The 121,896-nt window shown below is 41.7% G+C and overlaps 4 protein-coding genes across 13 annotated transcripts; 1 reads left to right on the forward strand and 3 right to left on the reverse strand.

Annotated features, from left to right (window-relative positions):
- Nucleotides 1-7,364: 7,364 nt before the first annotated feature.
- On the reverse strand, nucleotides 7,365-33,531 carry UTP18 (UTP18 small subunit processome component). Its single transcript, XM_075903805.2, has 14 exons — nucleotides 33,220-33,531; nucleotides 31,757-31,887; nucleotides 31,474-31,569; nucleotides 30,302-30,378; nucleotides 29,700-29,785; nucleotides 28,071-28,196; nucleotides 27,412-27,586; nucleotides 25,750-25,850; nucleotides 23,055-23,145; nucleotides 21,489-21,612; nucleotides 18,668-18,842; nucleotides 9,649-9,791; nucleotides 8,216-8,278; nucleotides 7,365-7,485 (listed from the first exon to the last, which is right to left on the reverse strand). Exons 1-13 carry the CDS (start codon nucleotides 33,463-33,465, stop codon nucleotides 8,254-8,256), a joined length of 1,596 nt encoding a protein of 531 aa, XP_075759920.2. The 5' UTR covers nucleotides 33,466-33,531; the 3' UTR covers nucleotides 7,365-7,485; nucleotides 8,216-8,253.
- A 157-nt stretch (nucleotides 33,532-33,688) lies between these two features.
- Nucleotides 33,689-99,350, forward strand: MBTD1 (mbt domain containing 1). 8 transcript variants are annotated; one of them, XM_006125129.5, is made up of 16 exons: nucleotides 33,689-33,782; nucleotides 51,906-52,107; nucleotides 53,823-53,962; nucleotides 57,936-58,050; nucleotides 58,147-58,232; nucleotides 69,452-69,569; nucleotides 71,090-71,224; nucleotides 71,732-71,820; nucleotides 72,779-73,013; nucleotides 74,364-74,419; nucleotides 74,703-74,807; nucleotides 75,821-75,968; nucleotides 80,144-80,226; nucleotides 80,714-80,948; nucleotides 82,320-82,397; nucleotides 95,149-99,350. In XM_006125129.5, exons 2-16 carry the CDS (start codon nucleotides 51,954-51,956, stop codon nucleotides 95,265-95,267), a joined length of 1,896 nt encoding a protein of 631 aa, XP_006125191.1. In that variant the 5' UTR covers nucleotides 33,689-33,782; nucleotides 51,906-51,953; the 3' UTR covers nucleotides 95,268-99,350. The 8 variants fall into 8 exon arrangements, with proteins under 8 accessions (XP_006125191.1, XP_006125187.1, XP_075759916.2 ...); XM_006125125.4 differs by lacking the exon at nucleotides 33,689-33,782 and adding an exon at nucleotides 33,966-34,195; XM_075903801.2 differs by lacking the exon at nucleotides 33,689-33,782 and adding an exon at nucleotides 34,591-34,613.
- Nucleotides 99,351-103,413: 4,063 nt separating this feature from the next.
- On the reverse strand, nucleotides 103,414-111,930 carry LOC102454227 (nucleoside diphosphate kinase). The gene is made up of 5 exons (XM_075903806.2): nucleotides 111,773-111,930; nucleotides 111,322-111,454; nucleotides 109,651-109,752; nucleotides 105,387-105,499; nucleotides 103,414-103,658 (listed from the first exon to the last, which is right to left on the reverse strand). Exons 2-5 carry the CDS (start codon nucleotides 111,448-111,450, stop codon nucleotides 103,541-103,543), a joined length of 462 nt encoding a protein of 153 aa, XP_075759921.1. The 5' UTR covers nucleotides 111,451-111,454; nucleotides 111,773-111,930; the 3' UTR covers nucleotides 103,414-103,540.
- Nucleotides 111,931-116,032: 4,102 nt separating this feature from the next.
- NME1 (NME/NM23 nucleoside diphosphate kinase 1) lies at nucleotides 116,033-120,284 on the reverse strand. Of its 3 annotated transcripts, none has more exons than XM_089771873.1 (5): nucleotides 120,263-120,284; nucleotides 118,726-118,858; nucleotides 118,109-118,210; nucleotides 117,095-117,207; nucleotides 116,033-116,347 (listed from the first exon to the last, which is right to left on the reverse strand). In XM_089771873.1, exons 2-5 carry the CDS (start codon nucleotides 118,852-118,854, stop codon nucleotides 116,230-116,232), a joined length of 462 nt encoding a protein of 153 aa, XP_089627999.1. In that variant the 5' UTR covers nucleotides 118,855-118,858; nucleotides 120,263-120,284; the 3' UTR covers nucleotides 116,033-116,229. The 3 variants fall into 3 exon arrangements, with proteins under 3 accessions (XP_089627999.1, XP_006125180.1, XP_006125181.1); XM_006125118.5 differs by lacking the exon at nucleotides 120,263-120,284 and adding an exon at nucleotides 119,871-120,087; XM_006125119.5 differs by lacking the exon at nucleotides 120,263-120,284 and adding an exon at nucleotides 119,746-119,770.
- Between the last annotated feature and the right edge of the window lie 1,612 nt (nucleotides 120,285-121,896).

Consider the following 121,896-nt stretch of genomic DNA (forward strand, 5'->3'; position numbering starts at 1 on the left):
TAGGCCATACAGAGCAGCCAAGATCTGACTTTAATGTCTCATCCATAAGCCTCCCATTCAACCCTAGGTTAACAAGGTGACATGTTTTAAGAGTGTCTAAGAGAGGTGGAATATAGCAAATAGCACGATTGTCTGTATCACTTCTGACAGTGGTCTCAAACACCTCTCTCTGCTATCACCTTGTGTTCCCCCATTTGTCTATTTATTCACCTTTTAGGTTTTGCTTAAATTTTCAGCCTGGTCTACCCATACATTTTATGCCAGTATGACTACTTCAGTAAAGAGTGCAATTTTTTTTTTTTACCTAAATTCTTACAGCAATATATCCCTTAGGCTACGTCTATACTGCACCCTTCTTCCGCAAAAGCTTATGCAAATGAAGCGCAGAGTAGAATATCCTCATGCTTCATTTGCATAATTAATTAGGGGCCGTTTTTGTGCAAGAGTCTTTTGTGCAAAAAGGAACTGCATTTTTTCAGTAAGAACGGCTCTTGTGCAAGAGCAGATTTTTGCACAAAAAGGAGCTGTCTACACAGCTCCTTTTTGCGCAAAAGCCTCTTGTGCAAAAACAGCCCCTAATTAATTATGAAAATGAAGCGTGCTGATATTCTACTCCGTGCTTCATTTGCATAAGCTTTTGTGGAAGAAGGGTGCAGTATAGACATAGCCTTAGTGTGGACGGTGAGACTGACATAAAAGCACTTTTAGCAGTTTAGTTTTTTAATTGCAATATGGGTATAAGCAGGGCTCGCCGAACCGCGGCAAGCCCCACTCGCCAGCTGCGCTGTCCGGCAGTCTGCGCATGTGCAGATCACCTGAACCCGGCTCTTCTGGGTTGTAATCTACTCGCCACAGGCGAGTAGATTACATAGTTTGTTGAGCCCTGGGTATAAATCATACTGATAAATACAGTGTCACTCATGAAGATAAAGTATTTGGAGTGGGTGAGCAGAAAAACTAGATTTCTAGTTGAGTGTATTCGTGTTTGAGCTGTCAATAACATGTAAAGACCTCAATATACTACGCTTGATGTAGGATAGAAAAATGTTTCAGTACAAACGAGGCAGAATTACAGGATGGAAGTGTGCTCTTGAAGGGAGCAGTGCTGATTGTGTGGTGACACCCAACACTCAGATCCAGGTTAGACCCTCAGCTCAAAAAGTTTTTGTACAAATGTGGGCAAAGCCATTAATTTCTCCTTGCCTCAGTTCTCTATTAGTAAAAAGGGGTGCTATGCACTAAATAGATAATGCAGAAAAAGGAAGTAAGCTGTATACAACGTGTAGGCAAGCTGTACTTGTACAGTGGGGTCCCCCGAGTGCACCATTGCACAATGGGGAGGTATATCTTCTCTGTGTGGAGGAGGAAGCAAGCTGGAACTTTGGGTTCCATCCAGCACTTCCTCCCCCCCTCAACTCCCCAACAGGCCTTAGGTCCTTTGCTGTCCAGCTGAAATCCACCAGAACACTGCATGGTTGAAGAACGATCACCCTTTATTAATAGTTTTTGATAAAGCCCTGGTCTTCGTATTTAACTATACTATACATGTCTCATTGTATCTATAGCCCTACCTGTGTACACCTTGCATATGGAAAGCTTTGGATTTGCAACATCCAACCTCAAGTACTTATTTACATAACTAGTGTAGCAGTCCTTGGGTGAGGCCGAAGACAAAAAGTTACTTTCAAACCCATCCTGATCAACAATTTCATTAGCGTCTGTCCCATACAGACATGCAGTGATGTAATGCACTACAGGCTGAACCTCTCTGATTCAGGACTCTCTGGAAGCACCCCACCAGCCAGTGTGGGGCCAGCGGCCTGCGGCGGTGCTCCACCAGTGGACTGGGGGCAGCACACAGGCAGGGGCCAGTGACCAAAAGCAGATCCCTGGGAGAGCCTGAGGTCTGACCTCCCCTGGTCTGGTACACTCCCTTGCTTGGAACCACTCAGGTCCTGAGGATGCTGGACCAGAGAGATCCAAACTGTATTTAAGCAGTATCTCAGATCAGTCCATTAGTGGTGGTGGTCAAGTACATGGCCAAGTGACCCTAATAGTTTTTGGATGATTGGTACTAGAAATTATGCACTGTCTAAACATTTTCACTATTGGTAAGCACTAATAAGCTCCCTGTAAAGTCATAATTACAGTTTTATCATGAAGTTAAAATGTATGTGATTTTTGCTTTAGGTGCTACTTGATAACAACAACAAGAAGTTATGCAAGTTTAGATAAGGGCCTCATCCTGAGTGGAAGAAACATTGCAGATGAACCCAAATAGCAGTTTACAATGAGAGACAGGGCAGGAAGAACAAGAATTTGATTGTACTCTGGAAAACATTTTTAGCCGTTTTACCATTATGTATTGTTTGTCTTAATAATGACCTGTGCTTCCAGGAAGATACCTCTTTGGGCTTAAAGGTTATTCTGACATGGGAAAAAAACATCTGCCCTTTGCCTTCACACCTCCCCCCTCAAGTGTCAGCTGGGAATATATATTAGAAGACTTACCCAGCATTATTCAGGGCTGACTTTGGGCAGCAGGGTCCACCCTACTTGCTTGTTTCCTCCCAAAGCCAGTCCAGGGAGGAAAGGGCCCCCAGAGGCTGCCTGCTGGCTGTGTCCCGTGGCTGCGGTGCCTACTGCCTGCCTTTGGTCATTTGTAAGTACAACTGTCCCCACTATTACACCCCTCCCTTTCCATCTGATGCGAAAACAATCGCATTCCACAAACATCCCATTGTCTTGGCACAACCAAACCCTGACCTTGCATTAAGTTATGCTAAGAGGAATCTGCAAACCAAATTTGGTGGTCCTGGCTTCTCTCGTTCAGGAGTTCTTGAACAAACGGACTCACAGATGGATGGACAGACAGACGCACAAACTCTCTAAAATATATATAGTGGACGTGCATGGTATATTAACACCATACACATCTAGGTGCTGGGATGTTAACTAAAATGTATGAGGCTCTTACACCACTTCAGTTTACCCCTGTCAAGAATCTCACAACACTGCAAAGCTGAAGCCAGCTTTGGCACTAGAAAATAAGAAACTTGTCAACAGAAAGATGCATGAAGACTTTTCACCAAGCACAGTTAGGGAGTATTTTCATGGCTCATCAACACTTGGAATGTAGTATTTAAAATGAAATATGAGAAACTAGAAGGGGGATAAACCTGACACCAAACTAGCAAGTTAAACTTTACAAGGTGCAAGGCATTTTGTAACTTGTAAAATCAGATTACAAATACTACTAGCTCAAGTGTGGGTCTTTGTTCACCTTATTCAGAAGGTGTGCTTCAAACTCCAAGAAACCAATTGCTTCCTGGAAGGAGAATACCGTAAAACTCCAACAGTCCGGCATCCAACAATCTAGCACTCCTGATAGTCCCTCATCAAAATGGCCCCTCATCAAAATGGCAAGAGCCTAGTGAGTGAGCTTCGGCAAAAAAATGAGTCACAAGGTAACAGAGGCAGCAACTGAACTGAGCAAAAAGGGTAAAAAAGGGTTAAAAAACCTAAAACATTACAGTATACTGTATACAGTATGTACAATAAAAAGGGTTAAGAACACTTTATATACAGTATATACTGTATACAGTACATACATAACCAGTTTATAGTACCTCCTGATACTCGGGCATATCTGATAATCCGGCACCACCTAGGTCCCACAGGTTCCGGATTATCGGCAGTCTACTGTACATGGCTCCCTGGTTTGTATTGAACTGTTTTACCTTTCACAACATATTAGGCTAAATTTGGATATTTGGAATCTTGAAATTGGTTATGAATGAATGATGAGATAGTATAACCAAATACACCGTTGAGACAGTAACACCTTTGAAGACCATACCAATAAGCCAGTGATAAAATAGTGATTTTAACTGAAGTGGACAATTCTCATCTACAATGCAAAACCAGCTATCCTATCACAGGCATATTTGATTCTGTGGGTCACAGTCCTGCTATTGACTTTTGTGACTCACTCCTTTAAGCTTCAAAAAGGTGCTCTGTGCAACCATGACCATAGAAAGACCATTTATGTGAACAAACTTTAGAATATTACAAATTGTACCTCTGTCAACCAGAACTCTCTGGACTGGCAAAATCCATCTGGAACCAGTAAGATCCTGAGGGTGCTGGACCAGGGAGGTCCAGCCTGTACTGCTACTGCTTTTAAATATATTTGGACACATTGGTTTGCAAACTGCTTACAGGAAATACAGTCTGGTAAGCATCTCATGGTATGCAGGTTCAGGATCATGCAGCACCCATTTATAGAGTATACCCTTTCCATTTTATTTGGCAAAAAATTGTCTTGCTTCTAGGAGGGGGTAGATTTTAAAAACTGTTTACATATATTTTCCCCCAATCACAATTTAAAACTAAATATCCATAGCTTTTGCATTTGAAGTATTTTACTTTAATTTCTAGCTTACCAGAAAATACTTCTTGCATTTACTGTTTTGTTTTTAATGTGATACTATCCCTATCTCAGGTTAGGGCATTAAGGAATGATCGAATACAACTATCCAAAATAACGTGGTTTACAAATTGAACCTCTCTAGTCCGGTACCCTTCGGACCTATGTGTCCCCAGCACAGAACACAGAGCCGGGACTGGTAGTTGTAAACAAACTTTATGGGACCACAAGAAACTTGGCCACACCTATGATAAGTAGACATCCAACTAACTAAGATCATGCCAGACCATCGATGTTGCCGGAGTAGAGTGCTGTACTAGAGAAGTTCAAACTGTAATACACTTAATGATTTTGAGACCCAGGAACTGCCCTTTCTAACTCTGGATCAGCTAACCTGACTTGCTCTGTAACTTTGAACCACTAAGATTTCTCCATTTGCAAAGTGAGGGTAGTTAAAAGTAAAAATGTACTTACCACACACTGATGTGAGAAGGATTAAACATTTGTTAAGCATTTATATAGTTGCTTCATTCTGCAACCAGCAAGACTCACCACTAAATTTCTCCAATTATTATGCCTTCTTTAGAAGTAGTATGTCATTTTTACCAATGCTTAGGCTTCCCCTGTCCTCTGAAAACAAATTCTCATAAATAATGTTTGTGTCTTAACTCTGAACTTTCCCACAGTTGTAATACAGTACTTGGATGAATACAAATGAGATGCTTAATATTTTTTTTTTAGGGGAGGGCTGGATGCAGGTACTGATGCAGAATAAGCTTGCAATATTAAGCTTACATTTACTTGAAGACGTGCACTGATTTGTGTGATGCAATACTGCCCTCTAATGAATAATTAGAGGAAGCCTTCTTCAGAGAGACTGGCTTTGTAGGATTCAGTAATATTTCAGTCAGGGAACATTTGGCTAGATGTTTTCATTGCCACATAAATAAGATGTCTGTTGGGGGATTCTTCTTCATTAAGTGCATATTTCAGTCCCAGAGGAAGAATAATTACACCAATTAGTTTTAATTTACGTTTATTGCCAGCGCCAAACTTTGATAAGCGATTAAATGGTTCAGATATTTTGATTTTACACAATCCATAGCAAACTCATTCTTACATCACTCTTGTGTTTGTGCAAAGGGTTTTAGATAAAACTACAAAGTAGGTTTGTGGGCAACTATAGGTTTTTAAAAATCCCTTAAATAGGTCTATGATATGAAGAAACTTCTGTTTGATGTTGAGAGCGTTAAGACTTCAAATGGGTCCTTTTTTTACCCTACTTTAGGGATGAAAATATTAAAAGTGAACTTAATTCCTTCTTTTGTGCTGCCATCTTTGCTAGACATTCATATCCATAGCTACCAATTACAGGCAGCCCCCGAGTTATGCAGATCCGACTTACGTCGGATCTGCAGTTACGAACGGGGTTTTTCTCGCCCCGGAGGACGGGAGCGCCGGGACGCCCAGATGCACCGCAGTCCTGCCACCTGTGTCCTCCGAGGCGAGAAAAGCTGCTCCTCATCTCCCTGGTCTGCTGGGGGGGGAGGAGGCAGCCCCCCCCCCCCCCCAGCAGACCAGGGAGATGCTGAGCAAAGCTGCGGAGCACGCGGGCAGCAGGACAGCCCAGACACACCGCGGCTGTCCCGCCACCCGGGTCCTCCAAAGCTTTGCTCCCCGTCTCAGCAGGACACTCTGGGCGCTACTGGACCAACCCGGCAGCACCCCAGCTGCTCTGCCCCAGGCGTCCTGAGTCAGCCGCTGCTGGTCAGTTTCAGCAGCGGCTGAATCAGGACGCCTGGGGCAGAGCAGCTTGGGTGCTGCTGGCTTGCTCCAGTAGCGCTTCCTGGAATCAGCCGCTGATCAGTTTCAGCAGCAGCTGACTTGGGGACGCCTGGGGTTCTTAAGTTGAATCTGTATGTAAGTCGGAACTGGCATCCAGATTCAGCCTGTTGAAACTGATCAGTGGCTGATTCCAGGAAGCCCGGGGCAGAGCAACTCTGCCTCGGGCTTCCTGTAGTCAGCCGCTGGTCAGTTTCAGCAGCGGCTGAATCTGGACGCCAGTTCCGACTTACATACAGATTCAACTTAAGAACAAACCTACAGTCCCTATCTTGTACGTAACCCGGGGACTGCCTGTACTTTGGTAAGCAGAGGTATTCTATAGCTAACTGATTACTTTATTTAGGTAACAAGAGTCCTTGATCTCTAATGTGCACAATCTCAAAACAGGTTAGATACATTAATTTTTCCTTTTGTGGACAGTATTTTACAGACCATTTTGCACCACTAAAAACAATTTGCTAATATTTAGTTCTATACATCACTACAATTACGCAGTAACTGATTTCTATTCACCTTTGTCCTTAAGTCTTTGATTCTATACTAGGAAACCAGTTCAGACCAAGTAAGGGATGAAACAGAGATGCTGCGTATTTGGGACCCAGTGATGAAACTTCCAGCATCTATAAAAATACCCCTGCTGATTGAGTAATGCCTGAAGAGTTTCATAGTTAAAAAGGTTATGAGTCAACTAACTGATAAGTATCCTGAAATGCCACTTAATCTTAAACGTAAAATAGCTTATGATTAGCTGGTGGTTTCTGCCACGAATTTTTTAAAAAATTAATAGATAATATTCAGATGTACAATTAGTTTCTTATAAAACAGATGTATTTTTAGAACCGTAAAACCAACTTAACTCCAACGGTATGGAAAATATAAATGTTTACTGTACTAAACTGGTTAAAATTCAATGTGTTTAGCTCATTTCTGTCACTCCAACACTTGACGCTCCTAAAATAATTCAAAGAATTAAGTGTTTGCTGAAGAGGGACAGATCATACAGTGAGATTAGCATACCAGCCATTCAAATATTACTTAACTTGCTTCCAAGAACACCTTTTGGGGATAAAGTTGAAAGATGTATCAGGAAAAATGTTATTTGGTGTTTTTATTGGACATTGGAACTTACAACTTTCATAAAAATACAAAAATATTTTTAAAGTCAGCAGTTTTTTTTTAATCTGCATACTTGCAACTGAAGATTACAGGATCTGGGGAGAGAGCAGTACAGAGGAATACATTAGCATCTGCAAGACATTAGACACCACAGATAAGTGAATATTTGTTGAAGTTTACAAATAGTTCACTCCCAGTTTGCACTGTTCTAGGCATTGCATTTGGGTTCATTATCAACAGTATTGGGTTACTAGTGGAAATCACCCAATGATGTGTAACAAAATGAGGAGATTTTACTGTATATCTTTTATTAGATAAGCAGGTTGAATGGTAAAAATACCACAGACTGTGTAAACTAAACCTTTTTTGGACACAACTAGATCAGTTAATTATCAAATCAAGCTAAATCTGTATATGCCAATTATAAACAGATTTAAACACTGAAGTCTGCAGTTTAAACTTACTGTTTGTTAAGATTGAGCCTAGAATATTTATATTAGAGCAGAATTTTATTTGTAAGAAAGGTGGCACAAGAAAATAACGACTGCTAGGATAGCATGTTGATTAGCAATTCATTAGCAAAGCAGCAGAAATTGAAAAGCCAAAGTTCTTTGCCAAAAGTTGGATGGAGAAACTTATAAAGATGCCTGCTTGGCAACAAAATCCTGCCCTCAAGGACATACATTTAAGAATGCAGGAAACATGAGATGCCTCCCAAATTGTTCCCCAACACACCAAAGTGAAGTTTAATCAAGGGAAGAGGAGCAAGATTGAAACATATTTCTCCAGAATTATGCTACTGACTGCTGACTCAAAATTACTTACATTTTGTGATCCAAAGTAGCTTTCCTCACACAGTCTCTTTAGAAATCCGAATAATGTTTCAACCTAAAACAAAGTAAATCACTTAAATTAAACAACCTTACAAGTGTTATTGTAAGATGCAGACAACATTTGTTATTACTAGATCTGAAAATAGTATAATTAGTATATCTATTCTATAATTTCACTAACATGTTCCTCTACAGTATATAGTTGCATCATATCTTAGCTGGCTTTCAGGAATCCTTACACAATATATTCTTCAAATGTTAGCCACTCAGGACAGAAGTATCAGTTTGTTGTCCCCAAGTGCATTATATTCATATTAACATTTTAATATAAAGATGCACACGAACTTTTTTTGCAGTCTGTTGTAAGCCTTATTTCTCATAACTCCAACCCACCCAAGGCTTGTTTACCTGTGTCAAGTCTAATTATGAGATTTTTAAATCTCTAGTTAGTGAACTACCATCCACATTCATGACACCAACTGACTTAACTCTGAGCCTAAGATTGTTACGGATATTTATCTTCTCCCCCTTACAAAACAATCTAATACCCTTCACAAAACGTCAATCGTGAACTTTCCTCATGTCGGATCAACATGCTCAATCTCTGCTATTTGGAGTCCCACTGAAGTACTTATTTGTACAGTCCCTTACACAAAAGGGCTTCAAGTTTTAAGTGAAGCTTTTGAGTATTATCAGAATAAAATAAAATGTCCTCATTTCCTGTGATTTGGTGAAGCTTGTGAATAACCATTCTGCAACAAAATCCCACATACTCATCTTCTAATACGAAGCTACACACTCATGCAATAAACAGGACAATTTATAGGATTTAAGTATCAGCACAGGAGACAAACATTGTGTGTTAGTTCCTTCAAGCTGAGGTGGTGTTAAAGGAAAATTTCCTACAAGGAGTGAATCTGCACCTAAAATGTAGATTGCTTTCTGCAATGATATTGACCCACAGTAGAAACGAAGTACCCATTAATAATGTTCAGTAGTACTGGTGGTTTGCTCCGGCATCTCTGAACACCTCAAAGCTTCAGAGATATGCCTCAGATAACCGTTAGGGCATTTCAATTTGTGTAGTGTTCAATCCCTGGCCTCCACTGAAAAAACTATGATGGTGGCTTTTTGGTACGGACATTTCAGTAATATGTGGACTAAAACCCATGGCATAGTCTATTGAACCGACCACAAAATTTGCTCTTCAGAACGTACAGTGGTTGACAAAACATAAGATACATTGCATGTATTCCACACGCTGAATAAAAGTTAATTAACTTGAATGTCAGAATTGAGCTAGTGCCCTAGGGAACTAAAGACTATCCAATTACCAAACAAGTCTCTGCAGTCAACTACTCCACTCCTTAAATACAGTAAAAGGTCTCAAACAAAAAAGCTTAAGGAGGCTAATTTAATACATACCTATACAACAAAGCCTTGCCTTTGTTGTTTCCTATTGAAAAAAATCCACTTCTGGGAGAGAAGTCCATAGACTGAGCAAGATAAATTAGCTTCTTTCTGAACACTGGGAAGTTTGAGAATACAGTAAATGAAGGAATATGTACCTATTAAGAAAAGTATACAATTAACAGTTACAACAGGGTAAAATACTGTAAGTTTCCACAATTTGGAGTTTCAAAACTTATAAAACTATTTTCAATAGCATCTCAATATACCCATTTCAAACCACTATTGTCAGAGAACATTTCATTTTAATATCAATATTAAATATCGAGGGCATTCTTTTCAGCACATGGAGTTTATTTTGGGATGATTACTCTAAAATTATACCTAGCATCACATCAGGCTTCAGAGTTCTCATAACTCTGTATTTTTCAGTTGTGCACAACATATTGGTACTAGGCATGAAGTATTTCCTTTCGGGATGCATGCGTAAGTTATGACAATGTGTTCAACTCAGATTCAAAGAAAGCTGTATTCTCTATCAGAAATCCTTTTATGGAATTCAGACAACTAAGAAAACCAGGGCCTTATGAATGGTCATTTTCTTGACACTAGCCAGCCAGGCCTTGGCTTTTTTTTTGGGGGGGGGATGGGGGGGGGGGGAAGCTATCCATTATTTTGTACCTTGGAGAATTTCAGAGTTGTCTGGAAATAGCTCAGTGGGAAAATCAATTTTTACTACAGATTTCTAGGGTTTTCACTAACTGAAGGCCTTTTCAAGAAGGAACTTTTGTTCCATGTTAGACAAACAATATTTTGGAGAAGATTGTAGAGTTTGTTCCTATTAACCTGAACAATTATTCACCAACTCAAACGATGTAACATTTAAGGTACAATAAAGCATCAATATCTAATTGATTCAAAAGTAGGGTTTTAAACAGTTATGTCAATATATTTCTTTGAATAAAGTTGATTAACAAGAACATTGAAACCTTAGCACTGTTAAAATGAAAGCAACATAAACTTTAACTGTCCAGTAACATTATATACTGAAAGTATGCAACTAACAGGTCTGAAAAAAATCCAGTTCCATGTGTAAGATCAGAAGTATTATTGAGGAAGTGCCATCAGTCTGTAGAGAAACTATGCTTTTATTATTATTAAAACTATATTTGCAGCGTGTGCACGTTGGAAGAAACGCAGAGTTGATGTTTTGAAGGTTAAGTGACAAGAACTATACGGAGTCAGACCAAAGATCCATCTGGCCCAGTAATGTGTCTTCCAACAGTGGCCAATCCCAGGTACCTCAGATGGAATGAACAGAACAGGTAATCATCAAGTGATCCCTCTACTGTCATCCATTCTCAGCCTCTGACAAACAGAGACAAAGGACAGCATTCCTGACCATCCTAGTTATTAGGCATTGAAGGACTACGCCTCCATGAATTAATTCAGCCCTTTTTAGAACCCAGTTAAAGACCTGGCAAGGAGTTCCACAGATCCACTGTGCATTGTGTGAAGAAATACTTCCTTTTGTTTGTTTTAAACCTGCTACCCATTCATTTCATTTGGTGACCCTTTAGTTCTTGTGTTATGGGAGCAAGCAAATGACTTTTCCTTATTTTACTTTCTCCACACCAGCCATGATTTTATAGACTTCTATCATATTCCCCATTAATCTCCTCTTTTCTAAGCAGAAGAGTGCCAATCTTATTAATCTATCCTCACAGGGCAGCTATTTATTCGCTTAATCATTTTCATTGCCTCTTTTCTAAACTTTTTCCAATACCAAGATCTTTTATGAGATGAGGTGACCACATCTGCATGCAGTATTCAAAATGTGGGCATACCATGTATTTATATAGAGGCATTAAAATATTCTGTCTTTTCTCTACCTTTTTCTTAATGATTTCCAACATTGTTTGCTTTTTTGATTGCCACTGCACATTGAGTTGATGTTTTTAGAGAACTATCTGCAATGACTCCAAGATCTCATTTTATACGTATAGATGAGATGTTTTCCAATAGTCATTGCTTTGCATTTATCAACATTAAAATTCATCTGCCATATCATTATCCAGTCACCTAGTTTAGTGAGATCCTTTTGAAGCTCTTCACCGTCTGGTTTGGACTTAATTATCTTGAACAGTTTTGTCTCATCTTCAAATTTTGCCAACTGTTTTCCCCTTTTTCCAGATCATTTATGAATATGTTGAATAGGACTGGTACCGATACGGACTCCTGAGGGATACCACAAGTTACCTCTCTCCATTCTGAAGACTGACCATTTATTCCTACGCTTTGTTTCCCATATTTTAAACCAGTTACCAATCTATGAGAGGCTCTTCCCTCTTAAGCAAAGTAAGCTGTCAATGGACGAGAGCCTTTGGTGAGAAACCTTGTCAAAAGCTTTCTGGAAATCTAAGTATACTACATCCCAGGGTTGGCAACCTTCTCAAACCAAAGAGCCAAACTATATAAAAAAAAAATCAGAACAAGCAGTCAACAAAGAGCCAATATTAAAAATGCCCATTAGCATGACTAAAACTATACAACTGTATTACTGATAATTGACATGATGATTAATAGCATAAATTAAACATAGTACTCAATGACTCTGTTTAATGAGACTTCTGCTGCTGCATTTTTTCCACACATTTCTTTGATGTTTACATCATAACTGGTCAAATTCAGCTTCATGCATGCATTCAGGCTGTTTTCAGTCAGTCTTGAGTGCAAGTTACCTCTGATGTGATTCAAATGAGAGATATGTAAATTCATATATAAAATTCATATATACGTGGAGCCAAACATTGAAAGTAAGGCCAAGAGGTGACATTCTGCAAACTTGGAAAGAACTTCTTGTCTTATACAACACCATGCAAAATCAGATCATCATTGTGCTCCAATTTCTTCATGTCAGTCCATTTGTACAGTTTTGCCAATTCTGCATGTTGTCGAGCAAGGCACTCTAAATCAGAATTTAGCTTGATGAATTTTTCCACCAAGATATCCAACTCCTTTGAAATCTGCTATTTCCACTTTCAAATTGCTGATAAATGCCTGGAATGACTGACAAATCCAGCTCAACAGATACTTCATGTGGATGAACCGTAAACATAAACAGAACACCGCATTTGCAAAAAAGTAAACAAAACAAGACTTGGATGCGACGAGGAGCTCCGAAACATATCCAGCAAGGTCCTGCAAATAAAGGCTGTTAATTCTCTCTCTGATACACATCACAAAACATTCATAATCTTTTGCAATGTGCTAGTCTGCCTGTCCTCAGTATCTTCGATGAAAACAGTCAATTTTGACTCATATTCATACACTTCCTGCTGCAGAGTCAGGATTGTATTTTCTTGCCCTCGTAGCTTAAGGTTCAACTCATTCAGATGACCAGTAATGTAGACAAGATAGTAAAACTTGATCAACCAGTCACAGTCTGAAAGCTCAGGATGTTTAACACCCTTCCTATCCAAAAATTACTTAATCTTGTTAACGCAGGGGGCAAAACGAGACAAAACTCTGCCAAGAGATAACCAGTGAACACTACTGTGGCATTAGTAGATCGGGGTATTCTGAATCTACTTCCTTGATCAGTGACCGAAATTGATGGTGATTAAGGGCTCAGGCAAGAATCCAATTGACAATGCAAACAAACTATGAGTCCCATTACATTTCCGAGTTTTGTGCACAATCTTGTGGAACTAAGTGCCTCCTGATGCATTATTCAATGAAAGTTCAGAAGAGGGCAGTTCAGCTGTTCTGTATTCGCAGACCATAAAAGGTGCACCGTCTGTACACGCAGACGCAAGATTATCCAACTGTATTTCTTTCTTGTTTACGATGTTCATCACCGTTTTAAGAATGTCTCTGCTCCTTGTTTTATTTTTCATTGGTAATCTCAGTCATTTCTTCATGCACAGCATTTCCACAAACAGAAAGTCCCAGAATAGACAATTGATTAACATCACATATATTGGTTGTCTTGTCCAAAGCAAACAAAAAGTAAGTAGCTGTACTCAAAGTTTGCATTCGTTCCTTGTCGATTTGATGGGCCATTTTCACAGCTCTGTCATCAACTGTTTTTGCTGAGAATGGCATGTCTTGAATTTTCTGTAAAATTTTGTCTTTGTGAAACTCGTCACATAGATCATGACCTTAGCCTGCATCTCTTCATGTAATCCCCATCAGTGAAAGGCTTCCCTTCTCAAATAATGCTGTAAGAGCCTACAAAACTTGCTGAGTTTAAGCTCCCATCTTTTTTGACCATGCCAGCAGACTATTTTACCCAATAGCTCCTTGCAGGCTTTCTTTTGCACACCTCCCTCAGAGTATTTTGTAACAAATGCTGCATTGTTGTGTCATGAAATACCATTCTAAATTTGATTTTCATTGGGGACAGTGTGGAGATCCAGGCCTATCCACAAAGTCTGTCTGCTCCTTTTGAAAATTTGAGTACTCTCTTTCTCTTTGCCATTTTTACTACTTGGGGCAACAGAGTTCACCATCACATTGATGATGGAAAGATTTCTAGACCAATCAAATAAAAGAGAATATGCACAACCCTCAATGAGTGGAGAAGATGGATGGTTGTTAAAATGAACAGTTAAAAGGTGAAAGACAAAAAAGGGCGATCTTGACATGTTTAATTATGCATTTTTAAAATTTTGAATTTAACTTTTCATTTTAAAAAATTGTATATTTTGGGATAGACAAAAAAGCCATATATGGCTCTAGAGCTGTAGGTTGCAGAACCTGGCTATATCCACTGGATTAAGGATGTCAGAGGCAGGTAGCTGACTACATGATCAGTCAAACATGTGAAGTTTAAATGTAGTAGGAGTCAGATGCGCAGGTAGACCAGCTCCTACTACATTTAATCTGCAGAGGCACAGCCGAGGTAAGTCCTACAGAGCTAGGAAGCTCTTGCTACATTTGAAATGCAGAGAAGCAGAGGTTCCAGGCCGGCATGAGCTGGGTGAGCCTAGGCCCACTGCAGGTAGAGGTTGCTTCCTGGCAGACTCCCCTACCCCCAGCTCTCCCCACTGCTTCCTCTGATCGACGCAGCGGAGAGGGAGGCAGTACCATGGAGACAGTGCTGGGGGAACCAGTTCAGGTTTCCTTCCCAGAAGCAGCAAAGCAGGTGAGGGGAAGCAAGCACTCGACTCAATTATCTGATTATCTGATAAGTCTAAGCTTGTCAACTTCTCGCTTACATCCCAATACCGGATCCCCCTTGTCCACCTGCTTGTTGACGCCTCCAAAGAATTCTTGAAGATTAGTGAGACATGATTTCCCTTTACCGAAACCATGTTGACTTTCTTTCCAACAAATAATGTTCATCTAGGTTTCTGACAATTCTACTCTTTACTGTACTTTTCAATCTATTTGCCCAGTACTAAAGTTAGACTTACCAGTCTGTAATAGACTGGATCACCTCTAGAGTCCTTGGCGCACCAATCATTTGTACAGACAATGATTTAAAGGATGGGTTACAAACCACAGTTAGTAGCGCGGTAGTGTTGCATAAGGATGTTAAATTGTGCTTATCTGGCTAATCATGTGGTCGATACAACTTGTATTGACTACACGATTAGTCGATAAGGACCGCTTATCAGAGCCACAGCAGAAGTATTTCCAGGTGCTGGCTTGAGCAGTCCCAGCTTGTGTTGGCTCCAGGGCCATCGATGCTGCGGCTCTGCATTTTAATTGTAGTAAGAGCAGCCAGACTCTTACTACATTTAAAATGCAGAGGCGCAGCATCCCGGACCAACGCAAGCTGGGACCACTTAGTCGCGACACATACTGAGTGCAATAACCCATTTGGGCAGCATGGACTGGCCACCTCCCTGGCCACTGCCAACAGGGACTGTTTGGTGGCAGCAGCCTCTGCCCATGGTGAGCCTTGGCCCACTACAGACAGAAGCTGCCTCACAGCAGCCTCCCCTATTCCCTGCTGCCATCTCATTCTGGGGACTGGTTACTGTTTATTTTAATCAATTTGTTCCAAAACCTCCACTAATGACACCTCAATCTGGAACAATTCCTCAGATTTGTCACCTAAAGAATGGCTCAGGTTTGGGAATCTTCCTCACATCCTCAGCCATCCAGACAGGTGCAGATATTTATTTAGTTTCTCCATAATGATTGTCTTGATCATCCAGTGGCCCCACTGGTTGTTTAGCAGGCGTCCTGCTTCTGATGTTACTTGGCTCCTTTCTGGTTTCCTCACTAGGATTTAGCGTCTACTTTTTAAATGATGCTGCTATCTTTCACTGCTTTTTACTTGATTGTTTAACCACAGTGGCATTTTTTGGTTCTAATGTGTTTTTTAATTTGGGATATACATTTAAGTTGAGCCTCTAATATGGTGTCTTTGAAACATTTCCATGCATCTTTCAGGCATTTTACTTTTGCCATTGTACCTTTTAATTTCTTTTTAACTAGCTGCCTCATTTTTGTGTAGTCCCCCTTTCTGAAATTAAATGCCATAGCATTGGGCTGCTGTGGTGTTTCTAGCCATAGGAATCTTAAATTTAATTATATTATGGTTGCTATTTCTAAGTAGTCCAGCTAGATTCACCTTTTGCACCAGATCCCGCACTCCACTTAGAACTAAATTAAGAATGGTCTCTCTTATAGGTTTCCAGAATCAGCTGCTCCAAGCAGCAGTCATTTTAAGGTGTTAAACTATCACTGCATCCATTCTTGAGGTGATGTGTACCCAGTCAATAGGGGGTTATAGTTAAAATCCTCCATTATTACTGAGTTTATTTTTACAGCCTCTCTAATCTCCCTTAACATTTCCCAGTCACTATCACTATCCTGGTCACTTTCTTTCACACTCCCTGACCAGCACAATATGTATTTTGCCCTTCTGATATATTTTGTACCCTGGTCTACAGGAGACTTCCTAGGATGGTTATCTGTGAAGCAGCAGCTTTCTCTCTCCCGCTCTGCTTCACAGATATTATGAAGGACACATCAAGCATCTATGAACAATGGATCTCTAAGAAAATATCCCACTCTTGTGAGTGAGTAAGTGCCATTGCCCCTTCAAGCTACCAAAAGCACATTCAACTGTCTTTCTGTAGCTGCTAAACTGGAAGTTGAATCTTTACTTAGTGCTGTGAAAATGGCCAGCGTGCAGCTTAATGAGTCAAGCGTTGAAAGGATGGAGATTGGGTCCCTCAGAATTGCCATTGCTAGTGGAATTTCAACATTGCCAGTTTGCCAATAGGTGCTGGATCACATGGCTCAAAGAGGTTTCCATAACATACAGGGTTTACAGTTTGGTTCAATGGCTGTACAAATTGTTTTAGCACTCCTGAATCTGCCAGTCAGGGAAAAAAGTCCCTGGCTGAACCTCTCTGAAAAGTCCTGTGTTCTTTATAAAACACACCAAACCACACAACCACACCCCGCCCATGTACCCTTCCTGACTAGTCAAACACATCAGTGAAGCAAATCTGGTCATCCACCAGCACTTGCAACAGACTACATAAACAGAAAGGGCAACTTCTCTATGGTTATGAAAGTTGGTCTGGTTCCATAATAAGGATAGGCATGCTGCAGGGAAGCCTCAAAGCAAGGAGACTCAGGAATTAACCTTAGCCAAAACCTGTAAGAGATTTTTATAAAGAGATAGGAAATAATATACTGTCTCCTTATTTTCTATATCTTTCCATCTTCAAGGCCTACCATACTAAACAAAGTAGAATTCATACACCATTAGATTCAAGTTCTGAATATCTTTTCACACTTTTTACTCCACCAATTCTGAATTCATACTTTTGTTTTGGTTTTCAAGTTGTCTTGACTCCAGAAACTTCTCCTTGTTTTGAGGATAAAATCATCATCTAAACTAGAACGAATCCTAAGACAGCTTGGATTCAGGCGCTAACTGAAGGTATCTTGTCCTGCATTTGAAACATCCTTTCTGCATTTGAAACAGATTCAGAGAGGTTTTGGGTGCCCCTTATCCTTAATACACTTCTTCATAGTTTTAACAGACCAATACTTCTACAGTATTTTCACTGCAAACATTGAAAGATACTTGGATTAAAAAACCAGCAGTATGTTTTAAATTCATGTACTGCCTACAATTATCTTGGGTTTATTTTTCATAACTCCGTCCTGTGATAACAGAACAGTTTTAAGTCAGCTAACCTCTAATTTTCTTCCAGTCAAGCATTCAAATGTCTGGTTTCTTTCGTTAGATTTCACAGGTTTAGCACCATTAAGCATTAATGTGAGTTGACTGCTACCACGTTGCTAGTCTAGTCTAATGAATACATTCACGTAGTCTTGCATCAGATACACTATGGAGCATCTTTGACAGGCAGAATCAAAACCAAAAGACCAGACTACTCTTTCTCTATTTTAGTATACACTAATTTCAATAGCCTCTTAAACTATTACAGGTAAGAAAACAACTACAGGTAAGAAAACAAATATTAGTACCATCCTATTTACTGAAAACAGACAGCAGCATAGAGAAAGGAAGGTAGCTGAGTTTTGCTTAACATCCTTATTGGAGCTCCCAAGTAACACAGAGATAAGTTCTTAAGAATTCAGTTCAACCTTCCCAGCTGGTGAGTAATTACAAGAACTATATGTAGGGGAGTGTTACTGTATTTTCCATGTAATCACTGGATACTACTTAATTTAGTTACATATTTTTTCCAAGTGTGGAGAAATCATATATTTAATCTAGTTTATCAATGGACAGCTCTATCTCTGGCTACAGAGGATAAGGGAACCAAAACCTTCAAAGAGCTAGAGAAGAAAACTATCTTTAGTCACATATTTGCACAGCGCAAAGGTAACTGGGGTAAGGGTACCTAAGTATTACAACAAAAAAATTTAGGGTATCTGTTCCATAAATGTAGTATTAGACAGCAGAATATGGCTGGCACAGATATTTACCTATTAACAATAAAACCACTTCCTTGTCTCATTATGAGGTTCAGTTTAGGCATTTGCATCATAGTAACCATTTAGTGAAAAGAATAAAAGCTTGACTTACCAGTTTGACAGCATCATCTGCTGCATTGGAGGCAACTGCCAAAATTTCCGTGGTAGGGTTGAAGGACAAAGATGTCGCAGCTGTAACCAGGTTCATTATGGCTTTAACTGGTTTAGGATTGTTTTCTCTGAGGCAAACATCATGGGTATACACATTGACAACTCCTGAACTGGAGCTAGAGAGAGGAAAATAATTGCCAGTCTATTAAAAAAATCATTTAAATCCCTGCTTCATTTGCAATTTCGGGTGTCTGCATTTGTCTGAGAGAGAGACAGAGAGAGAGAGAGAGAGAGAGAGAGAGACTAGCCCTAGAGGTAAAAGCAGTAAAGATGAAGTAATCTGAATTCAAGGTTCTAAAAGTTATACACAAGTAAAGAACTACTAGTTTCCACATGGTTACTCACTTTACAGGTCATAATTCTAGACACTTATTTGGTTTAGAAAGTTTCATCTGGAGCAGGCTACCAACTGACAAATTAAAAATTATTTTCTAGTTATTAATTTATGTATAAACAACGAGAAGTCTAGTGGCACCTTCTAGACAAACAGATTTATTGGAGTATAAGCTTTCGTGGGCAAAGACCCACTTCATCAGATGCATGTTTGTAAGCTCAGATTTAGATTACATCTGGAGAAGTAATATGTACTTTAAATATGAATGGCCACACTTGGTCAGATCAAAGATCCATCTAACACAGTATCCTATTTTTCAAAGCTGGAAAAATCAATGCCAGGTGCTTTAAAGACAATAACCAGAACAGGTAATCAAGTAATCCATCCTACTGCTCATTCTTAGCTACCAGCAAACACACACCTTCCCTGCCCATATTAGCTAATAGCCAATGATAGGCCCATCCTCCATTAACTTATCTAGATTTTCTTTGAACCATGCAATTCTGTGACTATTCAGGTCTGGCCCACAAAAGAGTTCTATACATAACAGAAAACAGTTACTAGTATTCCATCTACTGAAATCCATCTACTCATTTCCTCTTAATGGAAAGACACCTTATTTAACCTACATGTATAGCAATAAGATTATCAGCAAGCTAGTGATTCTCTTCAAAATGAATCAAACCAAGATCAAATAATATCAACGGGCAATTCCTTCTGAAGTATAAACTGGTTTAAAAAGAGTTGTAGGAGAAGAATTATATCCTACTAGAGGTGGAGTGTTAGTGCCATATATTAAGTTTGTTTTTTATACAAAGGATAATATGAACCATGAAATCACTATTTCAGAAAGATTCCCGTTTCATGCATCAGACTCTAAATATTAAGTCCTTCAAAATCCTGCAAAAATGTTTTTCTGCTCCTTTTACCTAAGGATGTTTTTAAAAACAAGGATAGATTGACTAAGGATGCACTGAAAATGACTGCACAAGAGCCAACAAATGCACAAAGTAAGCAAACCCATTTTTCCAACTGTATTTATCTTAAAAAAAACCTTCCATTTTTATCAATGCAGTTTTCAAATGAATTTGTCTCCTTACAAATCATTGCCATATTTTAAAAAGATGACAAACAGAGAATTAAACTAGTAGAGAAGAGAGAGCATGGGAAGGCTGAGGAGAAAAATCCTTGAACTGATATTTGTTACTATGAAGTGGTCAGGAATCTTGTTTAACAGCTCTGTAGTTAAACTAGTTTAACAATGTCTGCACTTGTAAAAATATTCAGGAAAGTCAAATGTTACTAGCATTTGCAGTAAAAAGAGAGCCTGAGATATAAGCTCTTGTATTAAGCGGCTTGATATGAGGTGTCTGAGTTAAAGTTGTAGATAAACTTTACTGATATAAAGAAAAAAAAATGTCAGGCTGAGGCGCAACGTCAGGATCTGCCTGACTGCAAGCTCACACAATCTGGCAAGAACAGGGCTGATTACTATTACAGTGCATCAGAAATTTTCAGCAGTTACACGTTGACAAACACATTTTAAATATCTCTAATGAAAACGCAGATTTGGTGAGATTACAGTATTTTATGGACCCTTATGAACACAGCAGAACTTTATGTTCATGCATCTCTCCACCTAGTAAACTCAGACTGGCTACGTCTACACTGGCCGCTTTTCCGGAAGGGGCATGTTAATTTCTGCTATCGTAATAGGGAAATCCGCGGGGGATTTAAATATCCCCCGCGGCATTTAAATAAAAATGTCCGCCGCTTTTTTCCGGCTTTTAGAAAAGCCGGAAAAGAGCTTCTACACTGGCCCCGATCCTCCGGAAAAAGCGCCCTTTTCCGGAGGATCTTATTCCTACTTCGAAGTAGGAATAAGATCCTCCGGAAAAGGGCCCTTTTTCCGGAGGATCGGGGCCAGTGTAGAAGCTCTTTTCCGGCTTTTCTAAAAGCCGGAAAAAAGCGGCGGACATTTTTATTTAAATGCCGCGGGGGATATTTAAATCCCCCGCGGATTTCCCTATTACGATAGCAGAAATTAACATGCCCCTTCCGGAAAAGCGGCCAGTGTAGACGTAGCCGTTATGTCTACATTGTTTTTTCCACACATCTGACCAACAAAAGGGCCAAACACCCCTGACCAACAAAAAGTTTCACCAACAGAAGAATGAATGTGGACAATGCTTCGGCAGTGGGAGACGCTCTCCTGCTGACAGGTATCACCGCTTGTTTTGGGGTGGTTTAATTTACCCAGCAACAGAGCTCTCTTCCACCAGCATAAAGCAGCTACATGGCAGGCCTTAGAGTGCAAAAGTAAAGCTGTGCTGCTGTAAGGTCTGAAGTGCCGACATAGCCTAAATTTATTTTCATCTCCTATTCCTTTACTGATCACTTTAAAAATGTTTGTTTTAGTATCACTTACCCACATGCCACATACTGCCCATTTTTTGATACAGCAAGACATGTTCCACGCAAGCAGCCTTCATCAGTGAACCTGTTTATACAGCGCCGACTTTTCACGTCCCAAATGAAAACTTCACCCTCATCTAAGTATGAGCCAAGGAGAAGTAACTGTTAATGTATAAAATCTAGTAATTAAATAACTATGAAAAATTTGGCACAATCAAAATTTACTTAAGATCTACTTTATAGAAATCTGATAATATGTCCAGGTATCTGACAAATGTGGAGATTATAGAACAGAAGGGAAAGCCTTGTAATAAACATTAGGGATGTAAGCAACTAGTCAACTACCCAATAAACCTAGGCTTATCGGGTAGTCAAGTCACTACTCGACTAGTCACTCCCTCTCCCACATTGATGCCTCTGTATCAAAGGCAGCAAGGAGAATGGGGCAGGGGACAACAGCTGGAGTTGACTTAAAAGCTGGTTCCCACCAGCACAGTCTCCACAGGGGGAGAGGGCAGGCTGACGCGTAGCAGGGATCCTGGGGCGAGTGGGGACTCAAGTAGTCCCTGCTCATGCTAGGTCTTGATTGCTGCGCCTCTGCCTTTTAAAATGTAGTAAGAGCTCTCGCTGCAGCCTAGATAGTGAGCACTCCACCCTCTCTTATTGACTTATTGAATAGCAGAGTTAATTCCATCAAATACTCAATCAGCTGATTAACTGAAATGTAACATTCCTTGAAAAAAAAATAAAATGGGGTTGACTTCAAATTTCATGCTTGAAAAATCAATCGTTTGCACATTCTTGGATTAAAGATAAAGGATTTACATGTAAAACTAACTTAACCTAACATGGCCTTTCATGTCTAGTGACAATTTTTTCTACAAAAAAGGCAGACCAGACAGCAGATAAGAGGGAAGATAAAAATCCTTAACTAGCAATAATGAGCAGCTGTATGATTCAAAGCAAGAGAGGAGAATGCTGAATATGCCATCTTCTTGTTAGAGGCTTTCAAAAAGAGTAAACATTGAAACCATTGTTGAGTATTATAAATTTCAATAGAAACAAGTGTAATATTCGGGGACTATTTCTTTCCCTCGTGTGTGCCATAACTTTCACCATAGGAATAGCAAAGAATTTTCATGGCGGTGAAAACTGCATTATCAAATTTGTCAATTTAGGACAGTAAAGCATTTCCATTAAATATTACAGGGTGTGATGCAAGCATACAGCTTTCATGAAATTTTTAAAAAGCAACTTCAATAGGATGACAAAAACAACCTTATTTTCACTAAACTATAAAGCAGTGCATGACAATTAAGCAGGACACTGGTATGTTAAATTTCCTTTCATTTCCCTTCTTCCTATTTTCCCCTTAATCCTGTTTGGGCAGTAGTGGCAGATGTAGGCAAATTAGGGTTTACATACATATTTGAGGGAAGCACATGGAGTCTTAAGTGTAAGGGTATCCTTTTCAAATGTCATTCTTTAACAGCCTAACCAACTTCCAAAAAAACCCATAAACTTTTGTTTTAAACAGGATTAAATCTGAAATGAATGTTAAGAAAACAAAATTACTTACCAGAATTTGTGTAAATTTTGTTGCTATCTGGAGAGAATGCTGATGCAACAGCATTTCCATTTATTTTCATACTGCCAATCAGCTCCTTTGTCTAGGAGAACAAAGAGTATTCTTCACTAAGACAAGTATTCAGAAGATCAAAAGAAATCAGATCTTTGTTATTTCTGGAAATCAAAAAATGTCCTTTTCATTGCCTGATTTGCCACCCTACTATTTGATCATGAAAATAAGCATAACCAAGGAAAATCTGATTCCTGCTGCACCTAGTAGGACTTCAGGAATCGGAATGTAGCAGGACTACAAAATAAGGCTCCAATCCTGTTCTTCACAGGCACATGGATCCCATTGCACAAATACACTTGCAGACCAGGGACATAGGGAATGTTAACGAGAGTAGCTGATTTTATGCTATTGTCTCTAAGAACTCTAGATTTTCTTTGCGGCAAATGTCTGTCATTTTTTCCTTGAAGGCAATATATGAATTGATTTTAAAAAGGTAGTTTCCAAATCCATTAGCATTCCCCTTTGAAATGGGTAACTTTAAATGCTTTAGATAAGTTCAACCAAGACAACTGTTCTCTGCTATCTCTCTTAAAACCTGCTCCCACAAAAGGGCAAAGTAATCACTCTTGAGAAGGAACTGTCAGATATTCAAGAACAGGAAGGACATCTATAAAAAAAGGAAAAGGACAATCTCTTCATTTTTGAGATGTCATAAAAAAGTATTAATATTTCTTAAAACATGAATACATTAAGCATTAAAACCCTATGCACAGCCTAATCATTTTTGTCACCCTCATTTTTTATGGTATATTTCATCTCTATGTATTTTTGCTGGCTCCAAATACAATGAAGTTTGTAGTTTAATATGTAGTTTCCTACAAAGAATAATTTTCATTTAGTGAAGTGAAAATGTGGCAGGACAATTATGAACATATCACTAATATACTTGAACCTATTTAATCCGGCAACCTTGGGAAATAGGCAATGCTGGCTTATTGGGAACATGAATTTTGGGAACATGGTCGTTGCCATAATTAAGGATAAACAAAGTCTATTACTAAAGCTTACGTATGTACAAACCATCATAGAGCACTGTACATGTATAACATGTCACAAGAAATCCTTAACACACTGTATTTAAACTATTATTGGAGGTGGTGATGCAGGAGTGGGACCAGGGGTCTGGGAGGGAGGGTATGTCTGCACTGCATACCTCTTTCGAGAGGAACACAGATGCAGCTGAGCGAAATTGCAAAGGAAACGTGGATTTGAATTTCCCATGCTTCATCTGCATAATTGTGTCCAGGCGCTATTTCGAAAAAAGAAACGCAGTCTAGACGCAGTTATTTTGAAAGAAAACCCTTCTTCCGAAATTATCCTTACTTCTTATAAAATGAGGTTTAAGGGTAATTTCGAAAGAAGCGTTTTCTTTCGAAATAACTGCTTCTAGACTGAGTTTTTTTTCCGAAATAGGGTATTTTGAAATAGCACCCGGATGCGATTATGCAAATGAAGCATGGGAAATTCAAATCCGCACTTCATTTGCAATATCGCTCAGCTGCATCTGCATTCCTCTCTCGAAAGAGGAATGCAGTGTAGACATACCCGGAGGGTGCAGGGGGTGCAGGCTTTGGGAGGAAGGAAAAGCGTGGGGAGGGGAAGGGGGGCGGGGAGAAGACAAAGCGTTTGGGCATGAGAGGCTCTGCCTCCCCCTGCCAGGCAGAGCCCGTAGGCTAGATCCAACCTGCGGCTTGCCTGGATCCAGCTTAGGAGGCCTGGGGCTCCCCAACCTGCAGCGAGAAGCTGGCACTGGTGCTCCAGCCATGTGAGAGTCCAAACAGACACCCTCATTAAGGAGGTTCAAGTGTACATTAAAATCCACAAGCTACTGAAATAGCTTATCCACACACCAATTTTTCTGACATAGGCAACAATACGTTTAAGTGGCAGGTTTGTTTGCGCTTCCCCCCAAAAAGAGAGCATTGGTGTTTTTAATGAATGCAAGAACTGGCCTGAGAATGAGAACTTCTAGAAATCTACAGAGCAAGGAAGCAGCGTAAATTTATCCATAGCCTTCCTAAACGTGCCTCATACAGTCCAGGTTACTGCAATGGACAGTGTAGTTCAGTTGGACTTACCTGCTCACTTTAAGCAAGTAAGAGACTGAACTATACTACATCTCAGCCAAATGAAGTGCAGAGTAGTGGTTTTTGATGTGAATACTTTTTTCCCCCCCACTAAGGAATTTCTGGTCTATCGCTACCAGACGGATGAGACTTCAAACAGAGTTGAAAAATTTCATAACTGTCATGACTGTCCCAATTTATCCATTTCCATTGCCAACCACGAACAAAACTTCTTTAAGAGAAAACAAACCCAACCTCTGCAACATAGAACCCCATTTTTTTAAAGCAACAGCTATGTCATCATATGAAAAAGGTGGTAACACCTTATTTATTCTGTGGCATGGAAAAGCCCCTTCAAGTACATATGTATATTCACATTAAGCAGATGAAAGAGTAAACTGTTTCCAAAGATTTAGAGATGTTTTAGATTTTTCCATAGTGGGCAAATTCTCCCTCAGCCCACCATTCCCACATAGCCATATGAACTGAATAATCAACTCCTTGATTCCATGACAGCGAACTCCCAGGGGTTGACAACCCTTATAAATATCAAACAAGACAGCTACCTTCATTGTTAACAAATGAAGATAACCCGAAGTCCCAGTAAGCAGCAGGAATGAGCCATCTGGAGAGACTTCAAACTTTCTGATAAATTTCTCTTGCATTCCTCAAAGAAAAAAAAGAGTACAAAAAACCCCATCAGAATTTTAGTTTACCCCAATGAGTGTAACAGCTTTTTATCATAGATTTCATCAAGGTGTGAGGGGAGAGAAAAACAGACAGTTATTTTGACTGCTTAGTACCAAGCAGCAAACACTGTCAACCATCCCCTAAGACCATACCTTCCTCACCACCTGAGCAGAGACAAATGGATGACAAATGTGTCAAATATCATATTGTATCTGGCCTAAGCATGACAGAGCTAATAAATTGCTAATCTTTTAGGAGTTCAGACTGGTTGAGAGAATAGAAGGATTAACAAAATACTCTCTAAATGACAAACAACAAATAGACTAGTAGCACCTTAAAGACAAACAAAACATGTAAATGGTATCATGAGTTTTCATGGGCAAAACCCTCTTCTTCAAATGACTGGAGTATTAAAAGTCCAGACCCAAGAATAAATATCCAAGAATCCTGTTCTCTCTTTTTGGCCTTTCTACAGAATTCCATTTGTCATCACCTACAGCCCCACAACTTAAACCCCTCCAATGCATTATCAACAATCTACAACCTATCCTGGAAAATGACCCCTCACTCTCACAGGCCTTTGGGGGGGGGGGGGGGGGAGGCCAATCCTTGCCTACAGATAAGCCCCTAACCTCAAAGCAATTATTTCCAGTAACCACACAACCTACCTCCATCATAATCATCCAGGAACCCACCTCTACAATCAGCCCCGGTGCTAACTCTGCCCATACAACTACACAAGTGATTACAACCACATCAGCCACAACATCAGGGGCTCATTTAACTGCACATCCACTAATGTGATCTATGCCATCAAATGCCAGCAATGCCCCACTGCCATGTACATTGGCTAAACTAGACAGTCTCTACAGGAAAGAATTAATGGACACAAATCCAAATAAGCAACACAAAAATCTGTTAGAGAACACTTTAATCTGTCCAGGCACTCATTAATGGATCAACAAATAACGGTGTTGTTTCAGGCCAATTCCACAAGCCAAATACACAGGGAAAGGTTGGAACTTAAGAATTAAACTTGTAAATTATCAGAATGAAATGAACAGAGACATCAGCTGGCTCGCACACTACCTTCCGTATCCTAATGACTTAACCAATCAAGTTGAACAATGTATTCACTGTCTCCTCCCCCCCCCCCCCCCCCCCACTTATTTATTCTTGGATCTGGACTTTTAATAGTCCAGTCACCTGAAGAAGAGGGTTTTGCTCACGAAAGCTCATGATCATCTACATGTTTTGTTAGGTTTTTAAGGTGCTACTATACTATTCATTGTTTTTTAAGACTTACTCAACTACCCCACTGAGTCTCCAAATGACTGCAGGCTTAAAAATAAAATTGAAAGAGTGCCTTGTGAGAATGCTGACCTATCTGAATGTGCCAACTAGATTAGCAAGTATCACAACTTATCTGTATGTTCTTAAGTAAATTTGATCAGTGCTATTAAGCAGTTTATATTTTCTTTCAAAAGGTTTAGAACTACAGACCTTAAAAAGCATCTAACATTGCAATAAAGCCTCACCTCTTATTTGTTTTACAGGAACAATATTTCCACTCATCATGTCATACACATAAAACAGTTTACTACATGTACTAGTAGCTATAACCTGTTCTCCATCAGCACTGAAATGAGCCTTATAAACGGGAAAGCTTTCCAGATGTATGCTCTGTATCTTTGGATTAGTTTTACCATCCACCTTCAAGAAATCAGAAAAAAAAAGTTAGTTTTGTTTCTTATATTTATTTGTAATGTGCCTTTCAGATTTTTTCTGTATATAACTACAAGAATTACGACTGTGTACTGTACCAGTGCCATCTTAAATAAATAGAAACCATTTATTCCAAAATAAATCCTCAAATTAAGCAGCCTGCTAAAAAAATTTTTTACATGTTTTAGATATGGCCAAAGTACAATAGATCACAGGTGAGAATGGTTTCCAGATAGAGGACCTCAGCCAAGAATATCCTATCCCAACCCTATTCAAGCAACTCAGCCAACCATCATACCTATGGTGATGCATGGGAGAAAGGATTGTTGCTGGGGTCACCCATCAAAAGCTATTTTTTGCATAATAAAACTGATTTTATGTTTAATATAGACAGCACTTTAGAAGCACATTAAAGTGATTCACAATCTCATTGTTCATTTTACATTTTATAAATTCAACATAAGCTGCTCACCTGGAACAATGATATAGACTGATCAAGTCCAGCAGTCATAACTACTTGTGCGGAAGGATGGAACTGCACTGTTGTCAGTTTAGCATCAGAAAGGCGGTCATTATTAGCATGCAAGCAATTTTTCATCTTAAAAAAAAAAAAAAGAAAGAAAGAAAAGACAAGACCAATGTGGTTTAAACACAGGCTTCAGTTACTTTTCCAACTGCATGTCCTTTGCCAACTCTTCTTATGGAAAGAAGGCTTAATGGGATTTCAGTTTCAATGATTTGTAGAGCACAGAAGTGCAGGAGGGACCTTGAGCTAACCTTGTAACCATTAGGGATGTGAATGTTTAATCGGTTACCCAGAAGCCTACTCTTAACTAGTGAGGCTTACTGGTTAAGGTTAAACAGTGGGGGCTGGAGCAGCCTCAGGCCCATGGCAGAGGGCTCACCGCAAACAGATGCTGCTGCAGTCCAACCAGTGCAGCCTCTGTCTGTGGCGGGCCCAGGCACCCCAAAGACAGGGTTGCTCTTCCTCTCTTTCCCTCCCCCCTTTAATTGGTTAACCAATTAAAAGGGATTTTACACCCCAGTAAGCATTCTGCATAACTACAGAATAAAACCTAGTCACACATCAGATTACAGGTATTTGAAGTTAATTTTCATATTTTTATTAAAGCTTGTCATCCACAGTACACTATGGAGTACATGTAAATAAGGTTTCAGCTGACCATCCATTTAAAGTTTAATTTTGCTTTTCCTCCACCCTAACTTTTGAAAGCCAGTCTTCACTGTTGTTGTAGTGCTACATTTAACAACAGCCTTCCTGACAGAGATGAGTTCTTATATTTAATGCATTTTGCTATTGCAGTTTCTATTTAAAAAAAAAAAAAAAAAAAAAAAAAAACAGGAAATAGTTTACCCAATTTCTACACTTTAGAAATTGGCAGCCTGCTAATCTGGAACAATATAAATAACCTGAAGCAGACTACATTGCTTTTGTTCGACTCTTTGTTGGGAAACACTCTCTATCACACAGGAGGCCTCAGAGGACCAGTTAAGGTTTTAGAAAGATCACTGAATTGTTCTGCAGAGACTCGATTTCAATTTTCTAGATGTTGTAATTACAAAGAAAACCTTCAAAATGTAAAACAAGAGTACTGACTGAAGAGCTTCCAGAGAACTTGAAACAACAGCTTTGAGGTATTAACTGTCATTTATTTCAATATGAAAAAAAATTAGATGCCGGTGATTAATTGTTGTTGATTTTAGGGTACTTCACTGTTCAAAACATGTAGGAAAGGAGAAAAAATATTATGAAGACCTATACCAATGTCTTCCAGGGTAGTGGGAGGAAAGGAAAGAGTACAGAAGACTAGACAGAGGGTACAGGTGTAAGAATTGAGAGGGATAAGGCCTTGAACACCACATGACAGGTTACAACCCGGACTAACTGGATTCATCTATCTTTTTTAAGGAGTGAAAAGTTTCAGAGTTTTAGGAACCCTGCAGTATGTCATCCACAATACCACCGGTAAACTCTGTTGCTCAATCAGCAGAATGACATCTTATGTTATGAAATACACATACACAGATCAACAGTAACTAGGTTTAAACACCTTGAAGGAAATGTTAGTGTAATTTTTACCTGTAAAATGCCTCTTGGTAAAGTCTCTGACGCAGACACAAAATTGCCAGTCTTGTGAAGCAGCTCATCATCTTCATCACTATCATCTAGTTAAAACAAATTTAAAACAGAGCATTAAGTGTGTAATTTCTTGCTGCGTCTCCATATAAACTTTATTATCTTTTGAGTTCTCTGCAGCTGTGAGTCAAAGCAATAAGCTAAAGCACAGAGGCAGAACAACTGAAGATTAACACAGCTGGAGTTGTGTATTACATACCTGAAGTCAACAGATCTTAAATCGTGTTTCCGCAACATCCACACAGTGGGAGATCAGCTTCCTTTACTGCTCGAGAGGAGACGACATACTGGAGCTGATCAGGACACCCTCTGAGTTCTATACTAGACCCACTAAATTGAACCCCAGAAGATCAACTGTGGCAAAGTTGAACTTCGGCATAGCGTAGACATGGCCAGAGAAGGCATAAAGCAGCAGGAATACAGTACACAGTAAAAGTTAAAGCAGGAAACGTGCCAGGCAACAAATGACTTTCTAAAAGGTCACACAAAATAAAGGATCATGTTGGAAAAGCGAATGCCTTTCTAATGTATTTAAATATATTTACCATCATTTGCATTTTTTCTGGCTTTCTTCTTGTGTTTCTGGGCCCAGAAAGGCACGCCTCCCATAGCTCTCTGAAATCTAAAAGAAAGGACAATTTTCATAGCCCCATTCTTTTCTAATGATTTGTGTATCATACTGCCAAAAACTGATTTTTCAGCAACTTTTCTCTCACTAATAGGTAGACATTAAAACAGTGCCTCCTAACAATTACACCATCTCACTCAGATGCAGCAGCCAGACTTCTTTTGCTGTTTTTAAATAGATCTTTTCTACTCTAGCTTCCATGAACTGATTCAGCACAGAAAATCTGAACTAAATGACATACATATATAAAATGTTATACTCATACATGCCTAGATGGCAAAGTTCACATATATAAGAAATAGTGCTGTAAAAGGTTAACTGGTAAGCTTTGCCCTTAAGAGGTAAGGCTTACCAGTTCCGTTTAACTGGTAGGGGCTAAAGCAGCTCCTTGCACACCTCTGCAGAGCCCACAGCACATATAACCACTATAATTTTTGGCAGTTACATGGGTGCATTTTTAAATCCCTAATAAAAAGGATGCTTAAATACACACATGCAATAATTAGGGCATATAAATATTATGCTATATGTAAAATTCTGTTTAAATGGTTAATTGTTTAAATGTAATGTTTAACTGGTTAACCAATTAAAAGGGGAGTGAGGAGGCTGCTCCAGCCAACCTGGGCTGCAACAGCCTGCCTCACTCCCACGGGGTTGGATGCATTTGATTGATGAAGCTACTTATTTTGTTGCTTAACGGATTTTATGAAGTCTAATTTGTATGTTAACTTCTCTCCTATGTCATATAATGGTAAGGAAACAGAAACAAGACTGTGCTCCAATGACAATAAAGCTTTCAATAGTCTCCTCTCCATACCACAGAGCAGCTGAAAGCTTCAATGACAAGCAATACAATCACATGCTAAGAATGTAGGGTTTTTTTCATTATACAAGTTATTTGTTAAGTCCTCACAACATGGTCGATGCTGTTAAGCAGACTAGCTTTAAGGAATTTAAGTTATTCACCCAAGTCCCTTGGTGAAAAAGGAGAAGAAAAAAAAAAGAGCAAATCTTACTTGAACATAACATATCTTATGTTACTAAAATTAACAGCAAAGTTTGCTAACATAATCCATTAACAATTCTTACTGTTCTTGAAGTCTCTGATGAAGTTTTTCTTTGGTAAGCTTCTTCTCTGCATCACTTTTCATCATGCCTTTGCGATAACGATGTGTCATGTCAACTCTAGGAAACAAAGCCATATTCTCAATGCTAAAACTGCAAAAAGCATAGTAGCAATCCTTATTTTCTTGAAGACTTCAAAAAGCAGCCATTTAGAACAACACACTCAGTATTTCTTCCAATTCTTGAAGTCAATACCTCTATTTCCCCTTATTTCCAGTCACATCATAACATTATGAGCTTAACTCACATTTCCTCAACTTCATCATCATCATCCACCCAGGCAGGTTTTTTAGATGCAGGAAAATTATCTTTTGCTTCATTCTCCACTTCTGAGTCACTGATGTCCTCTTTTAGAAGATTTCCTGTGACAGTATCAAGCTTAAAGAAAAAACCCATACCATATGGTCAAACACTGGACAAATTTAATATTTACAACTTTAAACAGAGAAAGTTTAAAAGACATTTTTCCATAGGGGAAAAATAAAAGAATCGTAGTAAAACCACTGCTTTTCCCATCTCCGCATGCTGGGTGTAGAGCCAGGAGGGATACAGAGTGCAGTTCCTAATGCTCCCCTCCTCCAAATGCCCACCCCAACCACAAGAATCAGACAAGCAGTTATCTCCCCTCCCATAGTCCATACCCACTATTTCTCAGGAAAGGTCATAGTTTAGAGAACAATTTATTTATACTAAAAAGACACATCTGTTAAAAAAGCCACCTATCTATTGCTACTGACAGACTAGTCTACATGTAATAAGATGCACCTTTAAGCAAGATTTTCAGTAAGTTCCAGCTGTATTCCTAGGTCTTTCACTCTTAATGCCAAAAGTCCCACTAGATCTGAAATTGATTCTGCCTGCGAACCCACATTCAGTATAGGGATGTATTCGACTAGTTGCTTCCTCCCCCACCTCCCCATCAGATGTGTCATGCCCCGCTGGCCCTGTGGTGCTTGCACATTTAAAATGTAGCAAAAGCCAGCAGGTGAAAGTGCCCTTCTCGACTAATTGAATAGTCGATGCAAATTACATCAACTATTCCATTAGCTGATTAATCTAAATTTAACATCATTAGTTCACTACCTACAAATGTAGTGGCTATTGCTACAAGCAACCCAAAGCAGTTTTATGCTTCATATTTAAAACTGCCCAGAAAAATAAGCCACATATACATTTAAGTAAGATTTTACACATATAACTCTAACCATATAAATAAGACATATAAATGTAAGTAAGACTTTAGTCAGGGGCCTATTCCCCTTCCCAACAGAGAGCAGTTGAAAGGGGAGGCTTTGCCTACATTGACTGCAGCACACAGTACAAATGGTGTAGATTTGTGCTGCAGCAAAAACTCAACTGTGTCTACAGTATGACTAACTGCACATGGAAGTGGATGGCTCTTGCGGGACGAGGCAGCATGACACTACACCACTACGAATGGCAGTGTAAGGGAGGAAAGCACCAAGTGGCCACATGCTCACAGGGTTCGGGGGTGACTTTACTCGCCTAAGCATTACCGCACCAGCTACACGGCTATTTGAACCCGTGCTGGGGACAGGGAGCGCCGCACGCTCACTCCCCGTGCGGGGAAAGCGCACCCAGACGCAGGAAGAAGTGAGGCTTACGGGGAGGGGTGCCTCAGTGGGGCCCTTTCTACATCCGCCAACCCCCGTCTTTCCGATCTTTACTTATCCCCTCCCCCCGCTTCACCTTCTTGCCCCGGGCCCGCAACCGCTGCAGCGTCTCCTCCTCCTCGGCCTCCTGGCTGCCGCCGAACACCAGCTCCTCCAGGCACCGCTCCACCTCCGGCTTCCCGGACAACATCGTCAGGTGCCGGGCACGTCGAGCCTCCTCGCCCCCATCGCCGGAGTCTCCCGCCCGCGGCGACTGCCGCCGCTTCCTCTCCGCTCGAACGCGCTTCCGCGCGGGGCTCCCACGAGCAGCTGCCGGCTCCATCTCCACACCCACCTCAGAGCCTACCGTGCCCACAGCGGAAGCGTCACTAGTGAACCGGAAGTAGAAACAAACAAGTCCCGCCCTCCGTGACCTAGTAGCTACCTCCCACCCTGTGATAGGCTCTCTGCCCCCATCACGCCTCTTTCACGTGATTCAGTCAGCGCCCCCTTCAGGCAAGACAGTCTCACGTGATCCATTTCCCTCCTCCCCCCGCTTCCCACGTGATAGGTTCCCAGGCCGGACCATTCCATTGCTCACGCGGAAGGGACCAGTCCCACTTATAGGGTCTAATCTTCCAGGAGCGCGGCTCACAAACGGTAACACGGGGCTCAGAAGCAGCGAACACGCCAACTAACAGTCTGTTTTTGACACGCCGCTTCGCGCACTCTCCCACCAGCCCCCCCTTTTACAAAATAGTTTCACCCTACGGAATACGGCGAGCCAGGAGGATCCGAAGACCTGGGGGCCCAATGAGAGCGCGCGGCGGGATGGGCGCTGCGCCTGCGCCCTGCGGTTATGCTAATGTTGTTGATATTCTGGGCAGGGAGTTGAATTTCTTTCTCTGCCTAAGTGAGAGGCTGAACTTTCCAGGCCACCTCCTGCCCCAGCCGGGCCCGGCCCCTCGGAGGGGAGGGGGGAGCGAGGGAGGGGGCTGAGCCGAGGGAAGGGGGGGGGAGAGCAGCAGGCATCCCCTGCCCATGAGGGCCTGATGGAAAACACAAAGGACCTGGTGAGTAGCGCAGCCCCGGGGGGAGACGAGGCAGCGGCCGCCTCTGCGGTGGGTTCGCCTGGCTTACCTGGGGGGGGAGTGGATTGTGTTGGGGGAGGTAACGCAGCGTGGGGGGCTGTGCTTGTGAGGGGGAGCCCCCGGGGGGTCACTCCGTGGGGAGGGAATGCAGGGGCAGTGCGGGCATGGGGGGCAGCCTGCAGAGTGGGACCTGGGAGGGGGGGAACTGAGCTTGTGTTTGGGGGAGGGAGCCGAGCAGCTGTGCTGGCCGCAGCGTTTGTGTGGGAGGGGAGCACCCTCCAGCTTCTGTTGTTTCATGAGTCTCTGTCTCTGCTGGAGGCGGGGAGGGGGCAAAGTAGAGGGGAAGCGCGGCTGCAGCATTTCTATCCCCCATCCTCTTCCGTCCGTGGGCACGCGGGAGGTGAGGGAGCCGGAGCCGCGGCGCGAGGGTGCCCGGAGAAAGCGCTGGGGGCTGGGGGCACAGCAGCAGTTACGAGCTCCGGGGCTTTCGGCTAGTTTGCTGTCTTCCTCTCCGGATTCTCCGCCCCTCCTCGTGTGTGCCTGCGGGGAGGGAGGGCTGCAGCTCTGATCCCGGGGCTGCTTCGCTGCTCTCTTTTGTTGCGATTCCTTCTGCGGTGATTTGCAGGCTTCTCTGAGTTCCTGGGAGAGCTCTCGCTAGGAGTTTGATTCGTGCAACTTCAATCTGCATAGCAGACTCTTCTGCGAGCAGAGTAGGTTGCAGTAAATGCAGAGTAGCATCCAGTTGATATGCAATTAGTATAATTACCTGGAGGTACTCATGCTGGGACAGTGAATGAGCACAGAGCAGGGGAGTGTTCCGCAGTGTTACGAGAGAGACTTTAAATGTCTCGCTGAAATACATTGCAATATCTGTCATCACCGGGAAAGAAACGGGTGATGTGGGAGAGGACAGTACCCTCATCAGACGGGTTACCTTTTGTTGTGCTCCCTTTTCCCCTAAGAAGATTGTGTTAGATTTCATCTCTCTGCAGGCTGCCTTTTTGTCTCTGCAGGCTCTCCTGACAACCAGAAACAATAGCAATGGCAATGGGTTTTTGTTTTTAACTGAACAATTCAGACCTGCTGTGATTCCCATTGACTGGTGGGGGAGACAAGAGAGGGAATACTTTTTTATTGTAGTATTATCTTTTTGCAATTAAGGCGTTTGCTCTGAGGGTTTAATGAAACACGGCGTTTTCAAATGTTGCAATCTCTTTACTTTTACTATTTACAATTTTGGATTTTTATAAATCCAGTGTGTAACTCCATGGTTTGGTTTGCTTTTGGCATTTCTCGCAGCTTGAGCAATGGAACTTTGAAGATAGTTTCACTTTCAGGTTTGTAGATGGATTTCCAAGTACTGTATGGAACTTCTTGGTTTTAAAGAGATGCTATTTATAGTAGACTTTTTTAAATTGATTAGCCATTTTAGTTGGTGATGGTAGTCTTCATAAAACTTTAGTCTTGCAAAATGTACATGTGGGGATATTTATAAATTGGTAGTGCCTCTTTAAAAGTTGCATTCCTTTTAAAGAGAAGTTGTCATTTAAAGCTTGAGAGTCAGTTTAGGGCAAATCTACTCTAGGAAATTATTTCGAAATAACTAAATTCAGCACAATAACACCTGAAAGAGCAAAATCAAAATAGTATGCCCACACTATGGGGAAGCCTCAAAATTAGTACAACGCAGGCTCCATTATTGTGGATGTGCTCCTTTGACTTAGAGTCCCAGGATACCCTGGGGAGTAACTACTTCAAATTACTATGGGGAGTAGCTATTTTGAAATCGCAGCACTGAGGTGTCCGCACAAATACTGTTTCCAAATAACTGTTTCAAAATAAGCATTATTCCCTGAGGAAAGCAGGAGTAAAGATTTCGAAATAACAGGCTTGGTAATATGGATGCTCCGCTTATTTCGAAATAATGGGGGTTATTTTGAAATTACTCCTTAGTGTAGTGTTGGGGTCTCAAAGTTTGTTTTTTTTATACAAGGTAAATAACACAATTATACTTCATTTTTAATAATATTAGGTAACCAATCTGAAAGAAAAATTAATCTGTACTAAATTTACCATACAAGTAGTAGGGAAAAGGGCACTCAGTGTATAAAACAGCAGCTTTGTAATTCTATTTTAACTAGCTTTTTTTGAACAAGTTGTCACAGGGACAACTGGAAACCATAGGAAAGACAAGTTTCCCAACTGGAAGTTAACATACAAAGGAACCAGCAATTTAGACTTGGGTCCTGAAAACTCTTAGGTATATGAATAACTTTATACTGTGAAACAGGATTGGAGTGGGGAAGCAATATTTCCTTAGTTTCTGGTTTATAAAAATAAATGACTAGTTGGAGGACCATTGGTTAAAATGTTTAAGGGTTCGCATTCCTTGCACTTTGATTTTTTCCCCCTTAGTCCCTAAAATTCAGCCTGATTCTGCAAGGTGCTGAGCACAGTCAACTGACAGTTAAGCCTGTTGACAGTGCTCAACAGTTGCTGAATTGTTAACAGTTGCTGTGCAAAAGGTCTGTGAAATGGAGGCCACAAACAGACAGGGAAAACTGACTATAAAATGTCAAATGCAGATACTGAAGACAAAAGTGTATTTCTATAGCTTTTCAGCTACTCATTTGACGTGTTACTTAAGTAAAACCACTGTCCAAAACTTGCCGGTCAGTTTTGGAATTCCAGTGAATCAGAAATTACATTTGGATTGTTGCTAAATTGTTTGCATTTCCTACTGTGCAACAGTGCAATTGTTCCTCACAGTGCAACAGCGGACACAATTATGCTAAAGCTTTACATTTTTAATAAGTTGCTAGAAGGAAAGTTGTTTTGATTTTAAAACAGTTGCAGTATAACCCGTTCAGTTTTTGTGTGTGTATTTTTGAACAGTGCCCCTAACCTTTCCTGACTATTGTTCCCGTTTCAGGAGTCTGATTGGTCTTGTGTACCCCCATGTTTCACCTCACTTAAAAACTGCTTGTACAGGCAGTCCCCAAGTTACGCAGTTACGAACGGGGCGTTCCTCTCCCTGGTCTCCAGCAGACCAGGGAGAGGAAGCAAAGCGGCGGAACACGTGGGCAGCGGACAGGGCTGTCCGCTGCCCACGCGCTCCGAGGCTTGGCTCTGCTTTGCCCCCCCCCCCCCGTCCCCCTGGTCTGCAGACCAGGAGGACGGGGGGAGGGGGCAAAGCAGAGCCAAGCCGCGGAGCGTGCGATCAGCTGACAGCCCGGACGCGTCTGGGCTGTGAGCTGGCCGGGCGCTCCGCGGCTTGGCTCTGCCTTGCCTCCCCCCCCCCCCTCCCCTGGTCTGCAGACCAGGGGGACGGGGGGGGGTCAAAGCAGAGCCAAGCAGAGCCAAGCCGCGGAGCGCCCGGCCAGCTGACAGCCCAGACGCGTCCGGGCTGTCAGCTGATCGCGCGCTCCGCGGCTTGGCTCTGCTTTGCCCCCCCCCCTCCCCCTGGTCTGCAGGGGGGGGGGCAAAGCAGAGCCAAGCAGAGCCAAGCCGCGGAGCGCACGATCAGCTGACAGCTGTCAGCTGGCCGCGTCCTCCGCAGCTTGGCTCTGCTTTGCCCCCCCCATCCTCCTGGTCTGCAGACGGGGGGGGGGGGGGGCAAAGCAGAGCAAAGCCGCGGAGCACGCGGGCAGCGGACAGCCCAGACGCGTCTGGGCTGTCCGCTGCCCGCGTGTTCCGCGGCTTTGCTCCCCGTCCCTCTGGTCTGCAGACCAGGGGGACGGGGAACAAAGCAGAGCAAAGCCACGGAGCCCGAGGGCAGCAGGACAGCCACGGCGCGTCTGGGCTGTCCCGCTGCCCCCGTGCTCCATGGCTTTGCTCCGGACACCTGTGGTATGGCAGCTGGGGCGCTGCCAGTTGGTCCCGTAGCGCCGCTGTGGGCGCTACTGGACCAACCGGGCAGCACCCCAGCTGTTCTGCCCCAGGCGTCCTGATTCAGCCACTGCTGGTCAGATTCAGCAGCGGCTGAATCAGGACGCCTGGGACAGAGCAGCTTGGGTGCTGCTGGGTTGGTCCAGTAGCGCCGAGGAGCGGCGGTGCTACTGGACCAACCCAGCAGCACCCCAGCTGCTCTGCCCCAGGCGTCCCCAAGTCAGCCGCTGCTGAAACTGACCAGTGGCTGACTACAGGAAGCCCCTGCCCTGGGCTTCCTGGAATCAGCCGCTGATCAGTTTCAGCAGCAGCTGACTTGGGGATGCCTGGGGTTCTTAAGTTGAATCTGTATGTAAGTCAGAACTGGCGTCCAGATTCAGCCGCTGTTGAAACTGATCAGTTTCAGCAGCGGCTGAATCTGGATGCCAGTTCCGACTTACATACAGATTCAACTTAAGAACAAACCTACAGTCCCTATCTTGTACGTAACCCGGGGACTGCCTGTATACAAAATTAGACATAATACAAAAGTGACACAGCACATTATGACTGAAAAATAATTTATTTTCTCATTTTATCGTATAATTATGAAATAAATCAATTGGACTATAAATGCTGTACTTGCCTTTCAGTGTTTAGAGCAATATAAACAAGTGATTATTTGTTTGAAATTTTGGTTTACTTGAAGATTTACCCAGCGTTGCTCGGGTTCTTAATTCAATTAATTTTTGTCTTTTGGAAAATAAAATGAAAATGTACATGTTTCATTTGAATCATTGCTTTGCGATGGGACTGGGGATGAGGATGAGGGGTGCGGTATGCAGGCTGTCCCAGGGAGAGAGGACAACCCAAGCCCCCTCTTGCTGCAGCAGCTTGAGGCCAGGTGAGAAGCACCTCTCCAACTCTTGGAGTACCTGTGTCCTCTGGCTGAGGCAGGACCAGGTTTGTCTGCCCCTGCACTCCCTAGCTAGAGTGAGGAATGCAGCACATTTTGCACTTTCTCTTTGCTCCCTGATGAAGGGAAATCTAGCAATGTTCCTGTACAAATTGGGGGGGAGGAGAGGGAAGGGGCTGCAGCCTAAGGTGCCTGGGAGATTTGGGGCTAGGACAGTCCAGGCTGGGGAAGGGATGCCCTCAGCCAGCCCCTTTCAGCTTTCTGGTGATGTTGTTTCCTCTATGGTTTTATGAGAAGCAATCCCATTCCAGGCACATCCCATTTTCCTGGCACAACCAAATCCTTACCTTCCTTTAAGTTATGATAGGAGGAAGCTTCATACCGAGTTTGGTGGCCCTAGCTCTTTCCATATAGGAGAAGTTCTTGAATAAACAGACACACAAACTCTCTCAAATATATAGTAGAATACTGACTTTGCTAGTGCTTTTCTTGTGACCTATTGTTAAAACTAGGCAAATATCTAGATGATTTGACATTACCCCCTGAAAGCCCTCTGTGTAACCACAATGGTACGTGTATCTCTCACTTGTTTAGAGCAGCAGTTCTCATATTGTGAGATCGCGGAGTGGGTTGCAACTCAGTATTAATGGCTTCAGCCCTGGGTGACAGGATTCAGGTTACAGGTTATTCACCCTACGCTGCGTGAACTGGCGGAGTTTGCTCAGGCTTTGGTCCTGCCTCTTGAGGTCATGTAGTAATTTTTGTTATCAGAAGGGGGCCATAGAGTAATGAAATTTGAGAACTGCTCATTTAAAGTTGATCAAGCCGGGTGGTAGGACTGAGATAACTGCACATAATGTCAACAAGAACAACGATAAGTCCTGTGGCACCTTATAGACTAACAGATTTCTTGGAGCATAAGCTTTTGTGGGCAAAGACCCACTTCATCAAATGCATGTAGTGGAAATTCCCGAGGCAGGTATAAATATACAAGCATAAGAAAAGAGTTCCAATCAAGAGTAAGACTAGAGATAACGAGGTCAATTCAGTCAGGGAGGATGAGGCCCACTTCTAGCAGCTGATGTGGAGGTGTGACAACCAAGAGAGGAAAAACTGCTTTTGTAGTTGGCTAGCCATTCACAGTCTTTGTTTAATCCTAAAATGATAGTATCATATTTGCAGATGAATTGTAGCTCTGCAATTTCTCTTTGAAATCTGTTCTTGATGTTTTTTTTTTATTGCAGGATGGCTATTTTTAAATCTGCTATTGTGTGTGCAGGGTGATTGAAGTGTTCTACAGGTTTTTGTGTATTGCCATTCCTAATATCTGATTTGTGTCCATTTATTCTTTTATGTAGGGACTGTCCAATTTGGCCGATGTATATGGCAGAGGGCCATTACTGGCACATGATTGCATATATTACATTGGTAGATGTGCAGGTGAATGAGCCAGTAATGGTATGGCTATTGTGGTTAGGTCCTGTGATGGTGTTGCTGGTATAGATATGTGGACAGAGTTGGCACCAAGGTTTATTGTAGGGATTGGTTCCAGAGTGGGAGTTAGTGTAGCATGACGTATAGTTGCTGGTGAGAATTTGCTTCAGGTTGGTGGGTTGTCTGTGGACGAGGACTGGCCTACTTTCCAAGGTTTGTGAAAGTAGAGGATCATTGTCCAGGATGGGTTGTAGATCGCTGATCATGCATAAGAGAGGTTTTAGCTGGGGACTGTAGGTGATGGCCAGTGGTGTTCTGTTTATTTTCTTTGTTGGGCCTGTCTTGTAGCAGGAGGCTTCTGGGTATATGTCTGGCTCTGTTGATCTGTTTCTTCGCTTCCTTGGGTGGGTATTGTAGTTTCAAGAATGCTCGGTGTAGATCGTGTAGATGTTTGTCTCTGTCTGAAGTGTTAGAGCAAATGGGGTTGTACCTTAGTGCTTGGCTGTAAGCAATGGATTATGTGGTGTGTCCGGGATGGAAAGCTGGAGGCATGAAGGTAGGCATAGTGGTCAGTAGGTTTTCGATATAGGGTGGTGTTTAGATGACCATCACTTATTTGCACTGTAGTGTCCTGACTGAATTGACCTCGTTATCTCTAGCTTTACTCTTGATTGGAACTCTTTTCTTATGCCTGTATATTTATACCTGCCTCTGGAATTTCCACTACATGCATCTGACGAAGTGGTCTTTGCTCATGAAAGCTTATGCTCCAATAAATCTGTTAGTCTATAAGGTGCCACAAGACTTCTCATTGTTCTTGCAGATTCAGACGAACACGGCTACCCCTCTGATAATGTCAGCAGTTTCTTAACTAGAAGGAATGCAGTATTCTTTTAACTTGAAGAGAAATGCTGCATAAATATAGTGCTTCATAATTGAGAATATTTGCTTGAATATTCATGGCTCCTGGATACTGGGTAGCAGTGGTGGTCTTTAATGCAAGAATATTGATTCATGCCACATTTGCCTCTCCTCTGTGTGATGTACTTAGGGTTAGCTATGAATATAACCTGCACACTGAAACTGAAGAATGATGCAGCTGCCAACCTTTATGTTGAACAGGCCTTTGTTAGCTCATAAACTGTATTCAAAGTTCTGCAAAGGTTCCTTGCTTTCTTTGGTAAGCAGTCCTTGAATGATCTGGATGGTCTTGAACCGAGACTCTCTCCCACACCTGCACTTTCAGCTTGTCCAGTCATCCTTCCAGTTAAGCTCAGCCATTATGTTCTTGGTGCCAAGCTACCCGGGCATAATAGTAGGACATACTCAGCTGAGGATTTACACTTTTTGGAATTTGCTGCCCAGGATGGTTTGCCTGTGCTGGAGTTCAGTCTCCAAAATGATCCAATCTAGGAAGTTTTTTGATGACCTATTTATGTATTGGATGTTGTGCAATTTGTTTATTTTGTTTTGTGTTGTATTGTGTTCTAGCTTATGTAGGGTACCTTTATCAGTAGTGTTGTAGATGGTTCCAGTTAAAGAGGCACACTACTATGTACAAGAACTCATGCAGTCAAATGCTGAGTTTCACATACAGTAACTACATGTGGATCAGATAATTATATGTGGCAGTGACTATAATTTCTGTTTATCTGATTGGCACATACTAATTTAGACACATTTGCATGCCCAGCATTAGGGAGGGGAAGAGATGTGATGGCACCTGATTATTGGAATGAGTAAGTGTTTTCAGATGTTTCATACAGATATACCATATGTCACCAGGCATTCACTGGTGGGTCAGAATGGTTGTGTGGTAGAAGGCACAGATGAAACAGTTCCTTCAGGAATCACATAGCTATTTATTTCACTGGCAGCTGCATTCAGTCTAATTTTCCCATATATTTTCTGTGCCAAAATCCTTTTTCCTGCTGAGGAATCCATAATCTGTTTAAGGAAGCAAGCCACAGTCTATGTGCCCTGAGTTGTAGATCCAGTACCTTCAGTCCAGCAACTGTGACTTCCTTGTGCTATCATACTCATCTCTGGTGCTCTTTCCCCCAATACTACTTTATAAGACAGCTTTCTGCAGTGCTACAACTCTTCCCACTGACTGAGGTTAAAAAAAAAAAAAAATCTGTACATGATCCTAGACCAGTGGGTCTCAAAAATTTTGGCTCGTGGCCCAACCTGCTCAATACAAACCTTCCCACAGATCACCAGTTGCTAATGGAAACCCGCTGTTAACTACATAATTACACCAAGCCATTTTTCTAGTGCTCCGGCTATGGAAAACAGTTTAATTTAACGAGTAAAAAAGGAAATATTAATTGAAATTATTAAACAGATTAAGCGATTTAATTTTCTCATGTTAGTTTACCAGATTTTATTTTAAATAAAATATTTAAATATTTATTTGTCCAACACAAAAGGTTTCAATGTTGTCTTTGTCTTGCTACCGGTAGGGTGTCTGGCCAAGGAGAGGTTGCAGGAGTGGGCTTGGAGTGCTTGAGTCTGGGCACATGATGGGGTGGGGGAGCACGTAACTGTCTTTGTGCTCCCCTCTGCTCCCAGGCACCGAGTTCCAGGTATGGCCTCCCACTGCTCCCACTGGCTGGAATCCAGCCAATGGGAGTAGCGTGGAAAGCCTCCAGGCAATGTGTCAATGCCCTGCTGTTTTCTGCCAGCTTGGGGAGGGAAAGCAGCAGTGCGGAGCTGCTTCTAGCTCTTCTTCCCCGCGAGCCAGATCTGGTGGGGAGACTCGGGACTTTCTTTCCCTTCCCCCCTGCAGCGGGAAGCTGGCACTGGTGCTCCAACCTCATTGCGGAGGGAGGCTGGAGTGCCAGTGCAGGATCCCTGCTACAGGGAGAAGGAGAGGGGGGCTGAGCTTGAGCCGAGTCCCACCGCAGTTTGAGAACCACTGCCCTAGACCGATTGCACTCCCAGCATGCTTTTCAGAAGGATCTCAATAGGCAGAGCTCCCCTCCTTTATGCTATTAGTACCTGAAGCTAGCTGGCCTATATCCTCATTCTCATTTTGACATTGATACAAACTTTCTACAGCCTGTTTCTTGCTAAATTCAGCACTGAAAAGAGCTAGGGTTTTTCCTTCCTTTTTGCATGTGCATTTCACACTATGTACATCTATGTGTACTAGTGGTCAATTACTTAACAGAATTGTATCACAAAGAAAACTAACATTGCTATTAGTTTCAGGCAGACTTTTTCAAAGAGCAAGTTGTGTAGCCCTCAGTGCTTTCTGCCTGTCCTTATTTATTATTACTGAGGTACTTCATTGCAAATCTGAAAATTATACTTAGTCCCCTTCTGCTTATAGTTATTCCACATAGGTTTGTGATGTCAAATCTTGTAATCTAAGTAAGATAGCACATCCAAGCAAACCCAAGTCTGATGGAAAGTGCTATAAATGGTTCTAGGACTAGTACTCTTCCCTTGTGCTGCAGAAGATTCTCTCTTTCAACAAGATATTAAAAAGAGGTTTCTGTGGCACATGTGGTGGGAGTAGAGGTGTTAGACGTGATTTTGGCAAAATTCTAGTTTCAGTAAATAGCATTCTGTCTCCCTAAATTTCTTGTGTGTGTAAATATGCTTTCTCTTATTTCTGTACTTATTATCTTGTCCAATAAGTAAATATTAAGACTACACAGCATTAAATGTCTATGTATAGCTCTTCAAAAGCCTACAAATTGTGAGAGCTTTTTAGATTGCTGGGACTCATACCCACATACACATTGACTCCTTAAGGAAAGGAAGGTATTCTTGGACACAGACATGTTGAAGATTTGGGAGGGAATTCCTAAAGTTGTATCCAGAGTAGAGAAAAACAACAGAATTGATTAGGTTTATGCTCCTGCATTTTAGCAGCTTCCCCATAGACAGCATGAAATAGACTAATGGTCATCATGAATGCCATGAGGGAATCGAAGTCACAGAAGTGAAATCATGATGCAAGGTCACTTCCTTATCTAGCTGCAGGCATCTTGCCATGATTCAAAGTAAAAGGATCGAAACCTAAAAAGAAAGGGAGAGACTAGGAAAGGGAAGGGCTGTCAACTCTTCATCCTGTGTTTGGTCGCTTGAAGTGTTCTTTTGTATTGTCGCTTCTCCCCCAACAAAAAGATGTGGGTAAGTTCCTTCTACCAAAAAATAAACAAGGAGCCAATATAAATAAATCTCTATTTACTTAATCTTATTCCAGGGCAAATTAATCTCTCTTGTTTGAACCATTGAAATCAGGATATTTTATTATCTATAGCCTCTTGTCTTTTCAGATTTCAGACCCCAGAATCTAGAAATATTGACCTGAGTAAGTTATACATTCCCATGTCATGACTTAACTCCTTTGTTGCCACATTTCTCATTATTTATAGGCTACATCTGTTATGTAGCTCAGCAGTTCTGCATAGATGAGATGCTTGCTTTACATTATAAATATCTCTCCCATGCTATACTACTTAAATGCACCTCCCTACTCCAGTGGTATCCTGAAAATGTTTCTCTGAAAAACTGGGTCTTGGTGTATGGATACCTATGTTGAGTCTGGAAATTGACATATATTGCAGTTGTTCGGCCAAGTGAGAATGGGCTTATGAAATACTAGAACATTTACCTGGTGTTGCTAGGGTCCTTAACTTAATATTTTTTTAATAAAGGGAAAATGTACGTGCTTTAGGAGTCAGGGTCAGAAGGGGCTCTGGGCAGGGGACTTTGTGTGTAGGGGGAATGGCGGGGGGAGAAGGAGGCCTCTCCCCTGGAGATTTGTACCAGGGCTGCTTGCTCTTCTCTTTCCTGTCACTGACAGGGAGCGAGAGCAAAGTATGTAGTTTGTCTCCTCCCTGAACTCTCCAGCCAGAGTGAGGAATGCAGCAAACTCTGCACTTTCCCTTCACTCCTTGACAAAGGGGGACAGCCAGCAATGTCCCTGTATGAATCTAGAGGAGGCTTCAGCTCCTCCCCCTTCCTAAGGGGCGCATGGGTAGGGTGGGAGGCTCTGGGCTGAAGCAGTCCCAGACAAGGAGGTATGCCTCCTGACAGCCCCTTTCACCTTCCTGGTTTTGTTACCCTTTTGTATGGTTTTACAAGAAGTAATCCCATTCCAGGAACATTCCATGTTCCTGGCACAACTAAATCCTTACCTTGCTTTAAGTTATGATAAGAGGAGCTTGGTGGTCCTAGCTCTTACCGTTAAAGAGAAGTTCTTGAACAGACAGAGTGACACACAAACTCTCTCAAATATGTAGTAGATTTAGAGGATATTAATCATATAAATATTTTAATCTGTAAAATTCTTTTAGTTATGATTTTGAAAGTGTGTATATTTTTTCTTTTTGGAAAAACTTATACTTTTGTCATTTGATAAAATGTTGCCTAGCACAAATCATAGAATAGGGTTAGAAGGGACCACAATCCTCTAACCCTTGCCAAGATACAGGATTTGTTGAGTCTAAATCATCCAAGACAGATGGCTACTCAGCCTCCTTTTAAAAATCTCCAGCGAAGAAACTTCTGCCTCTCTTGGTAAACTGTACTGTTGTCCTGCTTTTCTTACAGTTAGGAAGGTTTTCCTGAGATTTAATCTAATTCCATGAACATACATAGAGAATGCAAATATTAATCAACACCAAAAAGTGTTAGAAGCAATTTTTCCTCTAAACACAGATGCCATTCACCTTCTGGCAAAAATCTGAATACAAATATTTTTGTAGAAGCCAGAGTTTTTTTTTTGTCTTTTTAAGAGTTCACAGCCCTTTTCCCACCAAACCAAAACTTCCACATTTCAGTGTGTTTATATAATGGGACAGTTTGACCAAGCACAAGATTTATGGAGGAGGAATATTATGCCACCTTTAGCAAGTATGTATTGGTAACCCCTTAATGTTTGGCATTTCAGGAGTTGCACATTTTTATATGTATGGTCATTTTGAGGATGGCTAGATCAGTTGCCCTATATGTTCTTGAAACAATTTAAAACATTTCCCTTTAGTGTTGCCTTTCATTTATGAATGATTTGATAAAGAGGGCAGACTAAGGTTGGATGCTATGATCAATACAGTGTTAAACATTAACTGTAAGAAGTTATACATTTAATGGAATGTTGAGGATGAAAACTTGCTTTCCTGTTGGTTAATGTGCGGATTTGTAACTGACCAGGATTGTTACTAGAACACTGTATCCATGGCAACATGTTATTCAATTGTTAACTTAATTTTAGCACACAGGAGGTAATAACTGATCTTGCATTTCTTTGGCTTGTAATGGCAATAAAGAATGGCCTGCAGGTGAGGCTTTTCCTGACAGTGAGGACCTGGTCTGATCTTGGTCTTTTGAAATCAATGCAAATTGTTCCATTGATTGCCGTTTGGGTTGAATTTGAGTCTAGGTCAAGAATGCTCCACTCCTCAGCCAATTTCTGACTCTAAGGGAATTCCTTTGGTTCACCTGGTTGTCTTTTTATTTATTTATTTATTTATTTATTTATTTAGAATGACTAGCTAAGGAATTTCCCTGTAGTTGACAATGCATTTAATTTTTTGAACTTTGAGAACTGTTAGTGAGATACATAATGGAGTAAAAACACATTTATTGGTGGCTTTATTTTGGTTTGGGGGGAGGCTAGGACTGGATAAGATTAGAAACTATATTCTACTCTGAATATTAGAAGAGTACTCTCCATACCAAGACAGATATATTGCCAGGAAAGAGTAGAGGATCTTCATTAAAAATTAAAAAAGGAGAGTGGTAGAAAGATGTAAGGATTGAAAGCAAGTATCCTAAGACATTCTGAGTAGGAATGGTCGTACCAGATTGGATGATTGGGCCAGCAGGTATCAAATGTAAAATAAGTGTGTTCTCAATGGAACAGTCGCCTAGCATGCTGACCAGGAAAAAGATTTGGGGGATTATTGTGGAGAAGTCTTTAAATTGGCAGTAAATGGAGCAGGTCAAGTATATAAAGGATAAGTGAACTCCACTCTTTTTAATATCACTTCCAGTCTCTTAGGGTACATCTACACTACAGAGAAGATCGAAGCTTCCACTGTCAATCTTCCAGGTTTTGAACTAGTAGGTGTAATGAAGACAGCTAATTCAAACCGAGAGGGATGCTCCGGTTGATACCAGTAGTCCTGCTTCCACAAGGAGTAAGGGAAGTCAAAGGGAGAGTGTTCTCACTTCGACTTCTTGCAGTGTGGACAGCACCAAAAGTTGAGTTAAGATGCTTTGACTTCAGCTAAGCAATTAATATAGCTGAAGTTTCGTATCTTAATTTGACCTTCTCCCGTAGTGTATCCATACCCTTACTGAACACACCATCTTTCATCAAAAGTATCATGGGTTAGAGATGTTAGCGACTAGTCGACTAACCGATAAGCAGGAGCTTATTGGTTAGCACTATTGATTAATTGCATCCTCCCAACTGCTGCTCTGCATTTTACAGCACAGGGAAGCTATCACACAGAGAGGCTGGGTCAGTCCCTGCTTCATGGGTCTTTTAATAAGAGCTTTCCCTGTGCTGTAAAATACACTGGCAGCTGGGAGGGAAGAGGGTTGTATGCTGAGTCATAAGAGACCCTCCGAGCAGGGGCTGATCTTCCCTGTGCTGTAAAATGCAGAGTAGCAACTGGAGAGGTTATGCTGTGAACCAGCGTGAGCCAGAATGCGCTTGAACTGCCTACCATTATCGACTAATCTAGTAGTTGATGATAAAACATCGACTACTCAATTAGTAAATGAATCACATTTTAACGTCCTATCAGGGTCAAAACCTAGCTTTGAGTTTCTTTCAGCTGTTGTTCATTGCTCCCTCCCACAGCCCACGCTTACAATTGAATTTCTCTCTTCATCCTATTTTGCTGATCTGTCTCCTTACCAACTCCTATTAATTTATATCCAGGGAGTGAAGAGCAGTCAATTGGGTGAGGACTATATTCTTTTCCTGGTTTGGCTGCAGCCTTCAAGTCCAGTTTCAGACAACTGGAGTAAACTTCTTGTGCTTCAATTTCCACTGTACATACTGCCTGCCTCCTCCCTTTCTTCCCTCTCTCAGCTCGAACCCGACCTCATTGCTTCCTCTCGCCACTTGGAATTGCTATTTTAAACCAAGCCCCTACTCCCCTTCCTCCACCCCACAGGGCTTTCAACACCAAGAAACCTAGCCAGCAGACCCCAAATCGCAGCCATGACAGCCCAGGGTCCGGGGTGAGGGGCAGAAGTACGGTGCTCAGGACAGCAGCCTGTGGACAAGTGCTAGGAGTGGGTGGGGCTCCCAGCCAGACTTATGTGCCAGCAGGAGGCTCTTGGGGTGCTGGAGCATGGTGCCCGATTGCCTGGAGTCTGGCTGCCCCCACAGAGACTCACGCCCTCCCCAGGGGCTGAACTTACCACAGCTGCCAGAGCACCCCCAAGCTGCCCAGGGGGAACCACTGCACTGACTTGTCTGCTTCTTCCCTTCTGCTCCTGGCGGGCGGATAGGTAGGGCTGGGGTGGTGAGAATGCAGACAGGACCGCATGGTAGAGGTGTCGGGACAGTGGCCCCCCCATGCTGCTGCTGCTTCCTCACCTCAGCATTTTGCCGTGCCCCAGAGCACTGCATGCACACAGCACTACCTGCGTCTTACTGCACCCCACGCGGGGCAAGCAGGCATCCCTACGCCTCCCTAGCCACCACGGTTAGAGCCAGGCTTGGCATGTGCTGCAGCTGGGAGAGGGGGTGGGGTTGGAGAGGGGAAGAGAAAGAACCTGGGCTGGTGGGGGAGGGAGAAGTGGCCCAGGCTGGTGGTGGATTGGGGGGAGGGAGAAGTGACTTGGCTAGCAGGGCTGCAGCTTGGCCATTCCTGGTGGCTGGTGGGGAGAGCCCAGGTTGCCTACCCCCTGCAAGATGAGGCTTGGCGAGCACAGCAAGTGGGGGCACAGTCCCCTAGTGGCCTAATAAATTTGTCAATCTCAAAAGTGCCACAGGACTGCTAGTTGTTTTTAAACAGACACTGGGCCTAAATCTTCTCTCACCATCATAGATTGGGACTAATGCAACTCATTAGAGGTATGTCAATTTAGAATGGTGATAAATGAAAGAAGAATGGAGCCCACTGTCTTCTAATGTGTGAACATTAAGGGGAATGGATATGAATAGAGCTTTAGTGTCTTTGGCCAAAATCCCACATTTGGATTATTACGCAGTGTGCTGAATCAGTAATTTCTTGCACTCCATTCTGGCAGTGACTACATTTCATTGGGTTTTTTTGTGAAGCATTTGGGGATCCTTTGAAGTGAAAGATGCCATGTAAAATATATATTCTAGATGCTCAGCAAAATAGAACATCAGTACATTTGTTTTATATATTCTGAATGTCTTCACTGTGAATTTCTGAAACCTCTTCTATTCCAACAGTGAACTTCACATGTGTATATGACCTGGGGTAAAGGAAAGAACTACCTATAGGCAGGATTTTCTTCTTGTATGTAATAGTAACAAATTAACGAATAGTCTACCAGCACCTTAAAGACTAACAAAACATATAGATGGTATCATGAGCTTTGGTGGGTACAAACCACTTCTTCAGATGACAAATTAGTCACCTTTCTATTGAAACTATTTTCGTGGCCCCTATTGCTGCAGTATTTGAGCATCTTACAATCTTAAGTATCATATTGTATAGAAAAGGAATTGAGCCTGTGAGGGGATAAGTGATTTGTCCAGGAAGTCTGTTGTGGAGCAGAGATTTGGACACAGGCTTCCCAAATTCTCAACTAGTGCTGTACCCACCAAACTATCCTTTCTTTCTGATCAAACAAACTTTTCTGAGGTCTGTGCATGTCTACACTACAGAGTTATTTCAAAACAACTCCCCTGATTTTGAAATAACAGGGTGAGTGTTCACACAGCGAGCCCGGGCTTGCTATAGCAAAATAATAACCCCTCATTCAACGAGGAATTGCTATTTCAAAATAGGGTTAGTGTGGATTCTCAGCTGCTGTTATTTCAAAATAGTTACTCCCCAAAGTCATTCAAAGTAATTATTCTTCAGTGCTTCCTGGGGCTCTTAAGTCGAGGTAGTACATCCACATTAACGGAGCCTGCCTTGGACTAATTTTGAGGCTTCCCTGTAGTAGGGATGCACTACAGGCAGTCCCCGGGTTACATGGATCCGACTTACATCAGATCCCTACTTACAAACGGGGTGAGACAACCCCGCACTAGCTGCTTCCCCCCCAGCAGACCAGGGAGACGTGGAGCTAGCGCCTCCCCCCAGCAGACCAGGGAGACGCAGAGCGGCTTTTCTCAGCAGACACCTCAGCTTGAGAATAAAGGACTGAGGGAAGTGAGGTGTGGGAGATGAAAACTGAGCTCTGGAGAAATGTTTGGCTAGAGTTTCCCCTACAATATGTACCAGTTCCGACTTACATACAAATTCAACTTAAGAACAAACCTACAGTCCCTATCTTGTATGTAACCTGGGGACTGCCTGTATTTCAAAATTAGTTATTTTGGGAGTTATTTCAAAATAATTTATTTTGAAATAACTTAGGAGTGTAGACATGGGATTCCACAGGCATATTAACGTTTTTAGTGAATTTGGCTGCAGCCTTTTAGGATGCACTTACTTTCTTATGTGTTCCAACTCTGTCAATACTCTAGATACCAGGATTACTGAACTCTGGAGAGATGTCAACAAAAGACAAGATTTGACTTGTCACATTGCTCTATTACAAGACAGGATTTTTTTCTTGTATAAATACTGACTAATTCTGCCTTTAGAAAGTTTAGAAGTTCTCAGTCCTGAGCAATTTTATTAGCAGGTACATGGTAGTGATGTAATAGTGTAGTCGATTCATCGATAAGAAAAAGCTTATAGGTTAATACTGTAGACTACATGCATTTTATAAATTAATAAATACATTAAATTCAAATAAATTAAATTAAATAAATTTTCCTCTCCTCCTGCCAGTAGATTTTTTTTTTTTTTTTTTTTTTTTTTTTAGCAAGCTGGCCAGCAGCCTGGCTCAGTCTCAGCTTGCGCCGGGTGTCGGACCTATCCCTGCTGCGGCTCTGCATTTAAAGTATATTAGGAGCCAGCCAGGCAGCCCAGCTCAGTTCTGACTCACATCAGGTCTAGAAGCTCAGACCCCTCCCCAGACAGGGGCTGCTGCCATCCCGTGCTGCTGCCTCTGATACAGAAGCAGCAGCATGGAGTGGCAGGGGGTTCCTCAGGAGTGGGGCCAAAGCTCACTAGCTGCTGGCCCACCCCCGGGTACTATAGAATAGTCAAGTAACCGATACAAATTCATGAGGTTAATTAACTATTCAATGAACTGATATTTAACATCCCTAGTTCATGGCTGATATCTCTATGTATCTAAAGAAAATCCTTTAATTCAGCCAGCAGTTTACTGTATCTCCAAAACCTTTACATTAAGAGTATTCTAATTTATCTTGTGTCTTTTATGTTTTGCTTTTAGACTGAGCATTCTTCACGGCCAGAAAGGAAGAGACGTGACTCATTCGGGATGTTTGACGGTTATGATAGTTGTAGTGAGGACACTAGTAGCAGCTCAAGCTCTGATGAGAGTGAAGAAGAAGTTGCCCCCTTACCATCAAGTCTCCCTATTATCAAGAATAATGGACAGGTCTATACTTATCCAGATGGTAAATCTGGCATGGGTGAGTATAAAGATTTTCTAAAATTCAGTTTTTAGGCTTCCAGCTAGATCTTATGGTTCTCCTATCACCATATTCTGTGTTTTATTTCAAGCTGAGATGTCATTTGCATGAGTGTAGGGATGCATGTTGACTTCTTCCTGCTTTATGAGAACAAAGCAAACTAGTTGAAGGCTTTTACTTCTAACAATGAGAAACAAGAAATACTTTTCTATTCACCTAGCAAGGAAGATGCAAATATTTGTGTGGGGTTTTTTTTTTTGGTTAACATCAAGTAAATTTGTATTCAGATAAGATTTCGTTCGCAGTCTTCTCAATGTTTGGATTAACTGTCTTTTAACATCAACATTTTTCGAAGGTGAATTTAGAGTTGCATTTTTTTCCCACTTTTTTATATTGTATGGCAGGGTAATCCTGCTTGTGGCTCCCAGATCTCTGCTCCATCCTGTAGCTGGCAGTCTCAGTTCTGTGAGACTGGGCCTGCTTGCCCTTGCCAGGGTTTGAACTTTTGTCCCTCAGCTACAAAGAGCATAGAGGCAGGTGCCCCATGGTCAGCCTGGGCTGGATAAACAGACCGCTCCAGCAACTGGCTGGATTCTCAGGCGGCCGTGGGAAAGGGAATCCAGACCCCCTTCTTGGAGCATCTCACCTTCTTCTCAGTCTCTGGCAATGCTGCCATTTCCTTTCTCACTTTTTCTGTTTATTCTCCCTGGTCTGGTCTGGTCTCACTCCAATTTCCTCTCCCACTCTCCTCCCCTCCCTGCTGGGAAGGCTTCTTTTTAAAAGGCTCAGTGGCAGCCTCACGTGAGATCAGCTGGCCCTGATTGATTTACAGCAGCCCTGTCTCCCTTGTTCCTGATTAGCCAAGGCCCTTGCTGCCTTTTAGAGCTGCCTTTCTCTCTCTTATCTAGTCCTCTGCCCTGACCCTGTCACAGTTGGTTTTCTTTTTGTGGTAGTAAAAATTCTTTACCACTGTTAAGTCAACTCTGTCAGAATGCCGCTGTTCAGCTCCGTATCTTTGGGACCACGTTATTTTGAGAAAAAGGGAAGATCGCTTTCATCATCAAGGAAAAACAATAGGGCAGATATATTGCCCGTCAGTGGCATTCTTTTGTGCTAAAAGCCACTTGGGGCAACGCAGTGGTACAAGTCATTTGTGATCTCTGTTTCTCTGGGTATCCTAGAAATGACTGTAGTGGAACCCATAAAGCATATGGTTCCAGCAGGATGAGATTGCTGACTGGCCACAATACGTGGGAGAGATTTGTGTGTGATTCAAGGGACAATAGAAAAATGACACAAGTCTTATTTTGGATTGGGAGTAGTAAACATCCAATGAAGTCTGCTTTCACAGACTTTGAAGAAGTCTCTTTAACCTTAGTACTGGGTATCATGCAGTGTGAAGACCAAGTTTGGATGAGTCATTCCTTTGTGCCCCTGAAAACTGAGGAGGGGGACCATTTCAGCCTTGAATCAACAAAGACGTTGGTATTTGAGTAGTTGCACAGATGTCACTAGGACTGGTCATTTTGTAACGTTAAGGACACGCAAGGGTTTTCAGGATCAATGGCTTGGTGTCTAAATAGTGAAAATGAAGCTAAATGGGGTGCAACCCATAAGGCTTTCATCATGGTATCCTTACATTTGAGTTTGACTTCTCATTTAATCTGAAATTTTTACCACTCTTTACAGCTGAGCCTTTTTTCTCCTCTGATTAGCTACCTGTGAGATGTGTGGGATGGTCGGTGTCAGAGATGCTTTTTACTCTAAGACAAAGCGTTTCTGCAGTGTTTCATGCTCCCGAAGTTATTCGTCGAACTCCAAGAAGGCCAGCATTCTGGCCAGACTTCAGGTAACGGTACAGAAACCACTTTGTTTTATATACTTACTCTTACATGTTTTACAAATTAGAATGTCTCTGTCTGGTCTGGTTTATCTGAACTCATGCATGTTGTGTTTTTTTTTAATTAGGTATTTTTTTTATTAACTCATAGTAACATTTAACATATCTGCGTTTGTAAGTCAAAACGTACCAAATTATTCATCTGCTGTTGACACAGAGTGCAAATTTCCTGTTGCTGAGTAAATTCTAAACCTAAAACCTGGTCTTTTTAGTGCTTACAGGAAAAGAAGATTAAAAAGTTACATTAGCAACATGGCTAAAGTTAAACTAAGCCAGATATTTAACTGCTCAAAGCTGATTTCAGAAATGTGTTCATCTGAAATATGTCCTCACTAATAACAAAAATAGAGATCAATACTTTATAAGTGTCAAGGAACAAATCTTGTGCTCAACACCTAACCAGAGTGGATTACAGATATATTGAATGGAATGACAGGAAACGAGTTTCTGCTGCTTCATCAACTGAGTAGCCAAAATAGTTTCTGTGGGCCACAGGCCAGGGCAGGTGGATGAAAGGAAGATCTGTGCTGTGGCTATTGCTCTGGTCCACTTGTGCCTTACATGGTGCTGTTCAAGGAATTCTTATGGTGCACTTTGTGTGGGTATTTAGGACATGTCTTTACTACGGGTTGGATCGAGGGAGCAGTAATCGATCCAGCGGGTGTTGATTTATCATGTCTAGTATAGACACAATAAATTGACCACCAGTCGCTCTCCTATCAACTAGAATGAGACCACTACAGGAGTTGACAGAAGAGTTTTTTCTGTTGATACAGGGTGGTGTGGGCTCTGTGGTAAATAGATTGAAGATCTGTTCATTTGAGTTATGCTACTAACAACAGAAATTGCGTAGCTTAGATTGCCCTGTCCCTATAGTGTAGACTTACCCTTAGGTTCATTGTGCAGAGGAATTAAAGAAACTCTGTTACCATGGTCACAGTGCACTTGCAGTGGAAAGAGGTTTTAAATGTGTGTGCCCAAGGACAATGGGGGCACAAAGGGTCACATGCCCCCTCCCCAAACAGCTGCCCAGGGGGGCTCAGGGCTACGGGCAATTGGGGGAATTAGTGAGGGCCTGGTGTGGGATTAGTGGTGGGGGATGGGGGAAGAGGTGGAACCACCCCATGCACTCACCAGCGACAGGAAGCAGAGTGACATGGCTAGGGATTATGTGTATGTGAGAGACAATGGTAGGCTATAACCTTGATCACTTGCTACCTGAGGTTTCAGCCTCTTTATCTGTGTTATTTTTATAACACAACCATGCTAATTAACATTTGAAATAAACCAAATTAACAAAGGAGGGGGGAAGAATGAGAATTAAAACATAGAATCATAGAATACGAGCACTGGAAGTGACCTCGAGAGGTTATCAGTCCAGTCCCTTGCCCTTATGGCAGGACCCAGTACTTTGTAGACCATCCCTGATAGACATTAACCTATTCTTAAATATCTCTAGAGATGGAGATTCTACAGCCTCCCTGGGCAATTTATTCCAGTGTTTAACCACCCTGACAGTTAGGAACTTTTTCCTAATGTCCAACCTGAACCTCCCTTGCTGCAGTTTAAGCCCATTGCTTCTTGCTCAGAGGCCCGGAAGAACAATTGTTCACCCTCCTCCTTGTGACACCCTTTTAGATACCTGAAAACCGCTATCACGTCCCCTCTCAATCTTCTCTCTTCCAAACTAAACAAGCCCAGTTCTTTCAGTCTTTTTTCATAGGTCATGTTCTCTAGACGTTTAATCATTCTTCATGCTCTTTTCTGGACCTTCTCCAATTTCTCCACATCTTTCTTGAAATGTGGTGCCCAGAACTGGACACAATACTCCAACTGAGGCCTAATCAGCGCAGAGTAAAGCAGAAGAATGATTTCCTGTGTCTTGCTTTCAACGCTCCTGTTAATGCATTCTAGAATCATGTTTTCTTTTTTTGCAACAGCATCACACTGTTCACTCACATTTAGCTTGTGGTCCACTATAACTCCTAGGCTGTGTCTAGACTGCAGGGTTTTTTCGAAAAAAGTAGCCTTTTTTTGAAAAAACTTCACCTGTGTCTAGACTACAGGCGCATTCTTTTGAAATTAAATCAAAAGAACGCGGCTCTTCTTTCGACGACGGTACTCCTTACTTCACGAGGAAGAATGCCTTTTTTCAAAAGTGCTCTTTCAAAAAAATGCAAACAGGGCTTTTTCGAAAGAGAGCATCCAGGCTTGCTTTTTCGAAAGTACTGCTTGCAGTCTAGACATAGCCCTAGATCCCTTTCTGCCATACTCCTTCCCAGACCATCGCTTCCCATTCTGTATGTATGAAACTGATTGTTCCTTCCTAAGTGGAGCACTTTGCATTTGCCCTTATTAAACTTCATCCTGTTTACCTGAGACCATTTCTCCAATTTGTCCTGATCATTTTGAATGATGACTCTGTCCTCCAAACCCCGCCTAGCTTGGTATTATCTGCAAACTTAATAAGCGTACTCTCTATGCCGATATCTAAATAGTTGATGAAGATATTGAACAGAACTGGTCCCAAAACAGACCCCTGAGGAACCCAACTTGTTATACCTTTCCAGCAGGATTGTGAACCATTAATAACATGCCAAAGTTAAAACTGCAGGGCTGCTTAAGAATATCTAATTTGAGAATAAAATGACAGAAATAGCTTAGCCAGTGCGATCTGTGAAGCCAACAAATACTTTAGACTAAATGTATGGATTATTCAGATGCCACACACAGTGCTGGGGAGGGACACAAGGGGGGGCACATGACTGCCCCCCATGACTCTTTCTCACCACCCATAGCCAAAGGGAGGGGCCCAACCTCTTGGTACCTCTGCCCTGCCTCTTCCTGCCCATCCCTCCCCTATTCCATTCCTTCCCCCAACCCCTGCCTCTACTCTACCCCCATTCCACCTCTTCTTCCAAGTCCCTTCCCCCTAGTGATGCGATCCAGAGGACTAGTAGGAGGCGTGGTGCTGGCAGCCCTACTTGTACTCACTGGTGGCATAGCTGGGAAGTGGAGCAAACTGACCCCAAAGGTGAAAGTAAGCCCGTGTGTCCCAGTATGGCGCCCTGGTAAGAGACTGGCCAACTGGGGGCAGGGAACTGGATGCTCCCAGTGTAGTAACAAAAATTGGTTGTGTCACTACACCCTGAGCGCTGTGGTTACAGCACACCTGGGCTCCAACCCCGGTGCTCAGGCAGCTGGACAGTGCAGTTGCCAGCACCCCAGCCAGCCCCAGTGGCTGAGCCAGCTCAGATGGCATTGTGCTCACACTCTCAGCCCCGAACTCCCCACACACCACCGCACTCCTCTGCCCTGCGCCTCCTCACAATCTTCTACCCTGAGCCCTCTGCACTGCATCCCACACTCACATTTCTTGTCCTATCCCAACTCCCCGCCTCCTCCTGATGCCCCCCAAGGGGAGGTTGCAATATGACAGTTTTCTGTCAGAAATTTAAGTTACTTTTACTCCTGCTCACATGGGACTTCAACTGAAGTCTGCGGGCATAGACTAAACTGCTATGATATGGCCCTTTAGAATTAGATTTAGGATTCTGTCTGTCATCTTTTTGATCATTGCAGATGTCTAGTCGCTTTACCCATTATCTGTAGAACAGTAGCAGATGCTGTGTGCTGTGCAAGTTTCCATACCCAGGCAAAAATAATGTTTTGGACATTTCCTTGAGTCTGTTTTTTGTGTCTAAGTTTCATACTAATACCAAATGTGGCTCATGTGGTATTTGAATGGACAACTTCCACACTATGTTTTATTTGTTAAAATTGTTGCCTACCAGAATAGCCTTATGAGAGATGCATTTTGTTTACAAAATTAATTGTGTATTGTTCTTGTTTGTGAGAGGCATATTTTTTTGAAATGTCCAGTTGGTAGTTTTGAAAGGCTTTGTTTACTTAACTCTTATTATCCTAGGGTAAACCTCCAACTAAAAAGGCTAAAGTTCTTCAGAAACAACCTCTAGTGGCTAAACTAGCAGCATATGCACAGTACCAGGCAACGTTACAGAACCAAGTGAAGACTAAAACAGGTAACTGTGTATTCTAGAAATGAAACCAATTCTTGGCAACGTAAGATCTACTGTTCACCCCCATGCAGCTTCCTAAACACAATAACTTTCTTTTAGCAGCTGTCCCTGTGGAAGGTTTCAGTTGGGGTAACTACATTGCTAGCAATAATTTAACAGCAGCTCCCGTTACCTGTTTTAAACATGTAAGTATTCTCTGCTATTTTTTCTCTGCGGCATTTTATTTTTTATGCAAGAAACGGCAACTAAATCAGTTGCTTAATACTTTATCAATTAATTTAGCACTACGTTAATATTTAAACACTTTTTATTGAAAATTATAGAAGGAAATGTGCATGCCTTATTCTACTTGAAACCTTTCTGAATATTATCAGCCAATCCTGCTATATATGATTCAGGTTCAAAGTTACAAAATGGAAGGATGGTGAGTTAAGCCCATGGAAACTTATTTTTCACACATTCAAAGCACTATCATTGATTAGTCCAGATTTATAGAATCTAAGCCAATCTAGTTTGACACACAGTAATTGACAAAAATGAAAACTACCTAGTAGGCCAAGTCTGACCTCTTCTCAAAAGGTATACAATTGGTCCTTTGGATCTAGGTTTGTTTTTGTCCTATTTCTTAATCAAAATCTCACTATCATCTAAGTTATTGGGAGGGAAACAGAAAATTACTGTAGTTACAAAGATAAAACTGTTCTTCACTTTCTTTTTCTTTATTCATAGCATTATAGAAATACAAAAAGTGTTTATTTAGCCATTAAACAACTTACATATAAACTTCTGTTACCAGTATGACTTTTTTTTTTGTTCTAAGAGGCAAAATATTAAATTCGTATTTTAGATAGCATATGTATATATAGCACATTTTAGATATTTGAATCTTTAAGAACTCTATATGCAAATTGCATCCATATTTTTAAAAAATCTCTGTTGCTTCATGTCTGCAAATAAGCTAGTAAGACATTGTCGGTACAACTGTTTTGTTTTGTTTAAATGGAAATTGGGTTTTTGAGAGAGTGAAATGTTTCACAGAAGGCATCTGGCTTCTTGGGTAGCATCTGGTTTATTTTACTTTTGTATTGGAAAACTGAAAAAAAATATCAGTTGAAAACTAAAACTTTTAGTTTCTTTCATGAAAAGTCAAAATGTTATGTTGAAATTTTCAATGAAAATTGATTTATTTTGGTCTGCTAAGGGCAGAAAACAGGTGCTGGTTTTCATTTTCTCTATGGAAAATGTCAACTGAAAACATTTTCTGCCCATATCTAAAATTTGTGCAGGAGGTTGCAAGGTGTGGTGCTCTATCAGTTCCTAAGTCAGTGGGAACTGAGGGTAAACACCCCATGTTGAAATGAGCCCTTTATGCTTCCGGGCTTTGTTGCACTGAACAAAGCCCAGCTCTAGTGTCACTTTGTGATTCAGTGCCAAACTCCATGTGCTTGAACAAGTATTTCTTCATTCCAATGGAAAGACCTGTGTGTGTGTGTGTGTGTGTGTGTGTGTGTGTGTGTGTGTGTGTGTGTAAAATGGTATAAGTTGTGCAATAATGTACATTCTATAAAAAGTAATTTTGTTAATGCATTGTGAAAGGTAGTGTTAAGATGAGCCTGCTTCATTCTGTATTCTGGAACTGCTCAAGAATAATCTAACAGGCTTAGGAAAAATATGAAATAATTGCATGGCCTGTTCACAGTATTATGCTACTTTATTTTTTAAAGATTTCATTACATTTTGATATCCCACCGCTGCACAAATGAAACAGAATAGCACATTAGTAACTTAAAATACACACTATATTAATATTCAAACTTTATCCTGAATTTTACACAACATTTACAATATGCAGAGTGGTGACAGAGCTGAAGAACAATCCGCATGCTGCTACATAGGTACTTGTACCTAAAGTCTGTTTCTTCTTTCTGCCCTGCAGTGCTTTTGTACTCTTTTCCTTAAGTTCAACAGCATTCCTGAAGGGTTGCTTGTAGGTTCTCACTTTCTTGAGTCCTTGGGCATTGTTCAGTATACTGTAGGTCTTATTTGGTATTCAATTTTGCTCTACACTTCTTCAAAGAACATAGTATAAACTATTCATCAAAGAATCTGTAGGCATATCATTCCTCTGTTCTTTTTTGAACAAAGTCATCTTGTGATTTGTGGGATTTTTTGTTTGATTGGTTTTGGTTTGCTCTTTAAAATTATTATTTACCATGAGGATCATAGAATTTTTCTTTTCATAAATGTAAAAACAAAATAATCCCACATCTTTCACATATAGTAGGAAATATGCATTAATTTTTCTGCAACGGTACAGCGCCACTTGGGCTACTAGCTGTGGAAGCTGTGTGAATTTTTTTAATCACTGAGGTCACGTCTCTTTTTACTGGAGGATCGACGCTTTGGCGATCGATCTTCTAGCGTTTGGAAATTTTCCCCCATCAGCACTGGTACTCCTCACAATCACAAGGAGTAAGGGAAGTCAACAGAAGTGTTTCTCCTGTCGACCTCCCGCTGTGGGGCCACCCCAGAAAATCGGTACAAGGTACATCGACTCTAGCAGCACAATTCGCATAGCTGGAGTTGCATATCTTGCATCGATTTTTCTCTGTCCGTGTAAACCTCGCTTGAGTCACTTATGATAGATCGCTCAGAAACTGCACCCTGCATATGCTATTGCTTTCACCATTGGTAACACCAGGGGAACTGCATTAGTGCAGAAGAACACTTGCAAATTGTCTTAATGTTATACCAGAAGTCGTTTTTCTTCAGATTAGTGATTGATTTGTAGATGTGACAGCTGTTCCCATGGTGCTTCTAAGAACACCTGCCTTAAAGAATTTTTAAAAATCATATTATCCTACTAATTGCATCAATTTATTTTATTGAGTCTAATATATATTCCCTGGCATCAGAAAGTCTTTTAATCCGTAATAAGAATTTGTAACAAAAAGACAGACATAATACTTCTGTTTTTGTTTATCTGAAAAATGTGAGCACTGTTTTCTGTGTATTTCATCTTTTTAGTAGGATTGCTGTATACGTAGGTATCTTAATTCTTAACTAGGTTTGTTAACAAAAAATAAATTCTAAAAATACATGTGAGCTCTAACAAAGTGCTTGGTATTGCACGAGACGTTAAGAGGCCTGATTCTTAGAGGTTTGAAATACCTGCCACTCCCCTTAATGAGAGTTGAAATCTGAAAACCAGACTTCTTTTATTTAGGTGACTGACTTTTGGCAATCAGGTTTGAATATTTTGACCTTTTAAATCCTAGCAATCTCCTATGCCTAAAGTACATTAACATAGATCCGTAATCCTGATCTGTTGATATTTACTTATCACTTACATGTTTATAATTTATGGAGATAAATGCATTCCTCAGCCACAAAACCAAATTAAATACATGTAGGGTCTAACGCCATTCTTGTTAAGGTCAGTAAGACTAATCTAATGAGTAAAAAGTACTCAGGATATTAAAGGCACGTCTACACATCAGAGCTAAAGCCAAAATAAGATACGCAACTTGATCTACGTTAATTGCATAGCTTAAGTCGAAATAGCTTATTTCGGCTTTTGGCACTGTTTATACAGTAGGAAGTTCGAGAGAGTGCTCTCACTTCCCTTATTCCTCATAAAACGAGGGTTACAGGGGTCGGAGTAAGAAGTCCTCCAGCTCAACATTATTTTGATATTGTTGAAATAACTGCTTGTAGTGTCAATGCAGATTATGTTATTTTGGAATAACTTCAGTTATTCTGAAATAATACTGCTGTGTAGATGTACCTGAAGATTTTGTAGTATCTGTCTTTAAATTAGCTATTTGTTGAAAATATCTGGCTAGCTGGGTTCTAGCTGGTTCAGTGGGGCAAGGTTAAACAGCTAAGCTGTTACAGGTTGATTCTCTTTAGTCCGGCACCTGCAGGAACTGAACTGTGCCAAAAAATTTTTTCCAAGCTATGGGAGGTCAATATTGTAGGGAGTGGGTCTCTTCAGTTTTATTTCACTGTGGTGAATCAATGGAACAACGCTTGCAATGTTGCTTAATAATGAATGACTATACTGATACATCCTATATAAGCCTACGCCTAGCCAAAGTTTATCTGCTCTCTTCATAACAAAGTGTTAGGGTTATACAAATGTATTGTATTGCCACAAGGAAATCAGTAGATAAAGCATAAAAAACATGCTTACATTTAGCAGCATTTCCACTGCTTATTGGTCTCTTAAACAACATTTAGGGGGTAATTTAGAGCTAAATAACAGCACAGGACTTGTGGCTGTAAACAAACTATACGACGCTGTGGGAAACTTGACCACACCCATGATAAGCAGACAACCAACTAAGTAAAATCATGCCGGACCACAGATGTTGCTGGACCAGAGTGTGACAGACTAGAGAGGTTCAATCTGTATTAGATCCCATTTTGTCTTGATCATTTTGTATGGAAGTGCTTTTGTCTAATGGTTCAATAGTTCTCAGCAGTTCAAGTGTGCATTTGCCTTTCTCGGTGCTCAATATTTAATGCCTAATGTAAGGGTCTGTTTCCCTTTTGTGCTGTTTGCTTTAATAGAAGTTCTGTTTTGGGAATGGGTAAAATTTGGCTGGCTGGCCAGATGCAGCTTGCCACAACACCCTCGGCTACCAATGTCCCCCAGCCCAGAGTAACCCTGGCAGCCACAAGCCACTCAGTGGCCTGTAGCTGTGGCCATGTGCACACGTGAGTCAGGGTTCTGAGCGCTGGCCCTGTCCCCAGCACAATTCTTACTATGGTAAGCATCTCCTGGATAGAGCCTGCACCTGGCACCCATCCCCTTCTTCCCTCCCAAATCCCTGCACCAGGTTGCAACCCAATCCCTCTGAACCCCTTCCTATCCCCTTGCCCTTTGTCACAACCCACTCCCAGACTCTGCATCCCCTTCTGCATCCTCCCCTCAGGTCAGAATAGTCTTCTGCACCCAATCTCCATCCAAGACCATGCACTTCCTCCATTAATATCATAGAAGAATGCGGCCCTTGAATACTTAAGAAATTCTTGAAGTGGCCCCCCCATCCAAAAAAATTATTGCCTATCAGTGTTCCCTCTAAGTTGCACAGCTTCACAGGTGATTAATCAGTTCCGCCCAATCAGTCTGCTCTGTGCAAAGAGCCCTGAGCCTCTCGCTGGGGAGGGCGGGCTGATTAAATCACCTGTGAAGCTGAGCTGCTACACAGCTTAGAGGGAACACTGTTGCCCACCCTGTTCATTCTACCAGCACATGAAGAGGAAACTGTAATCTGTCGATGATGCTCATAATACTACTCTGCATTTCTGTATTGCCTTGTAGCCAAGGCGTTCAGTGTGTTTTTTCAAGCACTGTTCAGTCTCACTTACCTGCATCAGGCATGAATTGTACCCAGCTTGTAGGTGGAGAAACTTAGATGTGAAGATATGTCACCCGATACTTAATGCCATACAATGAGTTGGCAAAGCCTTGTATAAATAAAATGTGTGCATCTGGACTCTTTCCTGTAATCACTGAATCACGATCTTTCATGTGCCTCTTTTGTGTCTGATTAAGTGTGCAAAATCCAGAGCAATATTTAAATGCACTGGCCCTTTACAGCAGGGTTTGGGCCCACTTTGAGAGAGCTGCTAATGGGTCACTCCAGCTTGTTTACTTACAATCTCTGCAGCCACAGAGCCTTGCAGCTCCCTTTGGCTGCGGTTCGCCTTTTGCAGCCAAGGTGAGCTACAGGAAGTGGCATGGCCCGGGCCACTGCTTTCCGCAGCTCCCCTTGGCTGCAAACAATGAACTGGAGCCAATAGAAGCTGTTGCTGTAGAACTGGTAAGTAAACAAACTGAAGCAACCCGTTAGCAGCTCTCTATGGGTATGTCTACACTACCCCCCTAGTTCGAACTAGGGGGGGGTAATGTAGTCATACGGAGTTGCAAATGAAGCCCGGGATTTGAATTTCCCGGGCTTCATTTGCATGATCCCGGCTGGCGCCATTTTTAAATGCCGGCTAGTTCGGACTGCGTGCCGCGCGGCTACACGCGGCACGAACTAGCTAGTTCGGATTAGGCTTCCTAATCCGAACTAGCTGTACGCCTCATGGAACGAGGTATACAGCTAGTTCGGATTAGGAAGCCTAATCTGAACTAGCTAGTTCGTGCCGCGTGTAGCCGCGCGGCACACAGTCCGAACTAGCCGGAAATTCAAATCCCGGGCTTCATTTGCAACTCCGTATGACTACATTACCCCCCCTAGTTCGAACTAGGGGGGGGTATAGACATACCCTTAGTCGACCCACGGCCATAATTCCCTGTAAGGTGCGCGCCTACACAGGCACACACCTAGAATTTGAGGCCCACTCTCCTCTTCAACAGGGGAATGCAGTGGCTGCTCACCTGCTCTGCGGCGGGGCTGCATGGTGAGTAGCTACCCCGACCAGAAGCAGCAGGGCGGCCACCACGTGGCCCTAGCCCTAGCCCTAGCCCTAGCCCTAGCCCTAGCCCTAGCCCTAGCCCTAGCCCTAGCCCTAGCCCTAGCCCTAGCCCTAGCCCTAGCCCTAGCCCTAGCTTCAGCCCTTCCCCAGGGCTGGAGCTGTGGCCAGCACAGGCCGCGTGGCAGGTGGCGACAGCTCTGGTGGCCGGGGCCAGAGCTGCTGCATGGGAGCCCACGTGGAAGAGCGGTGGGGAGCTGGCACAGAAGCAGGCTGGGGGGGGGGGGCAAAGGCACCAGCCATCTGTGGTGAGGGGAGGTACCAGGCACAGGTAAATTCTGGGGCAAGGAAGGTGCAGGGTCGGACACAGGTCTCTGGGCAGTGGTGCTTAGGCTGTGGCCCTAGGTCCAGGTACTGGCTGTTTGTGCTTGGGGGTCAGATAGCATGGCTGTGACATATATACTGGTGGCATTGGGGGCAGGGAGGCAGATTGAAAGGCTGGGCACAGCTACAGGCTGTATATGGGGGTAGGCAGTTGGCCAGGCCTATGCAGGTACCAGCTGGCTGTGTGTGGTCCTGATGAGGGCGCACACAGTGTGTGTTTGGGGGCAGGGGCCAGCAAGCTGGGTGGTTTTCAGGGTGGGTGGGTGCAAGGTCATGCACCTTGTTAATTATCCATTTTTTAGTATTTTTTTTCTTACATAACAATTTAAACTATGTAATTTTGTTAGTAACTGGTGGGTGCCACAGTGGTACACATCCAAACAAGCATATGTGACGTCAATATTGATGCCCAAGACAAAACTCACTCGGCTCAAGGTTGGAGAATCTTAAAGGAAACACTGCCCTCAGCCCACTTTGAGAAACACTGCTCTACGGAAATTGTATTGTAGTATAACCCATCTTCACTAGGTAGGCTTTGTTTTTTAACTCCCATTTGAGATTTTTGTAAGTAACCTAAATTCTTGTTTAATTTTCCCTGATTTCCATAATGAGCTTCCATTTTTCCAATACTCAGAGGAAAAAAAATAGGGAGAGTGCCTCAAAATGTTCCTAGTGAGCGGAGAGAGCAAGGATAACTTTGAAATTCTCATCAATACTTGCTATTAGGCAACTTAATGAATCAGTATTCTTGTTTTTTTTCCCACCTTGTTGCCAATATAAAGGTCACAAATTTTATCTGTTGGTATAAGTTTCAAAATTCCTTTCAGATGAAAATTATTTTATCATGAAATATTTTCATTCTATTAAAAAGAAGTCCAATTGTTAGTTCACTTTGATTAAATGGGGCATTCTCAGTTTTTACACTAGGTGGCACGGCTGTGCTTCTAATTGTCCTTTCCCATCCTTTCTCTTGTTACCTTTTGTGTAGATACTATTTACACATAAGGTATCAGAATACTGTCCTTGCATATTTCAGGAATCAGCAGCATCTCTTGGCATTTAACATCAGAATCCTAGAAGCAGGGAATCCTGAAGGCATCATAGGCCTGGAGAAATCAGGTGTTTCTCCAACAGGGTTCTGTACTATTAGCTAGCCAAGCTGAAATGTTTATCATATAGGGAGTCAGCCGTTTTATCTTAGTTTGAATATGGATGGTGTCCAACAGGACCTTCCTGATTGCAACTTACCTTGCAGGGAAGGCGACTGACACTCACAGATAAACCCTCACGAGTGGTTTCTGGATCAGGAAGTGGGGAACCAGATCTTCTTTGATTGGGGAGGAACCTGAGGTGGATGTGTTCGTCATGAGTCTGAAAGGTAAATTTGTTCTTAGCTGTAAATTATGGTTCTGCTAGTTCATACTATGCCAATCCAGACTTCAGAGTTATCCCCCTTCCATTGAGCAGGTGAATAAGATTTAGCACTTACATGGTGCTTTTAGTTTGTTTTGAAAGCACTGTACAAATATTGACTAATCAGATGGAGAGAGAAGACATGAAGGAAGATGGCTATCATAGCCCTACGTTACCTAATCTTCCTCCCTTAACAACCCTCATTAGGTGAGAAAGAAAAGAGATATACAGTATATTAGATATATTGTATGCTGTCATTTAATACAGTAATAATATCTAGCTCTTATAAAGTATCATTACCCAGGATGGCGCTCTCTTCTTCTGAAGGGATAGCCATATGGATTGGTGTAGGAGAAACTAGCAGAACCACTGTTTTCACAGACAAGGACAAATTTAACTTTCTGCTATTTACCCCTATACCAATCCACAATTTAGAATTATAAAATCTTTGTGCCAACTCAGATATTGGTTAACCTGTGGAGAGGAGAAAGAAGGGAGCTGTGACCTTTCCAATACTTGATTTCTCTGAATCAATTAAAAATCTAAACTATTAATCAAACACAGTTTATTTTTAAACAAAAAGGCTGTGCACTGTATCAGATCACTTTGGACTCCTAGCTGTTTGGAGCCATCTGTAGTATACTGTAGTATTACAGGGTAACAGATTATCCATAAGATTAAGTTTTGAAAAAGCTTATTTTCCCCTTTTCTAAAAAGCCACAGGTGTAAACTTATGCAATAAAGGATATATAATAGGACCACACTGAAAACTACGTAGAGAAGAGCACCCTGAAAGTCAAAGTGAAAGAACAATATCTCAGAGCTGACTAAACAGTAGCTGGATTGGGTGATCATCCTAAATGGAGACTGCACTGTTTATACATAAAAAAGAAACTATCTTCCTTCAAGTTTATTCTCTGTGTCGAATGGCCAAAGAGAAAGCCCTACAGTCTAGAATGGCGTAGGAGACGTAGTAGAACATGAAGAAACCAGACTTCAAGAAAAAGAAATGGTCATATTTGTAATGGACATGTCTTCCCTTGCTGGGGAAAACAGTTCATGCATGTCTGTCCTCCAATACTTTGAATAGTAAAGGGTGTCCTGTGTAGTGATGAATATGATATTTGCTAATGCTAGGTGGCCGTACCTAGTCTCCAGCAGACTTGCACATTCTAAGTATTCAGAACTAGGGCAACTCTTCTTCCCCTTCCCTTCACAACTTGGCTTCTAAGAGGCTGGGGATTGAATACTGTGGTATTTTAAGTGAATTGTTCAAGTCCTTCTGTTTGCAAGGAGACTAGTAAAAAGGCATAGAGCCTTAAATGAAAGCTGTTTGTTGCCTGATGTGGTACAAAACAAGTAAATTCCTTCATTTGCCCACATAAAATCTGCTTCTATATTGACTGCACTGATCGGGGTGTGTTTTTCTCAATACATCTTTTGGTGTAGATTTGGCTATTCTGAATTTTCAAACATCTAGATACCTGTTTCTGGATAGTCTTTAGTTAAACCAGGACTTGCTGTCCTCTTTTAGAGGAAAAACTTAAGGCAATTCTATTTTCCTGTGGTATCAACACTAATCTCAATAACTAGATAGCTACTAGTTGAGTAATGTGATTAGCTGAAAGTTTTAACTTCTTACAGGGAAGATTCTGATTCTGTTGCTAATAAACATAGCTTAAGCATGTCACACACTTTTGGTGTTCTTACCGCATCACCTTTGAAAAGTCAGTTGTGGATCCAGTATCTTTTCCTTGTGCCCAACCTAATGAAACTTTTTCAAAAATTGAATGTAAAAGTCTCGTAGCACCTTACAGACTAACACAAAATGTAGATGGTATCATGAGCTTAAAGCAAATGATACCATTTACATTTTTGTTAGTCTCTAAGGTGCTGCAAGACTATTTGTTATTTTTTAAGGTTTAACTCTATGGGTACGTCTAGACTACATGCCTCTGTCACCAGAGGCATGTAGATTAGGCTACCAGACATAGTAAAATGAAGCAGCGATTTAAATAATTGCCGCTTCATTTAACTTTACATGGCTGCCGCGCTGAGCCGACAAACAGCTGATTAGCTGTTTGTCGGCTCAGCGCGATAGTCTGGACGCGCGGGTGTCGACATCAAAGCTATTTGTCAACCACCCAGGTAAATTTCATCCCAGGAGGTTTACCTGGGTGGTCGACAAATACCTTTGATGTCGACACCCGCGCGTCCAGACTATCGCGCTGAGCCGACAAACAGCTGAGAGCCGATAAACAGCTGATCAGCTGTTTGTCGTCTCAGCGCGGCAGCCATGTAAATTTAAATGAAGCGGCGATTATTTAAATCGCCGCTTCATTTTACTATGTCTGGTATCCTAATCTACATGCCTCTGGCGACAGAGGCATGTAGTCTAGACGTACCCTAAAAGTTTTGAATCTAAAAGGGACATTTGGCTTCTATCTACAATGAATAAAAACCGTTAAAGTGCATTCGGCTTTCTTCTTTTGTTGCTAATACCTCAGTCTAAATTTTCAAACCACTGTGGGAGGAATCCAGCTGTACAATTCCCATTGATATTCATGGGAGTCTGACTTAGCCTGCATCTTTCATTGTTCTTATCTGACAAGATGATCACTGGAAGGCCATGCGAAAGCCCATTCCTTGGCATGGGAATCACATGAACCAGTGGAAGATAAACCCCATCCTATTAAATCTACAGAAAAGATCTGAGGAGGATCCCTTCAGAGTTTTGAAAAGAAATGACTGCTATAGAGACCAAGGGCCAGATTGTGATCTGTGACACACACACAAATCCAAAGAAATTCCACTAAAGTCAGAGCTGCTGTGGATTTACAACAATGTCAGAGATAAAATTCTGGCCCTGGATTGAAACATGTTCTGGAATGATGCTGGGCTGAGAGTATGTATAACTTACTAGTGTTTGTGTTTTGCACCTATTAAATTTAGAGTCACAGAGCTGCTGAAATGTTCTAGCAGTATTAATTGAATAGCAAAATGCCTTGACTTCCAGAGAGACTTCTAATTCTCTAAAGATGTGTTTGTGTGTGTCATTTGTACTGAGTTTTTCCAGTTTTGGAAGGTCCTTGATCGGGCTTGAATAAAATAAACATGAATATTTCACGTTCAGATGAAACAGAGAGATGTAATATTTCCTCTCTAACTTAAATGACAGGCTCCCATGGGGACATGCTGGGGTGATATCTCAGAAGGCGTGCGAGTGGAAGTTCCAAACACGGACTGCAGCCTACCTACCAAAGTCTTCTGGATAGCTGGAATCGTGAAATTAGCAGGTTAATTTTTGTATTAAAATTTGTGGGATGATAAGTGTACTGGGGAAATTTAATTAAGCAATTCTTTTTTAAAAGCAAGAAGGATGTAGAGATACAAAGAAGCTATCAATACTGTCTGCGGCTCAATGTTTTCTATGAGGACTATACTCTGGTTGTGTTTGTGGGGGAGGGGTTGTTTTTAAGAGAGAAAAAGATTTTAGCTGAAAGTTGAATTGTGCATTTGAAGAAATAACTCTGAACCTGCTCCTCCTCCAGTTGTAGTCAATAAGAATGATTTGGCAAAAGGAATGTTGCCCTGAGGCCTGGCCATTCTGGGAGAACTGAGCCGTGACCCCTTTGCCCAGGAGCCTAGCAAGTACCCTGCTCAGAGCTATCACACTAAGGCTGCTTCTACATTGGCATGATTTTGCACAAATACTTTTAACGGAAAAGTTTTTGCGTTAAAAGTATTTGCGCAAGAGAGCGTCTATACTGTCATGTGCCTTTGCGCAAAAGATTTGCTTTTGCGCAAAAGCATCCGTGCCAGTGTAGACGCTGTCTTGTGCAAGAAAGCTCCGATGGCTATTTTAGCCATCGGGCTTTCTTGCGCAAGAAATTGATGTTACCTGTCTACACTGGCCTCTTGTGCAAGAACACTTATGCAAGAGGACTTATCTGTGAGCGGGAGCGTCGGAGTATTTGCGCAAGAAGCACTGATTTCATACAGTAGAACATCAGTGTTCTTGCGCAAAATCTTGCCAATGTAGACACAGCCTAAGTGAAATGTTGTAAGGTGTTATAGCTGTTTCCTGTTTTGTGCTGTAGGCCTTCAGCTCCAGCTGGCTTCAATGAGAGCTAAATGTGCTTATAACTTCAATGCACTGGATTCTAAACTAGTTATTTAGCAAATGTCTATGTAAAAGTTTCCAGTATCAGCAGTTTCTTTTGAAGGCACTTTTCAGGACAAACAGATTATGTATGAATTTTTGTCCTTGCCAGAGTAATAAGGGAGAGAAAAATTCCCACCTGCTGAGCTTTCAAACTCCTCAGCTTTACTGCTATTCAGGTGTTTTGCATTGGCCCAGATTTCAGGGAAGAGCTTCCTCACATTATGCATCATTCAAGATCAGAAAATAAGAAATCGAATAGCTTCAGATCAGTAAACTTGTAATTCCACTACTGATCTTCTTTCTTAGTAAAAAGCCAGGTTAACTTAATATAAAGTTAAAGGTCACATAGCTAAACACTGAAAAGTCGAGGACTGTGTACATTACGGTTGAACACACTGTTGTATTGCATATACAGATGTAATCTTTAATAATAGGGTCACATACTATATATCAAATATGATATACAGTTTTTCCTGCCCTATGAAATACATATGAAATCTCACAGCATTTTTATTCTTAAAGTCCAGCAAGGTGTCTTCTAACTTATATAATCTGAAGAATTCAGTGGACATACGTTATACTAGGTACAATATTATTAATGGTTATAACCACTCAGCTATAGTTTTTAAACCTGGAATTGCTCTCTTTCAGGTTACAATGCTTTGCTAAGATATGAAGGGTTTGAAAATGATTCAAGTGTTGACTTCTGGTGCAACGTCTGTGGGTCTGACATCCACCCAGTTGGTTGGTGTGCAACTAGTGGGAAGCCTTTAGTCCCACCTAGAAGTATGTAAATATTGGCATTCCTGATTCAGTAGCAGAGATTGTAATCTTATGCCTTTTATATTTAACTGAATTTATTGTGATTCAGGTAACCAATTTGATGTCATTCTTATTTAGGAATCATATCTAAATCTCGTTGCCTACAGGTCAGTGAGGAGCTGATCCTATAGCTTTTTGCATGAAGTATCCCTTACTTGTGTGAATAAGAGTGTTTAAGATCAGGTCATAAGTATAAAATTAATCAGTTGTTAAAGCGTACTCTGTTTTATTTAACTAGTCTTTTTTAAAACCGTAGGTCACTTTCTGCCCCTAGATAGGCACACACGTGTTTGTAACACTAAGAGCAGGATTCTGCTGTTAAAACTTTTGATACGTTTTAATTATTCTGATGTTTTCATTCAGTATTTTAAGTAATTTAATATTGTTTTACAAATACTGACTTTCTATTTGTGTCTCTAATAGATTAACTTAATTAGTAATCATTGACTTTTCCCCCTTCATTTGCAACAGCAATCCAACATAAATACACAAACTGGAAAGCTTTTCTAGTGAAACGACTTACTGGTGCCAAAACTCTTCCTCCTGACTTTTCTCAGAAGGTAAGTTGATTTGATATAATTATAAACGATGTAATATAAACACAAGTTCACTATTGTATGAGGAATTGAACTGTTTTGCAATGGCACTTTGGCCCCTCTTGTGGGGGAAGATAGAACTGCAGCTACTCTTTTCCTTACCTTTTCAGTGGTTAGTGCAGGAGCAGGGTTGCAGTGGATGTGGGTTACATGGAGTGGGTGGGGGGACAGAGTTGGTGGAAGGAGAGGCTAGCGTGCTAGAGGCAGGCTGTGGCCAGAAGATGCTTACATGGACAGCTCCCAGCCAGAAGCCGTGCCCAGCAGGTTACTTAGCCAGGCAGATGCCCATGTGTGCTGCTCTGAATTCTGCGAGTCCAGGAAGCATAAGGGCCTACTTCATGTGCTGCCTCCCCTGCAAATAGGCAGCTCCTATTAGTCGGAAACCTTCCTTTTCCCCCTGGATTCACAGCATCCAGAAAGCTGTTTTTAGAAGTGTGCTGGGGTGGGCAGAGGCTTCCTCTGTGCTTGAGAACCAGATCTGATGGCTTGGTGGGCCAGATTCGGTGCATGGGCCATGTTTTGCCTGCCCAATGGGAGAACTTCTGAGTCCAAGCTTGTACTTTGGATATGTAGGAAAAATAAGCAAAAACTGATTTGTCTTGATCTCACATTATAAATTAATTTTTTCTGTAAGGTACCTGTATCAATTACTGATGATCTAGCCAACTCCCATTAAAATCAATGGAAACTCTCCATTAACTTCAGGGAGAGTTGGATCAGGGCCTTCCTTACCTAATATAGCTGTACTTTTTTAATGTATCTTTTTGGGGGAAATTCACTTTATGGATCTTGCCGTTATTACATCGTCCTGATACAGACAGGAGAATATTTTCATGAAGGTTTTTGCAGCAGAGAAACAGACTGACTTTAGTGGAAGGTGCTTTAATAGCAGATGACTAAACATTTCCCCTATTATTTTAAGGTGTCAGAAAGTATGCAATATCCTTTCAAACCTTCCATGAGAGTAGAAGTTGTTGACAAAACCCATCTCTGTCGAACACGGGTAGCAATTGTAGACAGTGTAATTGGAGGACGATTAAGATTGGTATATGAAGAAAGCGAAGACAAATCTGATGATTTCTGGTGCCATATGTACAGCCCACTCATTCATCATATTGGCTGGTCCCGAGGTATAGGACATCGCTTCAAAAGATCTGGTAAGCAGCTTGTGTTGCAAAGGTACCTTGCTGGCAGTAGTAGCTGGGTAGAGTCTTACTTGATGGCTGCTTATTACAGTGATTTAGCTAAAAGGAGCAATCTGGCTGAATGAAACTGCTTCTAATTCAAGTAGTTACGTCTTCATTGACACTTGATCTCCATTCCATGTGGTTTAGTTAAAAAGTGTTTCCTTTTGGAAGAGCTACAGTAAACTATAGTGAGGTACCGTCCTTGAGACTGTATCTAATGTTAACATAAGCAATGTTAACATAAGCAATAGTAAACAAATGGCTTCTGTGCACAAAGCCCAGTGTTCTATGTAGTTACTCTGTCTTGCTGCTGGCACCCTGGAATTATATACCACTCCTCCACCAGCTACCACCATCCACGTGATACAGTAAAGTCAACACGGGTATCGCTTGTATTATAGATTTAATTCAGATTATTTTGCTCTGACCTCAAGCTTTTTGGTATGCTTCATATTTTTGTATGGCAGCATGTAATTGCATTGCAGAAGTTATCAGGCAGAAAAGGTGGAGTCTGACATGTTTTATATCACCTAAAACCAAAACATTTCTACTTTTCAAATATTTTGTGATCTTCTTAATGATAAATTAACATTGTCTGTTGCTAAGGTATTTTACTCCTTTGCATGTAAACCACTCATCTGCAACATAGAACAGGAACAAAAAAGCTCCATGTTGCACTAGCTTTGGACACTAAAATATCAGTATTTTTAATGGTTGGAAACCTTGATTGAAATCAATTTAAAAATAAAAGGGAAGCAGTTAAAAGAAATCATGCTCATGGCTGCTTTCTGGAAGTTCATGTAAGAGGTTGTGTACAGAACTGCTGGAATTCATTTAAGAGAAGAGGCTCTAATCAGGGATGGCAAACTGCTGCAAACATCAGGTTGCTCCTCTGCTCTAGTACCTTATCAGAGCTATGGCTCTCACGACACTAAAAAAGAAAAAAATTACAAGACCAAGAATATCCAGCACAAAATGAGTAATAAAGAGCATGACTACAATACCAAAATGTTCTAAATCACAATTAAATTATATTAAGCCTTGACGTTAGTGATGCATGTAAGTCTTCCAATTTGTCAGTTTCCTGCTTTAACACTAAAAACTTCTCAAAAGTGTGTATGCATTTCACTCCAGTGCTGCCTTCTATGTAGTAGTGTTTCTGTGAATGCTCTCAGATCCTTTGTCTATCAGTGTCCTCAAAATACACAAAGTGCACAATGTGGCAACTACCCTCAATGAATCAGTGTTTGGGAAAAGGTTCAGTTTTTTAGAGGGATTTTTGTCTCTTCATAAATATTTATGTATGTAATTCCCTTGTAGATATTGCAAAGAAACAGGATGGACACTATGATGCCCCACCACATTTATTTGCTAAGGTAAGATTGTTTACTAAGAGTTGGAAGAGGAATTTTTCATCACTGGAAGACACAAAGCATAACTGAGAAACTACACCAAATTACTGCACAAAGGTCTCTCGTTACTGGAACTTACTTCTTTAAATGCTGTTAGGCATTTTGATGCGATCAAAACAGCCGGAGTTGGAGAGGTATTTTGTTCTTTTTGCTGCAAATCGTTTCATGGGTGTTATGTTGTTGTCTTATAAAAAAGTTGTTCTTGTCATCTCAGCAAGCTATGTAATGCTGTTGTGTGATTCAATAGGTAAAAGAAGTAGATCCAAGTGGAGAATGGTTCAAGGAGGGAATGAAGTTGGAAGCTATCGATCCCTTAAACCTGTCTGCAATATGTGTTGCAACCATTAGGAAGGTGAGGGAATATATATTTTTTTTGGGGGGGGGGTTGGGCATGAATCTATTGAACTAGTTTCTAGCCTTCTCTATTGAATACTGCGGCTAAAACAATAAATAATAATAAAAGCTGATATTTTATTTTAAAAAAGATTTTAAAAAAGCAACCAATGTGTCAGTCAGTAGCATAGACACTGGCCTGCTTCTTCCACCTCTCCACCCCTTCCAATAAAAGGGCAATGTGTACAATTTGTGATTTCTTCTCAATTGTTTCCATGAATTAGCTGTTTGTCTGTTACTGCGGTATTAAGAATGATGGGTACAGAGACAGATGAAATGTACCTGTATGGACATTCAAATTCCTGCCTGAAGTTTGATCGACCAACAGAATACCCGACAAATTTGTGCCATGGAACCTCTTGTTAATTCTCATTTGGCTGTTTTGCAGACAATCTAATCCTCCACAAAAGAGCCTCCCCTTACCTATCTGCAGTTTATTACTATTTATTACATGTGTATACATTTTAGAGGATTGTATTTTTAAAAATTGCTTGTGGCTGAAAGAAGTACTGGCAATGCAAAATCTGGGCAATAGACTTTTTTTAAAGTAGCTTTGGAGAATGCATCTGCCCCAGAATGCTCCTGCCAGTGTTTTTTGTTTTGCAGTTAACATTTTTTTGGTTCACCTCCATTGCTATGTAAAAGACCCTCATAAACTGCAAAAGAAATTACCTATATCAATATAGAGGGAAACTGATGTACACACAGTATTGCCCAATGCACAAAGGAATACATCCTGAGAGTCGCTAATCTCTCTCTTCTATTAATGTTGCCAGTTAATGATCGTAATAGCATATCCAATAAAAAAAATTGGAGAGATGTGACTTTTTTTAAGTTGTGTCCCTTCTACGTATGTTGCTTATAACTTGTTTGATTTCTTATTCTGCTTTGCAACGTGACATACATACTTTCTAACCTTCCCTTCACAGAGCATAAAGTGCTTAATGTAATATATTGGTTTTATTTACAAAGGTATTAGCAGATGGTTATCTTATGATCGGGATTGATGGCTCAGAAGCAGCAGATGGGTCGGACTGGTTTTGTTACCATGCCACCTCCCCTTCTATTTTTCCTGTTGGTTTCTGTGAAATTAATGCGATCGAGCTAACTCCACCCAGAGGTACTTATATGATTCTGGTCAATTTCTGTTTTGATTATTTTTCAGTAGTATTGTATATAATCAAACTCTTGGTTTCTTAGATCATTTTGCAGTGTTCATGTCATTTTCAAAGCCATCTTTATTTCCAACAAACTTCAGCGTTTCTTAAAAATAGTCTGAGACAGAGATGTCAAACTCAATGTATAGAAGAGTTCCGATTAAATGTTTGTTTAATTCAAGGGCAAATAAAATGGGCGGTGGATGAGTACACAGAGATTTAAGGTATCATATGACCATTATGGAACTAAACTTACTGAGTAAAATTAGTTGTATTCAGCATCAGTCACTGGGAGTGGGAAATATGCAGGACACTTTTAGAACTATGTCAAGGATATCAATTTGAGGGAGTCTGGGCCAGCCCAGAACTGAAACTATGATACAGCCATTGTCCAAATTAAAAGCATTGTAAAATGTTGGTGATCAATCAGGCATGATGAGTTAGTCTCTCTGGCTAAAATGCACATAAATTTATTTTTCATATCCATTGGGGTGGAAGGGGTTTATTTTTTGAACAAGGCCTAAGGAATGGTTTTTGCAAGCACAACTGTCTGAACACTCTCATGTGTCTGTAGGTGGTTTTTTCTTGCCCTTCAGCTCTAAACTATTACATTTTAACGACCATAGGTAATTGCATTGTACAGGTTGGACCTCCCTGGTCTAACACCCTCAGGCCCTGACCAGTGCTGAAGTAGGGAGCTTGCCAGACCAGGACAGGCCAATTCCAACCAACCCCACTGCTGACAGACTCTGGGCTCTCCCAAGGTCTGTCAGCAGACCATGCCAGGCTCTCTGCACCAGGCCCTCTGTCCCCAGGGCTGCTGCCAGGGTCCAGGCTCCATGGCCAGCCCCAGGGCTGGCACCAGGCTCCTAGGGCTCTCTGGTCCAGGAGTTCTATAATCTGGCAACATCTGTGATCCTGACGGACCAGAGAGGTTCAATCTAGGGATGTAAGCGATTAGTTGAGTAGCCGACTACCTGATTAGCATAGGCTTATCAGGTAGTCCAGTGACTACTCAACTAGTCGCTTCCCACCCCCCACTGCCTCTGTATCAGAGGCAGCAAGGGGGTGAAGAAGCAGGAGCCAGTGCTGGGGGAGCTGGTTCTGCCCAGCACTGTCTCTCTGGTGTGGGAGGAGCAGGTGAGGCAGAGCCACAGCAGTCTTGGGGGCAGTGTGCTCCCGGACTGTTGAGTCCCAGCTTGCAGCGCCCCTGGGAGCTAAGCCCGCTGCAGCTCTGTACTTTAAATGTGCACTTAAAGCACAGAGCTGCAGTAGGAGCCCCTCATCAAATAGTCAACACAAATTCCATCAACTGCTTGATTAGTTAGTTAACCGATACTTAACGTCCCTAGTTCAATTGGTAGAAGATGGTAGGTCCTCAGTGTTTCTTTCGGTTTGTTTTTGGTTTCATTTTTTTTTTAAGGTTTTTTTTTTTTTTTTTTTTTTTTTTTTTCTGTCCCTATTCATTAAAAATATCTAAATGATTGGAAGGAAAAAAGAAAAGCCTATGTACTGCTTTAGTGCAAGCTGCCATTGACAGTAATTGCAGAGATTTTCTGAATACATGATAATGACAATTGTACCTGCAACAAAAAGAAAAAATACTTTATAATGTCCCCATTTGCTGACATGAATCTGTTGGCTTTTAGCATGTGGAGAATCCATAGCTTGAGCAGATTTACTCTTGGTTATTGGATCTGTAAACTCAGTGGAATTACTACAGAGAAAATCATGGGGATAATCTGAACTGGCAAAAACATATAGTCCATCCCTGTGCTTTACAAAAAAAAGAAAAGCTTTCTGCCCTTCTCCAAAAAAATAAGAAATTTTGTCTATACACACTTTGATAAAAACAGACTATGGACAGTACACAGCATGATAAAAGATGCCTGTCTTTGAAGAATCCTGAGTAAATGTTATTCCTTAATCACTGATTCTACCACAGATAATCTGTTGATTATCATTTAATAAATTGTATTGCTTGTATCTTGGCATTTCTCCTCCTTTTTTTTGCTTTCATCTGCCTTTCTCCCTTTAGTATTCTCTAGGACAGAATTAACATGTTAATTTTTCTAACATGTTAATCGCAGTTGTTAATGCTGTGCTGCCCCTTTGAAGTGCTGCTCCATTGTTTCAAAGGAACAGCGCAAGTGGAGTCGGGGATCAGCTGGAGTCCCTAGCTGATCCCCGGCTCCAGTGTTGCAAAGCCCCTTTGAAACACCAGAGTGGCACTTCAAAGGGGCTCTGCAATGTGGAGCCGGGGATCAGCTGGGCAGCTCCACTTGCACTGCCCCTTTGAAGTGCCATTTTGGTGCTTGAAAGGGGCAGCACATTAGGAGCCAGGGATCAGCTGGAGTCCCCACCTGATCCCAGGCTCCTAATGTGCTGCCCCTTTAAAGCTCCAAAACGGCACTTCAAAGGGGCAGTGCAAACAGAACCCTTTGAAGTGCCACTCTGGTACTTCAAAGGGGCTTTGCAACAGTGGAGCCAAGAATCAGCTGGGGACTCCAGCTGATCCCTGGCTCTGTTTATGCTTCCCTTTGGAAATGCTGCCATGGCGCTTCCAAGGGGCAGTGTTGCATGGAGCCTGAGGTCAGCTGGGGACTCCCGCTGATCTCGGGCTCCATGCAGCACAGTGGCGTTTCAAAGGGGAGGTGCATGCCATTAATTGCGATGAAATTTTGTAATCACACAATCACATGATTAAATTTTTTAATCTCTTGACAGCCCTAGTATTCTCTATAGCAATCCTGTAGAGAATTATTAAATCGCGTTCGGTTTAGTAAAACTTAATTTTATGAAAATGACTAACAGCAGTAAGAATGTTGTGTAGAAAATTAACCTTCAGTAGGTTAATGCATTTGCTTCAGAAATAATGGAATATAATGATCTTAGCACCCATAATACCTATGAGAGGTGTATTCTAGTGACTAAATTTCAGAGCTGGGAATTGGAAGTCCTGAATTCCAACATTAACTTTGGCATGGACTTCCTCTGTGTCTATTTTTCCCATAGTCTTGTTGTGAGGACAATTTAGATAACATTTGGTTTAAAAAAATGAATGCGTATGTCAGAAGATCTCTGCATGCTAACCAAAAAACCCCAAACCTTATCTGCACCTCTTGCCCTGTTATCTTGATGATTCTGCAGCCAATCAGATATGTTTATTCGTGTGAATTTGACTTGCTGCCACCTTTTCCATATCACCATGTTAGCTTGAAATTTTACTCTATGAAAAAAGTGGCCTTAAACCCATAGGGTTCAATCCTGTTAGATGGGCAGTGCTCTCAGCTCCAAGTGAAGTTACTGGAAGATGAGGATACTTAGCACCTCCCAGGATTGGGACTGTAGTTCGTTGCTGAAGTTTAATTACATATCAGAGTAATGTAGCTCTTTCGTATTGAGCTCTGATCTTAAGTGGCAGGTTGGACTAAAACAGTGGCTCTCCCTTTTTTATTCTGCACCCCACTTCAAGTGAGATCCTATGAGAATTCTCTTTCATCCCACCACTCCAAGACCCTATCACCTTGTTTTTCAGAATGTGTAATCCTGTAGACCATCAAAAAGAAATCTGCAAACTATTGTTGCTCCAAGGGCCAAAATTTGAAGGTTCCTAGTCTAAGAAACCATAGGCAGGGAAAAGTTACCCCAAAATAGTTCTCTCTGTCCCATGCAAATTCAATAGAATAAACAAAGTTAACATGTTACTAAGAAACAGTTCTCTCTCCTGTAGTTTATAAACCCTTCATTGCCTCTGTTGCTCCTTTTTCTAACCTTATTATCTAGGACCAGGTTTTTAAAACTTTATTTCAATGATTGTGTGTTAGCCATCTTTCCCAAATATATCCAACTTTCCAAGGATAAAATTATTTTTTCCCACAGGAAAGAGTAGATGATTTTGCAGACATTTCTTTAATTACATCATTGTAAAAAGGCTGTTAGAACATTTAAAGGTATTTTCTTCTCTGTTTGATTTGTGTGAAACCCAATATGGAGCAAAAACTCAAATTGAGAACAATATTTTTATATTAGTGTCTAACTTCTTTGTCTTCAAAGTGACAATGTAGCACTAATAGTGTTGTTTTTAAATGAACTAAGTTTACAGTTCATGTACGAAGGTACTATTTAAAATTCACAGGTTATGCAAAACTCCCTTTCAAATGGTTTGACTACCTCAGGGAAACTGACTCTATAGCAGCACCTGTAAAACTCTTCAATAAGGTAAGATAAATCATTGGTAAAGTAACTCCATGGCATGTATGCTATTTACAGTGGATTTTGTGCTGTAAATTCCTGCCTGCTTGGTCCCATGAGGTTAACTCTTCAGCTATCTTAAATATGTTTCTTTACTTATGTGCTAATTGTTCTGGAAACACAGAGACAGTTACTTTCAAAATCCATTTGAGTTTGCTTTGAAAAATATCTAGTAGAAATAGAGGGAAATTGTTTATTAGAAATGGAAAACATTTGTGTGCATTCAGACTCTGGAAAAAAATCTTACTATGGAACAAAATGGGAAAATAGTCAATGACATAAATAATAGCTTGGTATTTCATCATGTCAACTTTGACCATCTGAATAATGCCACTTTAATTTTAAGTTGACTGAACATCAGCCCCTATGAAGTATTTAAACTTTGTAGAGTGAAGATGTTAGATTTTTTTTGGTTTCCTGATGTTTGGATGTCTTGCTTCATTCACCTTTTCAGGAAGTTCCAAACCATGGGTTTCACATTCGAATGAAACTGGAGGCGGTAGATCTTATGGAACCACGCCTTGTATGTGTGGCCACAGTAACTCGCATTATCCATCGTCTGTTGAGGATACATTTTGATGGCTGGGAAGAAGAATATGATCAATGGGTGGATTGTGAGTCCCCTGACCTCTATCCTGTAGGGTGGTGCCAATTAACTGGATATCAGCTACAACCTCCAGCACCACAAAGTAAGTTGCTATGTCTTTGTAAATAATTCCTTCTGGGTCTTCTTTAAATCTAAAATTTACGAGTTGCTTTTCAGTATTTTATACATATGTGGTCATTCTGATAACTTTAGCCAGCTTCAACAAAAATGGACTAAAACCTTTGCTAATGCGCAGAAGCACACTATTCTAATCTGTTTCACTGTTTAACTGATAAAGTACTTCAGAGCATTTGCATGTCTGTGCTCTATTTCTACTCCTGGGGCACACTGATGTTTGTTTGGGCCAGAGATATAGGCCTAATGCTTAAGCAGTCTACTTCTTAACAATCATTTATAACACAATCAATTTGTGTGGCACTTTGCAGACAAGAGGCCCTGATTGTGCAAATGTGTATTGGTAATTTTATGCATTGAAATCAGTGCTAATATGCATATAGTTATTCACATTCACAAGTGGTTGGAGGATTAGATCTTATAGTATGTGCTATTTTAATGTAAGGCACCCAGGCAGTTTGCTTGTGTGTGCGTACTTTGTTTTTCCGTCCCATAAACCTGCCTAGACCCTGGAGAGTGACTATGTAAACACTAGCTGCTGTTTTAGTGTAGCTGGCAGTGTATGATTTGAATACTTCAAGTGTTGGCAGGTTTTCAAGAATACATGAAATCAGTTTAGTCAACCGATAGGGTTATTTTCTTCTTTATTTAGATGAACATACTGGAGAAGTATAAACCAATTGGAATATAAAAATGTGTATTACAGGCTATGGCTGTTTTGGAATGTTTTACTTACTTTATTCTTCAGATGTTTTTCCTATTTGCCTTAACCATGCTTATTTTTCCTCCATTTCTTTTATTTCCTTCTTTTTTCTCACCTCTTTCATTCTTTTCATAATTTCTCTCTTTGTAGTCTTTTGTTTTTTGATGCCTCTATTTCTTGCTTAACTTGTGTGGTTTGTGTCCATTTTTCATATTTAGATCTCTTTCACGTGTCTGGTTTTCTAATCTTTTTCTGTTGCCATCTTTTTTTTTTTCCCCTCCTCCCAATTTTCTTCTTGCCTAATATGAAATCAGAGTGGCAGCAACACAGTTTTTCTCCAGTCAGGAAAATGATTGCTATGAAAAACTAGTTGCTCAAAGGAGCAGAGCTTTAGCCCTAGCAGCAGATGTGCATTGTCCAGAAGTTAGCCAGGAAACATGATATGATGTGGGTAATTGTGTTCCTGAAGCCAAGTAGAGGATTTTTCCTTTGTGGATGTGTTCTGTTTGACTAAGGCTCTGTCTTCATTCATTCATTGAGGTAATCATTTTTCTCATGAATATTTCTTAGTATGAAAGATTGTGGAGAATTTTTCCAAAGCATTAATGCAAAATTTTAATTCTTACTGTTTTTCAGCATCAAGAGATAGCCAGTCAAGTTCATCAAAGCAAAAGAAAAAGGCTAAGTCACAACAGTACAAAGGACACAAGAAAAGTGGGTGACAAAGTGGTGCTTATATGCCCTTTCCCAGCTCTTAGAAAGTCTCAAAATTATTCTGGTTGAAAATGTTACTTGTGCGTGAAATAAGTATTATGCTTAAAGGTGCAGTATGCCATAAAAGGAGGCCTTATATTAATTGAAAAGCTTTATATATATAAACTTGCAGCAAAATAATCAAATGGAAAGTAAGTGGTTTTAAAAGGATTGATACTGCTTGTTACTTCTGTAGATATTTTATATGGACAAATAAGTGAAACTATTTTTGATACTCCTAGAAACAATTTTAGATAAGACATTCTATATAAACATGAAGATACAGTAAGGTGATCTTGAGCAAAATGCTAATATATGCACGACTCTTTGCTTTTTAGCTCTTTGTAACACAGCTGTAGAAATCAGAACCAAGTTGTTTTGATTCAGAATGTAAATGAGATGTAGAAAACAGAGGGCAATGTATCATCCTCAGTTACTTTATGAAACTAAAATATGTCTCTCCTTGCAAAGTGATACTATTTTTAAATTGACTATCAGTTTTTAGTTTAGTTTTTAGGGTATGGGGCAACTGTAGGAAACTTAACAGTAGTACTTAAAAAGGTAGCACAGTAGTATTGGTCTAGTTGACTGCTTTTGACAGCTGGTATATAGTATTACTTTTAAATAATATTACATACTAGGGATTTAATAACAGTCCAAATTCATTTCACATAAGTAGTGTCTCCCTGGGAGCAAATTGTTTTCTTCAAAAATTGTTTTAAGTTACAATGATGCACCTCCTCTGCCCCCTGTATTCTTATGTCCACGACTCTTTCAAACAAAAGTTATTTTCTGTCTGTAACGAAAGGAGTAGAGACAGCCAGTTGCAATAACGCTTTGTGCCTTCTTCTACCTTCCTTGTTGGAAATCAGATCCCTCTATATATTATCTTTAAATTCATCTTGCACCTTCTTTCCAAAGGACTCCAAGGCATTTTTCCAAAGATTGGATGCTTCTAAAAGAGAGCTGTGGAGGGTAGCAGCCAACCATCCTACAGTACATGGCAAATTTGTATGCAGGATGGTTAATTTTAGACCAGAACTTAGGGTAAGCTCCTTAATTAAAACATAAATAAAAGTGCCACAACATCTTGAACATCCAGGTTGAGCTGACGCTTAATTTTTAAAATGTTTGAGAACCCATGTCCAGTAAGAGGAGTCCATTTTTCTGCCTAATAAGAATGAAGAGTTGATTCTGTAAAATAGTAATTAGAAACACTGGTTAAAGGCAGACTAGCTTTGCTTGGAGCGAGCACTAAGCCATTGCATCTGTTCACATTCTTGGTATTTCCTTGGTGCAGGAGAGACGTATTGTGTAACAGCAGCTGGTACATTACAGCCTTTAGTATAGTGCTGGAAGAGATCCCCTGTGTGGAGCTGATTGTAAACTTACTCACCAGGTTTAACTTCCAAATTGGATCATCAGGCCCTTGCTACCATTAAGTTCTGTTTTGTGTGACTGATCTATTCAGACCTCTTCCTGAGAAGTACTTGTTTTATGGTCTTGCATTGATTTTAAGTGTGAAGCACTGAATACATCTAGAATTAAGGAATCTCTAGCCTTCAACATATCTGGAGAAAAAAGAGGCATGTGGAGTTTTTTAGGTAGGATTAGGATTTTTTTATTTTTATACTTACTCATTTCTATATGATTTAAAGGCCCTTATTATCATTTGCAAGTTCCTAATAAGATTGAATATTTTCTTGAAATTAACTACTCTTCTCACAGCTACAATCTGTATCAAGAAATGTTTAATTCACAGTTCAAACCATTCAGTTGTTGGGGTCTATGTTTTTACTTAAAGTGAAATTGTTAGGATTTTACTGGGAAAAATGGACTTTAAAATATTTCTATGCAGAGTATGCACAAACATTTTAAAAATTGCTGATAGGATATGTCGTCATCTAGAAAATTTTACAAATATTAATACTCATACCGTTTGTGGGGGTAGGCATGATCTGCAAGCTCACTCACTAGAAAGTTTTGAAAACTTTACTGAACACTTCCTAATGAGGATTTGTAACCTTATACTTTAAACTTCTGTTCTAGTCTCCTCAAAGCTGTGCTATTCCTTTAAAATTCAAAGGCAGAAAGAGCAAGTCTGTGGGGGTGGGAGAAAGGACAGAGGTAGGAAGGACCTACCTAATGACTTTTACACAGCTTGCATTTGGGTTTACACAGCTGCTCTTGGGTTTATTAAAAAAATCTCTTCTTCAGTGAATAACTAGAAAATAGTGTTTTGCCTGTATCTGAGAACATTTTAGATCCATGTTTATCTCAAACACCAAATCTAATATTACTTGACTTTTGTAGGTTCTTGATATCAAAAATACTGAGTCATGTGAGAGGGATCTCCCAGAAGAAAAAGTTGGTGAAGCTGCAATTGGCTGTAACAAGGTCAATGCCAAGCATTGTTTAGTAGATAAGTAAAGAGGACCAAGCTATCTCTTGAAATTCATGGTCCACTTGAATGCTTAAATGTACATGAGGAGATGACTGAAGTTTTAACACATAACTAGTGGGGTTCCGTTGGGGCCTGTTTTGGGACCGGTTCTGTTCAATATCTTCATTGACGATTTAGATGATGTCATAGAAAGTACACTTATTATGTTTGCAGTTGATACCAAACTGGGAGGAGTGGTAACTGCTTTGGCGGATAGGGTCATAATTCAAAATGATCTGGACAAACTAGAGAAATGGCTGAGGTAAATAGGTTGAAGTTTAATAAGGACAAATGCAAAATACTCCACTTAAGAAGGAATAATCCATTTCACACATTCAGAATGGGAAGTGACTGTCTAGGAAGGAGTACTGCAGAAAGGGATCTAAGGGTCATAGTGGACTACAAGCTAAATATGAGTCAACAGTGTGACACTGTTGCAAAGAAAGCAAACCTGATTCTCAGATGCATTAATAGCTGTGCTGTGAGCAAGACCTGAGAAGTCATTTTTCCACCTTACTCTGCACTGATTAGACCTCAGTTGGAGTATTGTGTCCAGTCCATTTCAAGAAAGTTGTGGAAAAACTGGAGAAGGTCCAGAAAAGAGCCACAAGAATTACTAAAGGTCTAGAAAATATAGGCTATGAGGGAAGACTGAAGGAATTGGGCTTGTTTAGTTTGGAAAAGAGAAGACTAGACTGAGAGGGGACATGATAGCAGTTTTTAAGTATCTAAACGGGTGTCAGAGAGGAGGGAAAATTGTTTTTGGCCTCTGAGGATAAGACAAGAATCAAGGGCTTAAACTGCAGCAAGGGGGGAGGCAGGGGGTTAGGTTAGATGATAGGAAAAACCTTCTAGTTGTCAGGGTGATTAAACACTGGAATAATTTTGCCTAGGGAGGTTGTGGAATCTCCATCACTGGAGATATTTAAGAGTAGGTTAGGCAAACATCTATCAGGCATGATTTAGGCAGTGCTTGGTCCTCTCTCCACCATGGGTCTTTTTAAAGCTATTTGGAAACCATTGCTTCACATAACTCTGGTGACAAACTGGGCCTTGTCTACACTGAGAGACGAGGCCAAATTTATTAAGGTTGATTTTGTTTTTAAGCACCCAACTTTGTAAAGTCGAAGGTGCACGTCCCCACCATGCACAAGAATTCAACATAGTTTGAAGTAGCGTGTCCCCAGTTGGGTGGCAACTGTCAACTTTGAAAACGATGCACTGTAGGTAGCTATCCCACAGGTCCTGCACCCCGGGTTATACTCCCAGTGCATTCTGGGACCAAAACTGTGCAGGTCATCAGTGTCTCATAATATGCTTGTCTCTTCCCTCTCCCCGACTTGAGAACAATAGAAAACAGTCTTTTTGCTCCCTTTTTTCCCTGGTTATCCACACAGATGCCATAACAGTGCAAGTATGGAATTCTTCATGGACCCCGTTCAGCATTAAAGTATTATAGCAATCATATTAAATATGGTGTGCTTTATGCTGGATTATAGTCGGAGCATATCGAGGGTCTGCCAGAACGAGAGAGAATCTTCTGAAGCTCTTGAGTTGCATGACTGGCAAATGCCATCAGCGTTCAATCCTTGGGGCACGGTGGAATGCTGGTGCTGCTGCTGGTGCTGTGAGATGAGAACAGAGTGGTAGGACTGCATGGTGATGCAGCTATGGGACGATTAGCAATGGCTGCACAATTTTTGCATGCAGAAAGCCACTTTTATGGAAGTTTGCAAAATGCTTTCCCCTGCCTGGAAGCGCAAGAATACCAGAATGAGACCATCTCTGACAGTGGAGAAGCGACTGGCAATAGCCCCATGGAAGCTTGCAATGCCAGACAGCAACTGGTCAGTTGGGAATCAGTTTGGAATGGGGAAATCTACAGTGGGGTCTGTTGTGATCCAAGTAGCCAAGTCGATCCATGCCAGTGTTTCTTAAACTTTAAGACAGAGGAACACAAAACAATAATATTTCTTTTTATGAGGAACATCAAGGATTTTGGGGGGAAGGGGAAAGGTTGGGGGGGGGAAGTTGAGCCAAAAAAAAGTCACCTGCCCCTTTAAGGGTGGCCATTTTTAATTCTGTTGTTCTCCACAGCACACCGGTATGCTGTGGAACACAGTCTAAGAAACACTGATCTGTACCCTTCTGCTATGGAGGGTAGGGTCTCTGAGAAACAGGGAGGACTGAGAAACATGGCTTTGCTGCGATGGGCTCCCTAACTCTAGTGGAGTGACAGATGGAATGCACGTCTCTACCTTGGTATCCAACCACTTTGCCAAGGAATATATAAACTACTTTTTGATGGTGCTGCAGGTGCTGATGCTCACAGGGGCCATTTCACCAGCATCAACGTGGGATGGTTAGGAAATGTGCATGACCTGCATCTTTAGGAACTCCCATTTCTTTAAAAAGCTGCAAGCTGTAACTTTCTTGCCATACCAGAAATCTAACATCCGGGGCATTGAAATGCCAGTAATGATCCTTGGAGACCCAGCCTACCTCTTGCTCCTCTGGCTCGTGAAGCTGTACACAGGCAACCTGGACCGCAGTAAGAAGCAATTCAACTACAGGCCAAGGAAGTGCAGAATGGTGGTAGAATGTGCTTTTGGGTGTTTTAAAGGGAAGTTTTTGCAGTCTACTGACTAGATCAGACCTCAGTGAATGCAACATTCCCATTGTTGCGGCAGCCTACTGTGTGCTCCATAATATCTGTGGGAGTAAAGTGGAAAATGTATATGGCAGGGTGGGGGGTTGAGGCACAGTGTCTAGCCAGTGATTATGAGCAGCCAGACACCAGGGCAATAAGGAGAGCACAGCGAGGGGAACTGCAAATCCGAGAGGCTTTGAAAAACAGCTTTATAAATGTCCAGACAGTGATGTAAGAGTCATGCATGTTGCTCTTAAGGAGGTGCCCCTGCATTCAGTGGGCTTGCTTGTAATCTCTCCCCTCCTTCAATCTATGCAATGACAAGACTTTTGTTCAGAAATCATGCATTTTTATTACATAGCAGTGACAGGGTTTAGGGCAGGAGGTTGGGCAGGGGAGTGAGGATCACACGTGTAAGAACGACAATCTTTTGCCCAGGGACTCATTCCTGGTTTTAACTGTGTGAGGCTTCCCTTGACTTTCCTTCCCCCCCCCCCCCCACCCCTGCATTTTAGGGCTCCTGGGAGAGAAGGCTGTGAAACTCTGTGAAGAAAGAATGTGGGTCTGCATAAGCTGGTGGGGATGTCTCTGCACATAGTTGTCCTGGAAGGCCACCACGTGGTACATCTCATCTGCCAGTGACGACAACACTCTCTCATGGTTCTTCATTTCCAGCTCCCTGCATGCTCTCCTGTCCTCATGCTCTCCTGTCCTCCACTTGCTTTTAACCATTCCCTGTCCAAGTGGGTGAATTGCATTTGCTCCTTGAACATGTCATTCCTAGAATGTTTTTTCCTGCAGATTTGTGCTAGCTGGATGGCTGGTGGAGCAGAAAGCTCACTGCTTTATGTGCTGCAACAAAAAGTAAGGAGCAGACCTCACAGGAAATACATTGTCAAGCATAAAACCTAATCTCACATAAAAGGAAGGTCTGCCTAAAGACAATAGGGAAGTGTTGCGTACAGGCCACAGTTATGCTTTTAAGCACATACTGCCACAGAGTTCTTCGGGGAGCAGCTGGACTTTGTTTGGTGGCAGGCATAGTAAGGGACAGGGCAGGGTCTTACTTGGTGCCTGTGTGTTCTTCTCTCCTCCTCCTCTTCTCCCCCCCCACCTTTGCCAGGAGAGTTCAACTTTCCCTTCCCACAGGAGCATGCAGGTGGAAAAGGGGAGGAGTCTGGATGTGTTGCCCATTTCATTCAAAGAAAGCTTGTAGGAAAAATGATAACATCTAATATTTATTCTTTAACATCTGCGTTGACATTGGATTTCAGAATCTGTTTGTAAAATCCAAGTTTGACCTCATTTGTTTTAATCTAACCTTTTAATAGTTTTTTTTAAGCTGATGTGTAAAGTAATACAGCCTGAGTTAGTCCTGTAAGGGGCTTTTCAAATCTATCCTAAAACAGCTCCATGTTGAAAAAAGATAATCAAGAGGGGAACAGAAATCAGCCAGCTTCCTGCTTGGCTTTACCTTCAATAAACCTAATCTTTATTTATGTTTTTTAATTGTATGGTGCTATGCAAATAGCTTATAATGGAGAACAGTGGATCTTTCACTACCACGTGGATCCTTTCTTGGATTGGTATGGCTTATTGAAAGATCCAGTTATCAAGGCATATGGTTCTAACTCCTTAGGACTTTCTGCTGCTACTTAGGTTAACATCCAGTAATCACATTTGTGGTGACATCATTTTACAATGATAACATCCAGTGTGTTGTGTGTGTAATTGTGTGCATGTGAAATAACTCATGACTATTTGCATTGCGTTTTACATCTTTAGTTTTGTCACTAGGTACTTATCCATCAGTATATCCAACACTGATGCTTGTTTTTTATTCACTGTAGGAAAGATCAGGGATTTGTTGTGCACATACATTAGATAGTTATTCTTTTCTAAAATGGAACTATAGCACATTAGAATTTCTCAGGATTTTTTAAAGGACGGGACTCTAATTATGAGATGGATTGCTCCTAATGATCTGCTACTACCAATGTATTTTGATATAGGTTGTAATAATTCCCAAATAAGGAAAATGCTGCAAACTTATAAACTTTGTGCATGTGCCTGTAATGTTCTGATTTCAGTGTCAGCTTGAAATGGAATAAATTTTGTCCTGGTTCCTTGTGACCAAATATTGTGCCTTTAAAGACCCTGGTGATGACAAGTTATCAATTTGCTTTGACAGTTAATAAATAGCATGGTAGCTTACAGTATGCACCACTGCTTCCTAGTAAATGGCTTTATTTTAGGGCCGCTTAAAAGATGTGACCTATCTTTTTTTTTTTTTAAACCATGATATCCAGTAACTTAGAATGCTTGTTTAATGTTTGTAAGGCACAATTGTAATGCCAAAGGATCGTGGTCTTCATATTTAAGATTTTATATGTCATGTACTAGCCAAAAAAAAAAGCTCCTTTTTAAGTGGGATTGGTTCACAAACAGAAACCTTCTTGTCGCGTTGTATAAATGTCTGTCTGTCTGTCTGTCTGTCTGTCTGTCTGTCTGTCTGTCTGTCTATCTAATAACTGCACTTCTGCGCTAGAGACAAAAATTGTTTCAGTGTGTGATCAGATGTTGGCTGTGAAATGCAGCTGCTGCAGTGACACTGTTGAAGTGCTCCTATTTTAGTGGTAGATTATCAAAGGGATTTGGGCTGGGACATTTTCTTTAGTGATGAAAAGAAGAAAAAGTTGTTCCAAGTTGATTGAGATTTTTAACATTCCCCCCAAATGAGTGAACTTTGCCATTTCACACAAGACCCTATTTTGCAGAATCCACAGCTGAATATGAGGCAGATGTGTCTCAGTGATCGTTCTGCATTACCTAATTCATTCTGATCCAAGGGTTTACTTTAGTTTGACTTGATGTTTAGAGAGGAAGATACCAGTTGGGAAGAAGCCTGTCAGTTTGTCAAGCCTACTCATGACAGGTGGGGTGTGGAGGAGCTTCTCTTGTGATGAAGAGTTGATTCCTCCTCCATATCAAACCCTTCCAGCACAGACAGCCCCGGAGGCCTTCCAGCCTCCCAAGAATAGCTGAGAGTTCAGTCCCAGCCTCAAAACAGGTAATTAGCACCAATTAAAGTCTCTCGGTTACTGCAGAGGGAAATGCTGAACAGGGTGGGACACAAAACATGGTCTGGCATGAAATATGCTGAATTACTTACTTACTTTTTTCTTTCTTTAAGAGGAATAGTTACTTCCACCCGTCCATAATAGTTCACTTCACTGAAAGCATCATGAGGGAGCAATGGTTCCCACTGCTTCAGAACTTCATCCCAGGGCAAATGTATGGATTCTAGGTTACTGAGACTTATAGGCTGTGTCTAGACTGGCAAGTTTTTCCGCAAAATCATTTGATTTTGCAGAAAAACTTGCCAGCTGTCTACACTGGCCGCTTGAATTTCCAGAAAAGCACTGACTATCTCATGTAAAATCATCAGTGCTTTTCCGGAAAAACTATGCTGCTCCCATTCGGGCAAAAGTCTTTTTCTGAAAGACTTTTGCACAAAAGGGCCAGTGTAGACAGCAGAGATTTGTTTTCCGCAAAAAAAGCCCCGATCGTGAAAATGGCGATCGGGGCTTTTTTGCGCAAAACCGCGTCTAGACTGGCCATGGACACTTTTCCGCAAAAAGTGCTTTTGCAGAAAAGCGTCCTGCCAATCTAGATGCGCTTTTCTGAAAATGCTTTTAACAGAAAACTTTTCTGTTAAAAGCATTTTCGGAAAATCATGCCAGTGTAGACGTAGCCTATATAGAGACTGTGATGTAACTACCATACTGGAAAGTATGCAGATACTTTCAATTAATTTATTGAATTGTAATATGTAACAATATCATTGTTAAAACGAGAGATTTTATTTTTGCATATAGCCCATGCATAAGAGAACAGCTGTTTGGAAAAAGAGGTCTTTTAACTTTAAGCATAATTGAGTCCTTTCAGTGTTATACAGCCCATTGTTGAGTATGGTAAGAAATAAATTTGAAGGGGTTTACCCTTTTAAAACAAACCTGCTTTGCCCCCCTATGCTTGCTCCAAAACCTCTGGTTTATTTGAATATTGACAAAATGAAGTTTGTCCATCTGAAACAGTGAATAGGGAAAACTCTTTAAGAATTCATTTATTAATAATAGTGGTCTGGCAGATTAAAACATCTGAGTCTTATGTAAATCTTGTGTAGGGCAATCCTAGATGAAAGAAGTTAAAGATACAAAAAGATCTATGAGATTCTCACCACTGTCTCCCTTCAAATATAGGATGTATCAGATGCTCAAGTTATACTTGACACCTGGTAGGGTGTAGTTATGCTATTTATCATCATATACGAGATGCTGTGAAAACAGTAATGTGGCTTTGGATGCTGATCTAAGATCGTGTTCTGACTGGAAGTTTTCTCCCTGGATTATTGTGGCCACAGCTACATTCAGGGTTTGATTGTACAATGAACTGAACACTCTCAGCTCCCAATGAACAGAAGGTACTCCACTTCTGTAAGATAAGGCCCTTGTTTTCCAAACAGAGTATTACTGAAATCCAGTCTGCTCTGAATGTTCATTTTCTATCAGAAAAGTTACATCTGATTCATTAAGTAATCCCATTCTCCTCTCATTCCAGTACTTGTAATGGCTAGAGAATTTAATTGCTTCTTTAAGAATTGCATTTGCTCTCTGGCAGAGTCATGCTGCTTTTCTTTTTTCATCTATATTTTGAAATGTTAAGAGTAGTGACTTTTCAGCAGTGAAATGCAGCCTTCAGACAGCTCTCTGTTAAGAAAGACATAGGCAGTCAAGGAAAGAAGTTGTTTCCCAAAAACAGACCACTTTCTTTGGGCATGTGTTATCCCCAGAAGTCAGGGACTTTTTTCTTCTCATGTTTCCTGGCTGGGCAGTTTAGTAACATCACACCACACTGGTACAAGGGAGATCAGTGTGTGGCCCCATGTGGTACTGAGAACGCTGCACAAACAGTTCACTGAGCTTATGAGAATAGGGAGCACCTTGTGTGTCTTGTTCTGCTCAGAACCTTCCATCAGCTGGATGTTCAATTAAATGGCTTAATGAGTAAGAAACTATAGATAAATATTTATCTCTTTGCTTATCATTCAAGTGTAGCATTATGTAGGTGTAGCTTGAATCCATGGTATTGATAAACTTTACTTCAGGAGAATTGCTAGCAGGGAAAAATCAAGTGTTGTTAAATATTTAACTGTCAAGATCTTACTGCTGATTGAACAGATCCTGGATGAAATGTGAAGCCTGCTAACTCACCAGGAGTACTTGAGATACTGGGCAAACTCACAAGCATTATTTAAACACTGGTGAGGATTGAAATTTAATCAAAAAAATTCAAGATGTAGAAAAGGAATTTCAACCTCTGTGTACTGGTATCTTCCTAAGTAAATAGCACAGCATCTCACTATTAATTATTGTTGTGTATGATTTAAAAAACCCCATGCTTTGTATGTGCATCGTCCTCTACAGACTAATAAAAGAAAACTTTCCTGCTGTACATTAGACATGACATAGGGACAAGCAAAAATGAGCTAGAATTTGAGGCACAGTAGGGAGGGAAGAGGTTTCCATGAGCCAAGGTAATGAGGTTGCTTGATTCTGTAGGTTTATATCATGTGCTGCTGCTTTTTTAGCCACTTTAAATATTTTAATTTTTAAATTTTATTTTTATTTAGTACATGAGTGTGTATAACCATGGAAGATGATATAGGACTATAATAAAAGTATAATACAATGATTTGCAGGATTACAAATAGCAACAGGTTTGGGAGGTTATTTTTAGATTTCACTGCATAACATTTTTGCATTTGAAAAGATGTGTTGTTAACTTGTTATCCAGTTACTGAACCTTTTTAATGCGTCTCTCATTCATTTGGTCATCAGATAGCCATCAGATTTTGTATGTTAATTAACCTTTTGATGTGGGTACTGCACCTTTAATGAAAACTTTGCCATATTTTCTTTTCAGTGTTCCTGCTTTTCAATATACTCATGTATTGATTGATAAGTATCACTTTTCTTACTCAATCTCATTGGGAAGTTATTTACAAACTGTTTGGTACTGCTATCCAAAATATCATTTTTCTTTAAGTTTCAGATACAATTTTTATTTTTGTGGGGGTTTTTTTTTAATAGCAAAATAGAAGATTAAAAAAGTATCCTAGATCTTAAAAATTAATTAAAAATATATTCAAGCCTTCTGTTGTAAACAGTTTTTCCTGCCCGCCACTTACAAAAATGACCATGAAAGTAAATCAATGATTAGGCATCCGTGATCTGTAAATAGTACATATTTTTAATCCTGCTTAATTCTACTCAGCAAAATTTAAAGCATGAAGCAAAAGAGTGAAATTATAGGTTTGAATTTTACAGTTATCAATGAAAATAATGTAAACTTGGTTCTAAATGCTATATATATGCATCTGTAGTAAAGGAAGCTTTTAAATCTGTTTTGGAAGATGGGGAAACAATACCTATCTTAATGTTTACAAGATAATCTGTTCCCAAGTGGGAAAAATCTACACTTCTACTTTTAATGTGGTAGCCCAAGCTGTCTGTCTGTCTGTCTGAACCAGGCTCGGAGACTCACTGCAATGGATTTGTTTTTTGCAGTGTAGACATAGCCATAGAATTTTTTTTTACCATAATTTCAGTTACTTTGTTTTCAATCATTGTCTAATATTTGTTCTAAAGAGTCGGTAATCTGTTTTCAATTTCAGCCATTATCTTAATCAGAGGTATTAATATAGAGTTAGTGAGGCTAAAATTAAACTTCAGGGCCATTTGTCAAAACTCAATTATTTGATCATTTGAAATGATGCTAAGGGTGTAATTTAAAGTGCTTTTATTGTCAAAAAAGTGAAAGCACCTGTTCCTGTGAGGGTTTCTGAGTCCCAATAGAAGGCTATCAAAGAACCAGACATAAAATCTGGGTTCTATTCCAGCTCTACCACATGCTTCCAGTGTGATCTTAGACACACTTTCTCTCTCTCCTCAGTCTTCCCATCTGTGAAATGGGTTTAATATCTGCCTGCCTCACAAAGAGGATTAGGAGTCATTTATGAAAAAAAGTGCCTTTAGGTGTTTGATGGGAAGGCACTGTAATGTGTATTAGTGATTAATATATCTGGTCCACTTCACTATTAGCACTGTGGAGACAGACAAACTATAGAGGTGTGAACTTAATGTATTCTGTCTAATGTAGCTTGTCAACTAAGCTCTGACTAGGTAGCCTGGAGATAATGGGTTAGGTTGGTGGTTCTTTTCCCCTGGCCCACGTTAAATTTACAGAACTGGGAGTAAAATCTTTTGATACAGACTGGATCTAGACTCACTAAGGGAATCCCTGTGAAATACTCAAATTTATACATTTTATAGCCCTTTTCCTGATTATAACTGCACTTCAAACCCACAAGTTTAAAGTTTTTATTTACTATATATATTGTTTTGTAAAAATAATTATCTATATGTAAGTCTCTTTTTAATGCCAGTTTAAAGTTATTAATGGGAAGAAACTTATATTGTTTTAGTTAAACTGAAGGGAAACCTTGACAATTCGTTTAAATTCTTTCTAGATCTTTAACTTGTATCTCTTATTTTTAGTGACATCCCTGCAGCTGAAGGAAGAGTTGCTAGATGGAGAGGAGTATAACTTTCTTCAAGGAGCTTCTGATCAGGAAAGCAATGGGTCTGCCAGCTACTACATCAAACAAGAACCATAAGACAGCTCAGAAAGGTGACGGGCAGGGTGGTGATTGTATGGAAAAGAGCCTTTCTCCAAGACTGACTGATTTTTGTTCCCTTTTTGATAGTACAGTTGTCTAGCTGTACTTGGGGCACTTTGCTAACTGTAGATGAACCTTCAGTGGAGAATTTTTTGGAGGGGCAGGAAAACTATTTTACTGAAAAAATGTACAATTTATTAAACAAAAAATGACATTTTGTGTTGTATTTGAAGCTTTTGAAAGAATTTTGTAATATTTTCAAATTCAGATTTATTGTGCATTCTTAAATTGAAATTCTAATTTTTTGGTAAAATTAATTAGCAGGATTGCAGGAAACTGTTTGAGGAGGATATAGTTGCAAATACAAATGAACTGTCATTACAAATGAACCTTGTTGGTACAAGTTGAGAGTTTTTGAACTTCTGTGAGCTTGTATGAGTCACACCTCTGGTTTTTCATTGTGAAAATTACTGAAATACTAACACTGGTGCATGAAACCATGTAAGGAAATCAGCCCTGCCAAACCTTACTTGTGTGAGTAACCCCACACAGGGGTTGTCTCTTGAGGTGTAGTAATAACTTTTCAAGATGGTTACTCATTTAGATTGCCCAGTGGGTATTGGATTGGGCCTTTAGTCCTGGGGTGCTCAAGTTTACAGAGCCCTGTGTTAAACTGGAATATCAGCAGATTCTTTTGTGGAAAATTTACATGAAACCAAATGATTAAACAAGTGAGGAGGAGAGGTAGATGGAAAGGGGGGAGGATATCTGTGGAGTTTTCTCTGTTTTTATTCACCAGAAAAATTTAGATTCCTGCGTTCCATCTCTTCAAATACTTGTGTATGTGGACACCCACTAAGAGATGTACTAGATGAACTAAAAAATATTTACTCTGAAGGCAAAAATGTACTATGACAGCAACACTGGAGTTGGGATCTGAAAAAAAAAAACTTTGCTTTTTGGTAAATTGGACTCATTTTCATTCTGGAAGACTGGAATCCTTCCAGTCTCACTTTTAATCATTTCATAAGTTTTTTCTCTTTAACTGAACAGATATTTTTAGACAAATTTGCAGAAGATTATAGTGACTAACATCAAAACTGGAGGAATTTTAATAAATGCTCAATAGTTTAATCCTCTTCTCCCTCCTGTCCATTTAAAAATCCATGTGGATTTTGGCAGTGGCTTCATTCTTGGAGTTATTAGCAGCCTGTTTTTCACACCCTGCAGAGTTGTGACTGGAAGAATGGGCATTGAGAGCTTTAGCTTTTACCAGTAAGGTTCATTAACTAAACTCTCAGGAATAAACTACATATGTTCTATAAGTGCTTCTGGGTCTTTGCAGGTCCCCTTCAGAGCAGTAGAATGATCTTCTGACTCTTGACCCGTACAGAGGGCTTAAAAGAAATTAGTCAAAATTATTAACTTCTCTGGTCCTTCATCCTAAGAAATGCTTTAACAATATCAGCCCACAGAGCCCCAGGAGACCATTTTTTGGTATGTTATTGTTTGAACTTTTTTAAAAAAAATGCATAGAAAGATGAAAACCAGCAACTTGATTATTTTCTAAACTATTGCTCTAACTTTGGGTACAGACATTAGTAATATGCACAGGTTTACCTCATTCTATGCAAAAGGGGTTAATGATGATGTACAGTTTTGTAGTAACTGCTGGAAGTAAAACTTGTCCTGTATAATGTAGGAATGTATGGAAACTGTTTCTCCTTCTCTTCGCCCAGTCAATTTTTTGTAATATTGACCCCTTTTTAACAACTGTTTTCTCATATAAACAAAAGATGGCTATCAGGTGTGAGATTTCAGTGAGTTATGGGGGAAAGGATATTTTAGTCCCATATTAAAAGGACTCTGTCAAGGTTGACTGGCTTCAAATTAATTTCCTTCAGCCTCTGATTGCGCCAATTCATTTACTTTCTTTACAAAGCAAAAAGTAAAAACTTCTTAAAATCAGAGCCTTCCAAAATAAGGGCTGCAATGTAGTTTTTCAATCCCAGTTGACGGACAGTGGGATGTACAGGCAAGCTCAGGAATCTGGGTGACATATGCTTAAAACCAGAGATATTTTAGTGAGCCTCAGTCATACCAAGTACCACTCCTGTCACCTATCAAAGTCAAATTCTGTCAGTGCTTCCTCAGGTTGGTTAGTACTTTTGTGCATTGATGTAACTGGGGATTACTCGCATATAATATAAATAACTTCTCATTGTGAGCAGGGCTGGCAGAATTTGGCCTACAGAGCACAAGGGATGCGTGAGATGCATCTGCTTTCAGTTAGGCCATATCTACTGGTTAAATTGGCACTGCTGCAATTGATGCAGTGGTGTCCATTTAGAGGTCTGGTGAAGATAAGCTAAGTAGATGGCAGAGCACTCTCCTGTCAATATCTGTACGCTGCTCCCTGACAGGTGGAAGGTAAGTTGGCGGAAGAATGTCTCCCGTCAACATAGCGTGCCATAAGTCAACCTATGTTACAATTTATGTAACTGAAGTAGCGTAATTTAGATTGACAGCATTAGTGTAGACCAGACCTTGTGACACAAATAGCTCATTTGTCAGGAGAACCACTGTTCTGTGAATAAGAGTTAATGTGAAAAGGAGTTGTGGAATTGTGCCCATAGGGAGAAAGTGAAATCATGAAGACAAAAAAAATCCAGATTCATGGGTTCATATTTGTTGCCCTGCTTCAGAACTTGAATTATCCAGACCATATAACCCTGATTTGGGTTAGATTTTAAGGGGACTCTTTGGATTTTTTTTATAGTAAAATGCAGTTGTAGGGGTAGGGATGGAGAATTGTTTGTGTCACATTTGGGGTCTGTCAACCTCTAGAGTATTCCTTGAAAACGGTTATTAAAATACTAACATTGCTCTCTGCAAGCTGAATTCCACGTTCATATACCAATGGGAATTTCAGGTATATTTGAGAATGGAATTTCACTTTCTTAATCCAAATATCTAAATCCTTCACCGACCTGTCAAGTACAGTGAAGCCGGTCTTATGCAAAGCATGTAAGCAGTTGCCTAAAATCACATGCTTGGGAGAGATTTATTTATGTAAAAGCTGAGAAAAATGTGTCAGATTCTTACTTAGACTAGTCTTCATAGAATCAATGGTCTCTTAAGACAGAGAGGTTACCTGTTCGCAGAGGTGTACAGGCTTCACTGTATTTGTACTAACATTAATAACATGGTTCAAAGAGTTTTCTTCATTCTACTGTGAACCATATTACTTAGGTAAAGTTAAGGTGATGTGTTAGAGGTCTTAAATCTCTACTGCTGACTAAAGTTGGGGATCAAATACTCATTTCAATATTTGGCATAGCAAGCCTTTCATAACCAAGGGGTAGTGCAAATAAGTAAATTTATATTGTAACTGCCCCTTTTATGGCTCAGAATTTTACTGCTGACCTTGATCTCATGTTGTTTTAAATGCAACTTCTTAACCTTTTCCTTGCTGTGTATAAGGAAAGCTAAAGCAGTTATCAATTTCTTGTTCTACGGATACTAACACGGGTTTCAGTGTTTGTTTGTTTTTTTTATTGTTTTTGTGATGTGAATACCCTCTCCCATCAATATTTGTACAATGGTGCTAATATATTTGGTAACAATCCTTTATTGGGAAGGGATTAAACAACTGTGATTAAACTCAATTTTTCTTTTAAGTTTCATATTTAAAAATTAGGTCACAGCTATTAATACAACAAAAAAAATCAGCTTTTGCCCTTGGGAAAATATATTGGGGCGGGAATCAAGATGAAATGAATAGGGTTTTTACATCATTTCTGTATGTATTTGATATATAGATCAATATCTGTACAAATTTAATCTTTTATTTTCTTGGTAATTTGTGTGGTCAGTGAGAGAGTGTTTAAAACTTTCTCACAAAATGTATATAACTAAGTGAAAAATGCTTTTGGAGAAATTAATGTTACTTTCATTTTTACCAGACTGCAGATTTTCAGCATGGATGTGAAAAAGCATTAAAACTATAACTTTGTGTACAAGATGAAAATAATTCACTAAATTTGCCTTTTTTTACACAAAATAAAAATGTTAAAGTAAGATCATGTGGATGGTAACTTTTTTAATTGATACACATTCAGATACATTGTGGCATCTTATTTGTCCCATTATAAATAATAAAATTGAAACACAGAAATCAGTTAATCAAATCTGTTTTTAAATATATTCCTGGGTAGAGCCCTGTGTGGATACAGAATTTGCATTCACATCCGTATCTATATCCATATCTGCAGTTGCAGATACAAAGCTGTTATCCACAAATTTGCAGTGTACTAGATACAAATTTTGTATCCGCGGCTGCAAATATCCACATCCAAGATAGCTACGGATTTGCAGGGCTCTACTCATGTGAAATACCTTTGTCTCTTTTTGAAAACTGCTTTTCTACAGAAATGAAAATGGGTCGCTTTTCCTTTAAGATACAGTATACACAAAGAAGGTTTAATTGCAGCCAGCTTCTCCTACTGCAAGGGTGGGGAATCCTTTGGGTCAGGGGCCACTGACCCATAGGAAAATCAGTCGGAGGTCACACACAAAAAGACCCTCGCTGACATGGCCCGACTGAGAGAGACAAAAACTCCCTACATTCCCCATTTACATCAGAAATTGGGGGGGGGGGGGAGGGAAGAACCTACTAGATTTTTTTTTTTATATGCTCCAGCCCCATGGTGAGGGAGCAGGGGGTTGGAGTGCCAGTGTGGGCTCCCCAGTGCTCAGGTGCTCCTGAGTCTTGTGGGGGCCACATCCAGCCCCTGGGCAAGAGATTCCCCACCCGTCCTACAAGTGCAACTTAACCTGGTGGGAGTGGTACTATATAAGACAGGTCTGCATTTGCAATGGCACGTATAGACACTACCTCACCAACGGGCATAGGAACAAACAGCAGAACAGGAGATCCTCATGATTTATGGAATTGCTAGTCACGGTTCTGTGTGCTCACTGGGGTTGCCAGGCTGCTGCGATGTTTGGGAGCTGAGCCGTGGGCCCCAGTATTCATAAATGTTGCCAGTTGTGGTGTGGTGCCAGGAACACTGCAAATGGTGAGGGATGATTTAAGTGCAAAGGTGTGGAACTGTTAAAACCAGAACTGTTCAACCAAAAAAAAAATCCAGCTTTCACTGAAAGAGAAAAGCTCTACGTGTCTTCACAGTTGTTGTGTAGAAGGGAGCATAAACTCGTGGAGCATTGTGTGGCTATGCAGGTAGCCTGTAACAACTGGGCTTATATAAGTTATATACAGTTAAATAACTGTAACCTGCCCCAAGCAACTCAAGAACTGTTACCTCTGAAAGCTACACATGGCAGTCACTAGTACATGAACCTCTAAATAGAGGGAGACTAAAAAACTGAATTCACTACAAGTTACTATAGTGACTAGATTATTCATTAAATGCAATCAGACCATTTAATTTTTAGTTTTAAAATTGAGATGTTCTGCTAGAGTACTACCAAATTTAGGTATTTAGTTGCAGAACAAGGGACAATGGCTATCTAACCCATCAAATGGTGTGATAGTTTGAGCCACATTGTTTACAAATCTCTCCTGTAAAATCAGTTACTGAGCTGAAGTGCCAAGAGCCTCAGCTGGATGGTTTAAGTGATTTAGAGTAGTAGGCCATGTTGGCCTTCCTTGAGGCTGTCTTAAAGGATTTCATTGGAGCAGAAGATCAGGACAAGTTTAACATGTCATAACTGTTCTGAAACCCCCTGCAGAAGACAGTATGGTCTTATGAACAGATGCACTGTATCAACCTGAGAATTATGAACTTAAAGTGCTGTGAGATCTAGAACTGACATATGCAGGGCTCGCCAAACTATGGCAAGCCCCATGCTCTTCTGGGTTTCAATCTACTCGGCCCGGGCAAGTAGACTGGAGTATTTGTCGAGCCCTGAATGTATGAAAGCTTCATATTATAGTGAACACAGCTGTTGCTTTGAAGTCTTATAGGTATGATTCCTACTGTAGCAACTATTCAATCCATAGGTAATCCAAAATGCTCTATCATCCAGCCTATATCTAAGAATGAGCTTTTAAAAAAAATGTGGTGTGTAACTTTGCCAACACTGTACTGGATCAGCTTCTCAAGGAAAGGGGTGTATCTTGGCCATTCTGATATAGGATATCTTATGATCCTGTCTGCTCATCCTGTTCACTAATATTTTCATTTACAGCTCACCTTAAGCTCGTGAGCAGCTTTCCTCAGTCACATTACAAACAGATGCAGTGTGTGGGTCAAGAGATTCAGATGTTCCCATTATTTGCTGCAAAACAGCTATATACCACTAGCAGTTTCAGAAAGCACCATTAGTCATACCAGGTGTCCCTACTAATCTTGCTGCCCTGGTACATTTTCACTTTACATCCTCTTTAGTAGAGCGAGTTTATGAACTGAATTATTTACCAGTCTTGGAGATCTAATTTCAAAAGTTGCTTTAAGGTACCTGTGGAATAGGAGCCCTGTGATGTGGCAGGTGGACCCTAATAATACTGCTGTTTAAACAGACTGACCCAAGTAGAGCAGGAGTGTGAAGAAAGAGGAGTACCTAAAGGAACTCTAACCAAAGATTCTGGTGAGTCAGCTAGTCAAAGACACATGCTTTTCTCCCATGAGGCAGAACTTATATGCTTTTGTAACCTTCTTTCAGTGTAGCCACAAGCTGTAAAGCAAAGCTACTCAACATGCGGTCTACAGGTGGGATCCTTTGAACATGGCCTCTACTAGGAACATTCCAATGGCAATTTAATATAAGTCTTCTGTTGATGTGTGTTAGCTCAGGAATTTTACTGTCATTGCTCATTAAAAGTGCTGTCTTATGGGTGGAAATCAGGTAAATGTTGCATTTTATTAATATCAGCAGAACTGACTTAAATGGGGCCTGCATGTTGTATAGTCTTGCCCTAATCTTTGTATTAATGCCCATCAGTGTGAAAGCTATTTGCATATACAGGCAGTCCCCGACTTATGCAGATCCGACTTATGTCGGATCCGCAGTTACGAACGGGGCTGCCCCCGAGTACATGGACTGCGGGACCTTGCGGTCCTGCCGCCCGTGTACTCTGGGGTTTTCTCTGTGTCTCCCTGGTCTGCAGACCAGGAAGACGCAGAGCAAAGCCGCGGGGGAAGCCGGCAGCGAGACAGCCCAGACGCCCCGCGGCTGTCCCGCTGCTGGCGTCCTCAGAGGCTTTGCTCCTCGTCTCCCTGGTCTGCTGGTCTCCAGCAGACCAGGGAGACGGGGAGCAAAGCCGCAGAGGACCCAGGCAGCGGGACCGTGGTGCGTCTCGGTCCGCCACCAGTGTCTTCCTGGTCTGCTGGAGTGGGGGGGGGGGGGGCGCAGCTAGTACGCCCCCCCCCCCAGCAGACTAGGCTTTTCTCCGGACGCCTGTGGCAGCGCAGCTGGGGTGCTGCCGGTTGGTCCCGCAGCGCCGCTCTGGGCGCTACTGGTCCAACCCAGCAGCACCCCAGCTGCTCTGCCCCAGGCGTCCTGATTTAGCCACTGCTGAAACTGACCAGCGCTGACTACAGGAAGCCCAAGGCAGAGTTGCTCTGCCCCTGGCTTCCTGGAATCAGCTGATCAGTTTCATCAGCAGCAGCTGACTTGGGGACGCTTGGGGTTCTTAAATTGATTCTGTATGTAAGTCAGAACTGGCGGTCAGTTTCAGCAGCGGCTGAATCTGGACGCCAGTTCCGACTTACATACAGATTCAACTTAAGAACAAACCTACAGTCCCTATCTTGTACGTAACCCGGGGACTGCCTGTATATGCAACTTAAATTGTGTCCCTCCCCATGTGCTTGTGAGTATTATTGTGGCCTCCAGGGCTTCCGAAGTTGAGTAGCCCTGCTGTAAAGTCTGTGGAATAGGGGGCAGTTCTAGGACCATCTGAGCTTTTCCCATAAATTTGCTGTTTTAATCACATACCAGTTCTCAGCACTATAAGCAGAAGCATATATTAAGTATTGTTCACGGATTTGGTTTCATTTTTAAAATGTTTCCAAAGTCTCCTTAGAGTGGCTTTAGGAAGTTTCATTTTGTCCCACTAAGCAAAGCTCTATACTACTCCATGCATACTTAAGTGTTTTGTAATATACAGACTACACAGTTTCTGTAATCTATTTATTTGATACTTTTACATACTGCTGTGAAATTTGTGACCAGAGTTGCTCCCAGATCTATAGCTGCTGGAATGAGATGTTGTGGTAAGGCACAATTCATTCTGGAGACTTATTTTACTCATAGATCCAGTCATGAGCACAAGATTTGAAGTCAACAAGCTCTGTGGGCTGGAACCACAGGTTAATTTCCTTCTCAGCACTTTCTACGGAGTCACTGCCATGAATAATGTTCCTGTGAAGGAAGCCAATGACAAGATTTCAAATAAGGTTTCAATAGCTTTAGAAACACAGTAACTTATCCATATGAACAGTCATCTATTAGTTCTGCATTTGAAGCACTGCTATGGTTCATTTGGCACATCCTGAAACTTTTAGGTCAGGCCTGGGCAAAGCCACCACCTCTGACCCATGGACACTGCGGGGAGCCCTAGGTAGGATTCTGTTTGCCTTGCCCCATGTGCATGTTGCTCAAACAGCTGCCAAGTGGTTTCTCTTTAAAAACTGGAGTACCCTCAGCATAATCACATTGGCCAGTTTCTGGCGATAAACTGGCCAATGGGAGCTGCCTGTTTCAATAATAGGCAGCCATGAAGCACAAGGGGCTCCAGAGCACATGGCTGCAGCCTGTGCAGGGGCAGAGAGGTTGATTCAGGAACATGACTGCTGGCTGGTAAGTCTCCTGGCCAGATCCTGTCTCTGGTACTCTAGTCCCGCCCTTCCCCCACCCTCTACCTACTCCAAATACCCAAATCCTCTGCTCCCCTCCTGTACCCGTATATCCTGCCCCAGATCAGTCCCCTCTGTCCTAGCTCACAACCAAAATCCCTGCACTTCTTCCTGTTCACTTCCCTAGGTCACGATCCAACCCCCTGTATTCCACTTCAGTGCCCCAGGTCACAACTGCCTCATTCACCCAAACCTCCATCCCAGACCCTGCACCTCCTCCATTAATATCATGGCCCTCAACTACTTTCCAAATTCTTGAAATGCACCTGCCCTGTGCCACTGCCGCCCCCCACCCTCCATCAAAAGTTACTGCCCACCCATGTTCCAGGTAGACTAACACAATTAGCAGAACTACTTCAGCCTGGGAGACCATCCTGGTTACAGAAGTCTTGCAATGCCCTCAGATGGAGGGCCACTTAAGAAGCCCGTTCATTAGCCTAGGCTGCCCATCGCTGATATACGCTGACTTAACAGATAGGATCAGGGTCCAACACATCTATAGTTCTACTAAATGCTACAAGCTTAACAGCATCACCATGATCTGATCATCGTTTTTCATTAAGTTCTGAAGTATAGTTCAAAAACTCGAAGGGCACTGTATAAGCAACATGCTTGGTGGATTGTGTCCAACAAATAAAATCCTAGATTGAATCTGTTTTATATGTCTATGTAAAAGCGGCGAGGAGTCCTGTGGCACCTTATAGACTAACTGCAGTGTAAGAGCATAAGCTTGCGTGGGCAAAGACCCACTTTGTCAGATATGGGTCTTTGCCCACACAAGCTTATGCTCCTACACCGCAGTTAGTCTATAAGGTGCCACAGGACTCCTCGCTGCTTTTGCAGATTCAGACTAACACGGCTACCCCTCTGATACTATATCTATGTAAATTCTCCAGAAAGGCAGCATGCAAACATAAGGCAACATGAAGTTCATCCTGCACCAAATTGGATCACTAAGGAAGCAAGGCATAGCCATATTAAAATAGCTTGCTGCATCAGGGACTTATTTTCTCTATGTATAGGTGAGAACATACTTATTTCTTTCCTTGAGTGCACAGTCACCAGGTGCCCCTCTCTGCGCTAAAGACTTTTGTTTGTGTTTTATCCAAATGCTGTTAACCAAAATTTTTTTTATATATACGTACGTGTACACACACACACACACACACAGCCCCCACACCCCCGTTAACCCTGGAAAAAACATTGAGAAATTTTATATAATTTCAACACCAACCTTCCCACTTGAATGCAGAAGTCACCACGGATTGTACCAGGCTTAGAATCTGCAGGGTTGGTCTCTCCCAGCATAACTCTACCAGTTTTAACCACATTGAGACCTTCCCAAACCTTTAAAAAGAATAGTTATAAGTTTCACCTCTGGCAGAGATCTGCACTTTGCAAGGAGACAAAGACCTTCCTCTCCCCCCAAATATCTAAATTACCATAAAATCTGTTTAAGTTAAAATTGCTGAAGGACAAGACTAGGAACAAGAGAAAATTACAAAATAAATGGCTACAATTCTTTCTACAATTACTTGTTTCACTGGTCATGTTTCACTTTGAGAAGGCATGAAGGCAGATAGCATCAGAATGGCTAATGCCTACCAGAACATATCAATAAAGCCCCGTGCAGATACAAAATTGGTATCCATGTCTGCAAAAATGACACGCAGATATCCCTGCCCCCTGAGCTCTGTGCTGCCCATTCCCTGCACTGCCCCTAGCCCCTGATCCCTCTGCCCCTCCTGTTCCCCGCATCCCATTCCCTGTGCCTCCACCACACTCTGCTCCCCCCGATTCCTGCATCCCTCTGGCTCTGTGCCTCCTGTTACCCGCACCACCCCACTGTTCCCTGCTCCCCTCTGGTTCTGCACCCTGCTTCCCCCTGTGGGTCATGAGTGAAGGGTGCTTGTCCACAGGTAGGGGCTGGATAGGGCAGGGAAAAGGCTGCTGTAACCCAGCAGCAACTGAAAGGGGGAGGTCACTTGAAGCACCTTTGCCTTTATGGAAAAAAAACGAATGAAAATGCTATTTATAGGGCTAAAATGCCGGGACAAAAACAAAACCCCAAAAACCCCATTGCAAAATGCAAACGTGTAAAAGGCAACAAAAAAAGAGGGAGGGGGGAGCCAAAAATGTTTTGCTTAGGGCAGCAAAAAGCCTAGAGCTGGCCCTGGGGAAGGGGAAGGGACTTTTGCGGAGGGGAGGGGAAGGTCAGGAGAAGAAGAAAGGGGAAGGCACCAAGGCTGTGTCTACACTACATGCCTCTGTCGGCAGTGGCATGTAGATTAGGGTTGTAGGCAAAGGTAAATGAAGCCGCAATTTAAATTATCGCGGCTTCATTTACATTTACATGGCTGCCGCGCTGATCAGCTGTTTGTCGGCTCGCCGCTAGTCTGGACGTTCCCCCTGTCGACATCGTGGAATGAGGTTTACCGGGGCTGCCGACAAAGGGCTTTGATGTCGACAGGGAGAACGTCCAGACTGATCAGCTGTTTGTCGGCTCAGCGCGGCAGCCATGTAAATGTAAATGAAGCCACGATCATTTAAATCGCGGCTTCATTTACCTTTGCTGAATAAACAAATCTACATGCCTCTGCCGACAGAGGCATGTAGTGTAGACGTACCCCAAGGGAAAGGGGTGCAGGAGAGAAATGCCAGGGGGTAAAGTGCAGACAATGAGAAAAAGGGCAGGAGGGGAGGTGTCAGTGGGAGGGGGGATAGGGTGATGCTGGGAGAGGAGAGGGTAAGAGCACTGGGGATTAGAGGGGGAGGGGGAAGTGCTGGGAGAAGGCTTGAAAGAAGGGGTGGGGATGGAGCAAGGCATCTGTGAGGGCACAGGGGCATGAGGGGAACGGGGACAGAGGGTGGTGAGGGGGCAGGTATCAGGGAAAAGGAGGCCAAAGGGGGTAGGGGCAGTGAAGGAAGGGGGAGGCACCAAGAGGGTGCAGGTGCCAAGGGATTCTGGGGGTGAAGCAGAAGGGCAGACACCTGCAGAGGAGGGACCAGCACCGGAGGAGAGAGGTAGGCAGGTGTGTAGAGGGAGGTTTTAGAAGAGGGGATGAGGAGGGGTAGCTCACATGATCAGAGTGGGGCTACTGGAGGAGTGGGCACAGGGTTAGGTGGAGGGGGGCAGGTTGCAGGAGGGCAGTGAGAAGGGCGAGGGGTTGGGGGGGGGGGCAGCAGGCACCAGGGGAGCTGATGGAACAAGGGGAGGAGATATGGCAGCAGAGAGAAAAGGTAGAGGTTTAAGATTTATTAATAACTTTGATATTCATTAATAACTTATTAGTAATTACTGTTCTTGGAATTTATGCCATTAAAAAACACTTTGTGGGGGAGGGTAACGAGTCCCTTTTTTGTCTGGTGAGTAGGTTTTCCATAATTTGTCGACCCCTGCAAATACCCATGGATTTGCAGGGCTCTACATAACCCAAAGTAGTGAGATTTGTATGGGGGACACAGCACAAAGAAAAGACACACTTCTTAACACCAATCTAGTAAACAGAAGCTTGTTGTGAGAAGAGACTATTCCCACTCCTGAATGGCTCACATATGGAGACCACTTAAATTTCTAATGATGTGGCCTGCAATTAGCATGTTTAAATAGTTCAGATTTCATGAAGTCAGTTAGGCACAAAACAGTGAAAACACCACCTCCTCCCCTCCCCCATTATAATGCCTGCTCACCTAGCTGTTTTAGTGAGAGATGTAACAGTCGTTGATTAACAGAAACAAAAGGTTACAGGTTAATGGTATAGACTACATGCATTCCCCTGCCCAACCAGTACATTTTTTTTAGCAGGCTGGCCAGCAGTCCTGCTTACTTCTAGCTCACACCAGGCCCAGGACCTATCCCTGCTGCTGCTCTGCATTTAAAGTGTATTACAAGACAGGCAGCTCAGCTCAGCTCAGTTCAGTTCCAGTTTGGGCCAGGTCTGAGAGCTCAGCTCTCTTCCACCCACCCCCCCAAGACAGGAGCTGCTGCTGATTAACTACTATTTAACATGCCTAGTTTTAGTATTAAGGTAGAGACTTCAATCTAATTTTAAAAGTTAGCTGACCTGTTTAAATCCTCAGAACTGCACTGGGAATTTCAACCACTTACTACTTCACCGCGTAGGCAACTTCCAGTACTCTTCCCACATCCCTCCAGTTTCACTATAATCCAGAAAACTGCTCTGAATGGCAGGGAATCACGTTCTATTCATAGTAAGCGGGGAAGACTTTCAAGCCAAATTTTGTAAAACTACTACCGTATATTCCGGCGTACAAGACGACCTCTGATGTTAAAAAACATCCCCCAAAAATCGGGGGTCGTCTTGTACACCGGATGCCCCGCCGCCGGAGCCCCTCCACGGCTTTGAAAGCCTCGGGGGAAGCCGGCGGCGGGGCATCCCAGGCGCGCATGGGCTGCGCCCCCGCCGGAGCCCCTCCGCGGCTTTGAAAGCCTCGGGGGAAGCCGGCGGCGGGGCATCCCAGGCGCGCCTGGGCTGCGCCCCCGCTGGAGCCCCTCCGCAGCTTTGAAAGCCTCGGGGGAAGCCGGCGGGGGGGCATCCCAGGCGCGCATGGGCTGCCCCCCCGCCGGAGCCCCTCCGCGGCTTTGAAAGCCTCGGGGGAAGCCGGCGGCGGGGCATCCCAGGCGCGCCTGGGCTGCGCCCCCGCCGGAGCCCCTCCGCGGCTTTGAAAGCCTCGGGGGAAGCCGGCGGGGGGGCATCCCAGGCGCGCATGGGCTGCCCCCCCGCCGGAGCCCCTGCACGCCTGGGATGCCCCGCCGCCGGCTTCCCCCGAGGCTTTCAAAGCCGCGGAGGGGCTCCAGCGGGGGCGCAGCCCATGCGCGCCTGGGATGCCCCCCCGCCGGCTTCCCCCGAGGCTTTCAAAGCCGCGGAGGGGCTCCGGCGGGGGGGGGGGGGGGGGGGGGGCAGCCCAGGCGCTCCTGGCGGCTTTGCTCCCGGTGCCTCTGGTCTGCTGGGGACCATCTCCAGCAGACCAGGGACACCGGGAGCAAAGGAGGCGGAGGGGCGCTGGGGTATAAGATGAAACCCTATCTTTTAATTAAAAAGATAGGGGGTCGTCTTATACACCCAGTCGCCCTATACGCCGGAAAATACGGTACATAAAACATTTCATACCTATTTTATACACATTGTTGGGGGCATTCTTCAGTTGTTTCATCTTCTAAACTACTGTTGATGAGTATACACTAGCAGTTTTCTTCAAATTTCTTAAATATTACATTATTTCCAGCTCAGATCCACTAGTGTAGGACTAACAGACTATCATTCAGAAGTGCTCTGGACATCAGTGGATGATGTGGAAATTGTGAGTTCTTTATTAATATACGGAAACAGTATAATTTAAACAAGTAGTAAAGTTGTTTGTTTTTACAACTTGTAAAAACAATCTGTAAATCATCCACAGATGCTAACAATTAAAGTAGTAGTTTATGTAGCTAGAAGATACCTTGCCATTTTGAGCACAATGTATATGCTACTCACCATGGCCACAACAGGTCCAGAATTCATGTATTTAACTAAACCAGGGTAGAATGGCCGATCTTTCAGGTCAATGTAATGTTGTTTTAGAAGCTTTTCTGATGCCTTTAAAGAAAAGTTGAATGTGAAATTGAGATCAATGTTTAATAAAATGTAAAAAGCCACAGACTGTTACAGCATTAATCAGAAGTTTCATATCATTTTAACACACAACAGCAAGAACTTTGTTTTTCCAAGCTAATTGTCAGTATTTTACATGTTCAGCACCTCAAGATAAGTTTTGTCCATTTTTCCTTTGTTAATGTAAGAATTTACAGTGAGGCAGCTTCAATACCTTGAACTCTTAAAACTGATTTTTTTTCTTTGTATTAGTTTACAGCTGGGCTACGTCTAGACTGGCCACATAAGACGGAATAGGCATGCAAAGCAGGCAAGTCAGAATAGGGAAATCCGTGGGGGATTTAAATATCCCCCGCGGGATTTAAATAAACATGGCCGCCGCTTTTTTTCCGGCTTGGGGAAAAGCCAGAAAAGAGCATCAAGACTGGCACGATCCTCCGGAATAAAGCCTTTTTCCGGAGGATCTCTTATTCCTACTTGCAGTCTAGACGTAGCCCTGTAGATTATTTTGAGTACAAGACATCTGGAAAACTGAATTTCCTGATGTAGTCTTCAAATCATGGTCACATGACCTAACTTAACATTAGGTTGCATAAAACTACCAACACAGCCTTCCATTTCACAGGGAATAGAAGAGACACTATAGTCATGGTTTGACACAACTGAAAGAAAGCTACACCTGACAACCTAAATTAACACTATTCAGTCCCATTTTCTGTTTTACGGAACAAGGCCTTCAGTTAACTGCATGAAGCTATATGAATATAATGGAAATGTGAGAGAAAATTTGGTCTGGCATATCTATTTGTATCTGAAAAGTTACAATAAGCAGATCAGTTGGGCTGTGTCTAGACTGGCCGCTTGAATTTCCGCAAGAACACTGACGATCTCATGTAAGAAATCAGTGCTCCTTGCGGAAATACTATGCTGCTCCCATTCGGGCAAAAGTCCTTTTGCGCAAAAGGGCCAGTGTAGACAGCTCAGATTTATTTTGCGCAAAAAAGCCCCGATTGCAAAAATGGCGATTGGGGCTTTTTTGCGCAAAAGCATGTCTAAATTGGCACGGACGCTCTTCCACAGAAAGTGCTTTTGCGGAAAAGTGTCCATGCCAATCTAGATGCTCTTTTCTGCAAATGCTTAACGGAAAACTTTTCCGTTAAAAGCATTTGCGGAAAATCATGCTAGTCTAGATGTAGCCTTGGTGTATAGACTGTACTATCGATTTCCACTTTGCCAGCTCCTTGATGGGGGAAAAAATAGCACAGGGAAATCTCAACTAGCTAAAATTTGCAAGTAAAATTGAAAAAAAAAGCCACCAGTCATCAGAACCAGTGTCCTCAGCTTCAAATGCTGGCCAGATAGTTATCAAAACGCTCACGCCTAAGATTTGTTTCTAGGGGTGGTGCACATTGATGGGGGAAAAAAATCCTTATGGGGCTGGACAAGATGAGCAGGCACTGGTCGGAACAAGTTGATTTCTCTCTGCACGAAGCTTTAGGAACACGAGCTAAGCCTTACACCAGCCCTGCCTCTAAAGGAGGCGGGGAAACTTACGTGGAGGAATTTCATGGCCACCAGGCGGAAACCCTTCTGTTCGAAGCGCTTGATGATTTCCCCCACCAGGCCCCTCTGGACGCCATCGGGCTTGATGGCGATGAAGGTGCGTTCGCTGTGACTAGCCATTGTCCTAGGGCGGGGAAGGGGGGCGGTGAGAGCAAGGAGGGGAGCCCAGTTCGGCCCCACCACCAGCAATGCCCCAGAAGGTGACTCCAGTCACCCAGCCAGCACGGCCCGCGGAGGGGCTCGCTCCACAGACCCGGGCCAGCTTGTGACGGGCCCCCCCATGACTCCCAGCCCGGCGGCCACGTGGAAGCAAGCTGGGATCCCCAGCCCCGCTTCCCTCCTTTCCACCCCACCCGGGCGCGGCAGCCGGGCGCTCAGCCAGACTCCCGCCGCCGGGATTCGGGCTCGCCTCGCCCGCCCCCTCACACCGGCCTGGCCTCACCTCCCCGGAGCCGCTATCGCCGCTGCGTTGGCACCTGGAGCGGCCGTTCCTCTCCGCGTGCACCGGGAAAAGGAAGAGCGAGGCCGGGTGGAGCCGGAACCCACTAGCCGGCGGATGGGGGCGGGCCTGCCCCGCCGTCGCAATATGGCGCCGGCAGAGCCCGCCCTGTCCTGCGGCTTGCCAGGCGCCGCCCCCTCAGCGCGCCCTGCGGCCCCCGGAACGCCTGGCTGAGGGGGGAGAGAGACCCAGGCCGAGGGGGGAGGGGCAGGCGTTGCTACAGGCTGTGGGGCTGAGGCCAGAGGGACCAGCCCACACAAAGGGGGGGGGGGGGATTCGGGACAAAGGGCGTGAGGAACTAGGGTTGCCAGATGGTTTCAACAAAAAACCTCGATATTACAACGCAATCTACGTTACATCGTATTTAGGAAATACCCGACACTTATATTTTCTCATTTCTAGTTTCTCAATTTGTTCCCCAGACAGAAAGCTCAAATACTGGACTGTCCACTTCAAAACCGGTCACTTGGCCACCCAGGGTAAAGGTCGACAAAAAGACAAAGATCCTCCAAAAAGGGGGGAAATCAAGAAAGATCGAAAATGCAGCTTCTGCCTCTGGGGCTGGCCTCATCGTTGCCGTTTCAAGTCCTGGAAAAACACAGGGCCAGCACGCAGTCTGGCCAACCACTGTGAGAGCTGGCAACTTGCAGCAGCATCAGGCTACAGTACTTAAGACACTGCTTTTATCTGCATCGGCTCACAGGCTTATTGCAGTGCTGCAGGGTATAGGTCTGGAATGAACTCTCCTTAGACAGGAAAAACTTAAAAAGCAACAAATAGACTAGTAGCACCTTAAAGACTAACAAAACATGTAGATGGTATCATGAGTTTTTGTGGGCAAAACCCACTTCTTCAGATGTCTTCCTTAGAACACAGAAGCCCTAGCTGGAATGGTTTCCTTGAGCTTGATCCTGCTTTGATCAGGGGCTTAGTCTAGATGATCTTCCTGGGGGGGGGAGGGGTGTCCCTTGCAGCCCTGATCATCTATGATTCTATGGAAAGGAGGATAGGAAAGAGAAGAAATAAGGTGGGGATGGAAAAGGACACAAAAGAGGTGGGATCACATCCTTAATCTTAAAAGCCTTGCTAGAAGCACTATGGGGAACACATTCCCTTAACAGACAATGCGGCAATCTTAAAAAGGTCACTTGCCTTGCCTTCCATTGTGGCTAGGATTTGTTTTCAGTCATGGCTGTGAATCTCAACATGACCTCACAATATGGTGTTACAACAAAAAATACCTTGAAGGTTTAAAGTCTGTTCAGTTTCCCCAACACTGTCTTTTAATAGTAGATATTAGGCTTGTGTGTGGGGGGGGGGAGGGTGTCCTGCATTCTTAACATCTTTTGCTTTGAGACAAATGGCCTTTGTCACTGTGTTGGGAAGCTGCTTCTTCCAAGTTGCACTGCATGCACCCTACAGTTGCTCAAAATTACCTCATATATAAAGCACCCAGAGGCCAGGAGACACATTTATCCTGATTTTTTTTTGTTGTCACATATGAGGATGAAACTGTGATTGCAATTTTAAAGTAAGAATATTGTCAAGTGTAAGAACTAGGACTAGAACACAGCACATCCTGGCTTCTGTTGCTGTGATCAGACTGGGATGTAAGAATTTAACCAGTTAACCAAAAAGCATCAACTTCCGTTTCAGTTAAATTCCTGCAGTGCAGCCGACTTCCTGGGGGCCATCAGCTGGGAGCTGGTGAACACTGGAAGCCCTGCTTCCCCAGGAGCCAAGTGCCTCCCCACGCTGGGAGCTCTTGCAGTGCAGAGCTTACAGCATGGGGCAGCCAGCTTCCTGCTGGGAGTAAGATGCCACCCCAGGAGTGGGGCAGGAAGAGTGCCCTGCCAGCCCCACTCCTTCAGCTGCTGGCCCAACTCCTGGAGAGCCAGCTACCACCCTGAGCTGCAGGCTCTGCTTTTTAAGGCATCCCTGTCTAGCCTGTTTGTAAGTATCATGATCAAATGTTTATATATGTTTTGTTACTCTTTGGATGTAGTAATTGCTTATTGGTTAGGCTTTTTAGGCATGTGTAAGAGCAATTGTATAAGTACCTTTGCATTTAATAAAGGAATTTATGGTTAAATTAGTGTTTGGTGGTTTCCCACATTAATATTAATCATTTAAAATATTATAAATAATTACAACACAAAGCAAATATAGTTTTTATACATAGATTTATTCTAACCAATTATACAGGTTGTACCTTCCTTAACCGTGACTCTGGTCCAGCAACATCTGTGGTCTGGCAGATGTTCCTGGACCACAGAGCCCAGGTAAAGTTTGTCTCATATGGTGTCTGATCCCGTCCATTTGGGAGAGTTGACAACCTTAAACAATCTACGTGCTGTTGTGAGCTAAAGAAACAGTAACGTGAGCTGAAGGAGGTAACTAGCATAGGTCACAATGGTCCATCTAAAACATTCAGTTGATTTTCCCAATTAGGGATGTAAGAGCGTAGCCATTTAATATAGGTAACCACTAAACTTATAAGCATGAGTTTATTAGTTACCCAAATGGTTATGCATAATTCCTGGTCTGGCTCCGATGGAGCCAGCTGCCACCCCGCGTAGCTGCCTCTATATCACCTGCGTACCAAGACCATAAGCAGGAAGAAATGCAGAACAGCTCTCGGAGAGACAACTGCTGTCCCGCACTGTTGCCTCTGATACAGAGGCAGCAGTATGGAGCAGCAGGCAAGAACCAGAACATTCATGGGCACACACCAGCTTCCAGAGAGCTGATTGCTGCCCTGCGTGTAACCACTGACATTTTCAGCAGTTACATGGTTAACCCATTACACACATTGTAACCTCCCTATTTCAAATACGCAACTGTAGCCAAATTACAAAGACCTGCTTCTCAGTTGCAGTATGTTGGTTATTTATGATAATGAACTAGCACATTAGGAACTGGGAGTCTAGCCATAGCAACTCTCCAGGAGGCTGAAAGGTATGTGGATAGTCCTGAACTGCACTACTGAGATCTGTTTATTATTAAAGGAAATCTATCATATGAATGAGTTTAAATACAATGGCTAACATTTTAGAAGGTCATTGATTGGGTTTGTTTAGTTTAGAAAAGAGAAGATTGAGAGGGGACATGATAGTTTTCAGGTATCTAAAAGGGTGTCATGAGGAGGAGGGAGAAAACTTGTTCATCTGGCCCTCTGAGGATAGAACAAGAAGCAATAGGCTTAAACTGCAGCAAGGGAGGTTTAGGTTGGACATTAGGAAAAAGTTCCTAATCGTCAGGGTGGTTAAACACTGGAATAAATTGCCCAGGGAGGTTATGGAATCACCATCTGTGGAGATATTTAGATCAGGTTAGATAAATGTCTATCAGAGATGGTCTAGTTGGTACTTGGTCCTGCCATGAGGGCAGGGGACTGGACTCGATGACCTCTCGAGGTCCCTTCCAGTCCTAGTATTCTATGAATCTATGATTACTACTGAGACTTAGGCTCCTAAGTGCCAAAGTCACTTTTTCAAAAGTTTATCCAAGCACAGTTTACTTTGCCATTCAAACAACCAAGGAAAGACTCTATCTGAGCTGTCAGTTCTTTGCATGGAAATATAATTCAGTGCTGATGTTCTTGCCAATGTCAAACAAAATGCTATACTAGAGTGAAAGGAGGTAAAGCATACTGAGCGGCCTGTGCGCGTTAATCTTCTTTTCTCATAAAAGAACATTTTATAAAGCTGCCATATTAATCCTCGCTTAAAGAGCTATGCAAATGACTGAGGCTAGGGTGAAAAATTGAGTTTAAAGTTACAATCTGGTTAAAATCCTTACTTTCAGAGTAAAGCTGTTGCCTATGTATAACTGAACTGACTTTCTGGAGAGAGAAAATAATTGAACATTTCCCACAGATGTTTATCACAATTTTAAAATCAATTTTTTTGCTTGACTTTACTTCTATATCATTCTTTTACTCCCTGTATTTTGGGTATATTATGGATCTGTTTACATACCAGCATGTGTGTCCTGGTGATTTAACTATGTTTGACAACAAATCTTAAGGCCACTAAGCCATTTTAGATTGTTTGCTAATGGGTATACACCACATTATCCTCTGTGGATACAGAGTATTTCATGGCAGTTTATGCCTCGTGTTTAGTCATTAATTAAAAATCCTCTCCTCTATTGTAATCTCCTTCTCTTCTATATACACACAGAGTTATAAAGCTTCACAAGTAATAATTCAATAGCTTTTTTAATTAGAGCAGCAGTTAATAACACTGGTTACATGTAATATGCACAACACAAATTAGAGATTTCCACCAGTTTATACAGAAGTGCCTTGAAATAATTAAAGGATAGTACCAATAGGAACTATTTCTGGGTCCATAATCATTGGGATGCATGGATGTTAAAAGTCACAGACCATGTTTTTACTCATATATCCACTGATGAGCACAGCTTGTGTATTCAACCAACTCCTCAGGAGTGAACCACAGGTTGATCTCTGTTTCAGCACTTTCTACAGAGTCACTGCCATGAATGATGTTCCTAAGAGAAGAAAAAGAAAAGTCAATTATAGAATTAAAAGCACAAGAATTTTATTTTTAGAAAAACCTCCTTGGTTACCGTGACTACATTTATTAATAAACATACTCATGAATATGACACACAAGCTTCTCTCATCCGTGTTGATAGTGGGGGACGGAGAAGGAAAACCCCATCTCTATTTATATCCTTTGCCTCCAGTCCTAGATAATCTAGTGGAGGTGAACCCCTGCATCTGGATGAAGTTATTGGGGGAAGGGGTCTTCCTACATATAATCACTTTGCAGAGTAGGGGTCTTAACGCTCTTAAATATTTTTCAGTGGTTAGTAAGTTTTTGTTACCAATTGTTATATAACAAAATTCATTCCATTTTAACATTTTAAAATGTATGTTATCAAATGACACTCATGTTTATCAGGACATCCTGATAGAAAGGACCAGGAGGCAAGTCATCATGCAGAGAGCTTATTAGTTCTCATAAAATAAGTAGGGTTATATGTCAGTACTCAAATGGGAAACCTCCATGAAAAAAAGTTGAGGGGCTGTAGAAAGTATTTCAGTCTTTGTCTATACGTCTTTACTATAACATTGATCAAATTCCAATATTTACATTCTGCTGCTTGAATTTTTCTACAGTTTCAAGTTGTTCTAGTTTTCATGTCCCCAAACTTAATTATAAAACAATGAACTAAGTAAGTCATCAGCATTAAAAATTGGCTTTGTCTTATCAAAACTATTTCAGAACATACCTGCCAACTTGAACACAGAAGTCACCACGGATGGTACCAGGTTTGGAATCTGCTGGATTAGTTTCTCCTAGCATTACTCTGCCAGTCTTAACCACATTAAGACCTTCCCACACCTTAAAAATAAAATAAATCCATTACGATTACAGAATCCAAACTGTAACTAACACAGTGAGAGTTGGCAAAGTTATTCAACTTGATCCCATTACCGGGTGGGTGTTAAGTCCCCCTTTTCAAAGAATTTGTAAGCAAGGCATTGAAGGATTGGAGTGAAACTGTCTCCAAGAAGCTATTGTAATTTCTGCTGACTGCTAGCCAAAGCATGAGGGTACTACTGAACAGATTTACGTGTAACAAACAGGTAAGCATCCCATTTCAAAATTTCTTAAACTCATAAAATCTCACAGGGATCTCATAGCGAGGTGAGCCTATACCTCTAAAGTATTTAAGTCCAAGATATGTTCCAAAAAACTTGGACTTATAGCAACACAACTTATAGCAGGGAATTTTTCCCCATGGCTGATTTCCATTTGCGCTATTATTATTATTTATTATTATTTTGCACATGACTTAAGAGCAGGGAATAGGAAGACTTACAACACATCAGCTCCTACAAACATCAACAACTTTAGTGAAGAATGGATGTATACAGGGGCAACTCATAGCGGAGATTCTTTAAAAAAAGGTCACATTTACCTAGTTTAGTCTATGATTTTGCAGTGTAAATCTGAAATACAAGATTTCTCTACTTGAAACATTAAATATTTCACTGTTCTTTTTTCCAGTTGCTTATTTTGTGAATGTGACAGCACTTTTTGCAGTCAGTTTACCACTGTTCACATCCCCTGCTGCTTGGCACATTGCAATAGGAAAAAAGAAACTATTAAAAAAAAGTTAAAGGGAAACATTTGTACATGAAACTACATTTACAGGTAGTATCATTTTCAATATGTAACAAAGTTATGAAACAAGACACATCAACTTTTTAGTTTTTCTTAAGCCAGTTTAAAAGTTTACCATAGCTACAACAGGTCCAGAGTGCATATATTTAACCAAACCAGCATAGAATGGCCGATCTTTCAGATCAATGTAATGTTCTTTCAGAAGGTCTTCAGAGGCCTGCAAAAAAAAGGTAATTTACTCTAAGAACTTAAGAGCATCTTTAAATCACAAGAGATTAACCACAGAGCACTATTAATCCTTAAACAGGCATGCGCTTTAAAAATTAGTGCTTTTAGCAACTGGCTAGATGTGTTATGTTTATATGAATTTAAAATATAAATTAACTCAGCAAGATTGTTTCAGCAGTATCCAATTGAGAAGAAATCAATTTTTGCTGTAGATGTACAACAGATGCCTATTAAGTGTAAATGGCACCTATAAGAATATTCTCCTCAGACTAAGGCATCATCTTACTAAAATTAGGTTGCTTGGGATGTCAAAACCATTTAACTACAGCTGAATGATAGAAAGTCTCCAAAAATATCGAGACATAAAATTTGACATTTGATATTTCTAAAATTTCATTTAAAAATATTACAATAGATATTTCACGGAGTGAAGTACACCAGCCTGCTCTAAATATGATTACATTCTATACATAAAGGATAAATAAAGAAACGAGGGAAACTCACATGTATTAATTTCATGGCCACTAATTTGAAACCCTTCTGTTCAAATCTTTTGATGATTTCTCCCACTATTCCCCGCTGGACTCCATCAGGCTTGATGGTAATGAAAGTGCGCTCGGAAATGGATGCCATCGTCCTACAAGACAGGAGAAAGAGAATCCATATTCCAGGACTAGAGGGCAAATGCAGCCACAACAGAAATCTAGAAGGCATAGACACTATCTGCCACAACCTTATTGTGCTTTGAATTAGTCTCATAGCTGATATCACCTAAATTAACTCATTAAGCTGCAACTTGCACTGATCAAGTAAACCATACAAATATCCAGAAAGTGCTACTAAAAAAAAGAAAGAAAAAAAAGAAATGTCATGTAATAGTCCTACAAATATTGAGGAGAGTTTGAAGAACAATTAGTCCATAGCAAGAACACAGAAATGTTATATTAAGTGATGATTACAGGATGGTATGGCAGATGTATTCCAAACTGCACTCTGATACCATGCTACCCTCAATTTAGGATAAAACAGACTAAATTAAAACCCTATGTATCACTTTGATCTATATCTACAGCCAATCAATGCAGTAATGAAGTATGTTAAGAATGTGTGTGGGGAATGAAAGCTAAGAAAGTCACACTGGAGTATCTAGAGTGCCATTTTGAGAAGCACACACTACACAATTACCCAGGTCTGCAACGATTTTAACATGTAAAGCCAACAATTAAGCATTTTTCAGGAATGAAAACACATCTCTACTTAAAACAATTGCAGTAGGGTGGTAACACAATCCCCAACTATCAGTTTAGCATAGAATGAATAATTGGAGAAACAAGCCAGCTATTCCAGAGCAATACCAAACAACCTAAGAGGGGTAAAATACAAAAAAAAAGGCACACACAAAAATTCAACATCTAATAATAATGCTCCCCCTTCCAACAGCCCAGAACAGATGGCAACCAGCAGACAAACGCGCAGAAGCTTAATTACAATTCCCTTCCCTTATGTGAACCTTGATTGTCTCACTTGGTGGCTCAGGCGCCCCTTCTTACTTCCACTCCCCACCAGCCCCTCTTCTCTCAATAACTGCATACGTGCCCCCGCCCCATGCAAGCCCCTCAGCTCACCCCTCCCGGCGGCCGCCCCCTCACCTGCCTGCCTGCAGTCTGCGGGTCGGGTGGTAGCTGCGGCAACACCGCCGCTGCCACCCAGCTCGGAACACGCCTCCTGGCCGCCCCCACGTGCTCCAGCGCACGCCGGCTGCCAGCTGGGTCCCCCCACGGGGATGCTATCTCGGGGCGCGCACACGCCGTGGCGGGGGTGGGCTGAGATGACGCTCGAGTCCGACGCCAGGGAGCCCAGCGACTCTCCCTCGCCCGGGGATTGGGCGGCGCTCTTGCAACGCGAGGCCATCGCTGTGGCAGAGGAGGGAGGCTGGTGCACCGCGTGGTGCGCCTCGCTGCAGCCAGCCCCAGAGAGTTCCCAGCAGGGCAGCGTGTAGCTTGGAATGGGACCGGCGAGGGCAGTGGGTGCGGGGACCAACCTGAGGTGACCAGATGTCCTGATGTTCTAGGATCAGTCCCATTATGAGGGGCTTTTTCTTCGGTGCCTATTCCCCTCCATCATCCCCTGTCCTGATTTTTCACACGATCTAGCTAGCCGCCCCGTGCTCTGCCAGTCACACACATAACGGCGCTTTTTATGATCTGCTATCCAGCCCTCCTGACCCACCTCCGTCCTAAGGTGAGCGCACTTCTCCCAGAGCAAGGGTGTCTTTTCACTCGTTGTGGAGCATTAAAATAACAGCAAAAGCTGTTTGTCTACTACAGTGAAAGTGTCCTGCAGTTGCATATAGAGGAAATGGTAGGACGTAGATACCAGGGTCCTGCCTGCAGGTGCCTATTGACAATAGGGTTGTTGGGGCCCTTCCCACCATTTAACTACAATTAGTGTATGGGAAATCTGCTCTGGCTGAACAGCCACACCTAAGCCAAGGCATGCTCACTTTTTCATAGACTTCCCACCCAATTTTTCAACTTCAAGGATCCACAGTGGTTTGGCAAAGCCGTTGCGCTGTTCTAGGCAGAGACCTTTCCACCATCTTACATTCTCTAGCTAGCTACTTATCTCCAAATCCAGTTCAAAGTATGTTTTCAAGTCTCTGCATTTCCAGCAACTAGGATTTTGCTGCAGTGTTAGGCTGTTGACTCATATTTAGCTTGTGGTTCACTATAACCTCCAGATCACTTTTGGCAAAACTCCCTCCTAGGCAGTCATTTCCCATTTTGTATGTGTGCAATGGATTGTTCTTTCCTAAGTGGAGTACTGTACATTTGTCCTTATGGAATTTCACTCTATGCAGGGGCGGCCCTTGAACCCAGGCAAACTAGGCAGTTGCCCGATGATGATGTCACGACCATTGATGCCTGTGAAGGTGAGGGCACCGATCGCACATTCCGCCTAGGGCGCCAGCTGCCTCAGCCGGCCTCAGGCCGCTCCTGACTCTGTATTTCAGACAATTTCTCCAGTTTGTCTAGGTCATTTTGAATTTTAATCCTATCCTCCAAAGCACACATATCCCTTCCCATGTTGGTATTGTCTGCAAACTTTCAGTGTACTTTTTATGCCATTATCTAAATTATCAATGAAGATATTGAACAGAACTGAAACCAAAACTTATCCCTTCTAGCTTGACTGTAATAACTACTCTCTGAGATCTGTGAAATAAATTAGTAAACTTCTGCACTTCTATCATATCATGTTTAGGCATCCCTCACCTATATATTTATCTCTCATTTCACTTCATTATTTTATATATACCTTATCTTTGTAATCTCCCTTTCCAATTGCATAGTATTAGCTTCCTGACCTTGTCCTGTTCTGATCCTTTCACTGTTCTTCCCTAGAACCCTTTTATTTATGCCTTGACCTTTTGCCTTTAATCCATTAATTGGATTTTTATTTCAAGCACCTTTTTATTTTCCTGTGGATGCCCTTGATCTTTTTTTTAATCTGACCTTTAACCCCATCTCATTTCCTGGTATGCTTTCTTGTTTCCTTTGACATAAAATGTACATCTAATGAAGTATTTTCAAGTCCTCAACCTCTGATTTTCCACAGTTTCTTTGCAGTGGGGATGCCAGGAAATTTCACATTTCTAATCTATTTACTCCTTGT

This window comes from Pelodiscus sinensis, chromosome 20 (assembly GCF_052426305.1).
Source record: "Pelodiscus sinensis isolate ZL-2025 chromosome 20, ASM5242630v1, whole genome shotgun sequence".
Taxonomy (NCBI): domain Eukaryota; kingdom Metazoa; phylum Chordata; order Testudines; family Trionychidae; genus Pelodiscus; species Pelodiscus sinensis.

Excerpts from the sequence above, each read along its gene's own strand:
- UTP18 (XM_075903805.2), bottom strand. The coding sequence starts at position 33,465 with ATGGAGCCGGCAGCTGCTCGTGGGAGCCCCGCGCGGAAGCGCGTTCGA. Across the intron at positions 31,570-31,756 it reads GATGATGAAGTTGAGGAAAT|AGTTGACATGACACATCGTT; the intron begins GTGAGTTAAGCT and ends TTTGTTTCCTAG. Across the intron at positions 18,843-21,488 it reads GGGCAGTATGTGGCATGTGG|CTCCAGTTCAGGAGTTGTCA; the intron begins GTAAGTGATACT and ends TCCTCTCTCTAG.
- MBTD1 (XM_006125125.4), top strand. The coding sequence starts at position 34,175 with ATGGAAAACACAAAGGACCTG. Across the intron at positions 34,196-51,905 it reads TGGAAAACACAAAGGACCTG|ACTGAGCATTCTTCACGGCC; the intron begins GTGAGTAGCGCA and ends TTTTGCTTTTAG. Across the intron at positions 71,225-71,731 it reads GCCTTTAGTCCCACCTAGAA|CAATCCAACATAAATACACA; the intron begins GTATGTAAATAT and ends CATTTGCAACAG.
- LOC102454227 (XM_075903806.2), bottom strand. The coding sequence starts at position 111,450 with ATGGCTAGTCACAGCGAACGCACCTTCATCGCCATCAAGCCCGATGGC. Across the intron at positions 109,753-111,321 it reads TGGCCATGAAATTCCTCCAC|GCATCAGAAAAGCTTCTAAA; the intron begins GTAAGTTTCCCC and ends TTTTCTTTAAAG. Across the intron at positions 105,500-109,650 it reads CTGGACCTGTTGTGGCCATG|GTTTGGGAAGGTCTCAATGT; the intron begins GTGAGTAGCATA and ends TTCTTTTTAAAG.
- NME1 (XM_089771873.1), bottom strand. The coding sequence starts at position 118,854 with ATGGCATCCATTTCCGAGCGCACTTTCATTACCATCAAGCCTGATGGA. Across the intron at positions 117,208-118,108 it reads CTGGACCTGTTGTAGCTATG|GTGTGGGAAGGTCTTAATGT; the intron begins GTAAACTTTTAA and ends TTTATTTTTAAG. Across the intron at positions 116,348-117,094 it reads TTCTGTGTTCAAGTTGGCAG|GAACATCATTCATGGCAGTG; the intron begins GTATGTTCTGAA and ends TTCTTCTCTTAG.